The 128,843-nt window shown below is 45.8% G+C and overlaps 35 protein-coding genes and 3 non-coding genes across 38 annotated transcripts; 18 read left to right on the forward strand and 20 right to left on the reverse strand.

Annotated features, from left to right (window-relative positions):
• Window positions 1-8,453: 8,453 nt before the first annotated feature.
• On the reverse strand, window positions 8,454-9,817 carry F5147DRAFT_816365 (uncharacterized protein; the record flags this gene model as incomplete). Its single annotated transcript, XM_041443571.1, has 8 exons — window positions 8,454-8,603; window positions 8,655-8,682; window positions 8,892-8,907; window positions 9,013-9,079; window positions 9,132-9,351; window positions 9,398-9,531; window positions 9,565-9,773; window positions 9,796-9,817. 8 exons carry the CDS (start codon window positions 9,815-9,817, stop codon window positions 8,454-8,456), a joined length of 846 nt encoding a protein of 281 aa, XP_041288603.1.
• Window positions 9,818-11,191: 1,374 nt separating this feature from the next.
• On the reverse strand, window positions 11,192-12,591 carry F5147DRAFT_583347 (inositol-pentakisphosphate 2-kinase; the record flags this gene model as incomplete). Its single annotated transcript, XM_041431717.1, has 3 exons — window positions 11,192-11,797; window positions 11,847-12,116; window positions 12,166-12,591. The coding sequence occupies 3 exons, from the start codon at window positions 12,589-12,591 to the stop codon at window positions 11,192-11,194; spliced, it is 1,302 nt and encodes a 433-aa protein (XP_041288604.1).
• A 182-nt stretch (window positions 12,592-12,773) lies between these two features.
• On the forward strand, window positions 12,774-14,649 carry F5147DRAFT_714602 (kinase-like domain-containing protein). The gene is made up of 6 exons (XM_041438480.1): window positions 12,774-13,112; window positions 13,171-13,288; window positions 13,342-13,472; window positions 13,520-14,002; window positions 14,054-14,272; window positions 14,330-14,649. The coding sequence occupies exons 1-6, from the start codon at window positions 12,942-12,944 to the stop codon at window positions 14,522-14,524; spliced, it is 1,317 nt and encodes a 438-aa protein (XP_041288605.1). The 5' UTR covers window positions 12,774-12,941; the 3' UTR covers window positions 14,525-14,649.
• A 597-nt stretch (window positions 14,650-15,246) lies between these two features.
• Window positions 15,247-18,166, reverse strand: F5147DRAFT_714605 (uncharacterized protein). The gene is made up of 2 exons (XM_041438481.1): window positions 16,543-18,166; window positions 15,247-16,467 (listed from the first exon to the last, which is right to left on the reverse strand). The coding sequence occupies exons 1-2, from the start codon at window positions 18,160-18,162 to the stop codon at window positions 15,568-15,570; spliced, it is 2,520 nt and encodes an 839-aa protein (XP_041288606.1). The 5' UTR covers window positions 18,163-18,166; the 3' UTR covers window positions 15,247-15,567.
• A 2,333-nt stretch (window positions 18,167-20,499) lies between these two features.
• F5147DRAFT_777871 (uncharacterized protein) lies at window positions 20,500-21,361 on the reverse strand (the record flags this gene model as incomplete). Its single annotated transcript, XM_041442044.1, has 6 exons — window positions 20,500-20,563; window positions 20,614-20,882; window positions 20,940-21,024; window positions 21,072-21,109; window positions 21,159-21,232; window positions 21,292-21,361. 6 exons carry the CDS (start codon window positions 21,359-21,361, stop codon window positions 20,500-20,502), a joined length of 600 nt encoding a protein of 199 aa, XP_041288607.1.
• A 182-nt stretch (window positions 21,362-21,543) lies between these two features.
• F5147DRAFT_714630 (class I glutamine amidotransferase-like protein) lies at window positions 21,544-22,913 on the forward strand. Its single transcript, XM_041438482.1, has 5 exons — window positions 21,544-21,758; window positions 21,819-21,914; window positions 21,976-22,080; window positions 22,132-22,271; window positions 22,320-22,913. Exons 1-5 carry the CDS (start codon window positions 21,608-21,610, stop codon window positions 22,659-22,661), a joined length of 834 nt encoding a protein of 277 aa, XP_041288608.1. The 5' UTR covers window positions 21,544-21,607; the 3' UTR covers window positions 22,662-22,913.
• A 307-nt stretch (window positions 22,914-23,220) lies between these two features.
• Window positions 23,221-24,270, reverse strand: F5147DRAFT_714631 (Mss4-like protein). The gene is made up of 3 exons (XM_041438483.1): window positions 23,951-24,270; window positions 23,756-23,894; window positions 23,221-23,699 (listed from the first exon to the last, which is right to left on the reverse strand). The coding sequence occupies exons 1-3, from the start codon at window positions 24,194-24,196 to the stop codon at window positions 23,578-23,580; spliced, it is 507 nt and encodes a 168-aa protein (XP_041288609.1). The 5' UTR covers window positions 24,197-24,270; the 3' UTR covers window positions 23,221-23,577.
• A 295-nt stretch (window positions 24,271-24,565) lies between these two features.
• On the forward strand, window positions 24,566-25,795 carry F5147DRAFT_714633 (syntaxin-like protein). Its single transcript, XM_041438484.1, has 4 exons — window positions 24,566-24,959; window positions 25,010-25,155; window positions 25,215-25,409; window positions 25,467-25,795. Exons 1-4 carry the CDS (start codon window positions 24,709-24,711, stop codon window positions 25,532-25,534), a joined length of 660 nt encoding a protein of 219 aa, XP_041288610.1. The 5' UTR covers window positions 24,566-24,708; the 3' UTR covers window positions 25,535-25,795.
• A 1,266-nt stretch (window positions 25,796-27,061) lies between these two features.
• F5147DRAFT_816382 (uncharacterized protein) lies at window positions 27,062-27,466 on the forward strand (the record flags this gene model as incomplete). Its single annotated transcript, XM_041443572.1, has 1 exon — window positions 27,062-27,466. A coding segment is annotated over one exon (390 nt), but the record flags the coding sequence as incomplete, so codon positions are not given.
• A 2,426-nt stretch (window positions 27,467-29,892) lies between these two features.
• F5147DRAFT_583356 (small GTPase) lies at window positions 29,893-30,733 on the forward strand (the record flags this gene model as incomplete). Its single annotated transcript, XM_041431719.1, has 4 exons — window positions 29,893-30,097; window positions 30,155-30,363; window positions 30,420-30,503; window positions 30,560-30,733. The coding sequence occupies 4 exons, from the start codon at window positions 29,893-29,895 to the stop codon at window positions 30,731-30,733; spliced, it is 672 nt and encodes a 223-aa protein (XP_041288612.1).
• Window positions 30,734-32,140: 1,407 nt separating this feature from the next.
• On the reverse strand, window positions 32,141-34,784 carry F5147DRAFT_816386 (uncharacterized protein; the record flags this gene model as incomplete). Its single annotated transcript, XM_041443573.1, has 5 exons — window positions 32,141-32,852; window positions 32,921-33,549; window positions 33,603-33,827; window positions 33,881-34,440; window positions 34,498-34,784. The coding sequence occupies 5 exons, from the start codon at window positions 34,782-34,784 to the stop codon at window positions 32,265-32,267; spliced, it is 2,289 nt and encodes a 762-aa protein (XP_041288613.1). The 3' UTR covers window positions 32,141-32,264.
• Window positions 34,785-35,823: 1,039 nt separating this feature from the next.
• On the reverse strand, window positions 35,824-38,086 carry F5147DRAFT_777878 (kinase-like domain-containing protein; the record flags this gene model as incomplete). Its single annotated transcript, XM_041442045.1, has 12 exons — window positions 35,824-36,003; window positions 36,059-36,101; window positions 36,127-36,365; window positions 36,417-36,523; window positions 36,572-36,613; window positions 36,664-36,725; window positions 36,775-36,901; window positions 36,950-37,295; window positions 37,352-37,484; window positions 37,538-37,760; window positions 37,820-37,969; window positions 38,059-38,086. The coding sequence occupies 12 exons, from the start codon at window positions 38,084-38,086 to the stop codon at window positions 35,824-35,826; spliced, it is 1,680 nt and encodes a 559-aa protein (XP_041288614.1).
• A 346-nt stretch (window positions 38,087-38,432) lies between these two features.
• Window positions 38,433-40,985, reverse strand: F5147DRAFT_714661 (uncharacterized protein). The gene is made up of 10 exons (XM_041438485.1): window positions 40,532-40,985; window positions 40,447-40,474; window positions 40,180-40,391; window positions 40,066-40,120; window positions 40,000-40,015; window positions 39,873-39,946; window positions 39,572-39,810; window positions 39,336-39,520; window positions 39,056-39,284; window positions 38,433-39,002 (listed from the first exon to the last, which is right to left on the reverse strand). The coding sequence occupies exons 1-10, from the start codon at window positions 40,685-40,687 to the stop codon at window positions 38,568-38,570; spliced, it is 1,629 nt and encodes a 542-aa protein (XP_041288615.1). The 5' UTR covers window positions 40,688-40,985; the 3' UTR covers window positions 38,433-38,567.
• Window positions 40,986-41,061: 76 nt separating this feature from the next.
• F5147DRAFT_t108 lies at window positions 41,062-41,132 on the reverse strand. The gene has a single exon. It is a non-coding gene; the product is annotated as a tRNA-Gly (tRNA).
• Window positions 41,133-41,169: 37 nt separating this feature from the next.
• On the reverse strand, window positions 41,170-44,939 carry F5147DRAFT_714669 (glycoside hydrolase family 95 protein). The gene is given in 18 exon segments (XM_041438486.1): window positions 41,170-41,305; window positions 41,325-41,502; window positions 41,566-41,667; window positions 41,715-41,948; window positions 42,000-42,061; window positions 42,112-42,177; window positions 42,228-42,323; window positions 42,371-42,494; window positions 42,531-42,547; window positions 42,733-42,793; window positions 42,847-42,930; window positions 42,990-43,075; window positions 43,181-43,872; window positions 43,922-44,057; window positions 44,138-44,173; window positions 44,229-44,334; window positions 44,398-44,480; window positions 44,537-44,939. 18 exon segments carry the CDS (start codon window positions 44,775-44,777, stop codon window positions 41,211-41,213), a joined length of 2,499 nt encoding a protein of 832 aa, XP_041288616.1. The 5' UTR covers window positions 44,778-44,939; the 3' UTR covers window positions 41,170-41,210.
• A 138-nt stretch (window positions 44,940-45,077) lies between these two features.
• On the forward strand, window positions 45,078-45,148 carry F5147DRAFT_t106. The gene has a single exon. It is a non-coding gene; the product is annotated as a tRNA-Gly (tRNA).
• F5147DRAFT_617893 (RNA polymerase I-associated factor PAF67-domain-containing protein) lies at window positions 45,086-47,564 on the reverse strand. The gene is made up of 7 exons (XM_041432561.1): window positions 47,301-47,564; window positions 46,975-47,251; window positions 46,651-46,921; window positions 46,287-46,599; window positions 46,099-46,232; window positions 45,545-46,040; window positions 45,086-45,493 (listed from the first exon to the last, which is right to left on the reverse strand). Exons 1-7 carry the CDS (start codon window positions 47,514-47,516, stop codon window positions 45,266-45,268), a joined length of 1,935 nt encoding a protein of 644 aa, XP_041288617.1. The 5' UTR covers window positions 47,517-47,564; the 3' UTR covers window positions 45,086-45,265.
• Window positions 47,565-47,634: 70 nt separating this feature from the next.
• F5147DRAFT_714673 (ATPase V1 A1 complex subunit E) lies at window positions 47,635-48,859 on the forward strand. The gene is made up of 6 exons (XM_041438487.1): window positions 47,635-47,768; window positions 47,866-47,946; window positions 48,006-48,088; window positions 48,148-48,462; window positions 48,515-48,602; window positions 48,654-48,859. The coding sequence occupies exons 1-6, from the start codon at window positions 47,715-47,717 to the stop codon at window positions 48,714-48,716; spliced, it is 684 nt and encodes a 227-aa protein (XP_041288618.1). The 5' UTR covers window positions 47,635-47,714; the 3' UTR covers window positions 48,717-48,859.
• On the reverse strand, window positions 48,860-51,916 carry F5147DRAFT_714678 (P-loop containing nucleoside triphosphate hydrolase protein). The gene is made up of 11 exons (XM_041438488.1): window positions 51,708-51,916; window positions 51,536-51,649; window positions 51,427-51,485; window positions 51,225-51,346; window positions 50,210-51,168; window positions 50,011-50,160; window positions 49,881-49,956; window positions 49,712-49,834; window positions 49,419-49,660; window positions 49,243-49,361; window positions 48,860-49,193 (listed from the first exon to the last, which is right to left on the reverse strand). Exons 1-11 carry the CDS (start codon window positions 51,867-51,869, stop codon window positions 49,013-49,015), a joined length of 2,307 nt encoding a protein of 768 aa, XP_041288619.1. The 5' UTR covers window positions 51,870-51,916; the 3' UTR covers window positions 48,860-49,012.
• Window positions 51,917-51,981: 65 nt separating this feature from the next.
• F5147DRAFT_714679 (Dihydropteroate synthase-like protein) lies at window positions 51,982-53,879 on the forward strand. The gene is made up of 3 exons (XM_041438489.1): window positions 51,982-52,278; window positions 52,340-52,587; window positions 52,638-53,879. The coding sequence occupies exons 1-3, from the start codon at window positions 52,021-52,023 to the stop codon at window positions 53,767-53,769; spliced, it is 1,638 nt and encodes a 545-aa protein (XP_041288620.1). The 5' UTR covers window positions 51,982-52,020; the 3' UTR covers window positions 53,770-53,879.
• Window positions 53,880-54,023: 144 nt separating this feature from the next.
• On the reverse strand, window positions 54,024-55,373 carry F5147DRAFT_714681 (Endonuclease/exonuclease/phosphatase). The gene has a single exon (XM_041438490.1). It carries the CDS (start codon window positions 55,145-55,147, stop codon window positions 54,170-54,172), a length of 978 nt encoding a protein of 325 aa, XP_041288621.1. The 5' UTR covers window positions 55,148-55,373; the 3' UTR covers window positions 54,024-54,169.
• Window positions 55,374-57,525: 2,152 nt separating this feature from the next.
• F5147DRAFT_617909 (heme peroxidase) lies at window positions 57,526-62,048 on the forward strand. Its single transcript, XM_041432562.1, has 23 exons — window positions 57,526-57,847; window positions 57,906-57,965; window positions 58,026-58,110; window positions 58,166-58,701; window positions 58,753-58,971; window positions 59,020-59,184; window positions 59,238-59,317; window positions 59,365-59,533; window positions 59,589-59,622; window positions 59,673-59,716; window positions 59,766-59,813; window positions 59,865-60,003; window positions 60,064-60,398; window positions 60,455-60,619; window positions 60,675-60,754; window positions 60,803-60,923; window positions 60,975-61,269; window positions 61,325-61,338; window positions 61,387-61,404; window positions 61,460-61,515; window positions 61,568-61,595; window positions 61,643-61,715; window positions 61,764-62,048. The coding sequence occupies exons 1-23, from the start codon at window positions 57,689-57,691 to the stop codon at window positions 61,871-61,873; spliced, it is 3,033 nt and encodes a 1,010-aa protein (XP_041288622.1). The 5' UTR covers window positions 57,526-57,688; the 3' UTR covers window positions 61,874-62,048.
• A 103-nt stretch (window positions 62,049-62,151) lies between these two features.
• Window positions 62,152-63,826, reverse strand: F5147DRAFT_714704 (uncharacterized protein). Its single transcript, XM_041438491.1, has 8 exons — window positions 63,573-63,826; window positions 63,194-63,514; window positions 63,092-63,141; window positions 63,006-63,041; window positions 62,922-62,935; window positions 62,747-62,874; window positions 62,448-62,696; window positions 62,152-62,395 (listed from the first exon to the last, which is right to left on the reverse strand). Exons 2-8 carry the CDS (start codon window positions 63,387-63,389, stop codon window positions 62,283-62,285), a joined length of 786 nt encoding a protein of 261 aa, XP_041288623.1. The 5' UTR covers window positions 63,390-63,514; window positions 63,573-63,826; the 3' UTR covers window positions 62,152-62,282.
• Window positions 63,827-64,985: 1,159 nt separating this feature from the next.
• Window positions 64,986-66,428, reverse strand: F5147DRAFT_365927 (uncharacterized protein). Its single transcript, XM_041429400.1, has 7 exons — window positions 65,999-66,428; window positions 65,897-65,946; window positions 65,811-65,846; window positions 65,729-65,742; window positions 65,553-65,677; window positions 65,260-65,502; window positions 64,986-65,206 (listed from the first exon to the last, which is right to left on the reverse strand). Exons 1-7 carry the CDS (start codon window positions 66,192-66,194, stop codon window positions 65,094-65,096), a joined length of 777 nt encoding a protein of 258 aa, XP_041288624.1. The 5' UTR covers window positions 66,195-66,428; the 3' UTR covers window positions 64,986-65,093.
• A 2,836-nt stretch (window positions 66,429-69,264) lies between these two features.
• F5147DRAFT_816424 (glycosyl transferase family group 2-domain-containing protein) lies at window positions 69,265-73,462 on the reverse strand (the record flags this gene model as incomplete). The annotated part of the gene is made up of 13 exons (XM_041443574.1): window positions 72,739-73,462; window positions 72,583-72,692; window positions 72,358-72,536; window positions 72,129-72,313; window positions 71,580-72,077; window positions 71,353-71,529; window positions 71,003-71,300; window positions 70,855-70,953; window positions 70,687-70,799; window positions 70,621-70,635; window positions 70,348-70,570; window positions 70,151-70,294; window positions 69,265-69,529 (listed from the first exon to the last, which is right to left on the reverse strand). The coding sequence occupies exons 1-13, from the start codon at window positions 73,421-73,423 to the stop codon at window positions 69,265-69,267; spliced, it is 2,991 nt and encodes a 996-aa protein (XP_041288625.1). The 5' UTR covers window positions 73,424-73,462.
• A 137-nt stretch (window positions 73,463-73,599) lies between these two features.
• On the forward strand, window positions 73,600-76,599 carry F5147DRAFT_641124 (glycoside hydrolase family 16 protein; the record flags this gene model as incomplete). The annotated part of the gene is made up of 10 exons (XM_041433051.1): window positions 73,600-74,279; window positions 74,325-74,491; window positions 74,725-74,906; window positions 74,957-75,091; window positions 75,140-75,268; window positions 75,472-75,585; window positions 75,768-75,933; window positions 75,991-76,083; window positions 76,134-76,215; window positions 76,267-76,599. The coding sequence occupies 10 exons, from the start codon at window positions 73,600-73,602 to the stop codon at window positions 76,298-76,300; spliced, it is 1,782 nt and encodes a 593-aa protein (XP_041288626.1). The 3' UTR covers window positions 76,301-76,599.
• A 1,512-nt stretch (window positions 76,600-78,111) lies between these two features.
• Window positions 78,112-79,821, reverse strand: F5147DRAFT_714759 (Thiolase, N-terminal domain-containing protein). Its single transcript, XM_041438492.1, has 6 exons — window positions 79,668-79,821; window positions 79,245-79,612; window positions 78,731-79,185; window positions 78,484-78,676; window positions 78,320-78,431; window positions 78,112-78,263 (listed from the first exon to the last, which is right to left on the reverse strand). The coding sequence occupies exons 1-6, from the start codon at window positions 79,668-79,670 to the stop codon at window positions 78,225-78,227; spliced, it is 1,170 nt and encodes a 389-aa protein (XP_041288627.1). The 5' UTR covers window positions 79,671-79,821; the 3' UTR covers window positions 78,112-78,224.
• Window positions 79,822-79,905: 84 nt separating this feature from the next.
• On the forward strand, window positions 79,906-79,976 carry F5147DRAFT_t107. The gene has a single exon. It is a non-coding gene; the product is annotated as a tRNA-Gly (tRNA).
• A 24-nt stretch (window positions 79,977-80,000) lies between these two features.
• F5147DRAFT_714760 (snare protein YKT6) lies at window positions 80,001-81,076 on the reverse strand. The gene is made up of 4 exons (XM_041438493.1): window positions 80,745-81,076; window positions 80,469-80,692; window positions 80,295-80,405; window positions 80,001-80,243 (listed from the first exon to the last, which is right to left on the reverse strand). Exons 1-4 carry the CDS (start codon window positions 80,980-80,982, stop codon window positions 80,217-80,219), a joined length of 600 nt encoding a protein of 199 aa, XP_041288628.1. The 5' UTR covers window positions 80,983-81,076; the 3' UTR covers window positions 80,001-80,216.
• Window positions 81,077-81,094: 18 nt separating this feature from the next.
• Window positions 81,095-83,000, forward strand: F5147DRAFT_583395 (uncharacterized protein; the record flags this gene model as incomplete). Its single annotated transcript, XM_041431724.1, has 7 exons — window positions 81,095-81,469; window positions 81,552-81,655; window positions 81,715-81,973; window positions 82,025-82,168; window positions 82,243-82,546; window positions 82,599-82,674; window positions 82,721-83,000. The coding sequence occupies 7 exons, from the start codon at window positions 81,095-81,097 to the stop codon at window positions 82,998-83,000; spliced, it is 1,542 nt and encodes a 513-aa protein (XP_041288629.1).
• A 169-nt stretch (window positions 83,001-83,169) lies between these two features.
• Window positions 83,170-91,548, reverse strand: F5147DRAFT_816432 (nonmuscle myosin heavy chain b; the record flags this gene model as incomplete). The annotated part of the gene is made up of 23 exons (XM_041443575.1): window positions 83,170-83,213; window positions 83,270-83,413; window positions 83,504-83,564; window positions 83,625-83,664; window positions 83,707-83,769; window positions 83,964-84,011; window positions 84,073-84,152; window positions 84,214-84,525; window positions 84,573-85,117; window positions 85,170-85,193; window positions 85,241-85,501; window positions 85,550-86,123; window positions 86,184-86,871; window positions 86,920-87,539; window positions 87,591-89,138; window positions 89,189-89,292; window positions 89,366-89,826; window positions 89,858-90,063; window positions 90,145-90,288; window positions 90,347-90,547; window positions 90,716-90,762; window positions 90,997-91,087; window positions 91,492-91,548. The coding sequence occupies 23 exons, from the start codon at window positions 91,546-91,548 to the stop codon at window positions 83,170-83,172; spliced, it is 6,363 nt and encodes a 2,120-aa protein (XP_041288630.1).
• A 778-nt stretch (window positions 91,549-92,326) lies between these two features.
• On the forward strand, window positions 92,327-94,449 carry F5147DRAFT_714780 (uncharacterized protein). Its single transcript, XM_041438494.1, has 3 exons — window positions 92,327-92,916; window positions 92,978-93,110; window positions 93,159-94,449. Exons 1-3 carry the CDS (start codon window positions 92,801-92,803, stop codon window positions 94,092-94,094), a joined length of 1,185 nt encoding a protein of 394 aa, XP_041288631.1. The 5' UTR covers window positions 92,327-92,800; the 3' UTR covers window positions 94,095-94,449.
• A 1,057-nt stretch (window positions 94,450-95,506) lies between these two features.
• F5147DRAFT_714784 (uncharacterized protein) lies at window positions 95,507-96,883 on the forward strand. The gene is made up of 5 exons (XM_041438495.1): window positions 95,507-95,784; window positions 95,833-95,959; window positions 96,083-96,273; window positions 96,325-96,687; window positions 96,737-96,883. The coding sequence occupies exons 1-4, from the start codon at window positions 95,591-95,593 to the stop codon at window positions 96,683-96,685; spliced, it is 873 nt and encodes a 290-aa protein (XP_041288632.1). The 5' UTR covers window positions 95,507-95,590; the 3' UTR covers window positions 96,686-96,687; window positions 96,737-96,883.
• Window positions 96,884-97,814: 931 nt separating this feature from the next.
• On the forward strand, window positions 97,815-99,966 carry F5147DRAFT_714786 (catalase-like domain-containing protein). Its single transcript, XM_041438496.1, has 9 exons — window positions 97,815-97,987; window positions 98,036-98,094; window positions 98,144-98,473; window positions 98,527-98,706; window positions 98,756-98,869; window positions 98,923-99,072; window positions 99,140-99,488; window positions 99,544-99,669; window positions 99,722-99,966. The coding sequence occupies exons 1-9, from the start codon at window positions 97,864-97,866 to the stop codon at window positions 99,859-99,861; spliced, it is 1,572 nt and encodes a 523-aa protein (XP_041288633.1). The 5' UTR covers window positions 97,815-97,863; the 3' UTR covers window positions 99,862-99,966.
• Window positions 99,967-100,012: 46 nt separating this feature from the next.
• On the reverse strand, window positions 100,013-104,095 carry F5147DRAFT_714790 (rRNA-processing arch domain-containing protein). The gene is made up of 10 exons (XM_041438497.1): window positions 103,775-104,095; window positions 103,470-103,724; window positions 103,302-103,415; window positions 102,809-103,253; window positions 102,062-102,763; window positions 101,775-102,016; window positions 101,354-101,725; window positions 100,935-101,300; window positions 100,685-100,885; window positions 100,013-100,630 (listed from the first exon to the last, which is right to left on the reverse strand). The coding sequence occupies exons 1-10, from the start codon at window positions 104,078-104,080 to the stop codon at window positions 100,448-100,450; spliced, it is 3,186 nt and encodes a 1,061-aa protein (XP_041288634.1). The 5' UTR covers window positions 104,081-104,095; the 3' UTR covers window positions 100,013-100,447.
• A 126-nt stretch (window positions 104,096-104,221) lies between these two features.
• On the forward strand, window positions 104,222-107,170 carry F5147DRAFT_714792 (eukaryotic translation initiation factor 3 subunit 8 N-terminus-domain-containing protein). The gene is made up of 6 exons (XM_041438498.1): window positions 104,222-104,623; window positions 104,673-104,908; window positions 104,954-105,178; window positions 105,229-105,741; window positions 105,793-106,580; window positions 106,631-107,170. The coding sequence occupies exons 1-6, from the start codon at window positions 104,233-104,235 to the stop codon at window positions 107,097-107,099; spliced, it is 2,622 nt and encodes an 873-aa protein (XP_041288635.1). The 5' UTR covers window positions 104,222-104,232; the 3' UTR covers window positions 107,100-107,170.
• A 2,728-nt stretch (window positions 107,171-109,898) lies between these two features.
• Window positions 109,899-110,844, forward strand: F5147DRAFT_747440 (uncharacterized protein; the record flags this gene model as incomplete). Its single annotated transcript, XM_041439949.1, has 5 exons — window positions 109,899-109,955; window positions 110,226-110,277; window positions 110,300-110,370; window positions 110,395-110,563; window positions 110,690-110,844. 5 exons carry the CDS (start codon window positions 109,899-109,901, stop codon window positions 110,842-110,844), a joined length of 504 nt encoding a protein of 167 aa, XP_041288636.1.
• A 12,143-nt stretch (window positions 110,845-122,987) lies between these two features.
• F5147DRAFT_583432 (uncharacterized protein) lies at window positions 122,988-123,296 on the forward strand (the record flags this gene model as incomplete). Its single annotated transcript, XM_041431725.1, has 1 exon — window positions 122,988-123,296. One exon carries the CDS (start codon window positions 122,988-122,990, stop codon window positions 123,294-123,296), a length of 309 nt encoding a protein of 102 aa, XP_041288637.1.
• Between the last annotated feature and the right edge of the window lie 5,547 nt (window positions 123,297-128,843).

Genomic DNA, 128,843 nt, shown 5'->3' on the forward strand with positions numbered 1-128,843 from the left:
CGCAGACAGATTTAGATTCTGTTGTATTAACTGCTCGGCTAAGACCAGTTAGATGCACCCCTGATGGACCCATTCACAAGTGAATCCTCAAGGCATATTTATCTGCATTCTGTCAGTTCTTTTAATAATATGGTCGCTGCAATTGATTTTTTTATTCTACTCTTATCACAAAAGACATCAGACTTCTTCTAGGCCTCTACTTCAAGACCTATTTATCCAGCAATTGCTCCAAAAATGTGCTGATGGCAGACCACCATGGTGGGCCGATGATGTAATGTTAGAACTGACAAAATGCAGATAAATGTACCTTGAGGATTCACTTCTGAATGAATTCATTGGGAGTGCATCCAACTGGTCTTAGCTGAGCAGTTAATACGACAGAATCTAAATCTGTCTGTGTGGGTTCAAAACCTGCTGAAGGTAAAATTCCAAGTGATCATCAGAATCAAAATCTGTTTGCTTGGACTGCGCAGGTTTGAAACCTGCCAACAATAACATTTTTATTTTATGAAAAGGCATCTTGGCAGTTTCAAACCCATTGAATGCTGCATTTTTTCTATTAGAACATGTCTTGAATATTTGATCGTAGACAGTCTCTCAGACACTGATATCATCAGTCTTAGTTGAGTTGTCACGGTCTGATTTCATAAAATAAAAATGTTATCATTGGCAGGTTTCAAACCTGCGCTGTCCAAGAGAAACAGATTTTGACTCTGATGTTCACTTGACAATGTCATCTTTAGCAGGTTTTGAACCCACGCAGACAGATTTAGATTCCATCATATCAACCGCTTGGCTAAGACCAGTGAGATGCACTTCCAATGGACCTATTGATAAGTGAATCCTCAAGGCAGTTCTTTCAATAGTATGATCACCATGATTGATTCTTAGGCCTGTTTATCTAGCAATTGCTCTGAAAATTTGCTGATGGCAGACCACCACAGTGGACCAATGATGTTTGTGATGGATGTCTTTTGGATTAACAACTGAGTCGTGAGTGACAACTGACAATGGGAGGATCACATATGATTGGACTCAAGGAGGATGTTAGAAATGAATGTTAGAACTGACAAAATGCAGATAAATGTACCTTGAGGATTCACTTCCGAATGGGCTCATTGGGAGTGCATCCAACTGGTCTTATAGTCAAGCAGTTGATACAACAGAATCCAAATCTGTTTGTGTGGGTTCAAAACCTGCTAAAGATAAAATTGCAAGTGAACATCAGAGTCAAAATCTATTTCTCTTGGACTGCGCAGGTTTGAAACCTGCCAATGATAACATTTTTATTTTATAAAATCAGACCTTGACATTGACTCATGTGTACTTTCACGTTGTAGCTCGTGCTCCCAAACATCTGCTTTATATGATGTTTGTGGATGCACTTTTCTGTGTCCAAGAACATCTCTGGGCTTCACATCACCTTACCTAATTTGCTCATAGACTAAACTCTAGGCTATCCTCGTGCCTCAGCTATCAGCTGGCAAAAAAAAAATTCTGCTGTAGAGACTCATATATTTGTGGACTCATAGGATCCATATTTACAACTCACTTTCAGGCTCAGTTTATACACCATTATCCTCCTAATAGATTTTGACTCTGTTTCAATGTCTACTTGGCTAAGACCAGTGAGATGCAGCTCTCAGGAAAGTACGCATGAGTCAATGTCAAGGCGTGATTTCATAGAATAAAAATGTTATCATTGGCGGGTTTGAAAGCCACAAAGTCCAAGAGAAACAGATTTTGACTCTGATGACAACTTGACTAAGACCAATGAAGATCAGTGTCTGAGATACTGTCTATGAGCAAGTATTCAAGGAATGTTCTAATAGAAAAAAAATGCAACATTCAACAGATTTCAAACCTGTTGCATTCCAATGGAAACAGATTTTGATTCTATTATAACAATCACTTGGCTAAATACAACTTTGATGAGCTTTCAAGCAAACCAACCATGAGCATGTGTCAAGGTGCATTTTCATAGAAAATGAAAATTATCATTGGCAGGTTTTAAACCCACACAGTCCAGGACAAACAGATTTTGACTCTGATAATCACTTTGCAACTTGATCTTTAGTAGGTTTTGAACCCATGCAGACAGATTTAGATTCTGTTGTATCAACTGCTTGGCTAAGACCAGTGAGATTCACTTCCAATGAACTCATTCAGAAGTGAATCCTCAAGGCACATTTTATCTGCATTTTGTCAGTTCTTTCAATAGCATGGTCACTGTCGAGTCTTTTATTCTGCTTTTTCTCCTAAAAATTACCAGAGGCAAATGTAAGTATCTTTGATGCAAAGTTTAATATATGACCAAAGTCTTGATGCAAACTCGGAATGATAAGTACAAAAGCAATTTAATTCTCTCCAAAGGTCTTGACTTGGTTGAAGAAGAGCAGATTACACATCAAACTTTCAAGTTTGATCCTGATGACCTGGAGAATGAGAAAGAATACACATCTGTCAAGGCTGAGATTCAAAAGAGCTATACGGCCATTATTCACTTATGTATAAGGTTGAAGTGCACTGTATTTGAGATCTTTCATCATCATGTTTCTCTCCTCTCGCTTGTTGAAAGTGCTGTATTGCAGTCTGTATTCAATTCATCTGTTCAGCTGAGGAAAAACATTGCGAGTGACAGGGAACTGTAGACTTGCCTTGCAGATTCACTTCTGAATGTTTTCTTTAAAGATGGATCTAACTGGTGTTAGTCAAACAGTTGCTACAACAGAATCCAAATCTGTTTCAAATCTGTGTGTGTGTGTGTGTGTGTGTGTGGGATCAAAACCTGCTAAAGATGAAATTGCCAGTGATTATCAGAGTCAAAATCTGTTTCTCTTGGAATGTGCAGGTTTGAAACCTGCCAATGATAAAATTCATTTTTTATACAACCGCACCTTGACACATGCTCATGGTCGATTTGCAATTTGCTTACAGGCTCATCAGAGTTGTGTTTTAGCCAAGTGGTTGTCCTGACAGAATCAAAATCTGTTTCTATTGGAGTGCAACAGGTTTGAAACCTGTTGAGTGTCACATTTTTTCCATAAGAACATGCCTTGAATATCTGCTCATAGACAGTATCTCAGACATAGATCTTCATTAGCCTTAGTCAAGTTATCATCAGAGTCAAAATCTGTTTGTCTTGTACTTTGCAGGTTTCAAACCTGCCAATGGTAATATTTTTATTCTATGCAATTACACCCCAACATTTCCTGATGTCAGTACAAAAATATGAAAGCTCAGCATCCAGTGAATTCATGCACTTAGGTTTGAAACCCATTGAATGTCGCATTTTTTCTATCAGAACATGCCTTGAATATTTGCTCATAAACAGTATTCCAGACACCAATCTTAATTGGTCTTAGTCAAGTTGTCATCAGAGTCAAAATCTGTCTCTCTTGGACTGTGCACGTTTGAAACCTGTTAATGTTGCAACAGAATCAAAATCTGTTTCTTTAAAACCTGCTCACAATTTTTTTGCAGTGTATAGATTCTCAGAGGTCCAAGTGCAAGCAGATACAAATGGGGACAGTCAGACATTTTGGAGTATTCTGTCAGAAATTTCTAATTTTGGTTGGCACACCTCAATTCACTGGCAGCACTACAACTTGCTTGGGAAGGGAACCCAACAGATAAATGTGCCTAGAGGATTCACTTCTGAATGAATTTATTGAAAGTGCATCCAACTGGTCTTAGCCAAGCAGCTAATACAACAGAATCTAAATCTGTCTTTGTGGGTTCAAAACCTGCTAAAGATGAATTTGCCAAGTGATCATTAGAGTTAAAATCTGTTTCTCTTGGACTGTGCAGGTTTGAAACATGCCAGTGATAAAATTCATTTTCTATGAAAACACACCTTTAAATCTGCTCATGGTCAGTTTGCTTGCAAGCTGATCACAGTCGTGTTTGGCTAAGTGGCTGCCATAACAGAATCAAAATCTGTTTCCATCAGAGTGCAACAAGTTTAAAACTTGTTGAATGTCGCCTTTTTTCTCTAAGAATGTGTGTCTTGAATATTGCTCATGGACAGCATCTCAGACATTGATCTTCATTGGTCTTGGTTAAGTTGTCACCAGATTTAAAATCTGTTTCTCTTCAACTGTGCAGGTTTGAAACCCACCAATAACAATGTTTTTATTCTATGAAATCCAAAATGATGGAACATCATGAATCACAAGTTAATGCAAAATACACATCATTATACAGATTATGTCAGTTTTCACTCATGGGCCCACCGTGGGAGTCTGCCATCAGCACTTTTTCAGGGCAATTGCTACATAAACAGGTCTTGAAGTTAAGAGCCCCAGCAGGAGTCTGTGTCCTTTGCAATAAGAGCATCATAAAAGAATCAACAGCAATCATGCTATTGAAATAACTGACAAAATGCAGATAAATGTACCTCGAGGACTCACTTCTGAATCATTGGGTTCATTGGAAGTGAATCTAACTGGTCTTAGCCAAGCAATTGATACAACAGAATCTACATCTGTCTGTGTGGGTTGAAAACCTGCTAAAGATGAAATTGATCCAGTGATCATCAGAGTCAAAATCTGTTTCTCTTAAACAGTGCAGGTCTGAAACCTGCCGATGATAATATTTTTATTTTTATTCTATGAAAGCACACCTCGACACATGCTTATGGTCGGTTAGCCTGCAAGCTAATTAGAGCTATGTCTGGCCAAGTGGTTATCATAACAGAATCCAAATCTGTTTCTATTGGAGTGCAGCAGGTTTGAAACCAGTGAAACATCATATTTACATCCCTCAAATATTTTCACCCCTTCTCATCTAGCTATCATTCCTTGCACACACTGGGCCTGCATTTTTGGTGACATAATACCAGAGGTCATCATTCATTAAGACAAGCTGTGCCTGTGTCTTCCAGGAAATGTAATTGTCTGCTCCTATCAGCTCTAGTATGTGGTCGTACTTTCCCATTGTTGAGACAACATATTATAGGGAAACAACAATTGCTGGACACTACATGAAGTAAATATCTAGCAAAATATCAATATTTTGGTCTTGCACAGCCTAGTCTACTATACTTGCAAGATAAGTACATTTGACCCAAGGGGTTTGCTGTTTGGAAGTAGTCAGAATATTAGTGATATAATCAGTGGTCAATCATCCAAATGTGAGAAAAGATGTCCAAAGGTATAACTACGATGTCTGATGCCAAAGCATTGGGTCCAATATTTTTGGGTTTAGCAGGTTAGCAGTGTAGGACTGGAAGTCCTTACAGCCTCATAGAGGCTATTTTTGTGGTATCCCTTAGCAGCCTATTGCTTTACTGTATGAAGTGCAGCTTTCCCATGAGCTGCACTCAATGGCCGCTACTTTTCCGTGATGGCCACAGCATTCCCCCACATGTGCACAGCCACACTTTTCTTGTGCTTCATCAGCCGACATTTTACATTCATCCATAGTCCAAAACCAACCCAATGGTATGTTATTCCATGATTATATTTTTATATCAGACTATTTCCGCATCACATCACCTTTATTTCATCATAGACCCTTACTTACATGTAGTTTTACATACCTAACTCGGTAGTGTGTTGGCTCGGTTCCACATGACAGCACTTAGCGCAATACTTAAGCACTAGCAGTACATATCATTCAGTAGCTTGTTTTCTGGACATTCCAGTAGCAACTCCCATTAGCCTACAGTTGATAGCTATTGGCAATCAGTATCTGTTTACCGCCCACATCATATCCATTATCGCCTTGCTCTACATCTATTTCTATTGTCCTTCATCTCTATTATCATCTGGTCACATTGGAGAATGTTTGGCATGTGATGGGCATTTGACATGTGCCATGAATTCACTGAATATGAGCCTAGTGCAAGGCTGAGTGCTATGTCAGAGTGAATTTGAACAGAGGAAGGAAAAGATTGAATTGCTCCAATAAGAGGAAGTTCATATATTTCCAGTTTCTGTGTCATTTAGGACACAGGGCTCATAACCCATAGAAAGTACACTCAGTGTTGGTGAACAACAACTAATATTATGATGTTCAATGTACTTGTAGAAAGTATGCTAAGACAATTTGAGTGAGTATGGAACTAAGTGCACAGTCAGAATATTGTAAGCTTGTCAGAGAACTGCTCTATCTTACAATGTACACTTGTCCTGATATTGCCCTTGCTGTCGTAAAGCTCCCAGCACAATTCTAACCCCAAACTCTGTCACTATGCTGCCACAAAATGTGTCCTTCATTATCTCTCCAGCACTTTGTCCTATTGTATGCATTATGGAGGAAAGAATGCAGACACCAGCATCCATGGATTCAGTGATTCTGATTTGGTCACATCTCCCAAAGATTATATTTCCATCACTGGCTATGTGTGGTATTATCACAGTGGTCCTATCTCACATGCAGCAAAGAAGTGGTTAATGCAAGCATTGTCTTTGGTGGTGTCAGAGTACATGGTGTTAACAGGAGCAATTCAGGACAGACTCTGAATCAAGTCTTTTTGTGAATGTTTAAAAATCACCTTCACACACTCTCTCAAGCTTTATGCCGACAATACAGGTGCTATCATGCTGTCCACAGAAGCTGCTAATCATACATGCACAAAACACATAGATCTGCATTATGTTAAGAATGTGCTCAAAGGGTCTGATCTGAAGGGCTTGGCTTCAGCTCATGTGCTGTGCCCCTTATCCAAGTATGTGCTCTTAATTTCTGAGGGCTAAAGGACAAAGTCTGAAAGTCCAGAGTCTGAAGCACAGGAATCTCAGCGAATGTTTGGAAACAAGAGGGGAGACTAATCCAGATGAAGTTCAGACTACAAAGAAACAGCAAAAGACTACCAGAGGTAGAGGCAGGAATGTTCAGTCAATAGGAATCAATCCTAAGACTATCGGAGAATGACGAGAGGAGAAACTCAAGTCGCACAGAGGCAGGAATGAGCAGAATCTAAGATAATATTCAAACTGAGAATGTACTGAGAATTTACAAGGTTTATATACTACAGGAAACATGATGGAAGATCAGTCAGTGCAGTGCAAGGCTATGTATGAAGCATGTGGAAAGCTTATCAATAATATAATAGAACATAATAAAATGAAGTCAGAAATAAAATAAGGTCCAGATAAATAAGTACAGTTGGATACTATGCCTCACAGGTGTATTGTCACCCCCATAAGTCATTAGGTCACACATTGTCACTGCTGCCACTTTCAGAGTCTGCTCGGCAATGCCTAAGAAATTTGTATTATAGCCTCAGGTCAATGATTAGTTAGTGTGATGTGGAATATAGTATGGAACATGACTGTAATTGTATGGTGCAGGATATGATATAGACTTGATGCCAGGCTGGTGTGATTTCACTGCTCATAAGACTCTTGTAATTTGCCTAAGCTCACTAGCACTGACAAGTCATCACAGCCATTGGTTTAGAACTCCGCTACAGCAGCACTGGGATGGCTGTCACCAGTGTGACTTGGACAGCTTTCAATGAACTTCACCATTTCTTAATAAAAATCAGACATTCAACCTCACAATGAAAACTACATGATAAAAACATTGATCCAAGTTATAAATTATGTATGGAAATAGGAATTGAGTGAGATATTCAGGTCATGACAATACAGCTGTGAGGCATAGTATGAACATAACCAGAGGACCGGAAAAGGGGCTAACCAAAAAGAAATATACAAAAGGGGAAAGAAGTGGTTTGGATCCAGACATCCAGAGATGAGTGTGTGATAGGTCCAGGTCCAGAATGCAGGATATGACACATTACCATTTTATTAGAAAATACATTAAGGCTGGCACCTTCTTACTCATCTGGGTCTCCACTCATCACAACAGTACTGACATCTTCACCAAAGTTCTTCTGCATTCTACATTTGTCACTCATTGTGCTGGTCTATCACTTATGGCAGGTTGAGGGGGTGTGTTGGAAGGAAGACATTGGAAGAAAGATGTTCTCTGTGTTGGAGAGAATGTGTTGGAGGAAAGGTGTTCTCTGCATTTGGACTTGCCTTCTGCATTTAGACTAATTAACATTGATTTTGGATATAAGGTGCAACCTCGCCACTTTGTACCATATGGTTTCACTTCTTATCGCATGGCTTCACTTCTTGATGTATTTAATCTCTGTTCTTCTTCATCCCCATAAGTATTCTGTCCCCTCATCATTTGTGTACCTCAGTTGTTGTTCACCAACACTGAGGTACATGTTCTTGTTTTCTTGCACTTATCTCCATACTCACTCGAATTGCCTTAGCATACTTTCTACAGGTACATTGAACATAATAATATTAGTTGTTGTTCACCAACACTAAGCATACTTTATACATCCAGAATGAAATGTGTTCTCATATGTCTTACCACCAAGCAGTGCAGCACATAGACTCCCATTATTTAAAGCAAATTCTGGTACATTAAATCTAATATAGATTTTTATAAGGCAATTGACACTTCAAATTTAGCATGGCCGATTACAACAGCTGCATCACATCAAATCCCCCACTTCCCTTTGCAAAAACTAGCCGTCCCATCCCCTCATCAAAGTCGATCTTGTCTCTACCACCAACATCAACAGTTTCAATCTCATATACAACCCTTTCCATCTCAAACTCAGGACCAAACTGCACCTCACATGGGGGTGTGAACAACAAACTTGGTATGCAAAGTCGCACCTTCCCCTCATACACAAACAACCCATGCCTAGATGACCCCAGGCATATCTGTGTGCACCCCCCTAAATCTTGTATTACGTTTGGAACAACCATAGAGAGTTGGAGAAGCTGGTACAAGAAAATATACAGATATTTCCCCTCTCATAGTCATGCAGAATAAGCATTGACAAAGAAATCCCACCCGATTTGCCTCTAGTAGCGAGTGTAAGGGAATGTGCTTCCTGTGATGTTGCATACATGGCATCTGCACAAGCTGTAAAGGTGATAGGTGAGCTGACTTGCTTATAAAACATGAATACTTTAGTATGCACCACCACAGTTCATCCTTTGGCTGGTACATCGGGTACTGGGAACACACTAATGCATCCCTCCCACGTTACAAGTGTGCGGTCTGAGAAATGGACCAAGCCTAGGAAGGCACCAAACTGAAAGAAATCACATTGGTCTATCATCTGAAGTTTCACTTGCAAGACTCACCAGTTCAGGTATACACGGAAGAAGGGCAGTGCCCTCTGTCTTAGCATGCCAATCTAGGACCTCGAGGCCGCCCCCATCCTTCTGTGACGTGGTATCCAGGAAAAGCAGGTGCTGTGAAATCCCTGCAATAGTGCCAGGGACGAGTGAGTAGTCACAAAACTTGTTGAGAGCAGGCTTTAAGGAGAGCGAGAATACTGTAGCATGTCGGTTTGGACTATCCCTTGTCAGTGATACTTCACATGGTGTCGAGAGGCCAAGGAACTCACTTGTCTCTAGAGCCGATGGCAATAATTCCCTGGCATTCCATGTCCTTCACAACTATGCATGTACCATCACTTGGCAGTGACCATGCTCCAATGTTATGAAGCTTGTGTGAGCCTGGTTTGCCAGAGATGAGCCACTACACTACTTTATTTCCATGGACTGTCAAGACCTGCATTCCTCCGGGGACAAGCATGATCTGGTCGACAATCTCTTGTTCTCCACTCAAAACAATGACATTGGCCTTGGATTGTGACCACCATCTCTTGAGAGCAAGAGCTAATAATGTCCGATACTCTAGATCAGCAGAAGACAGAGCACTGAGAGAGCATGAAGGGCCAGGGAGAGGAAGGCAGCAGGCCAATACTTCGGCGCAGAACACTACATACCAAATGCAGTAAACCTTGGACAGAGAATAGAAACATTTGGAGGTCTGGGAAAGGTGGGATGCATGTGGGTTCACATGTAAATAACAATAAAAGATGTATGCATCGTAGTGTCAATATTTCTCACACAGATGATACCTGAAGTATCTGTATGAGGATGTCATCAGCCAATCCGTCCAAGCTAGGTGTGCAATGCATCATGGATGGTCATGTTGGATGGATGGCATCAAACCAAGCAAAGAGAAACAGAACAGGTGGGATGAGCAAAGGCTATCTACTGACAGGCACTAGGTATATGTACCTAGGTGCCTCGAGGTCCAGACAGGACCCCTGACACCTCCGAAAGACCCTCAAAACCTCCAAAAGCCCCTGAAGCCAAACCTCAGGCTTCCTAACACAATGTTCTTAAGCTAGCGCCCTGATGGTTGGACCCAGACTAGTGGATTGATGCATCCAGCAGAGCAATGTTGGGATATATATCACGAGGTATATCCTGTGAATCATACCGGTGGCTAGTGTGGCTGGAAGGTGAGGCAACTTTTGGAAAGAAAGGCAAAGGTGAGAATCAACTGGGCACTAAACCAGGGACCAACGTACACCTCAGCACTAGTCATTTCACTTCCTTCCCAATCTAGAGTCTCATCGCTAAGATTCATCATAGGGGACGCTCAATTCCACACTTGATTATCCACCAGAAGCACAATGATAGGTCAAATTTAGTTGACCAGTTACTGTTTCATGGCTTGTGTGTCTTTGCTGTTTACCATCAGCATGAAATAAAGCTGTTACAGGAACCTGATGTAGAGCCTGTACATGGGATGGAAGGCACAGCAACTCGGCCACGGAACATGGGCGGGTTATAAGTCTGCCATAATCTGTATCGTTCAGACAGTATCACATTTAACTAAGATCGCGATCGTATGATTTTTCCTGCATGCAACATCATTAGCAAACAAAGGATACAACAGGTACGACTCCTTGACACCGTCTTCGTTCTTGAGATGCGCAAGTTCGGGCCAAATCACAGGAGAGTAGATATTCCTTGATTCTGCCTTCGTTCTTGTAATCAGCAGGTTCAGGCCAATCACACCAGAGTAATCATAACGGCTCTCCGACGACTCCGACAAGCTCTGCAGAGGACTTGTCAACAGTCTCTACAGCATAACATTTACCTTTAGTCGTACTGGAAAAAACTAGCAGATTGTTGGTCGAGTCTGAGCCTGATAGCCCTTGATGGACTTGTACGAGCTGGACTCAAGTCGATATACATCACGGCCAATGTGGTCTTTGAATACATCCTGTATATCAGTTACAGTCACGGAAAGCAAAATGCCAAATACAAATCACTCATCCCAGAGATTCTCCAGAGGTATTCAGAAATCAGTCTGATAACGCCACTTCGGTTACAGTCCTTCAAATATATCTGTAAGCAACATTCGATGCGAGAGAGCAGCAACACATACGTGTACATCGTTGACTGTCGATGCAACGCCGCTGGCTGCCCGAACTCTTGTAATGCTCCACGATTTTCCTGTCTAACCTTTCCCACTTCCCCAAGCGATCCATGCTCTTGATATCCATGTCGATGATTGTGACATCAAACGAGCATACCTGCGTAGATTTGGGCCAGATAATAATGGAGCAATCCTTAAACGTCGCTGAAAGAAGGTATGCCATGAGATAATGCCGGAGGTGTCGAGGACTTGGAACTGTGTGATTCCAGGAGTGATAATCAGAGTGGTAGATTTTGACGAAGTCCTTCCATTCCTCCATGGAAGGATCGGGAACCGAAGACCCGAGACCGTTATATGGGAAATCTGGTAATGTTTGTATGTATAACTTAGATAAGCCCTCTACATCGAGTACATCCAGTGTTCGTTGTAAAGTTGATAGGAGGGAAAGAACGGGACTGTCAAGAAGTGCCTGCGCAAGAACGGATGTGAACGATTGCCGAAGGTTCTGGACGTCAGTCGATCCGTCCGCCGTGAAGAAGTGTGCCAACAATTGTACCGAGTGATCCTATCCAAATGTATCAGAAATCTGAGAACGTGATGTACTAAAGACGTACATCATCTGGTTTTGTCATTCTGCCCTGGACGAAGAACCGTAGGTTATTGAGAGACCCATTGCTCTCATACCACCCAGCCCACAAAGCACCTAAGGCTTTTCTAACACGCGTCTCATCTGAAGAGAAAAGGTCCAATGGGCAATAGGTCGTACCGACGGCCCCTTGTTCCATTCTGAAGCTCGTATGCATACAGAATCTGCACGTTCCTGTCTTCAGATCGACAGTCTCAGGCGAGAGATGGTATTCTGTAGGTAAAAATCCCCATTTCGGCTAAATAATTAGTCAGACCCAGGTACTCTCCCAATAAACTGGCGAGCACCTTGATTTCCATCGCGATGGGCATACCCCCAATGAGATCCGTAGCTAATACACCCTTGGTCCTGCGAACATCAATCTGATCCGTCTGCCTTCTCTCTGCTGGACGATCGCCGTCGCGTAGGATAATAAGTGACCTAAGCCAATCTTCGTCGAGCACCACCATCGCAAGACTCGGCAGAAACTCAGAAGGAACGAGTTTTGAGATGATGTTCTCTTGAAAGGCGATCATGGGATCATCTGGCTGTTCACTGTTGGTATCGAGCAGCGTGTTGTCTGATGACCCGTGAGCGACTTTACGCAGACGTAGGACGTGATCAGAGAATTGGACATTGTGAGGTCCTCGATACGAGAATACGATAGTCGCCCCTCCCTCGGAGATATATGTCCAATCCTCAGGTTTTGTTTCAGTAATCAACGTTGGAGTCATTGCAGAGATTGGGCAGACTTTGCGACCGATAATTGATAAACCGTGTTGCGTACCACAAGCTAGTACGCATATGTTGGTAGAGGACTGACCACAGCCGCAACACGCACAACAAGCGCCAAACAAACGCGCTGGGTTAGTTAAACACTCCGCTTTCGAAATTCGAAGCTTTGACCTGCTACCACACCTTTTTGTGGAACAATAGACCATGGTGTGGAGTTACCGTTGCCCCCATTACAATATTTATTGGCCATGTCTGAAGTCTGGGTTTCGCAACCTTGAGTGTTTCATCCCAGTTCAACGATCTTGTCGCTCGCAAGCTTCACGAAATATCTATTACCATCAGAATCAGAATGCGATACCCAACTCCCTCATCAACTAACCCGTCTGAAAGTTCGCGGGCTACAAAACATCCCTCTCGATCCCCCAAAGCAAATGCCGCCCCCTCCAAAGGTATCCATGCTCGCAAGCATATTCTCAAAGCATCCAAGACTCGAGGTGCTTCGGATTATGATCCTAAACCAGTCTGTACTCCCTGGTGCTCTTCTGATTCATAACATGCTCATTGACTGTTGTTTATAGCCATGCATCACCGTCCATGGGTTACCTGGTTATACCGGTGGCCTCTTACCACCCGATGTAGTAGACCCTCGCCCACCCGCACCTCCCTTGGACGGTTTCGAATGTATTCGCACATTAGGTATGACATCGCTATTTCTGAATCGAGAGTTAAATTTGTCTCACTCGATGTAGGCGACGGAGCTTATGGTCATGTACTGCTCGTACAAGTGCGTGATCAACCCAACCTAGGGAAACTGGCACGGCCAGGATCATTATTTGCAGTCAAGGTCCTTTCCAAGGAAAGGACGAAATTCACACATCAGGTATGTACACTGCTACATCATATTTGCAACTATAACCTTGCAACCAGAAATACCCTGCGGACACTCATGCAGAGAGGATGCACCTATCGGCTTTGCCCTGGAGTCCCTGGGTGAATGGTGTCATAGGCGTCTTCAAAGATGAATTGAACCTTTACCTTATGCTCGAGTTTATACCGAGCGGGTGTTTCTACGACGTCATCCAAACGCGCGGCCCTTTTGATGCTGCCACTGCCCGGTTCTACTTCGCCAATATCGTGTCTGGGCTTTATTTCCTCCATGGCGAGGGAATTATTCATCGAGATTTCAAACCAGCAAATATCCTTGTTAGACCGGATGGGTACTTGGCCATCGCAGACTTTGGATACGCCCGTTTAGATAAGATTGACAACGGACCAATCACAGATTGGCTAATGATCGGGACACCGCTTTACATGGCTCCTGAGACCTTATGTTACCAACACATGATAGGATACAGTGTCGACTGGTGGGCAGCAGGCGTCACTTTGTACGAAATGCTCACGAAGAGAACGGTCAGTACCAGTGATTCCTGCCCCATGAGACCTTTCTTATATTACTTCCAGCCATTCTTCGGTACGGACGAAAACAAAATATATAAGAGGATCTCCTCGGGGAAGTACAAGTGGCCCAAGGGCCTCCGCGTGAGCGCATCCCTCAAGTCCATTGTTGCAGGACTTTTAACCACGACGGCGGAAGATCGTCTGGGTATTAAGGGATCCGTTCTCGACCACCCATGGCTCGACAATATTGATTTTGATAAATTGGATGCTGGAAACTACATGGTATGTCCCCTCGTGTAAGCAAACATATTCGGTATGTCTGACGGATAGATAATATAGGCCCCTTGGATCCCTGAAGCGCCTGCGCCCACCCAGACGTGGTTAAACAAGGGCCTTCCGCCCCCGCATCACATTCCTGGACTCAAACTTTGTCTACCAGCTGTGCACCGCGAGTGGGATGACCGTCTGCCCAGAAAACAATTACCTAATTTTGCGGACCAGTTGTGCACCGCAGGTCGGATGGCCCAGAAATAATTACCTATCTAGCTGAACCGACTATCATGCATGTCATGTTTATTTCGTCGTTAATTATACTATCATCTAACATATGTAGGGATGGTATCTATTTTATGAATGCTCGTGTGACTACTGCCACCTGGCTAGTGATGTGATCAAAAACAGGCGGATATGTCAACTCACCGAATGACATAAGTACGAGTTCTTAAAGTATTCTTACCCATCACAAACAGGTACTGTACAGAAATATCAGCAACGCGCGGCACTGCATGAACAGAATAAGTGGCCGTTTCGAGCGGGTCGCGAACTTGCGAACGTTGACGCGGACGCGTGAAACATGGCCTCTGTAAGCGGTCATATGAAGATTCTCCACATGTGTGCTTCTATTCTATTGAAGCGCTAGCACACATCCGAGTTAATCCCAGTCAAAAGGACTTGACCTGAGAATCGGCGCCTCATTCTCTCTTTCTTCTTTACGCTCATCTCCTTTTCCCCGTCGCTCTCACTCTCCACCAGTCATCATCGCGCAAATATTCTGCAAGTGTTCTCATCATAACCTCAACTAATACTGCTCCGATGTCTTCTTCTACTTGAAGCAGAGGTTAGAACGGTCTGTAGTTGGTGCTTCGACCCCGGCCTAGCAATACAGCCCATAATCAATTCGAGTTATCAGGATAGTCGTTTGCATTAAATCTGGACACCAGCCATGTAGTAAACCCAGGTGCTCCAAACCCTGTACGTCCTTTAAACTTGGTATATCTATGTATAAGAAGCTTGGGACAACTAGGTCGTCGGTTCTGTTCTATGTACCAACTAGTTTGAGCTAATTACGCCGTCAGTACGTAAGCAAAATATATATTATACCATGGCCCTCAAGCGTCAACGCAACCGAAGGCTGAACCACGCAACGTGTATTAAGACAATAATCTGAAGATATACCTTATTATACAGACTCGACATCCAAATTCCAAGTCCCTATGGATCGATCGTATCGTATAAAAGTAACGAAAGTGGTGGAAGAAAACGTGGGGGTGCAGAGGGGGGATACAATACGTTATAAGTCAAAATCCGACCTCCGGTTGTTGTTGAGCGCCTTTGGCAGGAGCGGGAGTTGATGGGTCCAAGAACGAGCCATCTTGCGTAGGTACGTCAGGATCTGACATTCCCTCGCTGCCAGCGTTAGTACCTCCAGTCACTTCTGGCAGAGTAAGATCGCCCTCTGCGATGAGGCCACTCGTCTCGTCTTCGCTCTTACCCGATGACAAACTCGACATACTCAGCACCCCGTAACTGCCTCCGCTCGCAGAGGCATCTGATCTCTCGCTCATCCTGCTAGGCACACGTCCTGCGTCCTCTTTCCCACTCGTCCCGCTCCCTGTAGCGCTCATGCGCCCATCAGATCGAAGACTCCCTTGGCTAGGCACACGCAGGCTTTCAGGGCGCTTTAGAATCGCATCGGCCAATATACTATTCTGCCACATATCCTCTTGGTCTCCCTCGGTTTCGCTGATGCTCACGTCTTCACTACTATTCTCTTGAGCAGATGAAGATGCCGAATTGCGCCGTCGTCGCCTTCCACGTGATGGCGATGACCCCGCCGAGGAAGTCGTGTCAGGGGTATATTGGCCTTTGCCACCACCGTTCCTCACGCTGCTTCCCGGATTCATGGTCATTCTCAGACCGGAGAATAAAGGCGTCATCCCTGCACCTCCATAGGTACCTGGAAAGCCGGGGTATGGGTGGTAGGATGATGCAAGGAGTGCTTGAACGTGTGCAGGTGGATTGTGGCTGAAATGTGAGGGAAGGCCATTGTGAGAGATATTGGGGCTGTGAGGTTGCAGGCGTGGGGATGGTGATGTGGGAGAGGAGTATGATGATGATGGAGATTGAGCTTGTAAAGTTGTAAGGATAGAGTATGCTGCCTGAAGCTGCTGCATAAGGTGATGGACTTGAGCTTGTAACTGAGGAATACGGTCAGTGAAACGATAATAACGAATACCGCCGCATAATAGGCTCGGTGAAGAGTAGATACTCACTTCACCTTCCCTCCTCCTCCAAGCCATCGTATCTTCATTCCATCGCCACTTTAGCTCTTCATTTTCCTTCCCCACACGTTCAGCCTCTGTACGAGCTTTCTCTTCTCGTAGTCTCGCAGCCTCGAGTGCACCACGCATGGACGCGAGCTGGGTTTGAGCACGTAATGGGCCAGTAGGCGAGCCTATATGAACAGTATGAACAGATACTCCTGGTGGAGGCGTCGAGCCTCGCGAGGTAGTTGGTATTGGCGGACCCGCGACTTTCTGTCCATTCATAATAGGACTTTCAACTATGCTCGAATGGGTATGTGTGTGATCATTAGGAGACGCCTGGAGAGGGTTCAAAGTAGGAAATGTGACATGTGGAAGTGTTGGTGAAGGAGCAAGTTGAGGGGAAGAGCCAGAGGGAGATGGGGTCGGTTCAATACTCAATCCCAGATTCGGGTGTGATGGGGAACTGGATGCGCATGCAGAGGTGGATAACATGATTCGTGCGGGAGAGGAGCAGTGAGAGGCAGATGACGATGCCAAGGGGGTATTGTGCGAGATAGAGGCTGAAATCACACAACTACCATTGGACTTGTCAGCTCCACGGTGCTTTGGCATTAATCGTGGAGGCTTGGTGTAAGCGCCTGCCCTGTATGCCTGTGATTGTCCGTCCAAATCCAACGTGTGGGTAGATATAGATACACGGAGTGGCATAGAACGAGATTGAGGGTAAGAAGTGAATGAGGATGGAATTTCATGGCTGTCGTGTTCTTCTGCGGAGGTGGGTGGGGAAGATGATTCTAGCATGGAGGAGGGGGAATCGTCGTGACAGGGGCTGCCAGCAGGATGGATGTTGTCAGCGGTGCCATGAAGGTGCGTGTGTTCAGAGCGTGAAGTACGCATGGTGAGATCATTGGACGTGACATGACGCGAAACCGATGCTGGCTCAGAACTGGATGCTGACACGCAAGCAGGTAGCAGGCGGTCCTCGTGTGGTTCAACCGCTGGCGGGGACTCTACGCTCAGATGTGATACCAGACTCTCTTCAGGAGAGTCTTGAGAAGGTGAAAGGAAACAATAAGTGGATGGCGCGACTGGCGCGATATTATCGTTACTTGCGGTCGACTTGAACTCTGACTCGAACATCGGAGAATCGCTACCGCTGTTATCTTGATGAACGGGTGTTTTGGGCTGTAAGGTCTTGGGTGTAGACTTTGCCTTCTTCCCGTTCTTGAGAAGTTCCTTATGCGGAATTTTTCCCCTTCTGCGTCGCTCCTTGGACCGAGAAGCTTTCTGCTCCATGTCGGTAGATGTAGATGATGTTTGAGGAGTGTTGGAGTGTTCTGGTTCGGTCATGTCACACTCACCAGGAGTGTTACTGGCGATATGAAAAGTAGAGAGAGCGGCGGTGATGATGGATTGAGCAGAACGGGCCTGTTTGGAGTTGGGTCCGTGGTCGTTCCCGGGATTGTTCTCCACCTGCTTTGCCCGCCAGAGGAGGATGGATGCAACAGCGAGAGCGAGAGAAGAGACAGTGAGTATAGCGATGCGCGCGTTGTCCTCGGCGAGTAACCAGCTGTGTACGTGCTCTCGCTCACCCTCATCCATAACGACAACGAACGAACAGAACATTGTCAAACTAATCTGCCATAACAATTTCACAATTTCAGTCTCCGATTACGGTATTCTATAAATAAATGATCCCCTTTTTTATTATTATCTATGTTGCAGTGCCGTGCACCTCCGAGCCTCTGCATGTGCAGCACATTGAGTATTGTCGCACTATCATCGCACACAGCAAGCAACAATCACACGGTGCAGCTTTCTATGGAAACTACTCGGAACTTTAAAAAGTTAATCAGGTTAAAAGGAGAAGCACGACAATGACCTGGAAGGTATGAATATGCATGTCGTCAAGCAGGTATCGGATTGCCATGTGTTCACCGAGCATATGACATGGCGGAAATGTTCAACAACTGGATCACATGCGGAGCGGAAAACGACCTTGCACACGGACGGCCCTGGCGCTTTCACCTCATGTCCAAGGTTGGCCCAACAATCAGAACCGATTTGATAACCCCTGTCGCTATGAACCAATGCTTCCCTCACGCTTGTCTGAAATGCGAATCGCGATGCCGTATCATCCAAGCACGAGGTTATCACGTGTTAAGAACGACCGGTACCGGTGTTCTTATCGACCTCTTAAGCTACCTGTTGAAAGTCGATTACTTCCTCGATTGTTTGCATCGTGCGAACGGAGATTACTGAACATAACCAACCCGAGGTCGTAGGCGTGGCAGGTGCCGGTGAGCACTTGAACCATGTTTGACTTGATCTAGAGTAATCTAGGACTGCGCGGAGCATTCTTTTGCGCCCGGCAGCCCGAGTCACTAAATCGTTTCCGTCTTTAACGCGGACAGTGTCCTGAAAAAGTCGTGATTGCGTCTCACCTTGGTCGTGAACCAAGCTAACATTTGCCACTAGCGGCTAGCCTCATGATGGTGTAGTGTTACGTACATCGTACATGCATTTGACATTCCCAGTGACTGAGTCAAAACCTAATAGTAGTTTCTCATGTCATGACGATCCTGAATGCGAGGCCAGCAACAACGTACATATCTCAAGATTTTGAGGGTAGCATCGAGGAAGAATTCACTGACAGTGAATGCGCACAGTCAGCACCATGGCTCGAGCGTGGAGATTGCTCTCCAATGGAAGCCTGATCAAAATGGAAGTCAAAGTTGTTCGGGCAGGAGTCCATCGGGCAAGTCTACTCACCGATCGTGATGTCCACTCCCTCACGTGCACTCAGTACTCTGGAGTCTGTTAAGTAGATAATTGCTTCAGTTATTCCCACTATACTTATTCTTCTTACCTCGTACACTAACCCCCGGGTCCCGGGATAGCCCGCAGGGCATCCCATCTTAGCGGTTTCCTTTATTTGTTGCGGTATATAAGTATAGAAATTCTCTCACCCAAACTATTGTTCTGTTTGCGTAGCAGGTCAGTGTATGAGCGAGACCCGTAATATGGCATCGGCCGAAAATCACAGGTCCGACATCGTGCTAATGTCCTTGCCTTTTATATCACCTGCCACGCCGACTCATCGACAGACTCGGAACGGTGTACGACCCACAGTAAGAATGTTTTCAAGCGAGACGGCAGGAACAAGCGGAAGCCCGGCTTGTTGATTTACTATTATTCATTGATGACACCTCCAGATGATGGAATTGCCCGTTACCTTTAATTGATTATGAGCTGGGATAACAAGATACGCAGGTGAACAGTATACAGATCTGGTTGCGAACCACGTATATATGTGACAATTTGGTGTATACTACAGCTCGCAATCAGGTTCGTACTAGGTGCCTAAGTTAAAAGTGGCGACCGCATCCCGAGAATCTGTCGAAATTTTATGTGCTGGTGTGAGCTTAGCGCTCAAGCGCTCACGAGTCATTACCAGTCTATGTAAGTCCGCATCGCTGTTATCCATTTGAGCAGGTATCCCAAGGTATGGTTAAATATATTTAGTTTTCTCAGACCGCCAAGGCAATAATATCATCAGCCATCAGTCAGGTTATGACATGAACATGGTTGTCGTACCGCATGATGCAGCCGTGAGCAGCTAGAGATGACTTTTTGTGGGTTAATCAAATGTGAGGCACTGTTACTCACCGGCAGTGGCAATTTCAAACCACTGAGCGTTTGAAAACCCAGCCTTCTATTGATCATGCCAGGGATAAGCGCTAAGCTCTAAAAGATACGGTGAATAGGAATGAACAGGTATTGTATCACATTGTTGTCGGATCATGCAGAGGAAAGAATTGCAAATGATGACGGGCGGTCCAGGATCTGATGAGACATGGGATGTATGAACAAAACAGCAACAATAAGTACAGAGCATTTGGTAACGCTTATTATGCAAGGAATCACGGCATCTGAGTAATTGTTGCAAGGATGAGATGTTTATTACGACGAAGAACCTGGTGCCGCGTCTGTCTCTTCTTTCCGAGTTTGCTGTGCCAGCAATCGTCTGATAATAATTAATTAATCAAGGGCATTGATTCAAGGATAGAGACGCACTGTCTGGCGGCCAAAATCATCTGTGCTTTCCTTTCCTGCAAACTAGCCTCGCGCTTCTCCGATGAATCCTCCCAGTTAGCCTTGCTGAAGGCAAGATGATCTTCGGGTGAGAAAGTGGAGGATAGCGTTCGATCCTGTAGCTTGTAACGAGATATAAGGTTCTCTTTCGGGGTTGGTGCTAAACCTGTCGATTGCCCTTGAGGACCAACTTGCCGAGGTTGCGGGGGAACCTCTGTGCGAGAATAGACAGTGAAATATGCTGGAGGTGGCTATAAAAGAGGGTGCTCGAATGCATAAAACTGACATCAAGTGAGATATTTACACACCGCATCAAGATATCCACGCTCCAGAATTTTATTCGAGGTGATCTCAACGCTCCCTGTCCTCAGCAAGTCATAACGAATATTATCTCTGTGACAATAGTAAGCGAGAAATTCTGCAGTTAAACACGAACATACTGTGGTATGGTTGGAAACATGGAATGTATCTGGTTAACCTGCGAGGAGGGATTCAGCATGATGACTGGTATAAAGTTCCAGCCCAACCATTTCCTGCGTCACATTCTTTGGCCTGAAACCAAGAGTTGAAGATGCTGACCTCCTACTGGAAGAGTCGCTGGCTGCCGTAGAAACTTGTTAGAAGCGGACATATTAGTGGGATCAATAGCTCGTTACTTACATGAAGTTGCCCATCGGAAGATGATAACAATGACTGCAAAAGCGACGATAGCGTTTACAACCTCGCTCATTGAAAGAAACCACGGATGATGATGCTGCGAGAACTTTGAAACGGATTGAAGTGAAAGCTTTAATGCGCTGTCAGTGGCAGTGTTCGTTTTACCATCGGAATCCGGGTGGAACCTGGTCCGAAGCGGTCCGAGTCACTCGACATCCCAACGGGCTGTAACATATGACAAGTATCAGTAATCATTGATAACGATGTAACACTAATCAAATACTTCTCTCAGTATCAGCGCCTCCCCTTTGTTTTTGCAATGTATCAGCCGGGAACACATCGCCGCATCGCACTGCTCATATGCGATGTACCCGCTGATCCCGTCCGGGAGCAGCACGGGGACTACACAAGGATCTTCGGAACCTTGCTAGAAGAATCATTGAAGCCCATCAATGAGACTCATTCAGTTGGTTCGTTGTACATTTATTTCCGATTTTGCTACAAGGCTCGATTTCACACCACTGACCCAGACTCACAAACGACGTTCACACTTGAGCCTTTCGACGTGCGCGTGCAGGTTTACCCTAAAGAGGACGACTACGATGCAATACTAATAACCGGCGCTGGTGCGTGGAAACATATTCATGTGTATTCCATGAGTATTAATCTTTCTCCTGTCATGCACAGCACATACTGCCCACGAATATGAACAACCAGGTAGAGAATGGATGAAAAAGTTGATTGAGTACGTGAGGGTTATCGCGACAGAGAAACCGCGGATAAAGATTTTTGGTCGATGAATACATTTCATACAGTCTACAAGGACTGATAATCGTTTAACAGGCATATGCTTTGGACATCAGATCGTCGCGCTTGCCATGGGCGGGACATGTGTTCGCAACACTCGTTTCGAAGTTTCTGCGACAAAACTCCAATTGACTGAACTCGGAAAGAGAGTGTATGGCGTCGAATCTGGCGTATTGGTTAGAAATCTTTATCTTCAATTGCTATCGTACTAATCCTTTCTCGAGAACATACAATTAATGAATCGCGACCATGTTCCCACCAAGCCGCCATCATTCCATGTTCTTGCATCGTCTAACCAATCGCCGATTCACGGGATGGTTCTCTTTTCACAGTCAGACTCCCTAAGGGACGCACCGCACTCTAATTTCCGCCTGACCGATATTCATATTCTCACCAGTCAAGGCCACCCCGAATTCACAGAGTCTATAATGCGTTTACTCCTCGGCGTGCGGCGAGGACTCTTGGGTCCCGAAATTTTTGATGACGGTCAGAGTCGTGCAGGCAATCAAAATGATGGAATTGCGGTTGTTGGAAAGGCGATATGGGGTGTCATGGGAGTAGAATGAGCAATGTATCCTGAAGCCATCACTAGCATGCAATGGAATGTATCAAGAACTCATTCAATGTCATAGGTCCTGGTATATCGGGCCTGTACAAGTTCAGGTTGCTTTGGAGGGTCATATCTACTTGTCATTTACACTGTTCATTTCTCGTCAGAGCCAGTTCACGGGGTGGGGACTTGTCCTTTTTTGGTTCCTCGTTATTGTTTGTTGGGGCGATGTCATATGTTAGACCCTATAATAATCTGTGTTCCTTATGTGCAGTTGTGGCATGATGGTACTGTAATCCCGGTCCACTTATCATTTACGACTATTCGTGGTATGATACAGAGGGACAATGGGTGAGGCAGGGATCATGAGGAGACATGGGATGTTGTAGGTATCGAACCAACGGTCATCATCCAAATGCTGGTGCACTTGCCCCTGCCTGTCTAACCGAATGCATGATCAAAGGACCATAGCATACGGGTGCTATGAGACAAAGTGGCTTTCTGGGGGCTTTTTTTCTTTTTTTTCTTCTCTTTTAACGTTCTGTAAAAAAGAAAAAAAAGAGAAAAAAAGAAACCGCCTGAGCTTTAATACGATGGAGAAGAACAGACAGAGTATGAATTTAGCTTCGAACTTCGAGTATCGATCGATGTGATATGCATCGTGGCTCTACGAAACCGCTCGAGAGATTCAATAGACATGTCGAGGTCTTTCATGCCTAAGCTCATTTCATTATCTCTTGAGCGACCCGAGGGCAGACGTATTTGAACGTAGCAAGAGTCAAGCTTTCCGAGGTGCCACCTCGAAGTCGAGTCAGCACTGGCAGATCCCAGTTTGTTGCTACATATCTAGTTGTTATTTCTTTAGCTGGCTTCGTGACTTGAAGTTGTTCAGTATCAGCCTGTAAATACGCGCAGCCACAAATAATTGTGACTTAGCGATATCCCACCCGCGAACAAGCTAGCCAGAATTCATTGCCCCCTTCTTCGCACCATCCCAATGGACCAAGGTCACATTCTGCGCATATCAGGAACTTGAGCTTTTTTGCTGCAACTGCTAGCATTCCGTTGTTAGGGAAGGTGAATAGGAATGGAGTCCAGCATTACACTAACCGTCTTTCTGGACAGGCCTTGTAAAACCAATGTTCTCAAATTCCATCATATTCGGAGTCACCAACCACCAGTGCGCAGTAGCAGGTGGAGCTGGCAATGCTGGCAGGTCTGGGTGAAGAGACTCCTGTGCGGTATCGAGCTAACGACATCGCTGAGTGACATCGATAGTATGGATTAATCAGAAACGAGTCGGACCTCGACACTATCACGTTCTACCCATCGGCCGATGCCCGCTTTCAAGATTACGCTACCGCATCCGTTACGGGGACAAAGAAGGTCGAATCTATGTGTCAATTCTCCAAGATTCTTATCGTGCGATGTAAAAACCGCAAGCACGCCTTGATCGAAATCAGATAGTTTACGGATTGTGGAGCGGTCTCCAGTATTCGAAGGGCGTTGTAATGCTGCCAGAGCACTGGGATGTATAGACTGATTTGACATGATGGTTGCGTGTCAAGCTCGCGTGTTGGAGATTGCACTAAGTAACTTGAAGGGTTGGACCTTGGTAACTTGGTAGAATGAATGAATTTATATTTGTTTGCTCAGCAATGCCTAGTATGATCACCTGATCATTGATGTTGATAAGATAAGATAAGATGCTATGATTCGCTGATACAATCACGCTACATGTATATTTCATGCATAAACAGAGCTTCATTGATAAAAGCCTCTTGGCAGCTCTCACGTCGCTGGTGCGTATCCACTCCGTTTATGAAGGTGAGATGCTTAATCGCTTCAGGACGCGTTTTTCTTTCACGTGATACGACATGTGACCCGTGGCGGCGGGCAGGCCCTCGGCAAATTGCCCAACTCCCATCTCAGGGCTGCGAAACTTTGCAATATCGGCAGCTCTCATACTCTCAGGGAGCTCCTTCAAAGTTTCTCTTCCTTCTCAGCACCCATTCATCCTCTTCGCTCGAGGGGCCCCGGAGTCCCACCTCTGTATACGAACCATGTCCGCTGCGAAACTGACATCTCTTGCGACCTCAACACTTTCTCTCCTGCTCGAACGGCAGCGCCTCCAGGCCTCCCATCCCACTCTACATCTGCAAACAATATCAACCAATTTACATAAGATTAGGGATGGTGTCATAGCCCTCCGCACCACTTCCGATGATGAAGCTGCGGAAAGCCTTAGAGCACACTACGAACGGCTGCGCGGTATGTTTGGGGAAGCAGCAGCAGAGAAGGCTGGATTACATACGTGTGTTGTGCCTTGCGTGATTGTAAATGTGTTCTCAAATCTCATGCCAGTATACCCCCTCCGATGCCACCGTCACCCCCACCTCTAGCTGAACGTGTTCCGAGTCCTGAGACAACCTACGAACCATACACGGACGACCCTTCGCTGGATCCAGATGAAAATGGCATTTTGATGCAACAGAGGCAGATAATGGATGGTAAGGCTTATGTTCGCCGCCAAAACCTAACATATGGTTTATAACATTTGATTCACTAGCGCAAGATGCTCACCTTGACCACCTTTCTTCTTCGATTGGTCGACAGCATCACATTTCGCTCCAGATAGGCGACGAGCTCGAGGTACATACGGGACTTCTTGATGCCCTAGACACTGAGCTCGACGGTACCGGTGCCCGCATGTCCAATGCGAGGCGCAAACTTGAACGTGTTGCTCAAGGCGCGAGACGAAATGGTAACTCCCATCATTGATGACCTACGAACGTCCAGTTTGCTCATTTATTTGGTTTAGGCTCTACAGTCACAATTGCTCTTCTCATACTAATACTACTCATCCTCATTGTAGTGTTTAAGACCTGATGGGAGCCATATTCATGTATCGCGCACATCCTACGGTAAGACTTATTGAAAGGGACTTTCCATCTGCTGGCAGTATGATACCTTTGTGTTAATATTTTTCTCATATCGCTTGCTCAGACCTAGGCGTTGACAGACTTGTCAAGGGTAATGTCAAAATGTAACTGCTCTCATAAGCGGCAGCAATCCAGCCCACGTACGATGGAACACCTGTAACTATAGGTGTTGATGCGGTAACAATCTTAGAGCAAGTGACAGTTGGGGACCACCCACTGTGTCTAATCCTTGAGATTGACACCGACTATGTGGTGACTTGTCTGCTAAATAAGACTACTTGATCCGAGTCGTATGCATCAAGATTCAGGTTGGTAGTGATTGGTAGTGACCGGTTCTATCTTGCCATTCCGAAATTAAACAGATCCGAGACAAATCTGAGAGTCGCCGGGACTCACCGAACTTCCTGATAATGATTCAATTTGATGATGAATATTTTCCTTGCTTTTCATCGAATTCCGTCATCGTGCGCTGTGACTCAATCATATCTATATACATGCAGCTGCCAGCAGTGACATCCGTCTTCATAGCATGGTACGTCGTCATCCGGGATACTTCGTACGTTAACTCAGTTCTTATTTGTTTGTCGGCTGCATGCTGACAGTAAAAGTTGGTATGTCCTAGCAGCTTTGGACTAAGGAATATGGGTTCGTATCTTGACTTGGCGTCACTACTCGACTCAAAGTATGGCGATTACGACGCCCTCAACCCGACGGTGGTCACAGTCCTCCCTGCGGGAAGATTGTGACGGGTATTATGACTGCCCCCATTTTCAGCTGTCTCTAACCTCAATATCTACGCATGAGCGACGTGGCAGTGATCAAATTAGACTACTACGCAGTCTGCGCAGATGTCGAAACCTCAGATTCTCCAATCGGTAAGAGTTTCTCTTTATTCTTACTACCAATCTGAACCATGGATACAAAAGCCGCTTCATGAGCAACCATTTGGAACGATGTTTTGATCATCTCAACATGGTGTTTCTTGTCACAGTGTCTTCCCCGCTGAGTTTTTGGACTCCTCAAAAAAATTCCTAGTTCACACCTTCTACCTGTGATTGCGCGGGGATTGACTATCTGAATTTCAACCCTTGATGCGAATTTCGCGAATAAAAGCGTTCACGAAGGTCGAGCGTTCTTCGGGAAGATGGAGTCCCTTTTCAAAATACTACTCGCCCCCTATTGCGATGCACGTAGCGTTCATGCCTCCCCATGTTCCCGCGAGTGACGATGTTGTCAACAAGAACTTCATAGAGTGGATTCTTCTTCAGGATGCCAACTACGGGCTACCAATGACAAAGGCAGCTGATCATTAGTATTCCACAATTATCTCTAATGAAACTATCAGGCAATAATCTGGGCTATTGCTTTCACAGAACTAGCTATCACTACCTCGCACGCTGTAGACCCCAACATTTTCCCCAACGGATTACAAACGATAATTCGCTCACTTCGAGTGATTCAAGACGTGACCGACACTTCCCCTCTCCTTTTTGGCACTGCGCTCACTGTCATTGGGGGATTCCTCCGCTGGTGGTGTTTTCACATCCTTGATTATTTTTTCACATTCAAGCTCAGTGTCCGCAAAGGACACCAGCTTGTCACAAATGGACCATACGGGGTCGTCTGTCATCCATTTTACGTGAGAGCTGCTCTGCTGTCAATTGGCCAGCTCATATTGCACGGATCGCTGTCTTCGTTGGTTAGACGCTCAAGGGTTTTAAACATACCTGCGTTGAAAGCGATTGCAGTGGTAGTGCTGATGGGGAGAATGATTGTCATAGCAAGCCTCATCCTTAGGATCAGGCACGAAATGAAATGGCAAGGTCAATTTCCAGAGCGGAGTGGGAGAACTGTGCTAAGGTAGTTAAGCCGCGCCGCCTCATTCCTGGCATTTACCATTGCAATATTATGCGAGAACGCAAAAAGTCTCTTTAACTGGGGGAATTTACGATTAGTTAATGTAAATTCTGTAAATGACCCACCCGGTCGGCAGTATCAGCCCTAATGATGTTTGTGATGTGAGTTTTTAGCTCCACCGGGACGCAGCCTGCATCTACAATATGGCTAGTTCCTAGTGCCATTCTAAGTTAGCACCGTGCTGATCAAGTAGTGCCACATGCAATACTTATATCACATACACGCAGCTATTGAAACAAACGACTTGGGAAAAACAAGGAGTACTCACCGTACTTTTTGCCCCACTTAGCGAAGGTGAGCCAGGGCTTGACATCAGGCATGTCAGTAATGTTCCACACGAGAGGCCATCCCGGGGGATGTGGTGCAGGGTTCTTCTTGCCGAACACTTGCTTTACTACATACACTTCGACCCTAGCAAGACATAGGTCCAGCCAGTCGACAATGGTGAGTGTTGGCATGGTTTACTAGCAGACGGTGAGTCAAGAACAGGGTTGTGTAGTGGTGAGCAATCAGGTCTTAGGTATGAGAGAAGCCCCCTCTTTTTGAAACTACTGTGGTAACCAGAGTTACTTACCCTTCAAAATTCTCCTGGCAGTTTCTAGAAGTTGTGTAACTTTGGAGTCCATAAGCCAGTTGTAAGTTCACCCCCAAGTCCGATAATTTTCAAATTCTCACATAAATCCATGTGGCATGCCAATGGGTATATGATTGTTACACGACAACTCCAAATCAATGGGTCAGGGGTACTTCAATTCATCCACGATAAAAGTACACTTAGTAGTGTCCGACGTCCAGTGCTGGTATGAATCGAGGGTGTGATGTAAAGGGAACCCAACTCAGAGATACATTTTGATGGCTTGGATCATTATGCCCAATGTTCCATGTATTTCGCGTGTGAGAGCCACCGGGTACCCAATGTCTACAAGATAAATGTTAGGTTCGTGACCAGCCCGACGTATACCACTACGGATGTTGTATGTTCCCAAACACCGTGTCTCCCCTTCCCAGCTTCCGTTCCCAAGCAGCTGGTAAAATCTTTTCATGTGTGGCTCATACGCGTCACGAGGAACGATCGCCCATATCGAGGATGAACGAAATTCGGGGGTAGACGTGGCCATATCTGCCCGCCCAAGCGACTCGGTTACGCCCAGGATATCAAACTGGTCGTCGACGGGTATGTGGTCACCCTTTGTTATCGTCATGGTTCAGATATAGAAAAGACCGTTGTTCACTGAGCTGACTGGGATGATGCGAGGATAACATCTATCACATACCACATATACGATAGACAAGGTATGATGATAGTCATCGATTCCCCATAATGTTGCAAATGTGCCCAGTATGATGTCGTTTTGCACAGCTTGGGAAGGTGTGACTGCAGCTGATCGTTGGATGCGAGCGAGCCACGCGACAAATATTGTCAACTATCCTCGGTGGTGCTGATTCGGATTGGAGCAATATAGTAGCCGGGACAACACAAGTGAGCATCTCTAAAGTGCAAGTCAAGACTGATAAGAACGTGCTCTGCCAGTGAAACTAGATATATAAACTGTTCAACGAAAGCACGTCTAGGTCTTAATTATATCAGTGCTTGTCTGTACATGTGACGACCCTCACCATAGATGTATCAAGATTAAGCCAACCCCAGTAGGCTACCGTATGCTGGTAGCAGGATAAATCAAGGTAGTCTGCACTCTCTGCGGCTAGAGCTGTCAATACTTTTGTACTACCTACCCCGTGGCTTCCCAGACAGAACATCTGGATGTTGGATACCTGGCCCAAGTCATCCATCCTTGGCTTGGTCTGGTCTACAATCTGCTTCAGTTTCAGTCCAAGTTGTAAACAGTGAGACGAGTCGAACACCAACCTTGATACGAATAGTAAGAAATCAATATTATCCTTCGATTAATCTGACTGGGAATGGTTAAATGATAGCCTCTCTCGTGGTTCTCGGAACTCCTTACTAGTAGCAACAGGAGAACAAATTTGAAGCTGTTTGTCAAGTTGGAAAACAGACTTCTGACACAGCTGTGAAGAAACCAAACAGCACGTTACCTAAGGCTACCATCCTTCCTTCAACTTCCACATTCTCTCGGTCTGTTCTCTGCGTTGGCTGTTGACGGGCGACTACGCAAAAGTTGAGTCGCTCGCGTCTCAGTGTACAGTACTGAGCGTGAGCCTGCAATTCTCACTCGAGGCGCTTATCAAACATCTCACCAGCGCACGGCAGAACGCGTCTTTATTTTCTATCGTTCTTCCGACTACTTTGATTCATCCTACAGTCTCCCATCTTGATACCCTGTTACCCATTGATTCCAGTGTCGTATTGTGTCACCACAGTATCAAAATCATCCCTTCCTACCGGATACCACTCTACATTGATCGATAATGTCACCACCTACGACTTCGGTATCTTCATCTTCAATCGCTGGCCCTAGTGGTCAGAACCCGCATCCAATGCTGGAGAACAATGAAGAGAAGAATAGCGTAGTCATCAAAGTTGGGATGGTTGGAGATTCTCAGATTGGCAAGACGAGTCTCATGGTCAAGTATGTAGAAGGCAGCTTTGATGAGGATTATATCCAGACACTAGGTGAGGACCCGTTATTTTTCGTATTGCGCTTTGCCATCCTAATGAGTTGGGCCGCAGGCGTCAACTTCATGGAGAAAACGATTTCTGTCCGGCGTACCACCATCACATTCTCAATATGGGATTTGGGTGGTCAGCGAGAGTTCGTCAACATGCTGCCGCTCGTCTGTAATGATGCTGTGGCGATTCTATTCATGTTCGATCTTTCTCGAAAGTCAACGCTAAATTCGGTGAAGGAGTGGTATCGTCAGGCTCGAGGATTCAACAAGGTCTATTCATATTTCGCAAGGTATTGTTCAACGGCATTGCTCATTCCTTTTATCAGACTGCTATACCATTTCTCATTGGCACGAAATTCGATACGTTCGCGACGTTCCCAAGAGACGAGCAGGAGGAGATTACCAAGCAGGTACGTCTTTACATCATCTATATGATGTGATTTCGTAACTAATTTGATTTGATCAGGCAAAACGATTTGCTCGTGCGATGCACGCCTCGCTGGTCTTCTGTTCGACATCTGCGTCAATAAACGTTCAAAAGATCTTCAAAATTGTGCTTGCCAAGGCATTTGATCTCAAATGCGTCATTCCCGAGATTGAGGGCGTTGGGGAACCCATTCTGATATACGTGGATGTGTAATAATCGAATATCGACCCGGGCGACTGAAGTTGTGGAACTGAAGGGGGTTTGCATTCTGCGGGTACTAGGTGAACAAAGGTAATGTGACGTCTCTTGGCTTTGAAGGAGAGATGGTTTATATCTATGTTCACGTAGGCTGTGGCAATGCACTGCATCTTCCGAGGCATTCCATTGTATCACACCTGGACTAACATTCTCAATGTAGATGCCTTTACATACGTAGCTTGCAGGTCATTCAACGTCCAGAAACTGGAAGACTTCGGCCATTTCCCCTCCATCTTCCTTGTTGTCTTTCCTTATGATCAGTCGTTTTATCTTATCACATCAGTCACCGAAGTCACACCATTTCCCTCCACAATCCCCGCAATTACCATTGTCATTTATGTTGTCGTTTGCTCTTGTCCTTGGTCATCCATGCAAGTCACCTTGTTTTTGGATCACCCCATTTTCATTTTCGTCCACCTACCTATTTACAGAACCAAACACACCTGATTGGCTGCCTTCTTACACTCGTTTAGGTCCTGGTATTTCCTGGAGGCAGTGCCCTGTACTTTTTCCATGCTCAATACACACTCACCATGTCCTAATATCTTCCGTATGGTAATTTGTTATTTAAATCCTTCGACCGCAGGATAGTTGCAGAAAGGCAATTAATAATTAAATGGAGCGTGGATCTGGATTCTGGTCGCAGAAAATGGCGTCGCTGATATCTGTTTGCATAGTGTACAGGAACAAGAAATTAAGAATTGGACTTGAAGGCTATGATAATCTGGCTCACCGGCACCACCAGGTGTACCCCACTTCGTCACGCGTATTCACTCCCAGTGGACCTCGGGTTGACTCCTGTATGTCTCACGAGTCGATCTATTAAATGCGTGGTACATTGATTAGCTGTTACCTGATTGTATGGATGTAGTAACAAAAATCAGACAAGAGGACCTTGTATTGTCGCTGTCGATATCGAGTATCTTGAAAACAATCATGTTCCTGGCTAGACTCATCATGGCGGTCAACAATCTTGGTCCTTGGAGGACCTAAAGGAACCGCTGCCCTTCCTGGTGAAAGTATGTATGCTAGTCCCAGCATAACCTGATCGACCATTGTCACTGATGAAAGACGATTCAATTGGGGATAAACGAGTATCCAAGTACGTCCATCACGAGAACTTGGTACGTCCCGTTGGGATCCTGTGTCTGAAAGGAATCGTGTACTTGAACAATATGTTTGGCGCCAGGATGATCGGGAGGTTTAGTGCTCAGCGCTCAGCCATTGTAAGATATCGGATTCTCCGACGTCCGTTGTTACTGGAAAGATCGGCAATGACTATTCTCAGCTGTGTACATGTGGATTCTGAGTAAGTGATGCATTAATGTGATATTGGATCTTGGTAGAATGTCCGATTCAGACTGTTCATTCTGTGCAACGACGAATCACTATCATCCATTTAATCGATCGGTTTACCTACCGAAGACAAAGTACACAGGAGCAATTGACGCAAGTATCGGAACCCAGGTAGTGTAACAAGTGAAAATTACTGCAAAGATTTTCTGAGCGCAGTCCAGCTCTCAGTGTTCTGGAATGACAGTAGAAAACCATCAATGTCTGATTCTGATTCCTCGGAGTTGGTCGGTTTGTCTCCCTTTCTCATTGATTGGTATAGTTGTGTAACTCGATTAAAGGCGTGCGTGTTAAGCACGTGGAAACAATCCACAAGGAATTTCCACATAAGTTTATCTTTGCGCAAGTGTGCGGGGACTTCTATATGTCCCTGGAAAAACGACTTCTCGACGGCACATGTCCTGGCATCTAAAGTCGCCCATTCATCGACAGGGAGCAATCCCTGAGATAGACGGACTCCTTTCAAGGAGATCCAGGCAAAGCACCACATAAAGGACTCCAGATCATGGCGATATAGATGTTTGACTTCGCCTCGTTGACCCGGTACTCTGAGAAGATCGATCGCCATGAACGGCATCGTTCCTATGCATTCATTCCCTCGAGAACCTGTGTCATCCGCCAATGAGGATAGATCGTAGTCGTTTAAAACACCTATCCGCTTCCCGTCTTGCCAGTACCACATCAGGTTTCCAGGGCTGACATCTCGATGATAGACCCCTTCCTTCCACAAAGTAACGTGACCTGCACACTATGTCAACGGGAGCCTCATAAATGCGATGAAACACGTACATAGTATGCATTGATAACACACGTCGAAAAGCTCTCTGCCGTGGAGCTCCGTGATTGGCTTGAGCTTGCGGAATACGAGAATGTAGAGGACGCGACTGCCCGTGGTGGGTCTGGGACGCCGAGCGCTTCTCGGATGGCGGACGTAGAATCCGTAAACTTGTAGTGCCACAGCAACTCAGGGATATGGCCTTTTACAGAACTGTGAACCTTCGCGATCTCATTAACCTTGTCCAAGATTTCCGGTTCGCTCGTGCGACTCGCCTCTCCCCAAAAGATTTTGGCCACCATCCCATCCTGGAGGTTATCGTATTTTTTCGTGAGCGCTTCACTGGCGACAGGGACCACATTAGTGGCCCGTCCTTGCAGTCCATAGCGTGCCACTCTTTTGTTGTGACTAGTGTGAAGCAGCAGATCCACCTCTCCAAGCTTTTCATCTTTGATTTTGATTTTGTGGCATCGTTTCCCCTCAACTTGAACTGGGAGGAAGACCTTATTCCCCCAATCGTGAAGCTTGAAGCGTTGTAAAGCATACAACAGCACCATGAATCGCGGGAGATCTTGAATGAAGTTGATGCCTGAGCATTGAATAATCCCTTGCCGATCATAATACCAGATCCACATTACATCGTCTGAAAAAACTTTGGTAAGAGTGCGACCAATTTCGGCAGACGAACTCACTCACCGACAATAATAATATTCAGCACATAAGTGACTCCCAGATTGTCCGCAAACATTTCAGCGACGTACAGACCCGTCTGGATGGTTACATCTAAATCGGCATCCACATCAGTGTCCGTGTCGTCGGGATCCATCTTGATTTTTTTCGCGGCGGATTGCAAAGTATTCGTGGCCTTGCGCTTGGACCCGTCCCGGGAAGGCTGTGCAGAAGTAAGACTGGAAGATAGAACTATGGCTTGGCCGATTAAGCTTGGTCTCGGAATCCTAAATACCATTACTTACATGCAGCGTCAGACACGGATTGTCTTGCTGAAGTCTGCGAAGAGCCTGACGCCTGGTTCTCAGCCTCAAGGTGATCCACTGGCAGATATTCTGGCTTGGTGGGGACATAGTCTTTCACTGTGTACGAACAGGGCGGTGAGTCGATCCCTTTCGTCCTCCCTGGCGTCTTTCTCTTGAACTCGATGCAAGCTAGAACATCTTTCCAGGGGAGATTCTTTGGCTTTTCCGTTGCATTCGTGTCCATGTGAGCCTTGCGCTTCCTTTTGCGCTGGTCGTCGTCCTCCTGTTCGTCCTCCTCTTTCCCCTTCTCGCCGCCCTTCTCATCCTGGAAGGGAACGCATGCACTGTTCAAAGGAAGAATGACGAGGTCGGGCTTCCGAATTGATTCCGCGGTCTGGTGGGTTTGGTGCATGGGCATATCGTTCTGCTGACAGATAATGTCCACGGCGGAGACAGGGGCACGCATCCCATCAACCTTGATCTCTTCAAGACATGCGAGAGCGACATTAGTGGCTCTTATGAAAGGGCCGTAAAAGTTGTGTTCAACTCCTGGACGTATACTTGCAATCGTTATAATCATGAAAACTCCCGAACAGCGAGTTAGAACAAGCACTCACTATTCCTTGAGGGCTGTCTCGACATCAGACGACTTTACAAGAGCAGTGGAGGCCTGTCCATTGCAAACCGGCAGAACTGCCTTGAGACACTTTTGCAGGAGCTCGGGCTGTTTAGTCTCGGGAGCGGAAGAAGCGCGCTGAAGGAGGGCTTGCAGCATGGCATCTGCCTTGCATTCCTTAGCCTGCTCGATATCGCGTTGAATGGATTCAATTTTACTATAATCATAAACTGGTGCATTAGCACGTGGCGGAGTAGACGACGTGCCAGTCTCGCTGGCAGAGGACATGACTCGGACGTCAGGCGTTCGATGATTATACTGACTGAGTGTTGTGAACAGAACTGGTAAGGTGGAAAAAACTATTAAGAGAATAAAAAAACGACTACTGCCGGCTTGCCTTATATCTGGTCGACCAATATTTGTGGACCATTGTTCAACGTTCAACCGGCGATGTGGATTGATGTGCACGCGGTTGTGGACCTGCAATTCAAATATTAAATATTCAACTCCGGCGACGCGTCTCATAACACGCGCACGTGATCCTGAGTTCTTAGTACTCCGTCCACTTCACTCAAGTCACATCCTTTCAACAATCACCACCATCTCAGCGAAAAAACAGTTCCAAGATGCATCCGAACCCTAATTTCCGCCAGCAGGGAGATATGCCTCAGAGATAACCGGCATAATTAGCCGCCAAGGAACAGATTCCTGCGCTCAATGCACCAATACTGATTATCATCTGGATTACGCAGTTCATCGTGACCGTAGCTCTCCTTGCTGGGACCGCCCCAAATCATGCACGGGGGAAGTTGGAGACTTGGTGCGTATGCACCACTACGATATAGAGAAGTCACAGTTCACAGTTGAACATGTCCGAGTCAGGAGCCAACTTCAGCACAGACCGCCGCGGCTATCGATACCTCATCAAAGGAGTCTGAACTCACTCATTTGTCGAAGCAGATGAAGGGTAGTAGCTTGAATCCGGAGACTAGCGACATCTGTAAGACCCATGCTACAGCGTTAGACAGCGATGAAAAACACCGTCGGTCACATAAGTATCATATACTATCATAAGCTTTTCATAACCGAACGAGCACGAGAGACAGAAGAGCCTGTATTACAGAAAGGAAAATCGACACATGTTGCCGTTAACTCCTACTCCTGATTTGAAAGAAAAAATGCAACAAAACCACACAAAAGCAAAAACAAAAACGAGTGCATGCAAATGTATAAATACACACAAAAGCGGACCGGGACGAAAAAATGTCCGGAAATCTTTCGAGAGCACGCCAGCGCACTGCAAATAATAAATAATCATTGCGGGGGCTTAACCCATTGCATGTGCATAGTTGACGCTCTCGCTGAGGTGCTCATTGGCGGGATTATACGTGAATCCCTTAAACTGTTCTTGCACGGTAGACGAAAGAGCAGAGTCCTCAACAACGGAGTCTTGAGGATCTTCGTTAGTGAAGTCCGGGTCGAAATTAGCTACATCGAGTACGGATTCCTAAAAGTACGTTTTACTTAGTATAACAGAGAAGAACACGATCATAGTTACTCACAACACTTGGCTTGAACGGTGGTTGAATCTTTTTGTGGAGTAGCCTAGCGTGATTCATGAGTGACGCACAGATAGTCAAAAAAATAGGATACGTGCCTGTTCCAGTCAACATATTTGGCAAAGAACGGATGTCGCTTGATCTCTTCACCACCATTTGCTCCCAGACGTCGGGCAGGATCACGCTGAAGGAGACCGATCATGACGCTCCTGGCCTCTGATGGCATATCCGAAGGAAATACAAGTGGGTCACTGAGGATGCGTTGGTACATCACGTTGACATTCTCGTCATAGAAAGGGGGTAATCCCGTCTGTGCATTTGATTAATTCATGGTCAGAAGCAAATGTTTCGAAGGGCGCACCATCATTTCGTAGAGCAGGACACCAAGCGTCCACCAGTCAACTGTCTTCGTGTACCCCTGGCTCTCGAGTAGCTCTGGAGCAATGTACTCCGGCGTGCCACAGAATGCTATAGCGACCGGTTAAATTGTTCCATGAAAATCAAAGTCCTTCTCACTGTTTGTTTTCTCTGTCTCTGACATGTTGAGTTTACAAAGACCTGACCAGACGACAATCAGCACATCAGCTCCCAGATTGTGATGTACCTACCAAAATCACAAAGAGCAATATGACCTGTGTAATCGAGTAATATATTTTCAGGCTTCAGGTCGCTATGGGACCGTTAGCAAAATGGCACAGCTACCCGCATTAAGAACGCACCGGTAAACTACGTTAAATCCGTGTAAATGCTCGAGTGCACATAGAAGTTCTGCGGCGTAAAATCGGCTGCGATCCTGATCAAATTTACCTTCCCTCTGCAGATGATAGAATAGTTCGCCGCCATTGACTGCGCAGACATAAGCTATCACCAACTTAGTAAAGGTAAAAAACTCACCGAATGACATCACGAGGTATAACTTGTCAGGATTTTGGAAAGAGAATTTGAGTGGCACGATGAACGGATTGTTGACCAGTGCCAGTACCGTCCGCTCAGCCAATATATGTGTGATTTCGCCGGGGCGTGATGCGATATGGGCTTTTCGAATCGTCTTGAGAGCATATATCCGCTGCGTATCCTTTTTGCGCACTTGCATCACTTTACCAAAGCTCCCTTTGCCAATCACTTTCAACAAATCGAATGCATCGATGGTCAAAGACTCGTTCCTTATAGGTTTGTAGTCGATTTTGAGGTGAAACGAGCCAGTGCCAGCGGTAGCAATGTACCATTGATCTGAAGCATGCTGAATGCAAAGTGCGATATTCAGGGGACAGTATGGTCACAAACAAGTGAACTTACATGTCCATCAAGTACAGGAGTAAGATCTACACGGGCCATGAGCAGGTCGTTACCCATATCTTCTTGGCTGTGTACAGCGGCGGCGGTTCGAAGATATGATGAGACTGATATTGTCGATGTGCGGGACACATCACTAGTGACATAAACGATCAGAGATGCCAGAGTCATCGCGCATAAACCACACACAAGTCTGCCCGGTACGACCACACAGGGTTAGCTAGATCTCCGCCCATGGCGTCTACCAGAACTTGATTGTTGTCGAACTCGAGGACAACATATGGAAGCCACCACAATCGCTTCCTCTGCATGCTTTCGCGGTTGCTTGCTGATCTTCGTGCAGGTGGGTTGTCAAGCGCTTTTTGGATGACCTCTGGGACATGCACACCAGGTGCTAAGGAGAGACCGCGCCCTGTATATGTATGACATCAGAGTGCATTCAGAAAAGTACTTTCCAGAGGCCGGCCTTACCAGAGAAGATACGAATCGTAAGCATACCAGATCGAAGGTGAGCTTGCTGGTCAACGGCACCAGGAGGCTTGGGAGTTGTGGGCCGCGACGGTATCGGGGTGACGGATCGTGAGACGACGCCATTCTCTTTGGCATCCTTCAAGTTGGACTCTGTGTGGTAGTCAGGACATGAACTCCCATGGAAAGCAGTGACCGGTGGATGGGAGATCAGCAAAGGGGTCCGGCGCGCATGGACTTACTTTTGGAGGTGCCTAATTTCCAGGACATGTTGGATGTAAGGAAACGAGGTTGAATAAACAGGGAGCTATTTGGTTTGTGAGAAGGCGCAGTACGAGCGGTGATGTCGGTCTGGCGACTCTAGTAGGCTATGAGTTATGTGGCTCAAGATAAGATGTTATACATAAGCAGAAGCTCGGAACAGCCTAGTTCTGATCAATATATCAATATTAAAGGCCTCAATTTCTTTCTATTTGTTTTCCGAGTCACTGTACGCAATGATGTGGTCGCCGTTAGATATCCTCCGTCACAGCATTCACAATATTAATACTGTTCTTCTCATGACGAGTCAGCACTGGTTTGGCCATCACTAGGCCTGCGGGTGCCCGATGTTGATCATCATGACACTGCCCCACGCCATGAGGTAATGTGGGTATATATACCATGTGTCGTAACAGTAAGAAGTACCATTCAACTGCAATGACTTTTAAAGGCAAATACGTATGATCCTCGGACAACAAACATGGATACTCTATACACGACGAATCTTATGAAAGTAAGACGGCTTTAGCCCAAAGCCTTCTTCGTTGTCCCTGATTTGCTCATTTGGTATATGAGACGATTCGAGGGTGTCTGACAAGATCCGTCCATCAGCAGATAGGTCATCACGTTTCAAGTCCCTGTATCGTAGAACATCAATTGATTCAGGTGATTGTCGTGAAACAAGGCTCCAGTCAGGAATAGCGTCGACCTCCTCTGCTTTCAGGACCGTTGCGGACTGGCCGTGAGGGTCCCTTCGAGTCTGCCGTAGCCTGGCTGTCCGATGTCCATTATAATCCTGCTTGAGCATGTCAAATCCATCAATGATGTTCGTCATGTCAGTGCCGAGATTCAGTAGCTCGACAGCACTCGCGCACTCGGCCTGGAACATGTGCAATGCTTGAGCGTTAATGCCCCTGGTGACGTTCTGAGGCGATATAGGTCAGAGGAGGAAAGGCATCTCTTTCCACACATACGTACTTTTGATCGAATGAACGGATCTACGACAGAAATGGGATAACTTTCTAACATTGTTCTCGAATCCACATCCGGACCGAGAAACGTTGACCAACTATTGTGGAGTTCGGATCGAGGGCCTCGGGAGTCATAGTCAGGTTGTGCAGCTTCTTCGAAATGCGGAATGCGGGGGAAAATGCCTCCCCGCTTGATGTCTATCACATGGCGCGAAAATTGAAATTGAGCCCAGAACCTGAGCCATAAAGTCTCAGTTACAAGATGGATGCCCCCAGCCGTCCCTCACCCGAACCATTGCTCTACGAGGTTGTCCAGGGCATCAATGTGTGGTGCTGCCCACGTCGTGGGCTTGCGATATCGTGTGTCACAAGGTATCCGCTTGAATGAGTTTGATGGCCGCATCCAAAAAAGGTACTCGTTGGATTCCATTGGCTGAAGGCCAGCTTGTAGTTTCGGCGCCAAGTCCCGAGTCTCTTAGACATTAAGGTTTCAATGATCCAGTCGACGTAATACAGACCGCACCTGGAGCCATCCAATCGTCATAAGCACCAATGCATAGGAATTGAAAGTTCGGATTGCTTCGGAGATAGAGGGCTGATTGAGGGCCCGTGGACGAGCCCATTGTTTGATGGCAGATATTAAACAACGAAGGTTGGGCACCATATCGCAGTATGTCTTGATAAGGTCAGTGTTCATCAATCCCAGCCTCTCGTTTACATTTACGTCGATGTGAAGCCCAGATGCAGGGTCAGTGAACTTTACTGGAAATCGAGATGGAGAGTGAGGAGCCCTGAAACAACCTTCCCAATTCGTGGTGACGAACCAATGGGAACCTGGGCCCAGGGAACTGCTTCAACGTCAGTAAAGCCTGCATGTCGCATTGTCCGAGCAAGTTTTCTGTCGTTTGATCAGCTCCGTTGGCATTGGCTCGTGAAGTGTAGTAATGTTACCTAATATTATAGATGGCTTTTATATGTTAGGATTATTGATACCTCAGTTGTACGAATCGAACGTACGAGGTAGATGTTTCATGTCTATCTCCGGAGAAAAACCTTGTGGCCAATTGGTATCCTACCAGCAATTAACAAGAATATGAGTGGCTAGTTAACTGCTAATAAGTTACAACTCACAAGCACAGCAAGATCCAGGTCTCCATGTCCTATTCTTGGCAGGACTGGCATCGCCATATACACTGAGCTTCCATAGGGCTGCACGTCGTATCCCGGTCCATATTTGTATTGGATGGCATGTCTAACTTTGCGGATTAACTTGTCTCTTGTATTAGCTCTCTCGTTACTCCGACTTGGACTAATGTCGTAGTTGGTGCCATTCAGTGGGAACTCTGACAACAACCAGAGTTAATGTGAAAAAGGAGACGGCGAGTTCGCTAGACACACCGATTTTAATGTTCTTGGTATGGCTGACCTATCATACACAACAGAGAGTCAGCCGATGAATATGTAGATTTGGAAGATAAATTACATTTTTGGGGTTATACTCGACCGTTTTACCATTGGGCGCAAATGCAGCAATTGTATGCGTACCACGGAAAACCTGACCCGCACCACACGGTCGACTGTGTTCCAAAGGCTTGGTACTAGTCACGATGCCACTGCAGACAATCCTTCTTCGCGCCATCTTCGTACGCTGGGAAATATGATGCAAGTTAACACCAGATGCACATGCAGCATGGTTCTGTGCTCATGCTGAGGAGGCGAACGCAGTAGAGACTGATCAGTGAACCCACATGAATACTGATAAATGGATTCTGGACAGCCAAGTGATATAACCTCAGGCTGCAGGATTCCGGCTGATGCTGGGGAGTGACCGTTGTGTAGAATCAGCTGTGTCAGATAGTTCTTGCTTGACACGATGCGCGGAGCCATAGAACAAGTGCTAACTGCAAATATTGAGCATGTGCATGAGCTTCTGATGGATAATGTACCGATTGAACAAGTACTCAGTGAAAAAACGTTTATGTAAAAATAGAATTGAACTCCACCAATTCCGGATGCATTAAGAGGGAATCGAACCCCCGGCGGGTCGATGGCAACGACCCAGGTTACCACTACCCCATTAATGCGATGAAGCGCCTAATGACGTATGTCATTGTAATCATAGTACATGGTTAGGAATTCAAAATTTCTGTCCACTTTGTTTCTTAGAATGAAGAGACGGTTTGGCTGTATCCCCCATTGCTCCTGAACTGTGCTACAACCCGTCCACCATACTTCACTATCACATCTCTCTCCCTACCTGCAACATTCTGATCCACGGTAAAGGTTGCTAGTCGTTAGCCTGCCATCATTCCACGCAAAGTCGAGGGTGATCCCCCCACGTATGCGCGCGCCCTTCATTTCGCCAGTCGACCATGTGAGAGGGAGAGCAGGTAGAAGTGTAACCTGGAGTGGAACGTTGATATTCGCGATATCAGGGGCTTGTAGCAGTGCATTCTATCGGTTCGAATTCAAGGTTCAGATACAGATTTCCTACACAAAATGACTTCAATATCTTACCAAAACAGCAGCAGGATACCCCAAATTCGCATCGATCTGGAAAATTCCATCAGACGTGTACATGGAAAAGAGGTTGGGCGCAAAATTTCTCTCGATGGTGTGCTGCACTGGATTAGCATTGGCGGCATGATATAACCGCCAGTTCTTACAGTAAGTTCTTTGTAAAATTCAGTCTCGTTGGCAAGCTGCGCCCACGCCGCAGCCCTCCAAACTTTCTCCCATCCTGCATCCGCATCAGGGCCTCTTCCGATACCTCTATGGAACAGACTGGTTTCCGCAGCGTTCAAAATTTCTTCTTTGGTATAGCGCGTGAAAGTCCCGTTGACAATTAGACCACCTTGTAACTCAGGGGAATACGATGCTATCGCATAACCGGGGTATAACTGGTGAAGGCTGTGAGCTCGAGATAATATACGAGTGAAACAAGCGCCTACGCCAATCAGATGACTAAGATGCCTGTGAGTGTCGTCCGGCATATCCATGTCGACTTTCCACTCTAAATATAGTGTCAATATATCGCGCATACACAGGGGACAAGACAGCAACCTTGCAGTTGACCCCACCGTCCGATACGCAGCCCTTTATCCATCTGCTGCCGTTTGGAAATAACCGCTGTGCATACCATGAGCAAGGGGCAAGACGAGCGGTGGACAGTCTCGCACCATCTAGAAATGCAGTGTCGGTATCACCAGCTGCCTCGAAACCGTTCTCGATTATATTGAAGAGCTGCCATATCAGCTGCTGAGCATGTGCGCAACCTGGCCGATGGTAAGCAATGATCAAAAGTTTTCATAGTCTATCTGACCAAGAGTAATAGGGACTTGCTCTGGTGAATTGCAAGGTGCGGTAACAAGAGTCGAATCGTTGAAGTGCAAATCCTCGATGAGCTTCTCTAGATGAAAGCTGGCAACAGCCTGTACAAAATTCAGCTAAACGTAGCTTCCAAAAGTCCCATAGTGGAGCACCTTGACGAGCGGCCATCCTTGTGTCTTCCACCATTGTACATCATTGGTGTGATCAAAATGATCCCATGCATGTATCATCTATGATGAAATCAATTAAGCCCGCTCCAGACCCAACAGAGAATACGTACCATCCAAGCATTGGATTCTGAGGACATAAACATGGGCATTCACTCAATAAGAAAACTAAGAAAGATCATTGTACCTGGATAATTGGCCCATTGAGCAGAGTTCCCGCCAAGCTTCATACCAGTATGGCCAAAGATCTGTTGGAAAAGTTCATGCATTCAATTCTACAACCAATCCTCTGCAAACGCACATTCATTTCACCGTGTGTCACAAATCCCTCGCTAATGTTGTACAGAACCTGAGCAGTGTACGCTCCGCGAGGTCCCCACGTATTCTGCAGAAAAAAAGGGGTCAGCTTCAGTCAAGTGTCAGGCACATTAGAAAGCCGATTACCTCAATATAGTCAAAGAGTGACTGAGTCACATCTAGATTAGACATCTCGGCGGCCCAATAGTTCATTTGGATGTTGATATTGGAATCTAGTCGTGAAATAAGGATACTTTCTTCTATGGAGGTAAGGTGCTTACGATAATCTGTTATTAGTTGGTCAGAATTGCGGTTAACCTATGCATCAAATCAGTCACCAGCGCCCCAAGGGTTTGAATACCCATCAGCCCATAAACCCTGTAGATTTGCGGGAAGGGCGCCTCTAGCGCTGCTGGCTAGGAGGTATCTTCCATAGTTGAATAGAAGCCATTCCAAGTAAGTGTCTCCAACAGAAGTACGGTATCTAGCAAGAATTTGATCAGTGGGGGTATTGAAATCCGGAGTTTGTCCCAAGGAAAGCGAGAAGGGAGAAACGAGGGAAGTATAGTCTTTGATATGCCCATTCAGCATCTCAGCGTAAGATGTACGATTGGTAGACGAAAGCAACGCGACGAGATTGTTGTGTGGATCTGGTCCTTGAAAGGAATAGTCGGCAGCTGCGTTTCCGGCAGCCATATCATAGTTCGTTCCTCCGACCCAACTGATCCACGTCTCAGATGCACCAAGGACGGTCAAAGTAGCATTAGGTGGGGATGCCCCAGATACCGCAGAACACGAGACCAGCCCGCTGGGTGCCTGCGCCTGCGCAAGAATCTCATAAAGCATACCAGGGATGGAGACGTAGTTCCTAATACTCAGTGTTCTGTCATCCAAGCAGGTAACATTCGGAGCCGGGAGGCCATCGACCCCGGCAACGGTGTAGGCATAGGTCACAGATGGGAGGACGTGAGAAGTCGTGCTGTTCAGGTATTGCACACATGCTTGAAGAGGGTGGGAGCAGAAGGATTCTCTAAGCATGTGGTCAGACAGGCTCTTGACACGGGCAAGGAAGGACAAACCGAAGAAAAGTTGTGCTTCCATCAGACCAGGTAGTACGAGACACTGCTTCGTCTAGGTCCAACCACCTTGCATACTTCGAAACTGAGCTAGTTGAATCCAATGTTGCTATCAAGTATCCCGCGCTGGCGTATGAACCTTTGGAAAATGCACGGGCCACCCATGGAACACAGTGAGTATAGATAGCGGACGTGCGACAATTCGCTGTGTCCACCTACCATATGTGTCACCGGGTGTCATGATCTCGTCGATATCTTCATGGCAGAATGAGGAAAGCTGCGTGACTACACCAAAAACTTGGATACACACTGTCAATTGTCCCTGTAGGACTAGAAAAAATAGCTTCGCGAATGTTCTGCATTTTCACGGCTATTTGAGACTGCTTGAAAGGCAAGTGATTGCCCCCATTGTACGACTATATGAAGGATTAGTACGTTGAGACCTTGTACATCGGAAGGCTTCAAAGTGTGACACGCACGGGATCCTGGAAGGGACCTCCCGACCACAGGGACTCGATGTTTAGTTGTGTGGCTTCTTGGTTAGTACCGCCAGGTAACATCGCTATGCACATTTGAATATCACTTAGTGATCAGTGACTATCAGCAACAATCACTCACCACCCAAGTACCCATTGCCGATGGGTAAAAATTCTTGAACCCATATCGTCCCAGGTGCGGTATACCAGAGACCATTACCAGAACTCGGAAAGCTAGGAGGCGCAGAAGGTATCAAAGAAACATACGTCACAATGCCCAAAGCGCTCAGCAAGGGTCCTTGGATTGAGTATGGGAGGAGAGTCGTAGAAACTTGGAGGAGATGGGCTGAGAGGGATTTTCCAAGGACCTGAAAGACTTCCATATTTTAGGTTGCGAAGTGAATGGACAGCTGAGGTTCTTCCTTCGCAATTCTGATATGAAAGCTAGAGGGCAAAGCGCATGAGACTAAGGGCAAGCACAGTGCACACTAGAAGCGCTTAGCGGACGACTCTTTTGGAAGGCGCGACCAGTAAAACCATCTATTTATGTGGCCCTACTACGTAGTACGTACAATGTTTGGAGATCTATCATGTGAAAAGTCACAAGAAGGTTACAATGATGGGAGAGTGTGCTATTTTTAGCTGGATCCATCACAGTGAGAATCACGAGCAAGATCGACATCGCATTAATGGGGTAGTGGTAACCTGGGTCGTTGCCATCGACCCGCCGGGGGTTCGATTCCCTCTTAATGCAACGCGTATCCTCTTTTTGTGTTTCGTTCGTATGACCGCAGAGTGCACCAGCCGTTCTTGTAATTATTCAATATTGCAAATAATCCATAGATTCATAGCAAGTACATAACACAGTCTACTATGCAACTTTGACCCCACCCCATGCAACCTTCTGTCCAGTTGTCCTCGGTGCACCTTCTCCTTTTGGCCCATCAGCACTCTTTTTCTGAACCTGAGTAGGGATTATACGTGGTGGTAATGGTGATGCTTTGACACTGTCAAGCACACGCGCTGCATGCTCCGAATTACGGATGAACCACCCTGCATACCGCCGGCCAACTGTTGACTCAGCGATGTGGACCATGTTCTAGACAATAATTGTGAGCTCTCCGAACTAAATGGGATGAAGAGAACGAACCTGGTCTATCACGAAGTTCAAGTCGCTTATGGACATCCACTCGCCACTGAGTAAACTCTCAGAAGGTCTTGATCCTTCATCATTGTCCTTCTCGCCATTCGCGGCAGTACTACCAGTATTCACGCGTCCAACACACCGTCCGGCGTTTTTCATGACCATCATCCAACTCAGTACCTCCTCTTCGTCTACACCGGCACCCGATGTATCCAGGAAGCCAGTGAGCTTCTTTGCATCAAGACTCGTGTAGAGCTTCAGGAGACTCTTAAGGCTTGAGACCGGTGTAAGCGACATGAAGTGAGACGACGCGGCCCGGAGGTGCCGCTGGGTCGGATCACCAAGGACTACGCTAGGGTTCTGCGAGGATGGAGAGGTTGGCGTTGGTGGGATGAGCATTGAAGCGAGGGCGGTAGGGTCATCATATGGTGGGGAGTTGGCACAGATGAATTTGGGACAGGCATACAAGAATAGCTCTTCAAATGTTGACAGACCTTCCTCGCTAAATGATTTTAAAAAAATTGAGTGACCGCACTTGGATGGTGGTGTCAGACACATACCCTCGACCCATACGCCCAATTTGGTCGCCATATCGTTCGCGCACAATATTCATTACGTTGTCGTCAAGCCTGGTCGGCGCAAGCACGTGGCAAAGTGCCAGCAGAGCATACATCCGATCTGCCGTTTTGTTGATCTAACAAAGAGTAAGCATAAACAGCGAAAAACATAAACACATGAGAGCACGCACCTGATCATATTGGTAACTGCGAGTGTGATATTGCCGCGCACGCATCACCCAGGTAAGAACGCCAGTGAAAACGCGAGCTGCATCAGGAATTCTTCGCAGCATAAAGTAACATACACCAGCATGATAGGCAGTAGAGACATGTACAGCCGTAGGCGCGGTGAAGGGAGCCTTTTGACCGAGTCCGACGTTTTCCATGACCTTCAAGGCAAGCGTGAAATCACCAAGGAGAACATGCACGCGCAGAAGGCCGATGATAGAGAAATATCCAAGCATGCGATACAGAGGCTTCGTTCCGTATTCACCAACTATTTCTCTAACAGAAGAATTGGTCAATTCAAGCAGACTTTAAAGTGAATTGGCCTACTCTATTTCCTCATCGCTTTTCCCCTCTGCACGTGCTTTGAGCCATTCATTCGCGCGGCTCTTTTGGATAAGGGAATACAAGACATTAAGCACGGAATACGAACTCCAAGCTTGGGCACCGCCTTCTGAGCCAAGCATGGTTAGTTCATCATCGGTTTTTGACGCAGGACGCGAGCGGAAAAGAGCAAATGATTGGAACTGGTAGATGAACTCGTCAATAATGTCCCACAACCAGTTTGCAGGGAGGGATAAAGGCACGGGACCGTCGGAGTCTACCAAATCTCATCAAAAGAGTAATCGATCGAAATGCAATTTATGCACGTACTAAGGAGGTAGTTGAAGAGCTCGCAGCTATTCTCATATGAGTGGAACCGGTCATCTACGTTGGGTTGAAGTCTTGAGTACACGTGTCGGTAGTACAGTTCACGATACAAGATGAGGAAGATTTGATCATCGTTGACCAATGGTGCAATGGTTTCTGCTTCTGGCCACTCCGTTTTTGCGTAGTATTTCTCGGTGAGGCGAGTCCAGCCTGACTCGTAGGCGAGAGTTACCTCCTGGAGGTTATTGTCCAAGACAGCTTGGTGAAAATGGACAATAAACTACGAGTTACTGAACATAAGATCATAGACTAGTCGATAGATTACTCACGCGCTTTACGACGTCTGGAATTTGTGCAAATGCAGCTTGTTGCGCGATGTGCTGTTGCATTGCTTGCAAGGAGCCTTCGTCGAGCTGAAGCTTTGGGTCATCGTACATTTCATTAGTTGACGAGGGCATCGGAATAGGGATGTCGACATCTGTATCGTTGATGTCATCGTCAAGATCTGGCTCGGCAGCCCACAGTGCAACGCGTTGATGAGCCATGGTTTTTTCTGCTTCAAGGACGCCTTTGACGGTGAGCAAGATAGAAACTTTTGGGTTTGCGGATTTTGCCGCAACAAAGTCGGCTTTCCTCATTAGGCGGCGAATTACCTTGGCTTGCGACCAGACTTCAGAGTACTAGTACGCAGCTCTGTCACTTTCCAGTCAGCGCGGTCCATCCTATAAGTTCATACTTCCAAGATGCCTCCACGACCGATGAACGATGAGGAAGTCCTGAGTGAGATGAATAAGATGGTACGTCTGCGCATAGTCTCGCGTATATGATGCCGATGCCCTACCCCTCCTCGGTTGAAATATAAGCGGTATCTAACATCATAGCTCGTGCATGTAGGTTGCTTTCATCAAGCAGGAGGCTCTGGAGAAAGCACGCGAGATTAAAGTGAAAGCGGACGAGGAGTTTGCTATCGAGAAGGTACGTAGCGTTGCTCCACTTCATAGTCCTTCATACGCAATGTGTGTCTATCTTGAAAGGCAAAACTCGTGAAGCAAGAACAACAGGCTATTGATGCACAATTTGAGAAGAAGCGCAAGGGTGCTGAAGTCGCACAGAAGATGTATGTTAATCCACTTGCCTGATATTTGAATGACATACTGATCGCCTAGTGTCATTCAGTGCACAGTCTAACTTGACCAACAAATCGCGATTGAAGCTTTTACAGCGTCGTGAGGAGCAACTACAGGAACTATTCTCCATCTCTCGGACATCGATTCTGACATTCGCCGAAGACGAGGGGCGTTACTCTCAGTTCCTCGAAGGCGCCGTCGTGCAAGGCTTTCTCCAGCTTATGGAGACAAACGTCGTGTTGCATGTTCGCGAACAGGATGTCGATATCGCGCAAAAGGCAGGAGAAGCAGCCGTAGATTCATATGCTCAGATCAGCGGGCGCGATGTGTCTTTTGAGTTGGAGACGACTCTGAGTAAAGATTGGTAAGTCGATCGAATTTCCTGGGACGCCATTCTTTCAACAAATCCATTTTAGTGCGGGTGGTGTCAAACTTGTGAGTAGCTCGCGACGAATTACCATCGACAACACATTGGACGAGCGACTGAGACTTCTAGAGGACAAGGTAGGTCACACTAAATGTTGGGTTCATTCTCGTCTAACATACTTTTTGTAGATGCTCCCCGAGATTAGAAGAGATTTGTTTGGGCCGAATGAGAACAGGAAGTTCTACACATGAGCGTCATCACACTCCAGATTCGTGCACCAGCCAACAGTTTGTCCTAGACATGATAGAAATACATCCATTCTTGAATGTCAAGTAAATATCAAGTTACTGTCCGGCAGAATACATACAGTCTATTGCAATATTTGTCCAAACACAGTTGGAATATGCTAAACCGGGGAGCTGATACTTACAGCTGCCCTTTCGTGTTGATAAGCTTTAAGCTTCAGAGGTAGGGCATATATATTCTAGATCGAAGAAAATAACAAGAGCACGCATAACACGCGAAAGCGAACCCTGTGGTGCCTATCCTACCCTTGCTTCCTCTTCCTCTTCTTCGCCGAACCCCCTCCCTCCTTTGACGTCTCCACCTGGTCGAACCGCGCCTCGAACTTTCCCGCCTGCTTTTTCTTACTTCTCAGCAACGCACGCTTCGCCTCGCTGTCTAGCCAATTGTCTAGATCATAATACGAAGACGCGTAATCGAGAAGCCTGTCGAAACGTCGATGCAAATCCACAGAGAAGATGCTTAAGAACGTACCATTCTGGTCGCACATCCGTAACAGTCCGTATATAAGGTCTCGTTGTGAGCACGAACTCATTGAAAATCACCCACTCTGGCTGCGTGTCCAGCCCGCAAGATGGATGTAGTGCTACGGCCTACCACAAAATAAAAACCATCAGCATGGCAAACTACCCAAAACAATCATAACGCACCTGGTTATCTTTCACAGTCATATAGTTCCCTTTATCTCCCTCTTTATGCGCGACTTGCATGAAAAACCCACAACACAGCGACTGCCTAATCGCCATAAACATCTTCTTCTGATCTTGCACGCTGATGAGCTCCACCTCAAACCGCTCCATCGTTCGTTTCAACTGCTCGCGTACGTTGTCTGCTTGCATCAGCGCCCGAGCGGAGAGGTAGTTGTTCCATGTCCAGTTTTTGTCGTATTGATCTGGGGGCAGATGTGAGTGAATATGTGTGTGTATAAAAGAGAATAACTTGCTTTGGATGTAGTTGTTGTACACGTTGAGAAGTGTTAAATGGTCACCGTCAGGAACGGTCAGCTGCGCCTTTGCAATATCTGCCTCTTTTCGCTGGTTATTCGGCCGCAGCCACACATTTGGTACTGCAAGAGCGTCAGATGAGAGTAAACATTAAGGCTGAGTGCGCACCTGACAACATTGCGGTGATCGTCAAGATCTCGTTGCTACACTTGAATTCTGGGCTAGCGATCAACATCTTCGAGAGCTAGGAATGTGCGTCAGAACTGTGAAGAACCCCACCACCAGAAAAATCGCCTACCTGTGGATCCAGAGGGAATTCAGCCATGATACTCCCCAATGCCGTGAGGTTCCCATCATCGTCCAGCGCAGCGAGGTAATTTAACAGTTCCAGTGCTCTCATTAGCGTCTCTGGTGCTGGCGCATCCACATAATCAAACTTGACAAGATCCTACACACGTATCAGCCCATCTGAAACCATCCTCTCACGTCACACTCACCTTAATCCCCGCCTTGACAAGCTCCAGCACCGTATTCGCCAAATTACTCCTCAAAATTTCTGGGTGAGTCTGTTCCTCGAGCTCCGACATAAAGTCCTTCTCCGTGTATAACCTAAAGCATTTGCCTGGCCTCGTTCTGCCGGCCCGGCCTGCACGCTGCTGTGCTGACGCCTTGGAAATCGGACTCACGAGTAAGCTCTCCACACGAATGCGCGGGTTATACACCTTTTGCTTAGAAAATCCTGGGTCGACGACATATACGATCCCATCGATCGTCAGCGATGTCTCCGCTATATTCGTGCTGATTACAACCTTGCGTCCTGGGGGACCGTCCGGACTGCCTGCTTTCGGTGGCGGGTCGAAGATGCGTTGTTGCTGTTGCGGCGGTAGCGACGAATACAGTGGGATGCATATAAGAGGGCCTACAGACTCGGGGTCGGAGTTGATGAGGTCGTCCGCCTCGAGCTTGATCTTCCGACACGCATCCTCTATCTCCTCCTCACCCGTCAGGAACAATAGGATATCACCTGGCTCCTCGGCGCGATGAATCATGAGCACCGTGCGGATGGCAGCCTCGACATAGTCCGGCTCCGGTTCCTGGGTGTAAAACACCTCGACAGGGTGAGTACGACCTGGGACCTTGAAGAGCGGGGCGGGAGTGCCGCCAGAGACAGCGAAGTACTTCTGGAACTTGAGTGCATCTAGAGTGGCAGACATAATGATGAGTTTGAGGTCTGAACGGCGTTGGGCGAGGGATTTAAGGATGCCCATAAGGATATCGGTAGCGAGGGTACGTTCGTGGGCTTCGTCGAGGATAATAGTGGAGTAACGGTTGAGATCAGGGTCGTTCATGGCCTCACGGAGGAGCATTCCATCGGTCATGTATTTGAGAAAGGTGGTGCCAGGCTCGGTCATATCTTCGAAACGTATTGAATAACCGACCTGTCGACCAAGTGGGACTAGGGGACGGAAAGAGCTCAGAATGCGGTCAATACACGAAGTAAAAGAGACGAACCGTCCATCTCATCCGCTACACGCTTAGCCACAGACATGGCAGCGACTCTGCGGGGCTGAGTACATGCTACCATTTTGTTCTTGGTATGGGGAAGATCAGAGTAGGCGACGAACTGGGGTATTCTATCAGTGACAAAAAGAGTCTATAAGCGACTGTTCAAAAATGACAAGGGAGAATATTTGTCTTGGGGGTACCAACTTACTGCGTGGTCTTGCCTGAGCCGGTCTCACCGACCATGACAATGATTTGGTGTTTGTTGAACTGCGAACGTAAGTCGGGGTGAATGGGGTGGGATAAGAAGAGGAGCTTACTATTTTATAGAACTCAGTCATCTGTGCAAACACAGGAAGCTTTTTGCGAGCTTCCAGAATCTTTTTGTATTGTGCAGTATGGGGCTGCTTTGTGAACGGGTTTAAATCATGTTCCTAAGCAGATTACCGAGTCAGCTAGCCGGCATCGATGCTAACTATTGAAAGGACATACCAATGCCTGTCCGACCTGATCTGCATTGACCATCCGAGGAACAAAACCATAGAGAGGCTCTCTTGAGGAGGGGCTGGCACCGTTGAGAGTGCTTGCGCTTGAAATAGCTCGCTCAGTGGGATGTCGATGGGCAAGGTATGGGTTATCCTTTGGCATTGTCATGTTTGCAGGCCCGGAGAAAAATAGTACAAGTACAACCTCGACGTCGTGGTTCTCAAAGTTCTCTCATCAGGGTTACATAATCATAAATAATGATCAATTCCCGCCACAGGTACTCATTCTCATACACCACTTCCTTCAGAATCTTTTATTTATGACTGGTCCCTTAACGTCCGTAATTCGGAATGTTTATCCTTCATCAGCGAAGCACAGCGTGGCAATCGCACTAGGCTCGAATCTTGGCGATCGATTCGCCAACATTGAAACTGCTTTGCGCTTGATTGAGCAACCTGATCAGCTGTTGACCGATGTGGCTGCTAACACCGTATCGGTCGCTGACACGAGCTTCATGTACGAAACTGCGCCCATGTATGTCACAGACCAGCCAAGATTTGCGAATTGTGCGTGCTTAGTGAGTTCGTCCATTCAAGAACTGATGGCCACAGGTCTGTTACTTAGTTGAGGGCCTTTAGGTCGAGACAAACATGGAGCCGTGGATATTATTGAAATTACTTAAAAGAATTGAAACGACAGTGGGGAGGGTGCCTTCTATCCAGAATGGACCTCGTGCGGTTGACTTGGATATAATACTGTACGATAACGAGATCATTGATACTCGTGCTGAAAGCCTGAGAGATACCCTCGATGGTCTGGCCAATGAACTTGTCGTACCGCATCCACGCATGGCAGAACGAGAGTTTGTTTTGCGTCCTCTAGCTGAGTGTGTGTAACAGCTTTAGTTATTGTCGACAACTAAATTTGCAAAATTAGCATGATCCCAGAATTCGTGCATCCAGTTCATAAGAAATCAATACGCACACTTCTGGGTGACGTTATTAGGCAGTCGAACGTCGATTTCCCAATGCTTAAAGTCACCCCTTTCGCCGATTATCCGATCACCGAAACACGACAGCTTCTGGGCACCTATCAGGTGCCCTCTATGGGAAGGTACTGGACCACCCATTGTTCAAGTGACATCCAACGACCGACGAAAGTGAGGCTGATGGCCACCTTGAATGCCACTCCAGATTCATTCTCGGATGGTTCTGTTAATAATACATTATCAGCTGCTCTGACTTACTCTGCGGCATCCGTACGAGCAGGTGCCGATATCATTGATATCGGGGGTTATTCAACTCGTCCGGGAGCAGCATTTGTCTCACCAGAAGAGGAGTGTCAACGTGTAGTGCCCGTCATTCAGGCCATACGGTCACATGAAGATCAGGACGTCAGTTCCGCTCTTATCTCAATCGATACATTCCGTTGGGAGGTCGCGGAAGCTGCTGTCCTGGCTGGCGCAAACTGCATCAATGATGTGTATTCCTTCACGGGTCCTGAGTACCCCCTTGCGCAATCCTCAGAAAAGCACCTCTTAAAAATGCGAGAGGTAGCCCGAAAACTCGCTGTTCCTGTCATCTTAATGCATTCACGCGGTGATGCAGGCTCAAACAAAGACTACAGCCAGTACACGGGCCGAGTTCTAGAAGGTGTGCGGGTTGAGCTGGGAGAGAAAGTGGAAGCAATTATTAAGGGCAAAGGCGGTGTGCGGAGGTGGTTCGTTATCGTCGACCCTGGTATCGGTTTCAGCAAAACTGTTGAAGCAAACTGTGCACTACTTCGCGAAGCTTCTTCGGTGACAGCGAACACTCCCGCGAACCCACTCGCAGGATATCCGCGACTCATTGGATCGTCCCGGAAGTCATTTCTCGGTGCAATTTTAGAACGCCCGGATGCGGATGGGACATACAAAGGGAGAAAGACTGAGCCGAAAGAACGAGAGTGGGGAACGGCAGCGACCGTGGCTTGTGCTATTCAACAGGGCGCAAGCGTTGTGAGAGTCCATGATATACAAGATATGAGAGACGTCGTGGCTGTGGCTTCAGCTATCTGGAGTTATCCCTAATTAACACTTACTACTTAACAAGGTACCACTTGCGGTAGACTTGACTTGTCGCGTAAGATCATCCCATGCGTTCATGACCCAGTTAATACTAACTGACCGGTTAATTTTACCGCACCCTAAGACTCTTTGGTCTCTGATTCTCCATATCGGTAATGTCCGACAGTAAGAGTAATAACGGAGCAAAGGACGAAGGAATGGATGCAGGTCTTAACGACTTACTAGGACTATAAACCAACTATAAACGCACACAATCAAAAGAGATGAATTATAGAATAGGATACATAGCATTCGACGTTTAAAAAGAAAAACGCAGTTGCTCCGGCGTCTTCGCTCTACATCTATGACAAATTTGGTAATTACTCCTCGTCGAGGGTGCTAGCCTAAACCTGTTTGATGGTATTCAGATGGTAAAGGTGCATCTCAGCCCGCAATGGTCACTCCAAGGAATCTCGACAGGTTTCTCGCCCGGCCTGGGCACCTCAATAGTACCAGGGCGGAGGACTTCCATTTCCTTAGCCTGTAAGCCCATCATTGCAACCTTGTCCAACCTGCCCGGCCCTATTCCGTCCCGCCGTTCCACGCCGACACCCCACGTAGCTCCATCAAGGTCTCTCCCGTGCAATGCGACCCACGCATCTACCAGTTCGTTCTTGTCGACGAGCCCATCATCCTCGGGGCTGATGGCGTTGAAGTCGCCCGCAATGATCCCGCCACTGCATCCGGGCTCGCGCAGGACGTTGGCCAGTATCTCCATCTGCTGGGCGCGGTAGTGTAGCGTATCCCGGAGCGAGTCGAGGTGCACGCTGATGAGACGAAAGACTGTACGTGGCGATATTGGGGGGATGATGTCCACACAAAGCGCATCCCTCCTGTACTTGCTCGGGAGTATCACGCGGGAGACGCGCCCGAGCATGAATTTTTTCCCTCCCTCGATCCCATCGCCTTCCTTCTGCGAATCCAGCCCGGAGGTAAAGCGCGTGCTGGACAGCAATGTCATGGTGGCAAAGGGCACGTCCTCAAACGACGTTTGGTCCTCGGCGTCAGTCACCAGGAAGGCAGCGCGCACTCTCGCATCATCTAGGAGAGAGGCCCGGACCTCAGGCGTGACTTCTTGGAGAAAGAGGATATCAGGAGATTTCGATTCCTCGAGGATATGGCTGAGGATGAATTTGGCGCGTGAGACGTGCCGCGGGGAGAAGGCGTCGATGTTCCATGATATGAGAGAAAACCTCTGCGTCCAAAAGGTGTCGATGCTCCGTAATGTGGGAGAAAACCTCAGTGTCGCTTGGCTCTGTACGTTTCGCAAAGGTATGGGTTCCCAGCTTCGGGTGGATCGGTTGAAGGCAGAAAGAGTACGCCAGAGTCTGTCGGTGACCATGGCGGTGTGTTGGAATGAGGGAAGCTTCTGGCAGGGGTTTAATTTAGGCCTTAGCAGACACGAGACCCACTGGCACTACAGCAATTGTGAAATGAGGAGAGCGCCAGCTGGTACCAGCTGCCGAGGACATGCTTCACTTCTTTTGGTTGTCCTGCCCGAGCTTTCTAGCCGTGATTCAATGCACTGATCCGTCAACAATTTCATGGAGCCTGAGTACTGAGTTGTAAGAAAGCAAGTTATTTGAAATCACATGATGATATTACGCAATATACATAGTACGCGAATGCATGGACTCAAGTGCACTGCCACCGACGCGTCGACGCTGTAAGCCTGTAAGCTGTAAGGCCCAGTGAAAATCGACAAGAATGAGGTAGATACGTGTAGATAGATATCTAATCACAAATTGAGGCAGATACAAATCTAAGAAAATCGAGACAGCAAAACTCTAATTTCGTGCAAAACGCAAAGAATCTTCGCAAAGTAAAAAAAATGCAAACATTGTCAGACTTTGATCGTGTAGTTTGCAACGTTGCAACTACGCAACGAACTTTCGGCAAACTTTGCACAAACTTTGCATATGCACACGTTCAATGCAGGCAGCAGCGCTAGATGCATGTGTGTATTTGTGTATAACTTAGCCATGTATTTTTGTTATCTTTATTACGAGTCAGTACAAGTACTGGTTGAACCTCGCGCATCTTCTCATCCGCCGTTCACCCTGTCATTCGTCCCCACCACGACGCCGGCTCGATACGATCATCTCCTTGTGTTTCAAGTTAGCCCGCGACTGTATCTCCCACAGACTACTAGTACACAGTACACACATTCTCCTCTCTTACTTAGTACTTCGAATGGACACTTCACGTGACGCTGATATGTGATGTATGAATATCCGGGATAAAGACTCCTTACTTCCTCCTCAGCGCCTCCCTGGATCCTTGTGGTCCTGACTCCTCCCTAGATACTCCGTACTTCCAATACAACCTCACAAGATCCTCATCAATTTCACTGTCCCGCTTCATCAAGCCTCTAGATAGGGTCTACGGCATGTCTCCCAGATGCAGAGCCTCTGCTCTCTCCACCTTCGACACTTTCAGTCGCTAAGTCCGTTTTTCATTTTTTATTGCTCTACATAGGCTACTACATTCACCACCAGGCTGCCCATCCGCCTAATCTACTACTACAGATCAGCTCTTCTTCGACGCTCCAAGGCAAGGACAGTGGGAATGAGTACGATGATTAGTGGCGGGATCCTGGCGGATGTGTGCACGATAGCATAGCCTGATACCATCAAAAAGTGCCAGCTGAGTACCAAGCCAATGCGGGTGAACGCAAAGATTACTGCGCGGTAAGTTGTTCTTTTATTATCATACCAATCAAAACTAATTCTATGATTCATATCATACAGGAACTTGTGTGCTCTCGACTGGCAATCAAACGGCCATCAAAAGGAACCAGCAAGTGTCTTCACCTCTTACTGGAATGGGCTGTCTAAAGCCGACAAAGAGGTGCGTCTTTTTTCTTATATTGATATCTATCTAATACAGTCTACTATTATAGGTGTACAAGTGCAAAGCAACAGCTCAGGTGAGTTCGGCCCACCAATCTCTATTGTGTACTACACTAACAGTCTCATTTTATAGCTCAAGTCATGTGGGGTTGTTGGAACCGTTCACGACATGGACGAGGAGTAGTGTGACACGGGATGGCGGATGGCGGCGCAGCGCGCAGTGGATACCCCCAGTGATAGCGATACCTAGCGATACCCCCCAAATAATAGCGATACCCCTCGATATTCTCATTTGATTGCATTAGCTGTGTATCGATAACATTTTTGATTCAAATCGAGCAACAATCCGTATGTAAATGCCTATCTAAACACCTAAAGGCATCGAGAATTATATCTAAACGTTAGAAATTCGTCTCGATCTGTATCTTTTTACGTCTCGAAAAGTGACATTTTGTCGAGAGACCTCGAAACAGATCGATAAGAATCATGACTTAAATTTTTATCGACTTATATCTACACATATCTACCTAAATATTGTCGTTCTTCACTGGGTGTAAGGACCAAATCCTTAACTAGAACTACATGCAAGCGCGGCCATTGATATTTATATATTCCCGACCCACACATTTTGAAGAATTCGACCTGGTGGTCCTGCAGCGTCTGGTCAATTGACGCAGCCGTTGCGTCCATCGCGTGTCTCCGACGAGTCAGTACTTACCGTGACTAGATATACAAGCATGGCCGCCAGCAGCCCAAATTTCGGATCTGGCTTTCAAACACATATTCGTATGAATGGCTCCTCGCGCTCTATAAAGTTTGACTCTCCCAGCTGTAAGGGTAATGTTTATTATTTAAGTATTGCTTGACACTGGAATTCCTTTTGGCGGCCTTTTACATCTGTTACTGAATGCCTTTCAGACCCGATGCATATATAGCCAGTCGTACTGGGCCTTTATCAGTACCACATTTCTTGACCACGTCCTTCCTCTGAGTCAACTAAACCAATTTTCAGTTTCAACATCCATACCATCATGATGAAACGAGCAGCAGCGTCACTTGTACCAAAGATCAATATCATTCCATACATATCCGACCAGGTTGACATTCTCGCGTTCCTTGGAGGAACCAAATCAGTAGAAGACTTTGAACAAATGATTACACGAGGACCCGCCTTTACCCTGGCTGACCTGGTGAGTAGGCCGTCGCCCGTTGTGAAACTTGAGCTGAATGCGAGCTATTTGCTATCAGCCAGCATATGTTGATGCACTGAAGAACCTCAAGTCAGGGATCGATGACCGGGAGTTTTTGGTAGGTGTATGCGTCGTCTGTTATTGGATGCAAACTCACGCTATTTTTTGTGGAACTTAGCTAGAAAAACTTCTGATGTTGATGTCGCGCCTTCCAGACGACTCAGTCTTCGCTAAAGAACTTCAGATTTCCGTGATTAATATCCGTACGTATATCTGTATCGACAAGTTATATGTACAGTTCTGATCAGGCGCGTTTAGTTTATAAGGACCTTCCTCACCCACCTTACAGCTTCTTGAAGACTCCTTTAACGACGCCTCTGTCCAGCTCCAGTGGCATGCCATATATCTTCCGCAGTGCTGATGGCTCCAATTATTCGATGTCCGTGCCGAACCTTGGTCAAGCAGGCCAACCATATGCGCGATCTGTGCCTTCTACGCATGTTTCGTCGCGTCATCCATTACCAGATCCAGGAGAGGTATTTGATACCCTTCTACGTCGTGGTCGGAATGACTTCGTCCCTCATCCTGGGGGTCTCTCCAGTCTGTTCTTCGCATTTGCAGATCTCATCATTCACAGTATATTCGATACGAACTCCCACGATTGGACGATCAACAATGCCAGCAGCTACCTCGACCTGAGTATCCTATATGGACACAACGAAGAGCAGGTCGATAGTATACGCAAGAAGGACGGAACCGGTCACATTTGGGAGGATGTATTTGCTGACAAGCGTCTCTTGTTCATGCCCCCCTCTGTGGGTGCCCTTGCAGTCTTATTCAGTCGTCACCACAATGTCCGTCTTTGTTCTACTGCGTAAAAGGAGAGATGCTAACTCACCGAACAGTATATCGCAAGCAAGATCCTTAGCCTCAACGAGCGAGGGACATTTGCACGCCCAGCGGGTCTTCAAGAAGCCCAACGTACTGCCCAGTGTAATGAGATCTTTCACCGTGCTCGACTGGTCAATGCAGCCTTTTTCATGCAGATCATCTTAACGGACTACGTTGGAGGCATTCTTGGTCTTGTCAGAGATGGACTGACTTGGCGATTGAATCCACTTCAGGTCCGGAATTCTTCGTAAGACTCACTATCCATTTTGACTTTCATTCAGGGGTTTCGTGAGCAGACGCATGACGTTTCCCAACGAGGAGCTGGAAACGCTGTTTCTCTGGAGTTCAACATGCTCTATCGTTGGCATGCGGCGATGTCGCGTCAAGATGAAGCATGGATTGAACACAGTTTCAAAAACATTCTCCCTGACAGAGACCCTTCGACTGTATGTGTATCCTCCTTATATGCTGTGTTCAAAAGATATATTTGTTTCCTTAGATCACTGTCGAAGAGTTCAAGGCTGCTGTTCACAGGGATTGTGCTCAAATACCTAACATTCGTAGTTGGACATTTGGCGGGTATGAAGTGTTCACTTTGTCATGTATTGCCAGCTAACGAGTCACAGTCTCACCCGTGAAAAGGATGGTCGATTCAGCGACGCCAATATCGCCCGTGTTTTACAGGATGCAACGGCCGACAGGGCTTGTGCCTTTCGTGCGAGGGGTGTTCCGGCCGCCATGCGAATTGTGGAGATTTTGGGCATAGAACAGGCACGAGCTTGGGGTGCTTGTTCAGTAAGTCCAATATGGGTTGCAAAAAGTCGTAGTGACACTAAGTATTGAAACCTAGCTGAACGAATTTCGTCGCTTCATTGGCCTGAAACGTGAGGTAGTTTTCACTCCGTTAGTTTATTGACTTATAATTTGCTTTCAGCATACAAGAGCTTCAGTGAATGGAATCCCGATCCAGAGATTTATGTAGGGATTAATCCCGTTGTATGATTACCCGCATATTGACCATCAATAGATCGCAGCCGAACGCTTGTACGGTGATATTGAAAACCTAGAATTACATGTAAGCCTCGACAACAGCCTTGGACGGTTTGCATTTGTTGATTCACATCAGGTGGGCCTGCAGGCTGAGGAAACAAAGCCTCCAATTGCTGGCGCTGGCCTTTGCCCTGGATACACCATCTCACGTGCCATTCTCGCCGATGCCGTATGCTTGACTCGTGGAGACAGGTTTCTTACAGTAGACTTCACTCGTGAGTCAACTGATTCTTGAGCCAAATCTTTTTTCGTCGATGCTGAGCTTCTCATGGTAGCGTTCAACTTGACAACATGGGGTTACGAGCATTGCATGGTCAACAAGGTGGATGGATCCTATGGTGGCATGCTCACCAAGCTTCTCTTTCGCATGCTCCCTGATCACTACCCCGTGGGTTCAGTCTACGCTCACTTTCCTTTCCTGACTCCAGAGTTCCTTGCTTCGAGCATGACCAAGGTGCCGCGTGGTGCCGAAATCCGGCATCTTTACGAGTGGGACAGGCCTTTGACTGTTCAACAAACTGCGTTTGCAGCTACTGATACGAGCGTTGTTAGAGTCTATGAGTGTCGACTTTCGAAGTTACACACGCCTCCGAGGGTACGGAACGAAGCAGTAAGGCCCTTTTAAGCTCTCCGTTATCTATTAGGTCTCATCGTCACATTTTTCAGATCAGAAAGTCTATCTCTGATAAAGTTGCTGAACACACCGTGTCTACTTCACACTTCGCACACCTTACAAGTGAGCTGATACTCAAGAGACGCGAAGTTGATAAGCACGTCGACATACTTGAAATCCTGAACCTCCTTCCCGTTTATTGGGTGGGCGACATCATGGTCCGCTCTCTGATACATCAACAGGCTTCTTGGAGTTTAACCTTTTTTTGTTCAGGTCGGATTACCATTGATGGACAAATCATCGTCGCAGGCGACTCCAGAATTTTGGTACAAAGCTTTTTTTAACATTGCACAGTAAGTCTATCTGCTGTGATTACCCTCCCATCACTGACGTATGCATAGCTACTTGTACTTCAATAACGATCCTGCTTCCGACTGGACCCTTCGCGAGAAAGCCACGCGCTCTACCCAGCTAATTATGTTATACCTTGAGGGCCATTTGAAAAGACTCTCTGATGGTATTGTAATTATCCTACATTTCGCTATATGCTTCGCTGCTCAATCGGTGAATCAGATTTCAATCAATGGTATATGCGATCTTCTGTTTTCAAACCACGTGTCATCGCATAAAGGCGAAGCGTTCCTCTCGGAGGTTCTCAAAGTCACACCACAGGCTTCGATAGAGGAGATAGCATTGTGTTTGTTCGAGGAAATCATCCCTTCTGCGGCCTTGTTCTCCGCAGTCATCGCTTCTGTGGTGAAATACTACATGTATGCTCAAAACGAAGACTACTCCAAATTTTCTTCTAGTTGTCGAGAATGGTCAGAACAGAGCCCAGCCGTCCTGCGGTATATCTGCAAAGCACTCGGTAAGCTCTTTGCATTGTCTGCGGCATGGATAGTGTATGATAACCAAATGTTCAGATCTGGACATCGACGTTCGTCTCCAACTTTTCACTTGAAACATGCACTAACTTTAGATAAAGATGATGTCGGGTGACAAAGTGAGTCATCCCAAAGCATTAACATGGTTCTCCGTGAGTCTGAACATCCTCAAAGTCTGTCCTGCGTATCACTCTTGATGGCCAAGTTGTTGTCATTCCGAAGCAAACTGGGTGCGTCTACCGATTCTCACTGTATCTAGCTCATATACTTATCGTAATCCAGCCTTTTATCCTGGGATGTCTTCTCAAAGGTAAATGCAGATACTTAGAGTTTGACGCGAGAATTGATTTTTTCCAGATCGCTCCTGGAATCATCTGCAATATCTTCCATGCGGATTCTATTCGTCGTCCTCGGATCATCGTTGACGCAGGTAAGTTACATGATTGCACTGCTGTAGGCTCTTTTCAATCCATTGAAGCAGAGCAAACACCGGGGTTCACCGGCATCTCCATACCCACCTCGATGGTTGTTGGGGTGAGTGAACGCTGCCATCTGATAAAGTCACTACTCAAAGCAATGATAGTATGATGTTTAATACGGAAACTACAGACACCCGATTTTCGTCACTGTATTACAAGAGTCAAAAACCCACACTAAATGTATTACCACTACTCGCACTGTTTTAGAGGAATCGGTTTGTAATGTATCATCCAATCGTATCTCATACCTGAACGTTGAACTCGGGTATGGGTTTGCAATATCATCCAAACGTATCTGATGTAAGTGAGTGATTTCTGAGGCGACCCTTTGCTACGACTGGCCTCCTAGTCATTCAGTCACTACTTGATCGATCTGATCTCCCGCAATCGCGAACCAACTAGATCAATTTGCAGGCAAAATGTCGTATTACAAGTCCTGGTATGTAACAAAAGTGAACATATCATGAATCACAACCTCAAAAAATGCTGATTATAAGAAGAAAAGTGTTATTGCGTGTTCACAACGCCTGGACGACATTATGGAGGATCGGCAAACCAACAACTGCGGCCAAGACCACAAGTTGTTTTCCAGGTGCGAGTGCAATGCCACGAGGAGCAGCACCAACTTGTGCTAAATGTATGGTATAAGTTAGGTCACGGATTAGAAGCAAGAGACTGCTTACACAAACCAGTGGAAGTAGATCCTGCGGATGAAGCTGTCGAAGAAGTGGAGGAAGAAATGCTGGAAGTTGTTGTGGGCCCGTCGAATGTAATTACAGGACTGCTGCTAGAAGTGGTTCCTGGCAGCACAGTGGACTTAGACGGAGTAGTAACCGTAATGCTAGTGGGTACACTGCTTCCACCCACGGAACTTGAGCCTCCAGCGGAACATTGATCAGAATCTGCTATGCACGTGGTTCCAGTAGGGCAGCCTAAATAGATGTTAGCGTTGCTCGTGCGATGGATAGAGAATATAACACACATCCCCCGGTAGAGTCATTGCAGCAGGAGTAGCCGGATTCACAGCAGCTGCTGTCGCCGTTGCAGCATTCACTACCAGGGTTGCAGCAGGCATTTCCATTACACGTTTGTGCGGTACTGGGACAACATCTACAAGACTTTAGAAAAGAAAAGAAAAGTTATTAAAATATTCTCACTCGGAATCGAAGCACTGGTTGTAACGTTCGTTGGTCAGTACTCAGTTTTTACCATGATATCTAAACAGACGCGAAGGTACGTACGGTGGTGCCGTCTGGACAGTTATACGAATCGCTGCACTAGACTCAAATCGTTAATCACAGTGGAAAGGCTGGCCATGCAACCTTACACAGAAGCTGCCAACAGGGGCGCATGCGTCCGGGTAGTTAGTACATTGCTCTAGGGTGGGTCAGCAACGTGTTTCTCAGTACTTGGCACGTGGATTCCTTACGATATCCGCTGGGGCATCCTTGTCGAGCAGTGAATTTCCCTCGCCGAACCAAGAGAGCTGATAGTACAGACTTGGTCAGTACTAGTGATGGTGACTTGGAGTGACGTGGAACTCGTGAGACTGTGGAAGCAGGGTCTGCGACAGCGAGCTGAAGGGATAAGAAAAGAGACAGAGCGATACACAGCAGATGCAGCATGGTGGTGGGAGTTACAGCGGCTTAATGTGTTCGTCTGTCGTTCGTGCTCTTTATATCGGAAAATCAGGTGTTAGCTTTTCACGTCAGATGAGTCTTTAGCGAAGGCAGTGAGCCTGTATAACATTCTGGGCAAGGCACCAGGGTTAAAAACATTGATACATGATACATGAACATGCGGCATACCACAGATCGGACCTGACTAATTTTATTATGTGGTCACGAAACTTAGGCGCGGCTGGAGCTGTATTCCATAGTGCATGGTGTTAGAACACGATAAAGTATAACGCATTGAACCTAGGCCTCACTCAAGCAGTCATGTTAAAGAGTGTCGGAGTACAGCTTCAACAGTCGTTCAAAAGGCTCACCAAAGAGGAGCCGAAATACGTTGCAGGCTATAGCACTGAGCGCTTGAGCAGTGCCTGACCGGTCGACCGATGACCCACAAGTAGCATTGTGTTTGATCCGAGATTGGAAAAAACCATGATTAGTATGATGATGTAAGCTATAACTTTACCGTATTGCATCCAAAACCCGACACGGGTTAGATATTTGCGACACCTTCATTCAAACTTAGGATTGGTATATTTCGTATCTTGTTAATGAGCTGACGAGGGACTTACTGTACGTAGTGCCTCGGGCCTCAAGTAGCGTTACAGTAGTCAGCTAATAAAAAATTGTTTATAGCATCTCACGGCAACCAGTAGCGGGCATGTCAAGTCTAGACCCTAAAAAAAGATTAAACACAGCCATGGAAGGCATCACGAGACTTGGACATAGCTTTACTCGCGCTCAGCTCTAGCGCTGACCACTAAGGTTTCATAAATTTCTACAACAGGGCACTCGTCCGGATCAAACAACCTAGCACGTCTGTGGATAAATGGAGGTCGTCCGTCCGAGTTCAATGAAATTGATAGTGATATCTGCAAAAGTTGAGACGCTATGGCATCCTTCGTTTTTGATCACCAGCCTGAGCAATGCTCGCTATTGCTCATCAGCCCAAACCAAACTAAATGCCTGCTGTCAGTGGCATGCGAGGTCCTGTCAGCGAGGAGATCCTTCTTTTCGGAGTCTACGGTGTCCACTCGTATGAATTTTGCCAGGTAATGTTTAACGTTAATGTCACCGTGACATGTTGGGCGCTAGAGGACATTCGGTAATGGACTAGTACGGATAGGCGATGCTGGGCAGGCTTCTTGGAGTTCAACATGTTTTTTGTTTAGGTTGGATTACCATTGATGGACAAATCATCGTCGTAGGTGACTCCGGAATTTTGGTACAAAGCCTTTTTTTTTAGCATTGCACAGTAAGTCTATATGCTGTGATTAGTCTCCCATCACTTTGACATGTGCATAGCTACTTGTACTTCAATAACGATCCAGCTTCCGACTGGACTCTTCGCGAGAAAGCCGCGCGCTCGAGCCAGCTAATTATGTTATACCTCGAGGGCCATTTGAAAAGACTCTTTGATGGCATTGTAATTATCCTGCATTTCGCTATATGCTTCGCTGCTCAATATGAGTGATTTCTCGTGATTACTGAGGGAGGCACTTGATCGATCTGATCTCCCGCAATCGCGAACCAACTAGATCAATCTGAAGGCAAAACATCGTATTACAAGTCCTAGTATGTAAAAAACAGTGAACATATCATGAATCACAACCTCAAAAAAATGCTGATTATAAGAAGAAAAGTGTTATTGCGTATTCATAACGCCTGGACGACATTATGGAGGATCGGCAAACCAACAACTGCGGCCAAGACCACAAGTTGTTTTCCAGGTACGAGTGCAATGCCACGAGGAGCGGCACCAACTTGTGCTAAATTGTATGGTGTAAGTTGGGTCACAGATTAGAAGCAAGAGGCTGCTTACGGAAGCCACTCGAAGTAGACCCTGTGGATGAAGCTGTCGAAGAAGTACTCGAAGACTTAGTTGTTGTGGGCTCGTTGATTGTACTTGTATGACTGCTGCTAGAAGCGGTTTTTGGCTGCACGGTTGACTTGGACGAAGTAGTAACCGCAACGCTAGTGAGTACACCGGTTCCACCTCCACCAGTTGGGCCTCCAGTGGAACATTGATCAGAACCTGCTATACACGTCGTTCCAGTAGGGCAGCCTGAATAGATGTTAGCGTTGCTCATGCAATCGATAGAGAATATAACACACATCCCCCGGTAGAGTCATTGCAGCAGGAGTAGCCGGATTCACAACAACTGTCGTCGTTGCAGCATTCGCTACCAGGGTTGCAGCAGGAATGTCCATTACATGTTTGCGCGGTATTGGGACAACATCTACAGCAGATTTTAGAAAAGAAAAGAAAATTGATTGAAATATTTTCTCACTCGGATTCGAAGCACTGGTTGTAACATTCGTCGGTCAGTACTCGGTTTTGACGATGGGGTCTAAAAACGCGAAGGTACGTACGGTGGTGTCGTCTGGACAGTTATACACATCGTTGCACTAGGCTCATAACGTTAATCGCAGTAGAAAGGCTCATCATGCAACCTTACACAGAAGCTGCCAACAGGGGCACATGCGTCCGGGTAGTTGGTGCATTGCTCTAGGGCGGGTTAGCGATGTGTTTCTCAGTACTTGGCACGTGAATGCATTACGATATCCGCTGGGGCATCCTTGTCGAGCAGTGAACTTCCCTCGGCGAACCAAGAGAGCTGATAGTACAGATTTGGTCAGTACTAGTGACGATGACTTGGAGTGACGTGGAACTCGTAAGACTGTTGAGACAGGGTCTGCAACAGCGAGCTGAAGGGATAAGAAAAGAGACAGGGCGATACACAACAGACGCAACATGGTGATGGTGGAAATTACATCTAGCGTGTTCGTTCTGCTCTTTATATCAAAAAATCAAGCGTTGATTTTCAAGTGAGAGGAGTTTTTAACAAAGGCAGTGAACTGTATAACATCCTTGGCAAGGCACCAGGGTTGGAACGCCAATACATCATACATGCGGCGTACCACAGATCGGACCTGGCTTCGTTTATTATGTGGTCGCAAAATTCAAGCGCGGCTGGATCTGTACTCCATAGCGCGCTGTGTTAGAATACGATCAAGTGTAACACATTGAACCTAGGCCTCGCTCAAACAGTCATGCCAATAAGTGTCGTAGACAGTTTCAACATGCGTTCAAAAGGCTCACCATCGGGGAGCCAACAAAGTCTTGAGCGCTTGAGCAGTGCGACAGTGCCTGACTTGGTGGCCACACATAGTAGCATTGTGTTTGCTCCGAGCCTGAGATTAGCAGAAAAAGCTATGATCACTGAGTTCCGATGATGTAAACTTGTGAGCTTAGCAGGCCCGCATCCCACGGCAAATGATTCAATAACGTAGGGGCATGTGAAGTCTAGACCCTTACACAAAAATTTAACACAGCCATGGGAGCCATTACGTTTAGATGAGACTTGAACATAGCTTGCTGAGCACTGAGCACTGAAGTTTTTGTACAACAGGGCACTCGTCTGGATCCAACAAGCTAGCACACCTGTGGATAAATGGAAGTCCGTCCGAGCCCATGGAATGGCCCATAGTAATATCTGCACAAGGTGGAGACGCTATTCTTCGGTTTTGATCACCAGCAAGCATTTGCTCGTGAACCAAAAAACAAACATCTGCTATGCGATTCCGAGTGTGTGAATCTTGCCACGTGATGTTTACCGTTGGCTGGGCGCTAGAGTCTGCAGCCAAGTCGCACAACATCATGATCATGAATCATGATGCCATCGAGGACATTCGGCAATGTCGACTAGCATGGATACAACTTCCAGGCGATGCTGGGACCAAAGGTCGCCGGGCCACAGATCGGATACTGTGAGTCTCCTGACTTCTTGGACTGATGTGGCAGTCGCCCACTCATTTGCTCATGTCGGGTCATCGCTAGGAAGACTAGATGGGCGCCCGTAGAAGATAACTGCACCTTCTGTATCAGTTTTCCGGAGAACCTTGGAGCACGAGATAGGGTCGTACTTTCCAAGTATCTTCTTTCCTTGTTTGTTGTCCAGACCTCCATCATGCACAGTTATCACCGGCAAACAGGCTCGGGCCGCCCCTTTATCATATCTTGGCTTCGGAATCATCTTAGAAGGTGATTCCAATGCTTTGCAACAATAGCGCACGACGGTGATGGGGTTTTATCGATTAGCGCTAGTAGGGGGAATTCAACTCTCATACTATTGCAATCGCCGTTATATAGCAGAGGACTGCGTGGTACGTACGCACTACAGACGCACACTATTCTGTCATGGATTGTCTAAATCCTTTTATCTTAAGTTCTTCTGCGTGCCTGCAGTGTCATCGGCACCGTCGGGTGAACGACTCCTGGGCATGATATCACGCACTTCTCGGATATAGATCGGAGAGCAGACCATCATGTACGCACCTCTACAAAGCTTCAGTTATGCAGGTAGTTCGGTACGGGTATCACAGGCGGCGGACCCCTAATAAGTATTCTATAATGTCCGCTTCTGCGAGGCACTTCTATGATCTCACATCTAAAAACATCTCACCGTGCCAGAGCTTATCATGCGGTGCAGTGGCTTTGGGCAGTGTCCATATGATATTGGCACCCATGACATCAAATCTTCTGCATCGTATTTGCAAAGCCAGCGAGATAAAAAAAAGTCGAAGATTCGCGATAGAATTTACTCCACCCAAGTCAAAGTCCACGCCCGTTCGATGGATGGCCCTGTCTTTTCCTTCCTTGGGTGCTCGATGATCTTATCTACAGGATCGCAACGTTATGCCAAGTCCAGTCATGAGACTGGCATACATGGGGACCACTTCCCGACGGGCCGCATCAGAGTCTAGAGGTCACAACGCTTCCGCACTGCTACCGCTATCGTGCCTTTACGACCAACGCCGCTTGTAGGATAATGAAAATTCCCTGACCACACGGTCATTAGTAGTCGACAGTTCATGGCCAAATGAGCGTCAATTAGGGCGCGACGTGAGCATTTGATATTTATGGTACATCCCGTGATGTACTGATCAATGCACCCCTGTGGCCAAGAACAAGATATCCACTTTTACATATTGATAGATCAACATCCCATCAGTGATCATCGATTTCGTAGACCATCAGTGACCGGTCTGACCGGTGACCGCTGTACATCATCAAACTGATAAGAGATTCCAAGACTATTTGTGCAATGCGCGTTTCAGACCCAAAAATCTTGTCGATGATCGATTGCAAGAGGCGGTAATGTCATAGCCTATTCATAATATCAATACCCAAAGAAGTGTTATTGACAACTAAGTATTGGAAAGTTCTGCAAAAAAAGCCCTGCGTTCACGTCACCCGTGCACAGCAAGGAATCGGGATGACAACAAAAGCAATGGAATGATGACGACGACGACGACAGCAACGACATGACACAAGACATTGTCCAAAAGTTCAAACACGGGTATGTAAGGTAAACAAGTCCAAACTTACGAGACAACATGCATCTTCGCAATTGCGGAATGTAACAATAACCGTAACCGAATGTCCTGTCCGATTGACAATAAGTTGCATACATACAGGCATAGGCAGACATCCGGATTGCGCCCTGGCGTGGGAATAAAGACGGACCAAGATGAAAAAGAGTGATTCGACGGTGATTGACGAGTATGTTGATTGTTCTTCGTTTCTAAGTAGCATGATATGCGATTAATTAGCAAGGTGGAGGTCATGCATTCGGGGAACCCTGCCCGAGTGCGAGAACGTGATTGTGCATAGTCCTCAGCTCAGTACGAGAAGATCATGAGCCATGGGTTGAGGACGATCTAAGTATGCATATCGGTGTTAGCATCGATGCTTGAGCGAGTAGAAAAAAAAGAAGGTAGCGGAATGCGCCGAAGCGAAGAAGAGGAACGTTCGGGAAGCATGCTATGACAAGGATGGCGAGGGGAAGAACGTTTGAAGAAGCATAATCCAATCCAGAAATGGACGATCGCTCATTCCAATCGCAGAATGGAAGACAAGGTTAACGAGACGTACCGGGAATAAGATATGACAAGCGCATACAACCGTCAACGGGAAGATAACGGCCCACGCATTTGCGGTCAGTTGCCACTGATATGGCACCAACGGCGTACTGACGATGACGACACCCGCAATCAGCAGGATACATACAAGGAGGGGAAACCAGAATCTATATGGAGGAGAGGAGGCCAATGATGTCCGTCAGCACTGGATTGTGATATCAAGGAAGCCAGAAAGGGAAAGGCGTGGAAAAAAGAAGGGAAGAGAAAGTGCGGATATCGCGCCAAGTGAAACGAGGCAACAAGGGGGCAAGGCCTTGAGTGAATAGGGTGCGGCGTTTTCAGTGATGAGTCGAAGACGATCGAAATGACCGCTTCACGAAGCGTGAGTCGTGCATATGGGCGCACCACATTGCAGCGGGTGCAAGACCGCAAACGCATGTCCTCCGATCATCAGAAAAAACACACATGCCCGTGTCCAGCACTGCAGTAGCAGTGTGCCAGCCATGTCCGTCCCAGCACCATATGCAACGCCCAGGCACATGTGCCGAGGCCAATATTTCCTAGATAATCATTGCCAATCACGGAGATAACGCCTGAATTCACTGATGCGCACGTTCGGCGGAACAAAAAGTGGGCGCCAACGCAACGCGTTGGTCAAGTGACACGGACGCGTCCGACCAATCGAGTGATGCGGAAACGCGTCCGGACTCCAATCCAAAACAGAAGCAACGCAAAAATATATGGAAATAAAACGCAAATCAAAGTAAAAAAGAAAGAAAGAAACGCACCTCCTGAAAATCTTTGGAACCTCCTTGAAGAAATTCGACCTCTCGACCTCCTTCTTTGTTGCGCTCCACGTGATGTTGTACGAGAACAAATGAGCGAGAATGGCTTGTGAGACCGGGATGCTTAGTCCACCGAAGAAGAAGAAGCTATATTTGCCGTCAGTTCACGAAATAGGATACGATAGGGATGAGGGACTCACAAGAACGGAATCCACCCAAAACACTCGATCGTGCCGGCTACGATACCACTCTCTCCGAGTCTGTACCGCAAAAGCACATACCCTACATTACCGGCTCCGAAAAATACAACAAAAGTGGCGAGCCATATTTCGAAACTGTGCATGTAGAAATCGTCTGTGGGGAATTGGAAGCCAAGCATAACGTAGTTGATCACGGAGATGGTTGCTGAGGCTGCTATTCCGTCTGTTTCAAGTTAGTGTTTTGTTTTGTTTTATACGTCAGAGAGGACGTACAGTATGAGAACATGTCTATTTGTGATGAAGTCAGTATGAGCATTGGGGAGGAGGAGGGGGACGTACAAGCCATCATCGAGATCTTGTAATGGAGCGGTGCGGGACTCCACATGAACTTGTGGATCTGTTTGCTGATGGGGCCCTTGTAGAACCATTTGACGAAGGGATTGAAGAGAAGCCTGTGCGAGCCGTGAATCGGAAATATCGAACGTGCACGGAAAGAAAAAAGCGCACTCATTACACCCATAGGCATACTTCTGCCACCTATTCAACTCATCATCGACAGTGAGCGATACACCTTCTTTGAACCCGCCTTGGGAGTAGGTCGCCCATCTAAGAGTAAACGTGAGTGACAACCACCTCGAGAAGGAACAGGACGAACCTAACGATATACCCCTGTCTTATAAGCCTCAACGCCATATCGAAATCTTCACTGACGTTATCCTCGCTCCAGATCTTGACTTGGGCTCTGTTTTCGTCCGCACCAGAATCATGAGTAGAAGACGCATCCACCCCACTTAATGCCGCATCCTGCAACGCACTCCACCTCAAAAACGCATTATGCCCTACAAAAGGTGCCACTTCCCCGTTTGCGCACATCATACTTATGCATTTGTTGATTCGGCGGGTGAAAAAGGCGATGGCGTTTTCAAAGTAGTGGTGGGCTACTTGAAGGACGTCTGGATTTGGGTTTAGGTTAGCGAGCGGAGGGGATAGGGGAAGGAGACGTACCGCTCTCATGCTGGAGAACCCCAACTTCAGCGCCTTCGTCCTCTGCAAACTCTCTCGCTGCATCCCTAAAACAATCCGTCGGGACGATCGTATCTGAGTCTACTAATAAGATGATGCTTCCAATTCGACAGGCACGGGCGTTTGCTGCCCATGGTCTGTGTCCTGTGAATTGGAATACTGTTTTGAGTTAGCGTGATTGGTCAAAATGAGACTAATGGAAGATATACCTTCTTCCATGGCTAGTTGAAGAGCCCGCTCTTCGATGTCTTCGATATGCGTTCCTGCGAGTGTGGGGGGTTCAGGGCTGATAGTCCGCGGACTCCCCGTCATACCGGGTCTAGGCGTCCCAGGCATGCTGCCATTGCTATTGCTACTGAGAAAAGGAGTGATGAACGCCTGATCGTCTCCGTCCTTGCCGATATACTGGACCCCGTACGTCCCAGGGGACTGCCCAGGCACGCTAACGATGCTTCCGCCCTCTGTTTGGACGGTTTGAGCACTGTATGTGGTGCTAACGCTGGCACGGTGAAAGGGTGGGTTGGGAGGCGTGAATATGTTGCTATCTCTGCTTGAGCTGGGAATTGGGTTTTGGCGATTGTAAGGGTATGATTCAAGGGAGTTGTGAGATGATTGAAGTTCCTCGAGGATGCGTTCAAGGCGGAGGGAGACGTCGAGTGCGTAGTTCATGTTGGAGGCTTTTTTGAAGCGACCTGCGCGCGTGAAGCCTGTGTGTGTCTATGTTAGCGTTGACGGGCTAGAGGGAGAATGAGAGTGACCTTCGTGTCCGTGTCGTGGTCTTGCAATCCAGCCGATCCCGTGGTTTGCGTAGTACTCGATACGTTCCTTTGCCTGATCTTGGGGGAGGAGACGAAGGCCGTCGTCGTTGATGAAGAGGCTGGATGTGCCGCCTTGACGTGCGTATGTCTGCATTGCTATTTTGATGGATGTGAGGGAGGGTGTGCTGAAATGTATTAGCGAGGATCAGCCAACAAAGAAGAGGCTTACAGGACTGTAGCGAGGCTTTCTTTGTAGACGGGCATCTGTATTGTGATGTGAGGGAGTGCATTGTCTATGGCAGGGTTTGGCAGTGGAGGGATTGCTGAGTAGTAACGACTGTTTTGGTGGTAATGAGCGATGGGACCGACTGCAAATGTGAGTGTTTGGAATATTTGAAGAGTGAAGAACTGAAAAGAGTAAGCAGGGGGTATATGATATAAAAGGAATAGTTACCAAGGATACACAATAGAGAAGTGGCACTAGGGCGCCAAGAGCAAAATGAGTGTAGTTGCCGTCTAGGCGAAATTCTGTAAGGAGAGTGCGAACGCCGTTGCCGATGAAAACTAGAGAAGGTGAGGGAAAGAAAACAAAGAGGGTATTGTGACTTACTGAAAGCGAGTGCAGCGCATAGACCATTGTATAGCGGAGCATATAGCATGATTGGACGGGTTGGTTGTTTTTGTTCGGTCTTTTCTGGGTCTTGTTGTGAAGGAACGACACGACCAAACCATGTTCGTCTTTGTGAATCTGAGTTTACGGTGGAGGAAGGTGTTAGACGGGGATCGGCTGGTTTTTCAGAGTATATGGAGGGTTCGTGTGTGGAAGGTAGGGGTGGTCTCGTACGCCAGAGTAGACGAATGAGACGATCTTCAAAGTCACGTGCGATTGGGATGATTGTATCGAGAGAGTCGCTCCAAACGACGAGCACGCGTTCATCGCGAATGAAAGCAGCGTTTTGATCCTTTTCTGCTTGTGGAAGGAGGTACATTGACTCGAGTACTTGAATGCGAGTATTTGAGTCGACATAGATGCAATCGTCGATAGCTTGTTCTGCCAAAGCAGCGTGTACTGCAGCACTTCTGACTTTGACTGCAACGAGAGGATTGAGAGCAGCTACAGCAGCCTCGAATGGAGCGAGTGCGGCAGTTTCGTAGGGGAATACTCTGAATTGACCGTCATGGGTACGAAGACAAACGCCTGGAGGGACTGAATCTTCATGTGGCCTAAACCAAGCGTCACCTTGAGTTTGTTTGAAGATGTAATGGAGAGTAGCGTCGTATCTGTCGTAGTCCATGAGTTGGGTGAGTGAGTTTGGGGAGAGAGCGGTGGAATATAAATGGTGAGATCAGATCTGGGATCTCTGAATCTGGTTCGGTGTACGTTACACACGCGTCATGCGGCAATTACGTGTTACAAGATAAGAAAGGTCCTTCAAAGAGAAACAGAGAAGGGTTACCCAACCTTGCCCTCATGGCTTCACCCCGTCCTTTCTTTCTGACTCCTTCAAGTTCAGATGACCATTCATCACAGGAAGACTCTCCAGACTCACCAAGACCAAGAATAAGCAAAAGGCGTCAAGACCCTCCCCCTTCCGCCTTCACCTTCCCCTTCGCTGACCCCGCAAGAAGGTCTCTCGACGGTAGCTTTTTCGAGACACCACGTCTGCCATCAGCAGAATCTCCCTACAAATCATTCAACCGTTCTTACTCTTTGGCGAACCTACATCGCTCACCAGATTTACAACTCCCAAGAGCAAGCAGCGCGACAACAATTTTCAGATCACCTTTCCTATCCCCCGCTTCACGTCCATCAACCATATGGTCCCCTCCACCCGTATCAGCTAATCCTTCTGTCGTCGCACTCCCCCTCACACAGAAGAAACCAATTCAATCAACCCGCCTCAAAGCAAAACTCACCAAAGACGATAAACCATGGCTCGCAAAGAAACGTCGTTGCGAATCAGGAAGCTGGTGGCTCACCTTTTTTGCTGCCCTCCTGGGCGTCCTTATAGCAGCTGCACTCTGCTTCAGAGGTTGGGAATCCGTAGACCTCCTCTCAGACAGTCAACTCTGTCTCGTCATGCAAGACGACTTTGACAGTTCTATCGACCCCAATAATTGGAGTTATGACATCGAGCTCGGTGGTTTCGGGTACGTCCCACTAAACACCACAATCCCTGTCTAACTTTTCATTAGCAACGGTGAATTTGAAATGACAACCGACGATCCCTCCAACGTCTACATCTCAAATGGTCAACTCTACATCATGCCCACACTCACGAGCGACTCCATCGACGGCGGCTGGGATTCAGTCATGTCTGGAGCCACCTATCCGCTTCCAGACTGTACAGCTCAAGGCGGAGGTATGTTTTGGCCTCCTCATTTCCGAGGCTCATTGATTCCGTGTAGTCATAGATCAAGGCGCGTGGGTTCTTCGTCGGCAAAACAACGACACGGGTGCGTAACAAACAACAACTCCCACGCCCCCTCACTCACTTCCATTCAGGCAATTACAATTCAACTACCACCTCGGGCAACTCCACTACTGGATCAGGCAACTCTACAACATCTGGCTACGGTAACTCCACAACAACAGGCTCCGGTAATTCCACAACTACCGGTTCAAGCAATTCTACTACCAGCAGTAATTCCACCTCCTCCTCCAGCAACCCATGCACAGCTGTTTCAAATAATCAGAGCGGCACTGTCATCAACCCTGTCAGGAGCGGTCGTCTTAATACCCGTGGAAAACAAACTATCAAGTATGGCCGTGTCGAGGTGCGTCTGCTGTGTCTCTAATCTTTTAGCCTGCTAATTTCAGATGCCAGGTCCGCGCAAAACTGCCTCAGGGAGACTGGTTGTGGCCCGCTATTTGGATGCTTCCTCAGGGTAACGATACAAGCTCGAGCACAGGTCAGGGAACGGGAGTTTATGGCGCGTGGCCCGTCAGCGGCGAGATCGATGTAAGTCTCACCTTTCCTCTGCCGGCACCCCTGTTAATACCACCACAGATCATGGAAGCCCGCGGCAACCTTCCTTCATATCCCGCTCAAGGTTCGAACTATGTCCGCTCGTCCCTGAATTATGGGCCGTTTGCGGGTGGCTCTACGCCCATCTCTACCGGTGAGCGTTTATTCCTGGTTTTGCGCTTGGGGCGGAGTTCTTTTCGGTTCATTCGTGGTTTTGTATTTTTGGCTTTCGATTGGCGTTTCTCGGTTCACCAACTTGTCGCTTTCAACTTCAATTGGCCTTTACGTATATTTCATCGTTTTTGTTCAGCCACGTTGTTTTCACCCCCTAACACACACTGACAGGCACAAGCACCACTGCCAACCTCCTGAAGAGCATCTACGGCTGGGTAAGCACCAAACGCGGGAATTTTGCCGACGGGTTCCACGTTTATGCGTTTGAGTGGACCAGCGAGTGGATGAGGTTTTATACGGATGATCGGCTGCAGGTGGGTTTACCGTCTCCGTTCCCTACAATTCTCTTCTTTTTCGCTCCTGCTCTCGGTTTGCTGTAACCCGCGGTCTTATCCGTTTTTTGATGGCATTTTGCTGTCCCTCGGTCATCCCCTTCCCGTACCCGTCCCGCTCTACTTACCCGTCTTGTCACCCGAACTAACCGAACCCACGATAGGCAATGATCAACCTAAAAATATCCTCCAAATCCTCCGATTCCTATTTCTTCAATACAGGTGGATTCCCAGGTGTAGCTATGAACGCGTCGAGTGGAAAGGAAGTGGTCGTCTCAGATCCGTGGAGTACGGCATATGGGGGGAGTGCTGCTGCCCCTTTCGATCAGGGTCAGTTTTTTTTTTTTGAAAAGCTTGGAATTTAATGCTAAGATTGATACTGGACAGAATTCTATCTTGTGATCGATCTGGCGGTCGGCGGGACGAGTGGGTGGTTCCCAGATAGTGTAGGTGGGAAGCCGTGGTATGATGGATCTGCTAGTATGTTTTTTGTTCTTGCTTTGGGCAGGGCTCATTCTGACGCGATGTAGCTGCGATGCGCGATTTCGCAAGTAAGTACGAGGAGTGGACCGCTACGTGGCCTCCGAATCCGGATGAGCGTGCGTTTAGGATGTGAGTTTTTTTTCCTTTTTTTTGGCTTGGGTCTGATGTGGTTTGGAATAGTGATTATGTGAAGATGTGGAACCTCTGCAGGTGATGGTGACTTGTTGGCGTAATGGTACCAAGATTGATCCAGATGGACTGATATTTTTAATTACAACGGTACGTGCCATGGAGATGGACACGGACTACGTCTCCTCGTAGTCTTCGTATCTTAGATTCTGGCTTTGACCCGACTGCGTCGTCGTACGCTCGTTACGCTCATTTGTTTTTTTCTTGTTGTTGTTGTCGTCGTTGTTGTTTTAGTCCTCGAAGCTTGTATTGAAGCTTTCATTGTTACAATTGGCACTAGCATCGACGTGGCGATGATAATATTATGCATACTTCTTATTGCAACTTTGAACGAATGTGCAGTGCAGAAACCCCTGATCATGATTAGCTCCTGGATCAATGTTTGTGCCTCGCATAGCCTTGCTCAGAGAATTAAAGTTTTTGCCTCGACGAATTTCCAATGTATATGCACCGTAAACCGTGTTCAATGAAATTTCAAAGTCACTTGGTGGGTGTGCGTTTTCTGCGCTCTACCTCGTTTTGGCAGGGTCATTTTTCATTTTCACTCCTACCCCCATTATGAGCCTGACCTGAGTGTGCACCTGGTGCACGCCTGGGTCGCCCTTCGCGCCATCGATGGGTATATAAAGGACGTGTCAATTCTATAGTACTAGTACGTCAATCACGGTGTATCGTGCCCGAATGATCAGGTTGCGCCACTACAAGCGTACTAAGGCGAGGTCACTAGCATGTCACTCATGTCGCCTATACGCCGAATAGGTTCGTGCACAACGTAGAATATCACGTGCACGGATACGAATCGAATCGAATGTACGTCATCATTTCTGATATCTATGTATAACTTACATTTTTGTTTCATTCCGGGTTGATAATAGGCTGGTTCTGGGCCAATCTACGTGGTTCTGTTCTTCTCCAAGACTCCGCCCATACGATATGGACACGATATGATTCGAATTTACGGCGCTGATGCAGTTATTATTTGCGCTATGCCACGGTCATTCACCCAGCGCCCGTGCGATATCAAGGACTCGTATTCGTCCGTTGATGCCATCAACTCATTGCGTCTCTTTGAGGTATAGACTCGGACGGGTCGACCCGCCAAATGTATCAACAAGGTGTCATGCGGGTCCATGTAGCAGGTTTTTTGTGTCAACCGAAAACGTCACGCCGCCGCCATGAACGTTGACGTCGAGCTATTTTTGCAATGGTATGACCGATCGAGTATAGGCAATCGACCCTGCGAGATATGAGATATGATGCGGCTACTGCTGTCGTCTTCATCGAAACGCTCAAGCGAACAGCGCTTGCCATGAGCCTTTGTCCCTGGTACGGATGACGTTAGGTCGTTGCACATGTCGAATAACCTGATGCAGGCGTACGGCAGCGGACCGTGGAGCTGCTACTACCAATGCAGGGCCGCCGTCATCCAAAAGATTTTCGACCTACACCACGAAACCGATTCTCGGGTACTTTGCGCGGTACCGACGAGTCTCAAAGCCGCAGCACGGGTCGGAAGCAGACTAGGAAGGCGGGAGGTTGTCGTCACGACCCAGAAGTTGCGAGCTCCGTAAGCGTTGTCTGTACTACTTACTCTTTGCTGAATTCCTGCATCATCCCACCAGGTACAACACGAGTGCTGGGCTTCAAAAATGACAGGGGAAATACCCGTATCATGTCAAAACGAGAACCAATGATGACCAGCATTGTAATCTGAAACGACAGTTTGATCAAGAAACAAGCGCAAGAAGGGTCCAGAGTCTCGAACAATGCAGCGAACTTCCTCGACCTGACTTCTCTGTAGATAAATGTATTTTTGTTCGAGGTTCTCACAGCAATCCGGTATTATGCAAAGCTTGATGTGTTCTATTGGGAAGATACAGATACAATAGTGTAGATGGGTTGTTCGTACGTCGTCTAGAAACCAACAATGTATAAAAGCGTTACAACAATTATAGTTTTTGAATGACAATGGCAGAAGCAGCTCCGCCCTAGACAAGGTATCATTTGAGCAATGCGACACCATGTAGAATTACAAATCACTTACCCCGTTGCAGATGCCCGCTGCGCCATACTCGCCAGATTTTAGGGCGTGGACAAGGGACACCACGATGCGAGACCCCGAGTTTCCGATCGCATGACCGAGTGAAACGGCGCCACTGTTGGATCTCGTTAGCAAACATAAGCCCCTGAACGCAAATTAGAACTCACCCGTCGATGTTGACCTTTGCAGGATCAAGTTGTAGGAGCTTTTCAGCAACACGGACGACAACCGAGAAGGCTTCGTTAACCTCGAAACGTGCGATGTCATCGACAGTCAGGTTTGCTCTCTTGAGTGCTTCTGGGAGAGCGACAGCAGGAGCCATGGGGAAGTCGATGGGTTCAACACCCGCATCTGCATATGCTGCAGATAACGACATATCAGACGGTGTACAGCCACACAAGAAGTCAAACTTACAAATCACTTTGGCGAGTGGTTTTACGCCGAGCTCCTGTGCTTTCTCTGCTGACATCAATATCAGAGCAGAGGCGCCATCATTGAGGTTTGAAGAGTTGGCAGCAGTGATGCGACCGCCTGGTTTGAATGCTGACTTAAGAGAGGGAACCTTCTCGAAGATGACTTTCTTGTACTCCTCATCTTCCTTGACCACGATGTCGCCCTTCTTGCCCTTGATCGTGACGGGAGCTATCTCAGCGCTGAAAGCGCCCGCTTTCCATGCGCGATCAGAACGTTTGTACGACTCGATGGCGTGCTCGTCGAGTGACTCTCGGCTGATTTCGTACTTCTCTGCGACAGCCTCGGCACAGTTGCCCATGGCGAAGTTGTTGGAGACGTCCCAGAGACCATCGTTTTCAACGGAGTCCCTGGTCTCGAATTTGCCGAACAAAGGGTTCGTGCGGGGAAGCAGGTAACTAAATAACATGTTACCGTAAATCTTGTGCAAAGTGGCAATCGGGACTGTAGTACTCACGGAGCATTGCTCATACTCTCCATACCACCAGCAGCAACCGCGGTCTTGTAACCGGATTCTATGCTCTGGGCAGCAAGCATGATACACTTCATACCGCTAGCACAGACTTTGTTGATAGTCGTGGCGTCAGATGCGGACTTCATGCCGCCAGCGAGTGCTACTTGACGTGCGGGTGATTGACCAACACCAGCCTGGACGACATTGCCGAAATAGATCTCCTCGACTACTGAGGGATCAACTTTTGACTGCTCGAAAGCATGTTTGAGAGCCACAGCGCCAAGTTGGGGAGCAGTCAAAGTCTTAAGTGATCCATACAAGGATCCGACAGGCGTACGGGACGCGGCAACAATTACAGCTTCGTGAGCAGGCTGTAAAGTTTTGAGTGATTAACACTGTTGTACGGAATATGAGATGGGAACATACCATTTTACAGGAAGGATGTTCTGGTGGTGATGGAGGATGAAAATGTAGATATGGATTAAAAACGTGAAGCCAGCACCATGACCACGCTGGCTTTATATGCCAATGGCAAATTACTCGGGATCGAGGAAAACGATAACCGATCGTACGACTTGAGTGACCCGATTATCCGTGTGGCCTGAGGATAGATATTTACCAGTGCCACGTAGTAAATAAAGCTAAATACACCCATCTCTCACAAGCATTAATGGGGTAGTGGTAACCTGGGTCGTTGCCATCGACCCGCCGGGGGTTCGATTCCCTCTTAATGCATGGGCATGTTTCTCAGCAATGTCATTTTTGGATAAAATTTATAAATCCTAGACTAGCTAAGAACTTACAACATATCCAGACTGTGGTATCAGTTCGTTGACGTGCTCAATAGACTGGCCACACTGACACGATCACGACATGTGAAATACAGAACTAACGGATGTGTTACTAATTACCTGGTCCGACGTAACAACAACCGCAACAAAGAAAAAGCATGAATGAGGAGAGAAGAATAGTCATCTACATGATCACACAACATGAATTTTGCTAATGAGGCTGTCAGACCGAGTCACCCAAACATAAAGGACAGCCGCTGACCTTCTTAGCTGTCTTGTAGAACATCTTGCTCTGTGCGGATAGAGCATTCGATCGCTCTACAAGGTTATCCAACCTCTCCCCGCGTTGGAGAACAGACTCGATGGTCTTGTGCTACAATACACCGTCACACCGATAAAACAATCGAGTGATTATCCTAATGAGGGGAGGGCTTACCAGGACAATCTTCGTCTCATCTAGCTCCTGTTGTACCCGCATAATTGTATCAGCTTGCCGAGGATCCTGGTACTTCTGAATGTAGGTCTGGATCTCTGGGAATGATATTGATCCTGGGTTTCCGAAGGCAGATTGGGGGACTTTGGCAGTGAAATCATCAAGTAGCTTCGTTAGAAGAGAAAAGGCGGGTCGAACGGGGTATTCATGATCGGTAATAATAATAGCTGAGGAAGGAGTGAGTTCGATGGCTCTATTACATCCAGAGCTTCGACCCACCTGCAAGCTGCTCTGCACCACTCCTGTTGTACACATGGGCAGTGTAATTGTTCTCTTGTACACTCTGACGCTGGCCCTGAGGAGTTCTCTCTACGACTGTCTTGGTGAAGAATGTCAAAAACTCGCTGACAGAACTTCTCTGGTAGAACGAGAAACTAGAGACATCTGAAGTAGAGCTAAGAACTGAACAAGGGCCTGAGGAAGGTGCGAGAACAACTGAGAGGGAGAAGATCTTCATGGTCGTTGGTGAGAAGAGAGACACCGCGCTGTGCTGTCGGTGTAAATGCCCGGCCCAGAGTCCGATTATGTACGTATACGAAACCACACCATGCCACTTCGAGCGAACCACCATGCACCTCCGCAGAATTCAGTTAAAGAGGATCAAATCGCTCGCTGCCTCGATCCCAAGGAGTCTCTTTCACCTTCGCGTACAGACACGAGCATTCAATGTTCATCATGACACCATTTCTTTACGTTTGGCCAGTAGAAACTACCTGCGGACAAGAAAGTTTTTGCTCATGTTCTATGATACTGGCAGCGTACTCGTTATCTTTGGAATGTTCACTGCTGTTGCTCTGCTCGTATGGACTATGGTGTCACTCCTGTCTTCCACTTTCCTACGAGTGACTGCGCCAGATACTTCAGCGTCGTTGCTGAAGAGAGCTGTTGAAGTCACGACTCGCGCAACGACATATTCTAGAGTCACGCATGCTGTCAATCCAATTGTGAGTTAACTGCAGTACATATACGTGGATCACTTCCAGTAACTAGCTCAAATACCTCGAGCACTCACTTCATTGCATGTAGATCCCTGGCTTGACCGTTCCATTAAAACACCTACCGCTGATTCTACTCTCCCTTTGCATCAGTCAAATCGTGCATGAAAGTGGGCATGCTATCACTGCAGCAATGTATGTCTCCCCTCACAATATGACATAGTCCATTAGCCACAGCTTCGTGTTTTTCCTAGTCATCGGATCCCTATGCTGGCGGCAGGAGCTTCTATGACTTTCATGTTCCCCGCCGCATTCGTGACGTTGCCTTCTGCAAGGGTCGAGGAGTTGTCTTCACCCGATCGCTTACGGGTTGTAACTTCAGGGTGTTTTCATAACCTGACGCTCTGGCTGATTCTACTGGCTGCGGGCTGGTCTGGTATTGGACAACGGATACTGTTGGTAGGTTATGAAGATGTTTTCACCAGAGGGCTAATCGTGGCCCATGTCGAAGCCGTCAGTATGGTCCAAAGACGATAACCTCACTATTTTGCTAAATTTTTGTAGGATTCTCCTCTGAGCATGCATCTTCCTGTTGGATCTTTCCTGACGACACTTGACGATCTTCCATTGCGCTCATCTCGTGATGCGTGGACCACTTATCTATTGGAACCTAATCCGGCCGTTTATAAGCAGGGGTGGTGTGTGGATGTATCGCGGCTTAGTGGTGAGCATGGTACCTGCGTCATCCTGCCTGACTTAGTGCCTCCTTAGGTGATCATCAGTGTTGTGTGGATACTGACAGTAGTACATCATCATCATCATCATCATCATCATCATCATCATCATCATCCTGTTTTGTGTCATTTGAAAGTACGTTTGAAGAGTATTGTACCGATCCGGTACCCATACTGTCAAAAATGCAAAACCGATGCGACTCCTCGACGTCGTGTCTGGAATCGCAGTCGTGCATCAAACCGAGGGAAGACCGAGACATCTTACGGATTACAGTGAATCACGAAGGGGCAGGCACCGAAGACGAGCGCATCGTGCTCTGGAGTGGCCCCAGGTACGAAGTTTGGGAGCAAGGTATGATACACGAATCCAAGCGTGCGTGGTGTTCGATGTTCACTGTTATCAGTTCAAACAACGTATCTCGCACCGCGTTTTGGCATTATACCCCTAGGGCTACCCCTCGTATTTGCAGATTTCTTCCAGTACGTCACTTAGACTGACAACTACCATGTGGCTGACTCTGGGCAGGTACCTGAAGCTCACAAATCTATCATTATATCTTTTCAACTCGCTGCCCCTGCCCGCATTGGATGGATCTCAACTGCTAATAATTTTACTGGAAATCGTCTTCACCAAATGGTCTCATACTCCTTCGACCATGATCGACATCGAGGCACTGAGGACACGTGGAAGTCGTTCATATGAAAGGAGAGTGCAGCAGGTACTTCGAACCTTCGTAATGATCGGTACATGCACGCTTTTGGGGTCGTGCGTTATGCTTGGTATTATAGAATGGATGATTGTATGAAATCAAAGGCTGTATAAGTCAAGCAAGGCGAAAGCTATCTGTCTTTGTTCATAATAAGACTACATGTGACTTGCATGCATATTCATCATAGGTTAGTGATGCACAAGTCGATCGGTGCCCCTCCATTGCGACGCACGAATCATACTACAGTGTGAGATGGAGAAGGGTTTCACTTCTTCTTCGGTGTTGCCCCGAGTTCTACCACACTCAAACCTGGGCCCATATATCAGGCAATGAAACACACTAAGAAGACCGATCTGATCACGCACCTGGGGGCAAGCTCTGCTTGAGCTTTTCAGCCTTCTCTGGGTCGTCCACAGAAAGAGTGTACAAGTATCGTGAACACCGCACTTTGAATTTAGTCTGGACCTTCCCAGCTGCTGATTTTGCGGCGATTTTTTTGATACGGGCCTCTGAATATATAACAGAATGCGAAAATTCGTACAAGATCAGTGCGCGTGAAGTCAGCGTGTTGTCGAAGTACAACAACAGTATAAACGCACGGGAAGCATCCTTCCGCCGCGCAATCTCGATGAACTGCTTGATATCCCGAATTTCCTTGGGCTAACATACACATAAGCAATGAGACTAAGAGAGCCAAATGGCCAGCGGACGTGAGCGTACCATGACGGAGTACTGAGTCTTGAAGTCTTGCTTACCATATCTAATGATTTCCAACTATCTTGGTGGAACGCGGTGGCTGAACCTTATTTTGATAGCTATTCGCAAGTTCCCGGGAGTTCCCTCCGGGACGAAAACAGTTGTTTTGCTGAGCAGTCATACACCGAGTTGATTACTATAAGATACATATGTGCATGGTGTTGAGATGGAATATACAGTAACTCAGATGTGACTATATCATAAATTAATGACGAATATTTGAATACTAGCTAATGCTATGGAGCCACCTTGCGAGGAGACCCCGAGCTTGCAGGGATGGAGCCTCCGTCACTAACGACTGACATCGGCCGATTAAGGCGTGCGCGCAGTCGTTCAACTTCACGTTGCAGGCTAGAAAGTGACACGTAAACGTCCCAATCTCAACTTGTCAAAATCTTTGAGTTAAACTCACTTCAGCATCGCCTGCTTGGAGTCCATGGCCTCTCGCTCTAGGCGACGTTTCACGCGCTCAAGTTCACTCTCCCTTGATTGCTATTGATGTGAACTGGAATTAGCCAAGTAACTAGATGATCAATGAAGAGGTAAGACTGACAACTTTGTCCAGTGTCTGTCGGAGTGAAATTATTTGACCCTCGGATATTTTTCGCTCCTCCTCCAATTTGACGTGGTGCCTTTCGCTTTCAGCTAACTGTAGTTGCATGTCGCGAATTGCCTTATCAGAACTATGCAAGCGATTGGAGTCGACTTTCTCGCGTGAAACTTGCTTGAGTTGAGTAGTGAGTTCATCGATACGGCCCTGCAGCTGCCTGACAGTGGAGGATGGGTGAGGAGAATTTGCATATGACTTCGTTTCAAGGTCAACGACGCGGACGTTTAGGTCTTTGACCTGCTTCTCTAGCTGTGCCTGTAGGACAGAGTGAGCACACTGAAGATCATTTTTCAGGTACTTACATTTATTCTATCCAGTTCAGTATTCTCGACGCGGGTCCGGTCGAGTTCCAGCTGGCTTTCATTGGCATGTGCCTCGGCTCTCTTCAAGCGGTCAAAGGCCATAACTACACGATCTTTTTGCTCCTCCAGAGATCGCTCAAGATCTTGTTTCTCCAGCTGTAGCTTTTGTAGTTCTCGATCCGAAGTCATTTTCGTTGCATCGACATGGTCGAGCTTGATGCCTTCAAGTTCCGCCTGCAAAGAGCGGCGTGCCTTTTGTAGCATTGCCCTGTCCGCCTCAGCATCATTGAGAACGCTTCGAAGCTCCCGAACTTGCGAGTGAAGTGACACGATCTGCGCTTGCTGGTCGGATTGAGCAGTAGTCGATGACTCAAAAGCTTTGGTTAGATCGGCGATCTTCGTCTCCATCCGCTCTTTCTCCCTGTTCCAGGCGCCTCCATTGTAGACCTCGTCATCAAATCTTAGTTGCAGCTCGTCGTAGTCTGAATGTATTTTGCGATTATCTTCTCGTAGCCTCGTCATCGCATCTCGCTGCGCTTGCATTTCTAGAATAAATGTTATTCGGTGAGGTACACCCAGAGTTTCCTAGTTGCGCACCTTCGCTCAACTGGGCTAGTTCAGCTGCAGCTTGTCATTAGAAAGGATCTCTTATGAAAGCTGTCACCAACCTTGATATTTTTTTCGGGTCTGGTCGCTGGCGAAATCACGCTCTGCGAGGTCTTTCTGATGCTGCTGACGTTCATCCTGCAGTTGTTGTACTAGACGGTGCCTGTGAATGCCCAACTCAGAAGATTCTCTATCTTCGGCCTCGATCTGAACCTCCAATTCATGGAGCCTCCGCTGAGTGTCTTGGAAACGCTCTTCGAGTATCCTCTTCTCTGTCACCAAATCATTATGAGTCTTTTCCAAGTCAGCGAGGGCGCGTCGGACTATCTTGAGGGTCAGTATTGTTTAGGGTGGAGGAGTCCAAAATTTACCAGAAGATTCAGCACGTTCTGTTTTAGCCTTTGCTTCTGCGCTGGCGAGTGCTTTGTTAGCCTTCTCCTCAAGGAACTTGATAGCCCTTTCCGAGGCCCTACGCTCTGCCTGATCCACCCCACCTCCCCTGGCGAAATCTTCTACCTCCCGGGTGAGGCTTGCCTTGGCTTTCTCCAAAGATCGAATGTAGACGGCATCCTTCTGCAGCTGCTCTTGCGCCTCTCTCAGTTGCTGATCGGTTACTTTCTTGGCCTTCTCCAGAACGTAAACGTGTTCGACAATCGTCTTATCCTGTTTGCTCTCCATTTGTTTGAGCTCCCACTCCCGATTCTTGAGATCAGTGATTGCCTTGTTAAGATCATGGTCGTACTTCGCAATGCGTTCTTGGTACTCCTTTTTCTGAGTTAACATGACGTGTTGAAGGTTCTTGCACTTGGCTGATTCGGATTCCAGTTGTTTCTTCAAGGTTTCCAACTGACGTTCGCCAGCGTGAGCATCTCTTTCCATCTGCAAAATCGTATCCTCGATCTCATTATATTTGGTCTGAGCGGCGTGGAGTTGTCGTTCCAGGATCTAATAAAGCATGAGTAAAGTTCCACCCAGTCCAACAAATGCAAATAGTTGCCCAATTACCTCTTTCGCCCTCAATGTCTCTGCTAACCGACCATCCGAGTCAATCTGACGGGATCGCAATGCCTGCAATTCCGATTCAACTACTCTTTTGGCTTTTTCGAGATCCACGATTATTGCCTCGAGCTTTGACGTCCGTTCCTTCAAGCCTCGCTCGCGGTCCAAAAGAGAGCTGTGAGCTGAATCCAGCTGCTTGTGCTGACGACGCATCTCGTCTAGTTCGGTAGCGAGCTTGCTTTCCTTGTCAAGAGCGTTTTCCCGTAAAATGCTGAGTTCTGCGTGTAACTGGGAAGACTGAGAGCGGAGCTCGGTAAGCTCTTCCTCTTTGCTTTTCTCTACTTCGAGCCGGCGGGCGTCTTCGGAGGTCTTGGTCTCCATGATTGTGCGGAGCTCATCCAGCTCGCTCTGAAGTTTTATCTTGGCGGATGCTGCACGATCTACATCGGCCCTGGAAGCATGAATCTCCGCTCGCTGTCTGTCAGATGCAGCGTGGAGTTCGACAATCTCTTTTTGCAGTCGAGAATGCTCGTCGGCGGATGCGGTGATGGTCGAAAGCAGCTGTGAATTTTGGTCCTCTTTGTTCTGGATCATAGCAGAATACTCAGCAGATGTACGAGTCATCTCTGTTAGCTGCTGTTTGAGGTAACTCAAGCTTCTTTCCAGTTGGTCGACCTTGCTGCCGAGTGACTCTCTGCGTGAAACATCAGACCAAAGATCACGATAAGTTTTTGGGGCTCACTTAGATTGAATTTCCACACCGAGCTTGGCCTGCAAGTCGCGCACTAAAGCTTCAGAACGCTCCTTGACACGCGCCAAATCTTCGTCGTGCTGCGAAACAAGGGCTCCGAGGTCCTCATTGGCTTTCTGGAGAGCCTGGTGTTCCTGCTGCAGCTGAACCATGCTGCTCTCCTGCGTTAATACAATGTCCGAAAGTTCCGCCTCTTTAGCTCGCCATTCATTTTGTTGACCCTCCATGCGGACAAGATGCTCTGCAGCCTGGTCGAACGCGACACGTAAAGTTTCATGTTTCTCATCGCCCTCCTTCTGAAGTTGCAGGGCACGGTCCAATTGCGAATCGAGGACGTCGAGGTCGGCGTGTAAGGCAACGATTTCTTCTTCAAGTTCTGCTTCCCTCTTTTTACTTCTGTCTAACATGGCATCTTTGTCGAGGGTAAGCGCACGCTCGGCTTCCAACTCTTCGATGATCTTTCGTTTTTCCACCTGAAGAGTCATCTTCACGTTCTCCAGGTTTTCCCGTTCCCGTTGGTCGCGCTCTGCTCTCTCCTTTACAAGTTGCAGCTCAACGTCTTTCCTCCTGAGCTCTTCATCATTTCGTGTCGCGGCGAGTAACGGACGGACCTGTGTAAAATGATCAAAAATTTACCACAAAATAGACAAGAACCACCTTACTTTAGTGTATAGCTGCCACCATGGCCAATCTCGCAACTCCCCGTACACACGAGCATTACGCTGGATCGTTCGTATCGCCACCGCACGATTAAGAACCTTCTTCATCTGTCTGCGTGCGGAGAACCTCCTAGCAACAGCCTGAAGCCTCGAAAATACGTCAAATAGAAGGGCATCCCGCCGCTCCTCGAGATCGGCGAGGACTCCGGCCTTGAAGAATATCTTGGATGTTCCCACACGGAATAACTCAGTATCGAGATCTAAAGCTTCTACAATACGGATGCACGATTTGCGACCATCCATGTATCCACGAGGAATAATGCCTGGAGTCATGATCTCGTAGCGCTGGCGGAACTCGACGAAGAGAAGCCGATTGGGATAACCAAGACGTGCTATGCGAATACCCTCCAAAACACCATTGCAACGCAATTGATCGAGGACGAGGGGCACATCCACCCTTCCGGGTTTCTTGTTGACGTTGGGCACGATACAACGTACGAAATGTGGCTGTGTCGCCTGCAACTGCGCCATCAGAAGCGCCAATTGCTCCTTGTGCCGTTGCCCAACTGTTCTAAATGCTCCTCTCTTGATGGTGCGCCTTTTGCCTGCGGAGAACCCAGCACTGGAAGATGGGGGCATGTCGGCGAAGACGCCAGCAAAATCTTGGAAAAGCGATGCCACATAAGGTTCCGATGATGATGCTAGTACACGTGTGAGATTATCGTTGAGGGGATCCTTATTCTTCTCTAACCACCCGTCGGTGCGGTACTCGACTTTGCCTGCGTAATGCGTGATGATAAAGCCTTGTTCAAACTTCGGTAGGGTGTATTTCGTCCGGCCTGGATGAGGATGCTCTGTTGCGCGCAGATCTCCACTCCAGATCGAATGGACTTTCTCTGTGAATGTAAGATCGGTGGCTTTGGGCATGATACATTCCTCGTCTAAGCAACTGAGGATGCCAATGGCGTTCCCGCTGCTCTCAATGAGGTCAATGGTCGGTTGCAAGTCCAGCTTGAAGTTCACGTAATCCCATTCTATGCCTTCCCTGGAATACTCTTCCTGCTCGAGGACGAACATATGATGATTGAAAAATTGCTGCAGTTTCTCGTTGGTATAGTTGATGAGCAATTGTTCGTACGTGTTAATTTCGAAGATCTCGAAGCCTGCGATGTCGAGAACACCGATGAACGTCGACTTAGAGGACGGGCGATCTAGCGCACGGTTGATGCGCTCAACTAGTGCACCGAAGGACTTCTCGTACAACGACTTGCTCAAGGACGAGAGTTCGTCAAGAGACTGTTGCCCCGTCCTCGCCTGCGTGACCCACTCACGTCCAGCAAGAACCCTGGGCCGTAAGATAGCTCTTGTGAACTCTGCGATAGGGATACCAAGCAAATGGCAGACACGCTCAGCTTGCGAGGGATCTGGCATGAATGCATCATCCGACTTCGTAGAACGGATGTCGATGTTGCCAATATGAAGAATTGCCGCGACGATGCGGAAAAGGTCGAACTGTTCCGCGACCGTAAAGCCAACAATATCAAGAGCATTCTGGGAGTGTATTAGTCGAGTATCGAAGACTTCGCTTTCACAAAACGTACTATCAGAGCGTCCCAATCTTCACGATCGTTGATGCCATCAACCTCTCGCCTGCTTCTGTTGAGAAATTCATATTCGTCTAAAGGGCGATCCAGCAGAAGAGTGTCTGTAGCAGCACAAATATCAGAAACAAGTGGGGAGAGGATATTTCAAATACTTGCCTTTCAATGATCCTCCACTTGATAGCAACTGGTAAAATATGTGAAAGTTGCGCTCCGCGGCACTGCGAACCACAACTCGACTCTTCTCTAGCAGGTACCAGTCAATATTCGCCCCGGATATACTCCCGTCCGGAGAAAAACTAATCCTAATAAACTTCCCGAATCTACTTGAGTTGTTGTTCCGCTGAGTCTGCGCGTTACCAAATGCCTCAAGGATGGGATTCGCTTGGAGAATCTGTCGCTCGAGCAAGCCTAGACGACCCTTGGCACCTCCAGTGCTGTTAGACACAACATGAGTAGCTTTGGTATGGAAAGAGCTTCTTCTGGGCAGACCCAAAGGTGGGGATGCGGGGAATGAAGATGCCATGGAAGCAGAATGTGAATGTGAAGGATGGCGCGGGTGAGCATCAGTTGCTATAGCAGACAGGTATTGTATAACTTTCTTCGTGCTTTCAGTTTTTCCTGCACCAGATTCTCCCCTGTGGACGGCAAATTAGTTGTATGATTCACGGAAAGGTAGGGATGGCCGACGTTATAAGAATGCTCTGATTTTCGCGCTCCTCCCCCATGTTAACCCATGCGCGCTCCGCAACTGCGAAGATATGAGGAGGGTTCTCATCGCGTCGTTTACTGCGATACTGAGATATAATCGCGTCTGTATACAGCGGAAGGTTCTGGTAAGGGTTTATGGCAACCAAGAATAAGCCAGAGTATGTCTACTCGGTGCGTTTTAGTAGGCGTGCAAGATAGGATGCTCATGAATGTGCGCAAGAAATCGCTGACAGGATAGGACTCACATAGATAGCTCCAGATCCATACCTTAGACGCAGATTATGCACGACGCTCGCTTCGTTTAAAAATGTGAGATCTGCGATGTCTTCGACACGATCGAACTTGGGAGGGTTCATCTTGGAGAGTGCATACAAAGGAACCTGACGAATCTGACGCGTTTCGTGTCAGCAAATTGGCACATCATGAAGAAGATTAGGGTGAAGATACCTCGCTACCAGAAGACATAATAATCTCTGCAGTCTCGTCATCTTCTTGGTGTACCCAGCCAGCGAGATAACCGTCTTTCTCGTCTGGTACCCACACCCATTTCTTTTCATTAAACTCAGCCTGTAGCGCAGCGGCGCGCGCGGCTTCTGCACTCAGAGAGGGACGAGGAGCTGGCATCAGCAGGGATATGGGCCACCAAAACTGAGTTTGGCTTGTAAGTTGTCTAGAATGACTGAATAACTTGGGGGATATCCAGGTATAAGGTGGTGTCTAAACGTGCAGTCAACTTGGAGTGATGGTCGTGAATAAGAAGCAAAGCAAATTGTCAAAGGAGACGCTGAAATACTTCACACAGCTGGGTATGCTCACGGTCGCGAACAGGTTATGGATATACAGATCATGGACCGTGACAGTAACTGAACTTTGCAGCGTAATGATGGATCACTTGAACCAATGTTCCTAATTAGGTAGTCAATGTTCATATTCATCACTTCAAGGTTTCTTTGGAACATTGGTGCACTGCTAGCACTCGTCGTAAAATCAGTATATGTATTTCCAGCTCCTCGATCTCACACATGAGATACTTGGTCGTTCCTTCATAACATCAGTTATGCAAGCTCACCCCGACCTGCGCCATCTTCGCGACTCACCTGGCGTATCATGATTATATATTACCTGAAAGGTAGTGTTGAATGTTCTCATATACTGGATCGATGATTTGGGTTGATCATCGACCCCATTCTATGAAAATGGATTGGTGATGTATTGGCATATTGAAAAAATACATACATGTGGAGTGCATACGAACCTGTAAGGTCAAAGATGCACCATAACCTCAATTGAACGATCGCAAACAACATAGATATGTTCAAACTTCAGCCTATGGCTGCTCATCAGTATTGTCGATCAAAGGCTTGCGGAATTTTCACCTGAGAATTATTATTCGGGTATCAATCATCGCAGGTGGCAAACAGAATCGATGTACACAACCTAGTGATAATCTCAAAATGAATGCCTGAAAATAAACAAGGACTAAGGCGATGAGGGCGAGTGGGTGGCTATGGCAGATGATAGTGTGACATACGGGGTCGAAGTATTAGCATCTCAGCGTCATGCCCACCATAGAGTTTTCAAGGAGTACTTACTGCCTTGAAGATGACACCGTTTGGCCAGTGATTTAAGACAGCTTTGCGCATGAGCATGAATCAATACTTTCGAATTCGTCGCCCACTGAGACTCGTTTGTGCCTCAGATATATGACGTCCATCTGATACAGAAGAAACGGACGGATTGCCCTTTTATTAAGGCCTGCCTACTAGGGCCCCCGAGAAATTTGCTGTGATAAGTATAGATACCCCGCCACTAACAATAGTAAGCAAGTTATAATATCAGTAAGCAGCACTTGGACACCATCCATTCTCTTACCATATTGTGTATTTCAAGAACTACTTGCCGATTTTTTTGATGAGTAGCCTGCCTCCCGAATTCTACGGGTATGAACGGTGTTTGCGGTATACCCGTGCTCTACCCTATTTGACAGTACGGAGATAGTATCAATGTTTGCAACAGCTGGCGACACATGAAGTTAGATATCGTTTAGCTGTGCCGCGACACAGTGGATGTACTTACAAACTACCGTATTCGGACCGTAGCATGGCTGTTGAGCGCTGAGCGCTCAGCCCGGAGGGATCATCACGAAGTAAGTACTACCATCACCATACCATGATGTAGTAGCTGGTCGCAGATCAGCACGCGCAGTGCGTACGCCACAATTCCTGGTCAAGGTCTGGTCATGACAATTGTACCGCCACGCACAAGCTCCACGACTAAAGTTAACAACTTACAAAAGCTTGTAGTTAGCATGAGGGCCTCTGGTGTCGTTCCAATAACAAATAAGTGAATATTTCAAATTCTGGTCTAATAGTATTACATAATGGTGGACATACTACCATATTTGTTCTGACATCAAATTCCGGGCCACTTTTGTCCCTCAAATTGTCTTCGCAAAGGTCCGTGCTCCGCGGTTTCTAGAACTGAGGTGACAGACATCATCGACCGGCCGGGACTTGCCAGTGCCCTACGTACAGGATGTACATGCACGACTCTTGAAGTACGTCGTGGGCCAGAAAAGATTGGCATATACCTTGGAAAAAAGTGATGTCGGTTGGTCCTTTATTTTCTTCAAAATAATACAACAACCTCGTAGATCTAACAAACACGACGGTCCAGCGCCTACGATTGGCTTCTTAGCCCACTAAAGACGCTCGGAACAATTAAGATGCACTTCCGCATCAAGGCTACAGCCTTGTTGACGCGTGTACAACACGTTTTTGTGAGGGATGGACCCTCAAGTGTCAACAGGACTTTCAAGGCCGATAAGAAGGTCGCCTTGCGGAGAGTGCACTTCCTTGCATCTTATCCGACACTTTTCCCTAACCATCTACCTCATCGCACATGCATCTTCCGTCGTCTAGCAACTACAATGAATTCCTTGTATATCCTGAGGATTCAGAATCCTTTCAACGAGAAACCGAGCTCCCATCGAAGCTCGATTTCGTGGATGGTTTAAGGTGAGCATTGGAATCTTAATTTTGTGGTCAATTGAATGGTCGATTGACTGACTGAGGACAGAACCTTTGAGTTCGAGTCATCCACAGCACCAACGGTGCTGTGGTCTTCTGATGACCTCGATCTTCACCTCGAGGATACGGACGATGCGGCATATATCGAGAATTTGGCTATCCACCAATTGCAAGCATCTAACGTGCGTGAACCGAAGATCTCACAAGTCCATGCTGACACGTGTCTTAAGGCTGCCCGATATCGGTATCCAGGATCATCTGCAACTGGAGACTTTTTAGGTTTACCGCAGTTGAGCCCTGATGAATCACCGTTCAGTGTCGCGTCGAGCAGGTCTCCCTTGACTCCACAAGGCGGCGCCCTTCTCCCTGACCTCTTCTGTGGTCCGTTGGAAGACTTTGGGCCTCTCGATGTCGCAGCGCATTGCACTCCGTTTTTTGAGGAAGAAGGATTTATGGAAGACTCAGCTTATCCTGAACAATTACAAGAAGACCTTGCCTGTCGGGCGGTCTTGGATATGCCTTCTCCAGCATCATCCTTAAAGAATCTCTCTCAGCCGAAGCTCGTGCTTCCAGTTGACGATGCTGAGCTGGTGCATGACTCGTCATCTATCTTGCCAGACTCTAATCCCGCGGAGCGATCTCGTTTCCTAAGATTTACAGAGGGCTTGACGGAGAACGTTACATCACAAGTGCAAATATGCATTTCTCCAAGCTCAGCCCCCTGTCCGCTCCGTACTAACGTACAGCATCCGAGTCAGCTCTCGTCGCCTTTCAACCCAAGTCATGTTGGTATTAAACCGGCTGACGTTTGTCGAGGAGCCAAGCGCCGGCGGACCGACGATGACGATGACGATGACGATGACGATTACCAACCCAATCGCATCCATAAACGGGCAGCATCCAAGGTTAGGAAAGTCAGTTATGGTTCCTCAAGAGTGACAAGACACGAAGGAACCAAGGAAGAGCGGTTTGACTGTTCGATGAAAATTCATGGCTGCAAGAAGTCTTTTACGCGTCGAAACGACATGGAGAGGCACTTGGGGAGTTGCAAGTTTAGCCCAGGCCTGCCTTCGATGACAGTCAAATGCCCTCATTGCCAGAAATTCCTGTCCCGTAAAGATGCTCTCTTGCGCCACATTAAGCAGAGCCATGTGGATGCCCAGTAGCAAGACATCATAATGTACATGGACGTTGGTTTTGGCATCCAGCCAGACACCGATCGGCACTTGAGTTTGCTTCAATCAGGACCAGTTCTTATTCTTGCACGTCACAACTACATGTAGCCATAGCGGTATCAATCCTCACTTGCATTTCATTCCTCACGAAGTCTGCGGATCTTTCTTTTCTTACACGGCAAAACCACCATTTTGATGTTAAAATTTAAAAATAGCAATTATCTATCCAACATCTCACCTGCGTTGTTCACATAGTTTTCGCGCAGCGAGCGACATTGTTGTCGCATTTGGTTTTACGCCATACTATCTCTTGCCCGGTGTTGCAAAACTTTCGACCCGTTTTTTAGAACACAACAACTACACAACATTAAAATAAGGCAACAACATGAGCGGGTAGGATTCAGTACATACTGTAAGGCTAGGCAAAAAAAAATAGAGAAATATGTTGAGGCTACGTTGCCAGAGAGAAGCCGGCGTGAAGCAGTGTTTGACCACAGAGTTGCAAAAATTCTCATCCGCACAGAAGTCGTCGCGTCACACTATGTCACACTGCCGTTTTTACTCTCCGACGCCGTCAAGCGTTGAACGAATCTGGGGCAATTGACGAGGGCTATTCAAGGGCTTTGTGCAGCGCTGAGACTTGAATTTCAAGTAAGTGTATGTACTGTAAGACTATCTAGATAGGTGTAATATATAACTATGCTGCAGGGAACTTGATTATAGAGGGAATGACTAGTGTTGACTAGCGGCAGCTAAAAAGTAGCCACCAGTTCGAGAACCGGATGGTATATTACAGTGTAAGTATGGATTAAACGGGGGATATCGATCATGTGCGCGACTTGTGTCACTGGTATGGTAGGAGACTGATGACAGTCTAACTTCACAGAATTGTGCAAGTTTTGGCCGAGTTGCCGAGCAGCGATTTGTGACTCCGAACACAATCTCACTCCTCCTGTCACGTCCTGCATCTCAATAGTACAACATTTGTATCTCTCAACACCACTCAGTTATCATGTCAGAAAAAATCAGAGTGATATTAGAAGGCAATGGGAAATTACTAGTAAAATTCCTGATTTTTTTAATGCGTGTGCTGGCTTCCTTCCGATGGATTGGCATGGAAAACACACATTCTGAGCAGTGTTTCACTGCCGCAAGCACCTCTCGTCCATTTTTCGTGAAATAAAAAATACAAACAGTAAGTTATCAATCAATCATCCTCTAGAATCATTGTGCAAAGGAAATGAGTGAAATATGAGTGTGCTACGTCGCGATTTGCAAAACCGGGCCATTTTGCAACACCGGGCAAGAGATAGTATGGTCAATAAAAATACATAGCCTAATTACTCAGCGGCGGCAACACTATCCATTTGAAACTCCGTCAGGACCCGCCATACCTTCATCCTTGACTGCCAAAACTCTAATATAAATTCACATACCATGTACCCCCGGTGACCTGGTCAACATTCACTGCAGCTTGTCAATATTCAATGGTCACAAATTCTCAGGATATCCCTGCACAACCTCCACAAGCAGACAAGGACGATTCATCTTTGAGCGCTCATCTCTGGTTTCCAGAGCCAGAAGCTCAAGAGCAAGCTATTGCTATACCTCAGGCATCCAGTTCATCTTCACAATTAAGGGATCGTTTGTATATTGGAAATCTGCATCCTACTGTCGATGAGTGAGTTAGTTAGCTGTGGTTCGGCTCATCTCCTCTAATTGTGGAAAGATATGCGCTTCTACAGGTCTTCACCAAGTTCGGCAAAGTATCGAAACTTGACTTCCTCTTTCACAAGACGGGGCCAAACAAAGGAAAACCACGTGGATATGCCTTCATACAATATTTGCACGAAGGAGTAAGTCATAATTCTGTAAAGCGCCGCCGCTTAGTCGTGATTGTGTTGATATATGGTGGTGCATGTGGCGGCCATTGTCCTTTCTGGTCATTGTCAGCTTGACTAATAAATGACCCGCACCAGGATGCTCAGACGGCATTAGAAAACATCAATGGGAAGCTATTGCGGGGTCGTAAGCTGGCTGTCACTTTTGCTTATCAAGCTCCGCTCGAACAGCCCAGTGGAAGTCGACAAGTGGGTAGGGCGAGAAGAATTGATGCGCGACCGACCACTCTGAGTATGATAAAAAGTGGAATCCATACTCGGTCAGAAGGGTGAATTTTATGTTCAGAAGGGTACCTTTTAACTTACCTCTAAATTATTAGTACGGATAACAAGATTGCGACGATGGAGGCAAAGTTACGCCAGATGGAATCAAGCACCACCAATTCGTTTAATTCGTTGCCACCAAAACCACCGCCATCGGCTGCGTTATTAAGTTCGGCCTCAAGGCAGTGTCTTGGTTTGAAGGGTTCTCTCTCTTCCAGAAATCCCGCAGGCTCAACCGTTCGGCGTCTTACCGCCCGCGTGGAACCTATTACTCACTCAGGGCTTTCTGCGGACGATAATAGCACACCTTCAGCATCGCTACCGACGCTCAATACTCAACCAGAGGTCGCCAAGCCATACATGTCTTGTAAACGCATATTACCCGGTGTGAAGATCATCAAAGAACGTAGTAAATGAAGGTAATACTCGGCATCACACCTCCATCATACTGACAACGATCCTCGCCAGACCTCTACAGTTGACACTTGCCAATGAGATCGTTACGATGGTACAAAGCCTTTCTCACCAGATTCGTCATACATCTTAGCGCACTTCCGAGTTGTCATGATGTAGTCCCGTATGAAATATACTGTCAGCACGGTCTGAGAGTTCTCATGGGTGTGTCCCACAATGACACTTTACACACCGACTAGGTACCCCCAATATCCAACATGAGAAAGTGAACTCATCTCGCTTGAATAACCTAGATTCAGTACATAAAGCTTCGGGAGTTTCCTCATGCTGATGGCCGAACTGGAGATCAACTTCGGCAATCACATGGTATCCAGCTTGTTCAAGTTCCGATATCTCGCCTGACAGTGATCCATGGGTCATTGTTAGTTATTCATGGCTGGCTAACGAGTTGGGTAACTCTCTGGGAACTGATCAGAGACTCTGGGATGCGTTCGCAATCGATTCAGTGCCACGTTTCATCAATGCTATCTGGAAAATGGAGTCCTGAGTCACGTCATATTTTGATAGTAGCCCAGAAGCTTTTGGACGTCAAGCGTCAGGCCGCCGTGTCATTCAGTATCAGGTAGGCTTTTAAAGCATAAGACACGTTTCCTGAGCCTCGTGGCGTCAACCTGTAAGGATGAGGGAATCACGGTATTTGTTTTTTTAATCTCGAGCTTGATTGGTTATTCACAAGCGGCTCCCAGGTGCGACCGTGCGAGCTCTGGTCAAGACTCCAGTCAAAACGCTCGTGGGAGTCAAGTACTCACGATCTAACTACATCTTTCCACGAGGCTCTCCCAATAATGGAATTGCATTTCCATGGTTGTCCAACCAACCACTGCCTCGTAGCGCAATTGGGCAAGATGAGTGACAGGGGCAGTAAGCCATTTGTCCACTAGGTGTCACCATTTGTCGACCAAGTGTCATCATTATCAGATCTGATGGACTATTCTTGTGCACACAACACAGAAGAGTCCTAATGGGTGCACAACGGAGCGCTCGAACCATTCTCGGGGCGCAGCGGAGCGCGTGATCATTCACGAATTCGTAAGACACTCCCAGGGGTACTTATAATCCACTCTCCATCTCGAATCATATCCCCATCTTTCTCTTTAGCATTCATTCATCATCTCTCAATCATGCCCTCCCCGCAAGTCTTCGCTGCTACAGATGGCGCAGTATACACCACCTCTAATGGTGCACCCGTAGCGCATCCCCTTGCTGCTGAACGTGTGGGTCCTGTGGGACCCCTCCTCCTTCAGGGTTGGTTGATTTAGTTGATATATATTTTCATGCTAATCCACATATTAGACTTCCATCACATCGATCTTCTTGCTCATTTCGATCGGGAACGGATCCCTGAGCGTGTGGTAAGTGCGACATTCAGATGAATAAGCTTCTATATCCATCATATACTAGGTGCATGCCAAAGGCGCTGGTGCTCATGGCTATTTCGAAACGACCCACGATCTCAGTGACATCACCTCTTGCAAACTATTCACTGACGTTGGCAAGCAAGTTAAAATCACCGTCCGTTTCTCTACTGTCGGTGGTGAAAGTGGTTCCGCCGACACGGCTCGCGATCCCCGTGGTTTCTCTCTGAAATTGAAAACAGAAGAGGGTAACCTAGACTGGGTGTTCAACAACACCCCTGTGTTCTTCATCAGAGATCCCGCCAAGTTCCCGCCCTTCATTCACACGCAAAAACGTGACCCCCAGACACACCTGAAAGATCCAGACATGTTCTGGGTAAGATCTATTTCACTTTCAAAGCGTCCAAATCCAAACATTTTTCCTCATAGGATTACCTGTCCCAAAACCCGGAATCGGCACATCAAGTCATGATACTATTTTCCGACCGCGGGATACCCGATGGCTACCACAACATGCACGCTTATTCCGGCCATACCTTCAAGCTCGTGAAAGATGACGGCTCATGGGTCTACACCCAAATCCACTGTATTGCTGATGGCGGATTCAAGGTTTGTATGCCTTTTTGACACAACCGTTTGTTGCCAATGTATTCCATAGGTCCTTGATACTGCTACGGCTCGCAACTTGTCCGCAGACAACCCCGATTATGGTATTCAGTCGTTGTTCGAAACCATAGACGCTGGAAAATTCCCGTCCTGGACCGTCTACGTTGTCAGTGATTTATCATTTATGCCTTCAACTTCAATATTTAACCTCCAATCCAGCAAACTATGACTCCAGAGCAGGCCGAAAACTTCCGTTACAATGTCCTGGATTTGACAAAAATTTGGCCCCACAAGGACTACCCCTTGCGCCCCGTAGGAAAATTCGTGCTCAACGAGAACCCGCAAAATTACTTCGCTGAAATTGAACAGGTGATGGGAATTTATTTCATTCCGCCACGATGTGGGCTGATCGATCTATTCAAATAACTCTTAATAGGCTGCTTTTGCGCCAAGCCATTTGATTCCCTACTTCGAGGCCACTGCTGATCCTGTCCTTCAATCACGACTGTTCTCTTACCCTGACACCCACCGTCACCGGCTTGGCGCGAATTACCACCAGCTCCCTGTCAATGCGCCTATTGTCCATGTTGCCCACTTCCAACGCGATGGCCCTATGGCATTCAACAGCCAGGGAGCCCGGCCAAACTATCAGAGTTCCATTACGCCCTTGACATACGTGAGCAACAAGGGATCTAAAAATGGCACACCCAGAGACTATGAGAGAGCCAAACAGCATGAAAGCTGGGTCGGTGGAGCATTCTGGGACTTGAGCGAGATCACCGAGCGTAGGCGGCCAAGACGCTGTTTGTTGGACTTTGATGACGATGTCAAATTTTCTAGTTGACTTCGAGCAACCGCGCGCACTCTACCAAAATGTAATGGATGACGGAGCCAGGGCGCGCCTAGTTTCCAACATTGCTGGCCACCTTGGTGGTGCCAAAAGCGCTGAAGTTAGAGCCCGGACTCGTACGTTCAAATATGATCTCCCGATATTGTTGCTCAACTAAAGTTAATCTAGTTTCTTACTTTGCATCTGTCGACCAATCTCTGTCCGACCGCATTGCCAAGGCTATCGGTTCCCCCACTGCCAAGCCTTTGGCTGTCAAACCTGCGTCTGAGGCAGTTCGCTTCAGGCATGGTGTCGGTGCTGCTGCGTAGAAGCTGTAAACGTCGAGGTCATCATCCAAGCAACTATGCAAACATGTTTTCACGTTTATTGTATTAGTACCAGAAAGTGGAATAAGAATATCGGTGTCACTATCAGCGGTATAGAATTTGGTTATCCGGCATAAGTGATATATTTACAATGGCTAAGGATACGGAGGATGCTGTATCTTCTCACTATAGAGAACGAGTAGAGGACGATTCATTGAAGTCTTCAAAACCGTTCTGTAATGCTGAATTGACCTGGGTCACGGACTAGTCCTCAAACTATAGGTGTAGCGTTCCTACTAGTGAAAATAGTTCTAAGAGGAAAAAAAAAGATGAATAGGATTTACGCAGGGAAAGCAAAAACTGGCGAAAACAGTTGTAGCTAAAGTCACCTAGATCTAGAAAGTAGTAGAATCGAACTAGCTAGTCTAATGAGTCAGGCTGGAGCTAGAGAGTGCCATTTTGTATGACCATCATCACATCTGCTTCTGATTCCCGCAAACAATGGCCCAAATGTTCTGGCTTATCAACATGACAGACATGCAAGAAATTACCTGTCCTGAGGAAAGTGAGGGTTGGAGCGTCATAGATTCTACAGGTACAGGGAAGAACAAAAAATGACAGAATTAGGGCGTTCTAGCATTTCAGATGCCTTCTGAAATTTTTCTTGAAGTTCCAAGTTGCCAATGACTTTGGCGGCCTGAGCCATCTGACGAAGTAATTCACCAAGGCGCCTAAAGACACGTATCAGGTTTCCCTCAAATTGATCGGTCAGCTGCGTCCAGTCAATAAATTAGTAAGTTCACGATGAAGGACAGCGTTGACAAACTTTGCAAATGTCGGAAAACGAAGCTCCTCTACACCATTGGAAAACGGCGTCCATTAATTCGACTTTGAAAGACGCAACATATTCTTCCTCGACCAACGGTAATTTCGATTCCTGTGACACTTTCGCTATTCGGCGCGCAATTTCTTGCATAACGCGCAATGGCGCTGCTAACTCTTCTGTGAGCTTGGTCACGTGTTCACTCTGAAATCAGGATTAGCTAATTCACTCAGAACGAAACCTTCCTGGATACCTTTTCTGTGAAAACAAAGCAGCTAAGTAGACTGGCACATTGCTCAGGGAGTAGGGAGTTGAAGACGCCATTGAAGATAAGTTCAGTAAGCAGAAGCTCATCCCCAGTGCTGATTTCGCAAGCTACACGACCCTTTAGTTCTGCGATGTCGGATGAGTTCGTGCACTCAAGTCGACGGAGTACACGTTTCCGGTATTTCAACTCCTCGAGTTGCAGAACATCGTGTGTCGCCATAATACGCTTTTTCAAATCCCGTATCTTTGTTTGTGCCTCCTGCTTTCGGGCGTACAGCGTGTATACTTCTGGGAGACGGGGATCATTATGCAATGGATTTGAGAACATTTTTTGCTCCATGACATCGATTTTCTGTCCACAATTTTTAATTCCATGCGATGCGTTGGTAATTAACGAAGACTTACATTGACTAGGGCTGTAAACTTCTCATCTTTGATGTCCATATTTTCCACAGGATCGAGAAGGGCAATGCCGTCCGGGAATCTTCGTTGCACTTCGAGAACGCTCTTCCAGACAGTATCACGCGCTTGATCTTGTCGAAGATCTTTCGGTAGGAAGACACGGATGTGGCTGATCGCGTCCACGGCAGAAAGGAAAATAGGTACTACGAGCGGCAAGCCTTTATTGCCAGGGAAACAAGGGAGTATCCCCCCTGGTGTGGGCGTAGATACCGTTTTGTCCTTCAGTAGCGTAGCACCATCGTTGCAGTTCATTAGCACGTCGAGGACGTATTGTTCGTGGGCAGGAATATCGGCCAGCGGATGTTTTTGCCATGTCTAGAGAAGAATAAGTGTCCCATTAAATTTGTCCGACAAGGATACTAACTTTTGGTGGCAAACGCTTCTGGTAGTTTACGACCACGCCCCACCCGAAGTCCAAGTCTTGATACTTCACCTTGATCAGGCGACCGGGCTGCAGAAACGGAAGCGAATAGTTCGGATGGGTAATGACTTCGCGGAAATCCGCTGCCATGCGATCCAGTTGTTGACGGTAATCGTAATAGGTAGCGACGATGTTTTCATCGGGGACGGTGATAGCGTCTCGCCGGTTTTCCTCCTTCTGCAGCTCTAAGCGGGAATTAGTGGTTTCACATCACACATCAAAACACTCACCATCTTGCAGAACAGGAATCCCAGCACTGCTCTGGAACTGGAAAAAGCATCGCTCAAGCATGTACTCAGGACTGATGCCTTCAACCTTCAGAAGGTTCAAGATCATGTTATAACCGAGGTGGAAGGCAGAATCTAGCCGGTCAGCTTCTCCCTTGATCATGCCTTTGGCGGCTGATGGCTCTAGCTTTTCGTCACACATCATAATGACGACGCCTCGATCGTCAAGACCACGTCTGCCTGCACGGCCAGACATTTGAATGTACTCTCCTGAAGAGAGGTTTCGGAATTCTCTTCCATCAAATTTGCGGGCGGCAGTAAAGACTACTGTTTTTGCGGGCATATTCAGTCCAATGGAAAATGTCTCCGTAGCGAATAGAACCTTTATAAGGCCCTCTTGGAAGAGGATCTCGATGACTTCCTTGAGAATTGGTAGTAAGCCCCCATGGTGGATCCCAACACCTCGCTTGAGTAGCGGAAGGATATTGGAAATTTGGGAAAGATTCCGGTCTTCTGTGGAGAGATTTTCAATGGCGTTTTGAAAAATATTCGAAACAAGTTCCTGTTCATCTGTGGAATTGAATTCGAATTTAGACAGAGTGAGCGCAAGAGCCTCGCACTCCCGCTTGCTGAAAGCGAAAACAATGACAGGATTGTAGTTCTTCAGCATAATCATTTTAATGATTTTGGAAATATCGGATTGCCCTGGGAATGATTAGGCGGATGGTGAGATGTAGACAAATTAGCTACCTTTCTTTTCACCTCCTTTTTTCGTCTTGCCTTTACGACCTTTTCCGCTGTGTGGGTCGGCGGGGTCCTCCCCGGTTTTGTCCTGAAGTGTACCCATAGCTTTGCTGAAATTGTCTTCACGGAATTCTCCTTTCTCATTGACGACCAGGTAGATACCTTCCCCTCCTGCAGGAAATAGATAGTGTTGCAACGGTGTCGGACGGAAGTCGGTATAGACAACATGACACGGTTGGTCGTGGGATTTACAAATCCACTCAGCGAATTGCATGGCATTCGGTATAGTGGCGGAAAGAAAAACGTAGCGAACCGTATCAGGTAGCAGGATGATGGTTTCCTCCCAGACTACCCCACGCTCTTTGTCTCGCATGTAGTGAATTTCGTCAAAGATTACCCACGCAACTTCACGCATTATCTCGGATCCCCGATAGAGCATTGACCGTAAGATCTGCAGAGTCTCTGAGCTGGTGAGAGGATGACTATGAACCACGCATACCTCTGTAGTCATCACAAGGCACGTCGCGGAGGGATTTATAGTAACATCTCCGGTCATCAGACCAACATCCCCGAATTCTGCGAGCATCTCACGGTACTTTTGATTACTCAAAGCCTGTTAGACTTCCAGTTATTCCTTCATGATTACACACCAAGACTGTCGGCTCACCTTGATCGGACTAGTGTAAATAACACGTTGTTTGTTTTGCAGGCATTGCGCGATGGCGTATTCTGCGACGACCGTCTTTCCAGCGCTCGTATGCGCCGAAACCAAAACACTTTCGTTACGCTGGATGGCGAATACCGAGACTTGCTGAAATGGATCAAGAGTGAACTTGTATTCCCTTGCTGGTTTTTTGGGAGGGACATGTTGCGCGATCGGCACATAGTGATAACCTGGTGGTATAGCAACTTGGTGGCGGACCTGACAAAGTTAAATATCAATGCAAATTATCCGAGTGATTGGTTCAATACCTGATGTCTAAGCTCCAGCCGCGAACCAGCTTCGACCGACCCCGTAAGCCCTCCACTCGCGGCCATTTCACGTTTGGCCTCTGTCTCGAACTCATCTACAACAACTGGTACAGGTGATGATACACGGGGTTTCTTGAAAGTAAAACTGCCAGAAGTATCGCCATCCGCGAGATCACTCGGATGATCCGTGCTTGCACGACGCTTTATTTTCTTGTCGAGTTGACACGGCTCGGGGACATTTTCGACTTTATCCTCATCCCCAGAAGGCACCCCATCGAGGAATGAGAATAGGTCAGGCGTGGACATATGGAATGTTACAGGTTTGCTCACTTATTAGAAGATTTATCATTACATTCCATTTGGGTACAAGCGCGGAGTTTCGACGTCCGGCAATGGCCGAAAGCGATTTTTTATGGGTAAGATATCGGTGTCATATACAGATTTTGCGTTGTGCAATCATGTCTCGATTCTTCAGACAAGCTGGCGATTCAGACTCTGATACAGAAGAATCCGACGAGGAGCTCCTCACTAGTGGCGACGAAGATGCCGCCGCCCCAAAGGCTGCCGCCAAACCGGCCATGTCAAGATTCCTACGCACAGCAGGAAGCGATTCCAGTAGCTCAGACTCAGAGTCATCCGATGAGGATGAAAGTGAGATGTCAGATGAAGAGCCAACACAGAAAAAGAAATCAAGATTCATGCGTGGCGATTCGGATGAAGATAGTGAAGACGAGGATGTCAAACGTGTTGTAAAAAGCACCAAGGACAAGCGCTTGGAGGAAATTGAAGCTACTGGCAAGGTCATGGACAATGGACTCAAAATCAATGACTGGGTTGCTATATCAAATGGCAAGTCTTGTCGAGTTTTTATCAGATTCACTGAATGTCTTCCTCTTAGAATTCGACAAGCTCCTGCGTCTTGTGCAGCGACAGAGTAACGCTGCAGAACCGCTACCTCCTTTTTTTGTTAAGACTCTTCTAAGTCTAGAGGACTCCCTCAATGCTGCTCTGATGAAGGAGAAGGAGGCAAAGAAGAAGATGAACGCCACCAATGCTCGAGCACTCAACTCGATGAAACAGAAGGTCCGCAAAACGGCTAAGGAGTTTGAAAAGGAGGTCCAACAGTATCAGAATGTAAGTTTTTTTTTACCATTCTACTACGATCCTCACCTCTCGCAGGATCCAGAAGCATTCGAACGTGAATTTACTGCTCACGCTCAACCTGCCGATGTTGTTGTCCCCAAACCCAAAAAGCCGAAGAAGAACACAGACTCTGAGAGTGACGGGGAACCGGTATTAGATGATCGGTTCACCACAGTTGGCAAAGGTGGCAAAGCTATGTCTTTCTCCGCGGACAACATTTTTAAAACTTTAAAGCTCGTTCATGAGGCTCGTGGCAAGAAGGTGTGCATGTTCTCCTTCGCTCTTCTCCCTTCCAATTAAAAACGTTGTAGAACACCGACCGAGGGGAACAAATACGCATTCTGGAGAAACTCCTAGAAGTAGCGGTCACATCCTACCAACGCATCCGCATCCTCCTGGCACTCGTGTCATCCCGGTTTGACTACAATTCATCGATCACATCGTATATGCCAACTGATCTGTGGCTCTCGGCGCAACATGAAGTCGATCAGTTGATCTCAATAGTAGTTGCGGACTCATCCTACGCCGTGCAGGAGGACACTGAGGATTATGATGAACTCGTTGAGCGCCATCCTGCAACCGAGAGTGATGGGGTTGTTCGCATTCGTGGCAGCATCATCAGCTTTGTAGACCGTCTGGATGACGAATTCACGAAGAGTCTACAAAACATCGATCCCCATGGAACAGAATACGTCGACCGTCTTAAGGACGAGAAAGTACTTTATCGTACTATCAGCCGTTCGCAAGCTTTCTATGAACAGACGAGCCAGCCGGAACCCCTTGCACGTGTAATCATGCGACGGTTGGAGCATATCTATTCCAAGGTTAGTTGAAGTCAGTCCACAGTAGTACTTTTTTTTTGACAATGTTCATAGCCTGATGCTGTCGTATCTGCTCTTGAATCTTCGTTGGCTTCGTCGGAGATAACTCCTAGCGTCACTCTGGCATCTTCTGCCACTACTTCGTCATTGATTCACTCCCTTTGCGTTCATCTTTACAAAGCCGACAACTCCCTTCTGCGCACTCGTGCCATGCTCAGTCACATCTATCATCACGCGTTGCACAATGACTTCTACACGGCACGAGACATGTTACTTATGTCACATCTGCAAGAGTCAATTCATTCTGCGGATGTAGCAACACAGATCTTGTATAATCGAACCGTTGTACAGCTCGGGCTTTGTGCTTTCAGATGCGGGTTGATAAAAGAAGCTCAAGCGACGCTGCAAGACATCTTCACAACACAGCGTGTGAAGGAGTTACTCGCTCAAGGTGTCCACCAACAGCGCTTTCAACAACAACTCACGCCAGAGCAAGAAAAGGCGGAACGGTCACGTCAATTACCATTCCATATGCATATTAATACCGAACTTCTCGAGGCAGCTTTCCTCGTATCCAGTATGCTCGTCGAGGTCCCCCTTCTTGCTAGCATCGAGTCAGAGGAGCAGAAGCGCAAGGCGATCTCAAAGCCATTCCGCCGGTTACTCGACTTTGCCGATCGCCAAGTGTTCACGGGTCCTCCTGAAAGTACACGCGATCATATCATGCAGGCAAGCAAGGCGCTACAAGATGGCGAGTGGGAGAAATGCCGCGACCTCATTCAAAGTATCAAGATCTGGAGTCTTATGCCTGAAGTTGTCTCAGTCAAAGAAATGCTTGCAAAGTGCGTTTTGTCATCTCACCGACAATTCTACCCCTGACCACGATGTACAGGCGTATCCAAGAGCAAGGACTGCGCACGTACCTTTTCACATATGCCCCTTACTACAGCACGCTATCGCTGTCCCTCCTGTCGCGCACATTTTCTCTCCCGCTTCGCTCCGTTACATCAATGATTTCCAAGATGATTTGGAATGAAGAGCTATCAGCGTCTCTTGATCAGTCAACTGGTGTGGTAGTATTCCACCGTATTGAGCACTCACGTCCGCAGCAGCTTGCTCAGGTTATCGCGGACAAAGTCAGCGCACTTCTCGAGCAGAACGAAAAGGTCCTTGATATCAAACTTGGCGGTAGCGGAGGATGGGGTGACAGGACCGGCGACAAGGGTGAGAAGCGTGGTGAACAAACTCAAGAACGTAGAGGAAGGGGAGACAGGACACGAGGAAGCCTGCGCGGTGGTCCCCGTGGACGTGGCTCGCGGTTTGCTCAGGGTCTTGGTAATCAGATGACAAGAGTACGATGATCTTTACGTGTCAATGTTGTCTTTTGGAATGTATGCTGAAGTGACGCTTGCGAAAGCAGCGCGATGTTGAACCCAGTGTGATCACAGACAAACTTGGGATCACCTTTAATTCTGGCAGAAAATAAGAACAACAATTTCAATTTTGCATGCATTTTCCTTAGTTCATTAGCTTTGAGTTATATTTAATACAAAGCGCTCCGATTGCCTTCGGATGGTTGCCCATTGATTTACAATAACAGTTGTCTGTATACTATGTTAGCCTGGGCCATTGTCTCTTCATCCCCTTCTCGAAAACGTGCTTGAATGTCTCTATGACCTTGTGTAGTTTGTAGGCAGTAGACTTTAGAATAGAAGTATGGATACTATATGGACTGAATTTTAATACAAATGTTTCTACAATATATATATCTAAGTTCCGCTAATACTATGTTATCCGATCCGAAATGGACTTGTCTTGTACAGGTGCTGAGATGTAGCCTGCGGAGTTTCCTGGCACCACACTTCATCTGCAAAAGCGCTGAAATGAATGCTCACTACTGTGAGAATCAACTCAATTCGACACCCCTGTGTGACTGTGACATGCTGGGTCAATTTGACATTCTGACACTTAAGCATATGATGTGACACACCAAATATGACACATTGAATTACAAATTAGGCAGGAGTGTGATAGTATGTACAAAATATTTTCATTTCGGACTCGGTCAAGGACAACAGAAATGAACATCATTGGTAAAGCCCCTCAACACATTGTGATGCACCCCCTCCTAGAGCCACCAAAAGATGCGCTTGCTCAGATTCTCCCCCAAAAAAGCCTATCTGTGCTTGAATTTTTGTCCTTCAAATTACCTGCCATTATGGTCACAACAAAACACGTTACCATTTAAGCATTCTTCTCCAAAGATCAGTCATCCCTTGGTAATGCACAGCTTATACAAGACTTGCCTATCCCCTTAACACAAGTACTTGGCATGCTTTCCAAATCAAGTTCCGAGGCCATAGAGAATGGAGCATTTTCATTGAAGTGTATACATCTTACAGGTGATGCTAGTAAGACACAACTCCCACTCTAGGTTCTCACCTATTGGCATGAAGTTGTAATGCTTCATCACAAACATCTTGAACCATGGATTCAAGCCGAGCAAAACATGGAAAGGAGGACTCAGCTGTGGAAAAATGAGAGGGGTGAAGAAGCTTGAACATTGGTTATGAAGATTTACAATACTCTCACCTGCATTTCCTGGTCTGGGACACTTGATGGTTTTGCTGTTGCAGAGCCAGTTGTCAAGCTAGCAGTGTATGCTACTGATGATTGGCTGTCTGATGTCTATGAGAACCAGATGCTCGACCTACTGTGGAGGAGAGTTCAGTGTCAGCCACAAAGCCAAAAGATCAAGATTGAGAATATTTACTTCTATAGGTTCTTGAAGAAGGTGTATGAAATACACAACTCTGGAGAATACAAAGGCCGCTATTTTGCATGTGCATGTGAAACAGGAGATGCAATGGCTTCAGGCCTTGGCAGTTGCATTGGATTCTTGGTTAACATCAATGAAAACCACTGGGTTGCAGTCATCATTGACTTCGAATCCTCTACAATCTTCTATGGTAATTCGATCTACACAAAGCCTTCAACTGAATTCCTCACAGTGCTGCACTGGTAGACACACCATCACACTGGTCAACATTTTGAGGAAAAATCACTTATCATCACCCACTAGAAGGATAGCTTCTCATGTGGGCTTCTCTCATTCAATGCACTCACACATCATGTTCTCCCCTCAGAATACTCCTTGATCACAGCTTCACAAGTGAGGATTGGCAGGCTCAAGATCATGTTAGATGTGATTGACCGACATCTCAATCAGGTATGTAGCTTGACTGAAAAATATTACGAGCCCTTATATTCCTTTAGAATTCTGTATTGGCTGGCAAAGTTGATGTTGACTGACCTATTCTAACCGCCAACAACCAAGGGTCAGAGAAATCAAGCACCCCAGTCAAATGGAGCTTAATGGTGCATGAATCAGAGACATCAACCACTCCATTCGAAAAGAAACCACATACCAAAGAATTATGCCAATCAGTAATTCATGATGCTATTGAAGACCAAAAGGCTAGATGTGCATGTGGCCTAATGAGGTTCTTAAAGCCTTGTACACGTGAAGAACTTCTTGTTCAACTCACTATAGTTGAAGCCAAGCTGGATGAGGGATGGCAATGGGCTCAGGAGTACCAGGAGATGGCAGACCAAAGGCAGCAAATGGTGGTCAAAGAAGAGAATAAGAAAAGGCAGCAGAAGCATCGCCAGCAGCAGCGTTAGGATGAAATTGCGAGGGGTGAGCGAAGTCCTGAAGGGACCAAGCGGAATCTCAAGGTGTGCAGCTATCAAATTCTGACATAAGCATATGACTAATGAGACATCAGTGACATGTGCTGGATATGACAGCCATGAAAGACAGTATAGCAAAATGAGCATGAACCTCTATTGCAGAATCATCAAGACCCAATTGAGCTGCAAGAGAACACAAGCATGAGCATCAGAACACAAAGCATCAACCTAGACAAAAACACATACATAAAAAGCAGGATGCAGTCTACCATAGCTGGCATGGCCTATTTACATGGGCTCAAATCAACAATGCTGCTACACATCCATTAGTCATGTGGAGCTCGTCACATCTTATTTGATACTTACAGCAGAAAGACCTGATAATTTTCAAAGGCCTCACACGATCAACAGTTGAGGGCTGGATCGACCATGCAGGAAAGCCAAGATGGACACATGCTGCAGTTTGTATGGCAGAGCTGGGTAATTATCAGGGTCACTCGAAAGGAGGTACAAAGGGGATCTTGGTGTGTATACTTACTATCTCATCATCAATGCATCCTAATATGATTTAGACAAATTACCTAGCTGTTGAACAAGTCATCATCAAGCATCTGGAAAGACTTTGGGAAGGCGGAGCCATGCTTACCCTTGTGACCATTCAAGCCGTCATGATTACTGTCATATCAGATTTGGCACCACAGGTCTTTCATCAGCAAGCAAAAGATGGATCCCAATTTCAGTGCTCTGATGCATTTGTATGACACTGGTTACATCATACCCTGGATTGGTCAGAGAGATGGGCAACTCAAGCTGCACAAAAGATACCTGAAAATTGGGAGGAATTATGTGAACTCATTCCTTCAATTAGTATATACCATCAAAGAGAAAGATATACTCTCTGTGCACTACATTAATTCTGACCAAACACAGGTTATGTATGTGCAGGGTTCCCAACTGACATAGGTAAAAACTGAAGCAAAGCAAATATCAACTGTTGGCAATGACGAGAAATGTGCATTTACCATCATGGTTTTCATTTCAAATGATGGCACACTCCTACCCCTGCAAGCTATCTATCAAGGTTACTCGAAAGGGTTCTGCCTAAGCCAGTCCGCACTGAACTATGAAAACTGTATCAATGCCAGATTTCAATTTGAACATTCAAATACAAAAACCTATTAGTCAACACACGCAACCATGTACTCCCTCGTCAACAACATCATTGCTCCTTACTTTGAGCAGAAGAAGCAGGAGCTAGGTCTGCTGCAGATACAGAAGACAATCTGGCAAATTGATGTCTGGTCTATGCACAGGTCAGAGGAGTTTCATTCATGGATGAAGATACATCATCCAACTATTGGACTACACTACAATGTTCATTCTGTAAATGCAGATGATTTCCCCACTGTTTGAGGCACCTTCAAAGACACAGCCTCCATCATTCTCTTGTTACCCCTGGGTTATGTTGCTGCAACATTCAATGTCTCCTTAGCCTATTGCATTGTTCCAGTCTTGCTCTTGCAACAGAACTCTCTCTGCATCTTTTGGAAAGGTATTGTTTATGTAGACTGGCACTCATGTTTGGGCTATCTTCCAGTGCCAGTGTCTTTGGCTCTGTGGCAGATATACTCATGGTATTGTATGGCAAGACAGACTTTAAATTAATTCAAATAAGTAGACAACTTCTTAGTGATCAGGCTTTCCTATCAATCATGGACTGAGGCAGAATTTATAGTATTAACAAGTTACTGTGGTGTTCTGTGGAGTCTTAAGAAGCTATACTGTTTCACAGTGATTCAGAGGTATATTGGTTTTGACTGGGATCTCAACCACAAGCTTGTCTCACTCCTAGAGGAGAAGCTCTTCTTTCCAGCAAGCTTCTGCTTTGCTTGAGCTCACTTTCACCCATCTTCTGCAGTTGCTGCAGATCTTCCATAGATACAACTCCTGCTATCACTCCTTCTAAACTGCATTCCAATCACTGTATCCTCTCCAATAGACATCAGCTGGTGGGGTGATGCCAGCACCTCATTTGGCATCGGCATTATTGTCCAGGGCCATTGAGCCATCTGGCATTAGGCACTAGGCTTTAAGGTTAGGCTATCACATGTGTTCAACATCAGTTGGGCCAAGGCAGTAGCTATCAAGTTGGGGTTTTAAGTGGCTCTTTAGCTGGATACCTTTATTTGTTGTTCATACCAACTGCCTATGTTTCTGACTATTGCATAAGATATTATATCCAAGGATATACCATCAAACCTCTGCTATTTTATTCATTCAGACAACATTAGTATTGTTGTAGTTACCAACAAAGGCTGCTCCTGTAGTACTCAAGCATATTTATTGCCTACAGGCAGAATGTTGTATGTGCCTATCCACAGTCTATGTCCCCTGCCACTTCAATATTACAGGCACTCTCTCTTGAGGAGACATCCCACCCTTCAATGCTAATTTCCCTAAAGCCTTATACCCAGTCTCAATCCCTCTGCTCTTGCATCTTGCAGGCAAGCTAATTCCATGGTCATAATGATGCTTCACAGCCCTTCATCAGCTGCACATTCTATCCTTCCCCTTCTGAGTCCCATACCCTCCTTACTCCGCCCACCTTGCAAAGTATCCAAGCAGATTGTCCTCTAGGGGAGGGGGGGGAACTCTCCCCCCTTTCTAGCATTAATAACCCAATCATTTGCCATATTACTAGCCTCACAAATTGAGCATCCCTCCATGACACAGCAAGTTACAGAGCTGGTCTTCGAAAGTTCCATTGATTCTGTGCTTTTTTCAATTTCTGAGGCTAAATAACTTCCAGCATCCTTCAAACTACTTCACTCATTCACTTTATGGGTTGTCACCAACCTAGATCCTGGTGATCCAATACTTTCAATCCCCATCCAAACCCCATTTGAACCAGTCTCAGTTGGTGTTGCATGAAAATACCTATCTACAGTATGAGCTTGACATGTGGCCTAGGGTTGGCCTCCTCCCTTATCAGATATTTACCATAGCCATATCAATTGGTCTTTGTGAGGACTTGAGAACCTGCAAAACAACTGCTGAAAGCCCCTTTGTTCACCAATCACCTTGCCAATGTTAACAGCCTTCAAAGCTATGTTGACACTCTCTGACCCCTTTGACACCTGCATCTGGGTGATGGCAGTGTAGGGATTCATTTTTGGCTGGGCTTGTAGAGACTGTTTTTACCTTACCTTATGTTGGTACTTTTGTAGCTTACATGAGGAAGTTACCTTTTCACCAGTTACCAATATGAGTCTGAGTCTTCAGTAGTTTTTATGACATTTCCTCTCCTCTGAGCCTTGAGCCTGGTCCAGAAACCCTTCAGGGTCGAATAGCAGCTAGGTTCTGCAAGACCCAACATTGTTCAGACTCACCATCTGAATTGTTGTACCTTCAGCAGCCTGCATGTTTTTTAGCATGTTGCGCTTTGGTGAGGTATCAGTAGCTTCATGAGGGGCCTTCACACCTACCAAGCATCTCTTAAGGGCAAATGCTTTTTTTGGCACTGACCTACTAGATAGCTCATATGCATACCTGGATCTTCCTTCAGAGACAGCTCGCATGGGCGAAGTTCAGTCAGTCTTTCTCAATGAACAAGAGGACCTTTGTCTCCTTGCTGCCCTTCATAACCTTGCCCTGGTGGTACCAGTGCTTGTGGACGACCCCTTGTTCTCTTGGTATGATAGTAGGAGTTGTAAACTGCTATTTAAAGGACAATAGATAGAAAATATAACATTATCTTTGAAGGAACATGATAAATTTTTGCATCATGTCCTACACACAAAAAATCATTGAAATATGTATTATTTTTTTCAACATTTTGACAGACAAAATGAGAGGAAAATTCTATTTTCTCAATCAATGTTTTTTGGATGTTTAGTGGAGAAAAATGGGAAAATGCCTGTAGTGTATAGAGTTCCTTCAGCAATAACTGAAGATATAACACTTCCCTCATTACATATGTCAATGTGATATATTCCTCTTCTGCTGTTGACAGGGCAATTAATGATTGCTTCCTCACGCTCCATGCTACCAGTGATCCGTTGTCTTCTTAGATAGATGATCTATAGATAAATACCTATAAAAACAAATATCTCCACAGTCAGCGATTCAGACAAATACTAATGACTGATAACATGGTTGTTCGTAGGTGGCTTGTTGTATACTACCCAAGGTACAATTCAGCTAAAGGTACTTCTGCAAGATCAGTAAATACGATGGTTAATCCAACAATATAGGATTAACAGAAAAATAAACAAGTAATGGTCAGCCCGACAGTATGGCAATAACCAAAGAATATAGGATTCTTCCTCAAGTTTCCTTTCAACAATAGTGCCTCGTACCAACTATACTCCAAAAGAATGGTGCAGAATTACAATGATCAACCCTCTCAGCACAAAATAGGTAGAATCAAAGGTTAAGACTAATTGATGCTTTATTGTAGAACTCTTAGCTCAATATTGAGCCTGCTGTCAAGGAACTCTTCTGCAAGTATTCAAACAGACTCAGGAACGGACATCCTTGGATTTACTACCAAGTCCCCTCTTCAACAACTAAAGCCTATCAGGCAAAGAAAACCTTGGCTTAGTATCACCATCAGATGAGTGAAGTCAAGCTTCACTATCAATTCCTAAAGTCTCCCCACTAAGCTATTCTGAGTCTTAGGTAGACATAGAGACAACACAAATATTATGGAATATGTTTTTGGAAAAAGAACACCAAAGGTCAGTGAAAGTAAAACAAAAGACAAGAAAAAGAAAATAGAATTCAAATATAACTGTGGCTGTACCTTACTTGCTGGTTGTTGCACACAGTGAGCTCTCAGCTGGTTGCTTGGTATGATGAGCTTGCAGTATTCACTGTCTCTTGAGAATGGTCCTCTCAGTCTTTGACACTGGTACTGACACTTATCACACCTTACTCACAACTTAGTGCTAGATGGACTGTAAACCGGGTATCTCTTTTTTATTGTCAAAAACTGAGGTCATTATATACACATTAAATGTGGCTGTGCTACTACTATATTCAGGAGTCATCAAGAGTTATTTCTAGTTATAATGAGTTAGTTCAAACGATAAGTCATTAGGTATATAGCTGAGTCATCCTGGTCTGTTGCTAGTCATGTGACCTATCCAACTTCTGATGACAAATCCAGGAAGGGAGTGAAAAATATTATATGATGTGAATTCCCTGTGTGTCCATCTTCTTGTTTTTCTTTTTATATGATGGGTGAAACTGATGCAAGCCTAGTATTTAGGGTTTTACTTATGTTTTTCCAGGACAACATATGTGGGAAATATTTTTCACAGTCACCTGACATGTGTGGGATTTGGTCTGGGTCATCGCCATTGCTGACTAAGCAAAACTCATTGCAGAATTAAATGTACTAAAATATTCAATCTGCTCGTGTACAAACTTGGAAAATGAAAAGAAATGCAAAAAATATTCCCTTAGCCTCAGTCTGACTTCAGATAGAAGGGCAAAGAGTTTCATAGTGATATTCTGGGGTATAGGACTCATGGGAGAGTATTAGTCGTCCATACACTGAACCAGTTTGGTGCAGGTCACCATGCAATAGCACAATGTATCCAGATATTGAGTGCCTATGTGGCTGGCTTGCCCAATCAGCATTAACATACACCTCAAGGTTTCCAGGCTTTGCTCCCAAGGTAAGTTTCTCATTATTTGTCCCTTTTAGATAGTGTATAACTCATTTAGCAGATTCCCAGTGCTTTTTTCAGGCTCTCGGATGAATTGCAATAATACCAATACCACTAGCACTATGTCTGGCCTTGTACTAGTTGCTGCATACATCAGTAAACCAATCTCTCATTGATATGGCATGTGTTATTCAAATATTTGAGATTCAGTGCTTAGTGGATAGTCTGATTGTCTTTTTTCTAGTTGTACACCGGTCTCCATAGGAATCTGTGTGGATTTTGTGTTTTCAAGATGGAATCATTCAATGACTGTGTTGATGTAGGCTTCTTGGGATAGTGTGATCATTTGTTCCTTTCTATTTCTTTCCGCTTTCAATCCTAACAGCCAGGTAAGCTTTCCTAAGTCCGTTATTTTGAAATGTTTTTGTAGTTCTTCCTTGAGCTGATGATGTGCTTCAGGTACTTTGATATCATGGCCATATCATCAATGGATATGGTTATGACTATGTGTTCTTTTTCTCCTCATCAAAAAAAATGGCCTGGTCTACTTGTAAGCATTTAAATCCTGTGTCTAAGAAAAACTTCTCCAGCTTTTCTAACCACTAATATCCAGCTTGTTTTACTTCTGAAAGACTTTACAACAGCTTTAGGACCTTTTCTTCCTCTCCTGGCTTTAAGTATCCTGGAGGCGCCCTCATGTATATGTCATCACTTAGAGTGGCATTGAGGTAAGTACTTTTCATATCTACTTGATGTATTTCCCAATCCTAATGTATGGCCATTATTAGGATGACTCATATTGCAGACATGCTTGAGGTAGGTGTAAATGTTTTGGTAAAGTCAACACTATACTCTTGATGCTGACCATTTGCTACTAGATGTGCTCTTAGCTTCAGCTTTTCTCCATCTGGTCCTCATTTCATTTCCAAGATGTAGTGGCACAGTATAGTATGACATTGGCTCCTTGTGATGCATTTATCTTTTTCCATGTTCCAAGTTTTTCCAGCAAATCAATTTCATAGTTTATTGCCTCTTGTTATTCTACAGCATCTGGGTCACTTAGAGCCTCCTTCAGCATTGGCTCTTGATGAGCTGATGTCATTTCCATATGAACATGAGTTCTGGTTTCAGATATATGTTGCTTTACTACTAATACCTTTTCTCCTTCATTTAAAGCTCTATAGTAGCCTGGTGGGGGTCATACCCTTGTTGTTTCTGGTGTTTCTGGTACTGACAGGGGATGTGTGCTTTGAAGTGGAGTTTTGGGTATTTGGACTGTTGTTTAGGGAGTTTGTGCAATGGGCTGGATGATATTTGGTAATTTGATAGTTATTACCTGGCTAGACTCTCTCTCATCCAGTATATTATTAGAAATGTTGATATCTGGCAGGACGAAACTAATGTTTTATTCAATAGAAACCCTTCTTTTCATTAGCTAATAAATTCAATATTCTTTGCTTTTGTTATCAACTCCAATAAGGCTTCTTCTGCCTTAGCTTCTAGCTTCCCTTCATTTGGTGAGTGCATATGTAGTCATGCTCTGAATTTGCATGCATTTGCTAAACTTGGTTTTGTTTTGTGCAGCAGCTGAAAGGATATGTAACCTGGGATCACTCTTGAAGGTAAGTGATTCTTGAGCCATGTCACATAATTAACAGCTTTGGCTCATAGAAACTTTGAAAGATCTCACATAAGCAACATTGTGTGTATATGTGCTACAAGGGTTTGATTGAGTCTCTCTACAACTCCATTTTGTTGCAGAGAATCGTAAATGGTGAGTTGCCTTTGTATTTCTTTTCCCTTCAAGTATTCATCAAACTCTTTGCTTAGATATTCCCCTCTTCAATCTGAGCATACTTTGCATAGATGCACTTTATGTTACCGGCTTACATAAGCTTCATATTCTTTAAAAGCAGCAAGTGCATCACTTTTCTTCTTCAGAAACTCAATCCTCATCTCCTGGCTAAAATCATCTATGAAGCTGATATAATATAAACCTTCAGCTATAGTTGTGGTTTATGCCAGCCCCTATAAATTGGTGTGGATTAGCTCTCCATAGGTACATGACTTTGTCTTTGATTCTTCAGGAAATAGTTGATGTGTTGCTTTGGCCCATGCATAGGTTTTGTAAAAGGTAGGCTTTGAATCCTTGTCCAGTACTAATCCTTTTATTATGCCCTTCTTTATAGCATCTTTGATTGTACCATGGGACATATGTCCTAGTGCCTGGTGCAATTTGTCTATAGTGTGTTTTGTCTTTGCTAAGTTTGCACTATGAGTTGCTGGTGCTGTAATGCAATATAGCCCATTAACTTGTGCTATTTTAGCTATAATGTTTTGCTTTGGAGCAGAAGATAGGATTTTACATATCCTGTCTTTGAAATGTATTATAAAATCTGCAGCAGTGATCCTGTTTGCTGATATCAGAGTGAAGGTCATCTTTGGAGTGTATAGGGTGTCTTTTAGAGTAATGATTGTCTTCTTCATCCCAAGAAGTAAGTCTATTTTCACATCACCTCTTCCAATTGTGCTGATATTAAATTCATCTGCAGTGTACACATTTTGTGCTTCAATAGGGGTGAATGTCTCAAACTTCAAGCAATTAGGACTAAAGTGGGACATTGCACTGGAGTCTATGATTGCTCCTAGTTGTTTAGTGGGTACATTGATATTCTTTGCTACATTTACTAGATCTGATGTAGTAAAAGCATAGTCATTTGCTCTCTTGATCTTGTCTGCCATATTAGCCATTTGATTTGGCTTTTCTCCTTGCCTTGGTCCCTGACCCTCTTTTTCTCCTCCTTTCCTCCAACAGTCCACTTTTTAGTGACCCTTTTGGTAATAATTATTGTTACATTGATTGATGATAACAGGGGCCTGTAAGATTCTAGCAGGAATTGTGGATGTGAAATATTTCTCCAAAGTGAGTCTTTACATCACCTTCTTCCTCATATCTTAATTCTTGTAACTTTTGGTGTAGATCTATCTGTACTAGATCTATCTTTCCCTTATATATGGTCCAAATTTCAGATCATATCATTGAAGTGTTGCCAAGGTACTGGATATACAGCAATAGCTGATCTAAGATCGTGCTAAACATATGTTGTTTTGTAAGTGAGTCTTTCTGTTGGTATTCATCTATCTTCTTGTCTAATTCCTTGATTTTGGTCTGTGTAGGTACTATTTTGTCCAGCTTCAACATTTGTTCTGCCAAATCTACTTTGAAAGAAATTGGTTCCTTCACACATCTATCTAGATAGCATGTCAATCCTTGCACATGTATTACTGTTTGGGCCTGTTAAGACCATGCACAAAGGATAGGACTGATTCTGAGGGGCTTGGCTTCAGCTTATGTGCTGTGCTCTTTATCTGAGTATGTGTCCTTAATTTCAGACTGAAGTTCAAAGAAGGTCCAAAGAAGTCTGAAGAACTTCTGAATAAGCATGGGAAACTTTGAAAGGATCATCCGGCTAAGTGCAAGAAACTTCTGAAGGAACTTCTGGAAATTACAATGAAGTTTCATCCACTTGACAAAGATATGTGTAAAAGCTACTTAGGACAAATACAAATCCTGAATAGAAGCAAACAGAGAAAAGGCTGCAGGGATAAAGTCCAAAGCAGAATAGGTCTGGAGGACCATGGGAAAGTTCCAGAGGAACTTCCAGAAACTCGGAGGGATGGAGGATCAAAGGAGCGGAGCTTCAGCCTAGGGAATTCCTCCCTAGGCCTAAAAGTATATGCTGAGTGATGCTGAATGTGCATGAACATAAAGAATAAATGAAAAAAGTATTACTGTATGTATCATAAAGTATGTACTGCCAGTGTAAATAGTTAGTTAGTCAAATATATAAGTATTTGCAAAATAATGTATTGCTTGTTGTATAAGCATGTTGCCAAGGGGTTAGCACTCATCAAATTCCTTCATGATTAAGGTGGGAAGTATACAATGTCTACAATACTTCTTTACCACTGTGAAGAGTTGATTCTATGTGGGCACTACAAAAGTTGTTACCTTAGAACTCAGAGGTGCAAGTATGATTTGACCTAAAGAGACTGCCTATAGAACCATCTCTTGAATATAAATGCAAGGGATCTCTGTTAAAATCAAAGGTTAAGAGAAGGAAAAGTCACCCAAGGTGCATTTGAAGTTCCAAGAATGTGTCTGAAGTGCTGAAGTACTTGTTTGATGCAAGTGAAGGTGGTCCAAAATTAAGAAATGATGATCCAATGATGCACAGAGATTCCAAAGAGCTTGCAACTAATCGGCAAGGTTTCTAAGACAGAATATGGTGGGTATGTTAAAGTATGTCAAAGTATAAGACTTGTGAGAATACTGAAGTACTACTATGCAAAGTTTATCAAAAGAACTCTAAGACAGTGAGATGCGAAATGGCAGCAGTCAAGCTAAACAATCTTTCCAAATGAACAAGAGGATCAATTGCACAAAGTACAACTATCTGAAAGTGACTCTACTAACTATGACTCATAGCAAGGAAAGTGAAATGAAGTGTGAGTTAGCTAGTGAGCCAGATTATATCCTACAGTGTAAAAGTCCAGAACCGCACAGGTGAGAGCAGTATCAATCTATCCAAAATGTAATAAGATTTGAGGTGAGCTGCTACACAGATATGCATGTAATAATGTGCAAGGCATGCTGCTATATGTACTATTCAAATAAACAAGGCTCCAAATGGGCTGCCAACATAACTGTTTCTATGACATATTCAATAATAAATGAACAAAGTAAAAAATGCACCAGTGAAGTTAAATGGACATGGATAGGACATTGTGTGGTAGATCACAAGTGAGAACAGACCTTTGAAATAGATGGACAACCTTCGGATGACTTGAATGAACATATGGAGCTTTCAGAAGGTTTAAGGAGTGTTGAGGAATGCAAATGTGAGGTATCAGTGAGATTGGCAGGATATGTGCCTAGTGCCAATCTGAGTGCTATACTGCTCATGCTGCTTGTGTTTCATTGAGTTCTTTTTTGTAAGTATCAATAAATCTAGCTGATCTAATGGAAAATCTATAATTCTCATCAGAAGTCTGATTAATAAGTCATCACTATGAGTCATACTACTATATTGTCAACATTGGTACTGCACCTAGTGAGTCAATAATGTTCTTCTTAAGTGCAGCAGCCAACAAAGAACTATCACTTATGCAGTATATCTGCTTTGCAAAACTCCAGCACAGCTCAATGAAATTGAGCTCATAATGGAATTTTAGTAAGAAAATCATATTGAAGCCTTGTGCTGTATACAAGACTTCAAATACTAACTTCACATTAGCAAAATTAGGCTGGCTGTACATCAGCCAACAGCAGCAACAGTTGTCTTTCCTATTTCCTGGACATTTAAAATTCTTGCATTGAGCTTTGAGATTAGGTGTGTCTGTCTGTATACTCATGCTCGACAAAAATCTATAACATCCCTTTGAACTATCCAGCTTTGTCGTTCAGACCCTTAGGAAAATAAAGGCACTACAGATTTCCATTTAGGAGCTGTCTATCTCTCATGCAAATTTTCCCCTTGAGGGGCTTCCTATCAGGACTGTTTATTAAGACAGAGACCCCTCATATAGGTGATGGCCATTTGGGTATTGTATAAGCAGACAAGGTATCATCTGTCCTCTTCAGGTGTGTGCTTACATTGTCAAAAATGAGAACATGATCCTCATCAGGATAATCTTTCTCCAGGATATTTATTGCCTTTGTGACATAGACACTTATCTTCTAGTTAGTAAAGTAGCCATCATGAGCCTTCCCTGTCCTAAATAGTACCTGCTGTAGAACTTAGAGTCCTTGTGGCCTTGTAGAGGCTATTTTTGCAGCATCCCTTAGATCCTCACATAACATACACTATCACTAGCACGGTGTATAATCATTTCATTATTAGCCAATGGCTGCAGCTTGCACATGCACATTGGCTTTTCTTCAGCTCCATTGTGCATTCTTCTCCTGACCTATCCATGTTCTCCACTTGTCCATTGGTGCATATTTTATTTTATTTATAATAGACTAATCATATTTCCAAAGCTATTTCTTTTATATTCTCATTATCCGTATTATGAACCCTACTCACATATTACTGCCATCTACTTGACTCTGGATAGCACTTCAATGTGCTTTCATATATACTCTGTACTTATGATTTTCATATATCATCTACCTTCCTCATGGAATCTATCATCCATTTGCATACAATAACATCTTGACTTGAAATCTAGACTCTTGGCATACTTCTGTGGGCATGTCTTTAACAGTGACAGTGATATTTGAATTTCTACCAACTACATATCTTCAAATGTTTTTCGATCTATCATTGTGCTGTTTCACTTTTACACTTTCAGCTTTCACATCAACCTTTCAGCTCAGCCATATGTCTTTGTATCATATTGTGCCTTCAGTGGCTCACTTACGCTTGTATCACATTAGTGCTAACCTTTGCATTTCTTCCATTCTCAGTGACCCTTACCAGTTTCATAGTATTCCCTCACAAGTTTACTTAAAGGAATTGTTTCACTCTTTCTTCCTCTTTTACCTCTTCTCATCTAGCTATCATTTCTTACATACAACTGGAGCCCATCATGAGGAGATCATCTGAGAAAACTAATAGGATACTGAGACCTACAAAGGAATACACAGCATACCAAGAAGTGATTGACAGTTTCAATCACACCTTTCTGCATACACAGCTAATGCATATCAAGGAACTCTTTACTTCACAGAACAAGTGCTGCCCACATAACATTTCAAAGCTGACCCACCCTGATCCAGATTTATTTGTAGCACACAACTGCACACCTACTTCACCAGTCACAGTGGACAAAGATGAAGGGAATCAGTCTATAGAGTCTGGTGAGTTGCCCAGTCTTTATATACATTCACATCAGTGGCTGATGCATCGGTCTGGTGCATCAGTGGGCATTCTTCCGATATCTGTTATATCATCAGGCCATGTATCAGGCATAGCTGATGCAGGAGCAGTAGGGAGGGAGGGCGGAGTAGCAGGGTGGCAGGACCAGCAGGGAGGAGCATGATGAGGGAGGAGCATGTGGCAGGAGCAGTGCTGCAGCAGGGTGGCAGGAACAGCAGGCCTGGAGCAGTAGGATGGCAGGAACAGTGGGCCCGCAGCAGCACAATGCAGGAGCTGCAGGGTGGTGGAAGCTGCATGGAGGCTCAAGCAGTGGGCCTGGAGAAGTACGATGCAGGAGCAGTGGGGAGGTGGGAGCGCATCAATAGTGGTCACACCGTGACAGTGGATAGTAATGCAGTGAAGGCGTGGTGGGGATGCATCAAACAGTGGCAGGATGCACTACTTGCCTATCATAATGGATGCATTATGGATGCATAAAGGAATGCATTATGGATGCATAAAGGATGCATGACGGATGCATCGAGGATCCCTATAATGCATCATATATTAGCACGCCTGGCATTGTAGCATGAATGCATCACTACTAACCCTACAATTCCAATAGTTTGTTGTATTATTATGACAAGGACACCTGTATCATCCTCTCTACTGAACCTCTCATTTGTGATGCTTGCATTCTTAACAAACAGACCAAGTCTAGTATCTCAAAGGTTCACATTGGTAGTAGGGCTACAAGAAGGTTAGGGGGTTGTGCATGCAGATCTCATGGAGCACCCAGACACTGTGTTGGCCACTAGCAATAAATACATAATGGACATCATTGATGATTTTTCATCTAATGCCTGGTCAATCCCCCTACCCACCAAATCAGATGCTTTCCCTGCCCTGCAAGCTTGGAAGAAGACCTGTGAGCTTGAGACCAATTTGAAGGTTGGGATATATTGTTCAGACAATGGTGAGCTGAAGTCTGAGGCCATGCGAGCCTGGCTTCTCTTGCATGATACTCAACACCAGTTCACTGTGCCATATACATACATCTGCACAGAAAGGTAGGATTAAGTGCTTATATTGTACCTTGATGGGTAAAGCACACACCATGTGCTCAGCTAGTGAGATGCCTGCAAACCATTGGGATGAATTCATCCTCACTGCATGCTATCTTTCTAATCACACGCTTATCTTCTCCCAGGCTGGTCATACACCCTATGAATGTTGGTATGATCAGAAGCCTGACCTGACTCATCTTCGCAGGATTGGATGTCATACTTTTATCCTAATCCAGAACCACCACAACCCAAAGATCTAGAATTGTTCAGTTGAATGTGTGCTTATTAACTCCCTTAACTCTAAGGCTTATCAGTGCTACCACCAGGAGTCACATAAGGTGTTCATTTCATATCATGTCTCATTTATTGAGTCACACACTTCTACTGATACTCCACTACATCCTGGTGTCACCATTGAGAATCCCTTTATGCCACCTGCTATATTATATTATACTTCAGTAACCAACCCTCCCCCTACTGCCCCTCCTCCTACTTTACTTGCTGAATCCCTTCCACATCAGTCTTCTCGGATACCTGTCCCATCAGAATGTCATTGCACTAGAGAAGATATACCTTATACTAATGACACTTAATGCAATGCCCTGGCTTCATTGGCTAGTGCTGATCGTGTTCATGGCCTACCCACTATCCCTTAATCCACATTCACTACACCAATTGTTAATGAGGACCTGACTGATTTAGAGGCTGAACTCGCTTATTTGACTGAGGTCTTCACAGCTATTCCTGACAACTTTGAAAATAAACATCCCAGCAACCCTGTTACCTATACCGAGGCTATGAACTCCAGCCATGCTGCCAAATGGACTGAAGCACTACATGATAAATTCAATTCCCTATGTGACCTTGGAGTATACAAGCTGATACCTCGCTCTGCCATACCTACTGAGTGAAAACTTATGAAAGGGCGCCCTATATTTAAATTGAAACATGATCACCACGGAAACCCTGTACGGTTTAAAGCATGGTAGTTGTGATTACTCAGCTGTCTGAGGGCATCTTTGCAAAATCAAGTTCCCCTAGCTATCAGCATCACCACTGCTATGTGACAATAATGGCACTATTGTTCTTACCGAGGACTCTTTTTCCATGCCCACAACAAACACATTAATTTGGCACATCACTCCATTTGAGAATGTGTCTCCCATCAACAACTAAAATTACACTATGTCCGCTCTAAAGACAACCTCGCCAATATCTTCACAAAAGCCTTGCCAAGAAAGGACTACAAGTACCTGCATGCTTGTTTAGGCCTACAGTGAATCATTTGAGGAGGAATCACTTGTCATATCAAGGAGGAGTGTTGGTCCACGAATGCACATAACAACACAATGTATCTAACTGACAGGAATTCAAACCACCATTTCATATATATAATTGTTTCTCTATATCATCTCTTTCCTCAGTCCATTCCACTGAGACTGAGGGTATGTTTGTCTTACTATCTCACTATGATAACTAGACACTGACACACATTTATACTAGTGTTAACTGTGTCTAGGTACTTAATTTAAGTCTGTTCCACCAAGACTGAGATGTTAACTATGTCTAGATTCTATAGCATCCATGCTGCAATCACTGCAGGAACAGAAAAGAGATTTACAGAAGATGAATGGGTAAAGCGCACATTGCATGTCAACAGCTGTGCAGCAATGGTAGGTGATCATTTACTTATGTCTTTTTTCTATACTCAAGCATTCATGCATCAGTTAAAATCAATGCCTAAGCACAAAACAACGACCATTATTAAAGTGTGATGGACACTTGTCCTTCAAAATCTTCATGTACTTGTCCAGGTGAGCAGTGCTAGAGAAATGATTATAAAGTGAGATGTTTATTGCACTTGCTCTTGATATGAATGTATGAATAACTAACTTCTTGCAGTAGGTGATACAACAATAGGAGACATATTAACTGAAGAATTCAATCAGTTTTGAAATTACACGAAATTGAAGTTGGACTTACCACTATTGTTATTGTACCCACTGGGACCTGATGAGGAAGCAGGGTCTCACCAGATACCTGCAAAGCTTAATGAGATCTTGCTGTCAATACAATATATAGTGGTACTTACCTTGCTTTTGTCATAGAATATTGAGTCCAAATTATGGCTCAAGTGAAATGACCCTCTAATCTAGGTGATTGGAAGTGGTGATGGAATTTCTGGTGCATCATCTATCACATTTTTTCACTATTGGATTACAGCTATAGAAATAATTTATGTTCTTCAAGATGTTAATATAGTGTGTGTTCAAAAATTGTTTGATATTTTCTTGTGTAGTCTTCTTGACCACATCTGTAATAGCCTAGAGTGTTGTCCCATTGGATATATTCTTACACCTGATTCTGATTGCCTCCAGAGGTAGATAAGGGCCAAGACCAAAAACACTATGCCACTAATCTCCAAGCCATCTGTATTTGTACATGCTGTTATTAGACAATTGAGAAATAACTCCTTGGATGATGGTGTAGTGGGCATGGTCCACACCAGTGGAGTGATCAGTGGATTCAGTAAGAATGTTGTCAGCTTGATTATAAGTGTTGTCTGGAGTGATGGATTCACAACCATACCTTGGCAGAATATCCACACTCCCCATCCATGACAGTCAATGATGGAATTATTGTGATACAATAAACTGCTCATGTTTCTCACAACACTGCCTCACTATACAACAAAAATTTCAATAGGCTCAATTTGACTTTGTGTCTGACAGATGGAACAATATTCTGCACAACTTCAAAATAGAAGTTTCCTAATAGTGGTAAAGATATGTTAGACCTAACAGGACTGATGCTGGATCTCCTTTAAGCCAGTGGTGCTGTGCTTCTCTCTACTATGGCACTGAATAGTTACTAAATCCTTCACAGCATACATGCAGTCAGTAGATGCAGTGCATGAAAAACCTTCAATAGAGGATGGAATTATTTGTACAGGAGGTCCACCTGCTTTTGGTAGCTTGACATGCTCTGGCTTCTCATGAACATTTAACTATGAATAATAGTCATAGAATAACTCCATGGTGGCTGAAGGTATCTAGTAGTTACATGAGATGCTCATGTCAAATTTAAGATTGACTGTACAAGAGATTAAAATGTGACCTTGCATAAGTAGCAAATAAGGACCTTCAAATGGCTGTGAAGGCACATGCAAAGAGAATCTAGAACCTCATTAGACATCAAGTAGTCTACTGAAGGCAACAATGAGATGGTGCTAAAGTCCACATCAAAGGAAGGATCTGTGTATGTGAGATAGATACTATGTTAAGTGGTGACCTTAAAATTTTAGTATATGCATATTCACCTCCACTACTGATGTTCTGTTAGTTATGTGATCATTCACCTCTACAGTACACATTTCTATGTCTCTTATGTGTCTAACTGTGTTATTTCACTTACAGTATTGTTTATTATCACCTATTTACATGACTTCCTGATTTCCCTAGGTTGTCTCTAGGTCAAGTTATTACTTACCTTTGAATTATAGCTTATCTGTTTATACTTGTTTACCATATATCACCCATATTCCAGAGTTCAGTGCTCCCTACCTTTTTGGTAACTTACTCTGGACTTTAGGTACTGTACAACTTCACTATACTATTCAATACATCGGCAACTTACTTTGGACTCTAGTCTGATCTCTTCTGGTCTCTCAGTAGCCTCTAAAAGCGGCCCACTTCATTCTCATCTCAACACATTCTGATAGGACAAAGGATTTAGAGCTAAATCATTAGACAAGACATCCTCAGGGCCTTAATCAATAGGTAAATATGTAATAGCATAAGATGATATGTTATGACTGACATATGATATTAATCCTATCATGAACAACACTATCCTGAACAAGAACCTATTTGGAGGCTACAATATGGAGGTTAGTGTGACTTGATGGTTACTCAATGTTTCATAAAACTTACCAAACTCAAGAGTGTCAAAGACCTTGATTTTGACTGATCTGTTGTGGTCAATATTGATTTGCATCTGGATAGCTTTACTTTTTGAAAATAATCTTATACTCCAGGAGCAGGCAGGCATAACATCCATTAAATTGGCCTACAACATGCTTGTTCCCACTAATCAGGAATGTGATAGGGACAGAGTGGTAGTAGTATTAGTGCTTTCACACAATCTCACAGGTCGGGAACAATTTAATGCTACATCCTGGATGGTTATAGATATCATTGTCTGACATTTATATCAGTAAGCAGAGTATATATGATAATAGATTGATAGATGTGGTATTATTTTTATACAATATCACTGAACATATGGCCAGTCTAGGGGTAGAAGTGAATATGATGTCAATAAGTTCAATGATCACAGTACTGAATATTGAGTATGCATTTTCTTTGACCTATCATGAAAGTAGTACCTGCAATGTAAAATTCCACTATCTAACAAATGATGTGACAGTCAAAATTGTCATTTTGTTTACTACTGGAATATCACCAGTTAGTACAATTAATGAGCTCCTAATGTACTAATATAACATGGTATAAGCAATAATGACAAACCTTAGCATTAGTTGCTCTTGTGTAACTTAAACTAACCACATGCTCTACAATCATAGTTGGCATGCTAAAGGATAGGTAAAGGTAAAATGAAGCTCAGTGAGATGGTTGAATCTACTATATATATTGAATAGAGATATTAGGTCGTTAGTAACACTGTGGGAAGTGGTGAAAAATGGAATCATAAATGAAAGTAGGACCAAGGGAAGGAGAGATGATGTATGATGACTATATGAGTCTTAATGAAGATGAGTCATTATTATGGTTGTTGTTATTATTGATATTAGGATTTGGTCTGAAACCAATATTGCCTTAGTGTTTTGTTGTATAGGATGACAAAAATGGAGAAGCAAGAACTCATGTTCCTTGCCCTTGATGTATTTGCAGTAAATTTTTTTTTCAAGCTGGCACTGTGAAGAAAGTTTACTACCTAAGAGGAGTACCTGTCAATCTCCTACACTGTATTTATTGTTAGACTTGCTGAATACACCAGAGACATCACAAATTGAACTCATAAGAGGATAGAAAACCACAAATACTGAAATGATTTGCTCTATACTTAAGGTCTTTGAAGATCATTGAAGGTCAATTAACTTAGAAAATGAGGCTTGAAGCCTAGTGGTTGCACTATTATAAAAGAAATATGATCACTCTGTTTTATGACATTGATATTATAGCAAAACTAGACTGGCACCTGGATATTTGCTCATTCCTATATTTGAGTTAAGTTTCTCCAGTTCAATAGCATGTCTCATATATTTCCACTGGTGTAGAAATTATCAATAATCAAGCTAGTACTTATAGTTACTATTGATGTTTTTGGATTATTGGTTATATTCTCTACCACTGACATGAAATAGATATAGAGGTATATGGCCTATCTAGATTCAGAAGCATTTCACAGAAAATTGGTCATGGCAAGCTCTTAGGACCCCTTGCCATGACAAAGCTGCCATCATAGAATGACTACACTACTCTCTCTTAACGATGTTGTAAATCCCTATCTAGACATATGAAAAGAGAGCCTTAAGAATTCCAAGACTCCTTGCAGTCACTATGATAGGTGAGATTATGTTTTTATTGTAAATCATACTATTTTATTTCTCCACAGATCTTGTAGAACTCAGTCTCTCTCCTATGACCCAAGTATTTCTATGGATGGTCTTTTCAAACTTTGTACCAGTGAAAAAGCACATGATCTGCAGAATGTGCTTTCTAAATTGTCCATACTACTGCTGCCTACAGAATCCCCTCTACTTGCACATCCATGATCTATATGTC

The sequence above is a fragment of the Suillus discolor genome, assembly GCF_016758755.1.
Source record: "Suillus discolor strain FC423 chromosome Unknown F5147scaffold_64, whole genome shotgun sequence".
Classification (NCBI taxonomy): Eukaryota; Fungi; Basidiomycota; class Agaricomycetes; order Boletales; family Suillaceae; genus Suillus; species Suillus discolor.

What these genes read in the sequence shown, in the direction of transcription:
- F5147DRAFT_714673 (XM_041438487.1), top strand. Translation starts at nt 47,715, where the DNA reads ATGCCTCCACGACCGATGAACGATGAGGAAGTCCTGAGTGAGATGAAT. An exon ending in TGAGTGAGATGAATAAGATG is followed by an intron (nt 47,769 to 47,865) that starts GTACGTCTGCGC and finishes TCGTGCATGTAG; the next exon opens with GTTGCTTTCATCAAGCAGGA. An exon ending in TGAGACTTCTAGAGGACAAG is followed by an intron (nt 48,603 to 48,653) that starts GTAGGTCACACT and finishes TACTTTTTGTAG; the next exon opens with ATGCTCCCCGAGATTAGAAG.
- F5147DRAFT_714786 (XM_041438496.1), top strand. Translation starts at nt 97,864, where the DNA reads ATGCCCTCCCCGCAAGTCTTCGCTGCTACAGATGGCGCAGTATACACC. An exon ending in GGGACCCCTCCTCCTTCAGG is followed by an intron (nt 97,988 to 98,035) that starts GTTGGTTGATTT and finishes TCCACATATTAG; the next exon opens with ACTTCCATCACATCGATCTT. An exon ending in TGAAGTTAGAGCCCGGACTC is followed by an intron (nt 99,670 to 99,721) that starts GTACGTTCAAAT and finishes AAGTTAATCTAG; the next exon opens with TTTCTTACTTTGCATCTGTC.
- F5147DRAFT_714630 (XM_041438482.1), top strand. Translation starts at nt 21,608, where the DNA reads ATGTATCAGCCGGGAACACATCGCCGCATCGCACTGCTCATATGCGAT. An exon ending in ACCGCGGATAAAGATTTTTG is followed by an intron (nt 22,081 to 22,131) that starts GTCGATGAATAC and finishes ATCGTTTAACAG; the next exon opens with GCATATGCTTTGGACATCAG. An exon ending in GCGTCGAATCTGGCGTATTG is followed by an intron (nt 22,272 to 22,319) that starts GTTAGAAATCTT and finishes TCCTTTCTCGAG; the next exon opens with AACATACAATTAATGAATCG.
- F5147DRAFT_714602 (XM_041438480.1), top strand. Translation starts at nt 12,942, where the DNA reads ATGCGATACCCAACTCCCTCATCAACTAACCCGTCTGAAAGTTCGCGG. An exon ending in CGGATTATGATCCTAAACCA is followed by an intron (nt 13,113 to 13,170) that starts GTCTGTACTCCC and finishes TGTTGTTTATAG; the next exon opens with CCATGCATCACCGTCCATGG. An exon ending in AAATGCTCACGAAGAGAACG is followed by an intron (nt 14,003 to 14,053) that starts GTCAGTACCAGT and finishes TATTACTTCCAG; the next exon opens with CCATTCTTCGGTACGGACGA.
- F5147DRAFT_714678 (XM_041438488.1), bottom strand. Translation starts at nt 51,869, where the DNA reads ATGACAATGCCAAAGGATAACCCATACCTTGCCCATCGACATCCCACT. An exon ending in ATCAGGTCGGACAGGCATTG is followed by an intron (nt 51,650 to 51,707) that starts GTATGTCCTTTC and finishes TAATCTGCTTAG; the next exon opens with GAACATGATTTAAACCCGTT. An exon ending in TGACTGTGAAAGATAACCAG is followed by an intron (nt 49,362 to 49,418) that starts GTGCGTTATGAT and finishes ATTTTGTGGTAG; the next exon opens with GCCGTAGCACTACATCCATC.
- F5147DRAFT_714780 (XM_041438494.1), top strand. Translation starts at nt 92,801, where the DNA reads ATGCATCTTCCGTCGTCTAGCAACTACAATGAATTCCTTGTATATCCT. An exon ending in GATTTCGTGGATGGTTTAAG is followed by an intron (nt 92,917 to 92,977) that starts GTGAGCATTGGA and finishes GACTGAGGACAG; the next exon opens with AACCTTTGAGTTCGAGTCAT. An exon ending in ACCAATTGCAAGCATCTAAC is followed by an intron (nt 93,111 to 93,158) that starts GTGCGTGAACCG and finishes ACGTGTCTTAAG; the next exon opens with GCTGCCCGATATCGGTATCC.
- F5147DRAFT_714605 (XM_041438481.1), bottom strand. Translation starts at nt 18,162, where the DNA reads ATGTTCTGTTCGTTCGTTGTCGTTATGGATGAGGGTGAGCGAGAGCAC. An exon ending in GGAGGAGGAGGGAAGGTGAA is followed by an intron (nt 16,468 to 16,542) that starts GTGAGTATCTAC and finishes CGTATTCCTCAG; the next exon opens with TTACAAGCTCAAGTCCATCA.
- F5147DRAFT_714790 (XM_041438497.1), bottom strand. Translation starts at nt 104,080, where the DNA reads ATGTCCACGCCTGACCTATTCTCATTCCTCGATGGGGTGCCTTCTGGG. An exon ending in TTTACACTAGTCCGATCAAG is followed by an intron (nt 103,416 to 103,469) that starts GTGAGCCGACAG and finishes GAAGTCTAACAG; the next exon opens with GCTTTGAGTAATCAAAAGTA. An exon ending in AGTTTACAGCCCTAGTCAAT is followed by an intron (nt 101,301 to 101,353) that starts GTAAGTCTTCGT and finishes AATTGTGGACAG; the next exon opens with AAAATCGATGTCATGGAGCA.
- F5147DRAFT_714631 (XM_041438483.1), bottom strand. Translation starts at nt 24,196, where the DNA reads ATGTCAAATCAGTCTATACATCCCAGTGCTCTGGCAGCATTACAACGC. An exon ending in TAGAACGTGATAGTGTCGAG is followed by an intron (nt 23,895 to 23,950) that starts GTCCGACTCGTT and finishes CGATGTCGTTAG; the next exon opens with CTCGATACCGCACAGGAGTC. An exon ending in AAGGCCTGTCCAGAAAGACG is followed by an intron (nt 23,700 to 23,755) that starts GTTAGTGTAATG and finishes ACGGAATGCTAG; the next exon opens with CAGTTGCAGCAAAAAAGCTC.
- F5147DRAFT_714679 (XM_041438489.1), top strand. Translation starts at nt 52,021, where the DNA reads ATGACTGGTCCCTTAACGTCCGTAATTCGGAATGTTTATCCTTCATCA. An exon ending in TTGCGAATTGTGCGTGCTTA is followed by an intron (nt 52,279 to 52,339) that starts GTGAGTTCGTCC and finishes GAGGGCCTTTAG; the next exon opens with GTCGAGACAAACATGGAGCC. An exon ending in GTTTTGCGTCCTCTAGCTGA is followed by an intron (nt 52,588 to 52,637) that starts GTGTGTGTAACA and finishes TTGCAAAATTAG; the next exon opens with CATGATCCCAGAATTCGTGC.
- F5147DRAFT_714759 (XM_041438492.1), bottom strand. An exon ending in GAGAGTATGAGCAATGCTCC is followed by an intron (nt 79,186 to 79,244) that starts GTGAGTACTACA and finishes CATGTTATTTAG; the next exon opens with TTACCTGCTTCCCCGCACGA. An exon ending in GCAAAGGTCAACATCGACGG is followed by an intron (nt 78,432 to 78,483) that starts GTGAGTTCTAAT and finishes GAGATCCAACAG; the next exon opens with TGGCGCCGTTTCACTCGGTC.
- F5147DRAFT_714792 (XM_041438498.1), top strand. Translation starts at nt 104,233, where the DNA reads ATGTCTCGATTCTTCAGACAAGCTGGCGATTCAGACTCTGATACAGAA. An exon ending in TGGAGCATATCTATTCCAAG is followed by an intron (nt 105,742 to 105,792) that starts GTTAGTTGAAGT and finishes CAATGTTCATAG; the next exon opens with CCTGATGCTGTCGTATCTGC. An exon ending in GTCAAAGAAATGCTTGCAAA is followed by an intron (nt 106,581 to 106,630) that starts GTGCGTTTTGTC and finishes CACGATGTACAG; the next exon opens with GCGTATCCAAGAGCAAGGAC.
- F5147DRAFT_714661 (XM_041438485.1), bottom strand. Translation starts at nt 40,687, where the DNA reads ATGGCGCGAAGAAGGATTGTCTGCAGTGGCATCGTGACTAGTACCAAG. An exon ending in TGACGATTGGATGGCTCCAG is followed by an intron (nt 39,521 to 39,571) that starts GTGCGGTCTGTA and finishes AATGTCTAAGAG; the next exon opens with ACTCGGGACTTGGCGCCGAA. An exon ending in ATCCGTTCATTCGATCAAAA is followed by an intron (nt 39,003 to 39,055) that starts GTACGTATGTGT and finishes ATATCGCCTCAG; the next exon opens with AACGTCACCAGGGGCATTAA.
- F5147DRAFT_617893 (XM_041432561.1), bottom strand. Translation starts at nt 47,516, where the DNA reads ATGGCTCATCAACGCGTTGCACTGTGGGCTGCCGAGCCAGATCTTGAC. An exon ending in TTCCAGACGTCGTAAAGCGC is followed by an intron (nt 47,252 to 47,300) that starts GTGAGTAATCTA and finishes AGTAACTCGTAG; the next exon opens with TTTATTGTCCATTTTCACCA. An exon ending in GCAGTTACCAATATGATCAG is followed by an intron (nt 46,233 to 46,286) that starts GTGCGTGCTCTC and finishes ACTCTTTGTTAG; the next exon opens with ATCAACAAAACGGCAGATCG.
- F5147DRAFT_617909 (XM_041432562.1), top strand. Translation starts at nt 57,689, where the DNA reads ATGATGAAACGAGCAGCAGCGTCACTTGTACCAAAGATCAATATCATT. An exon ending in GCTTTTTTTAACATTGCACA is followed by an intron (nt 60,755 to 60,802) that starts GTAAGTCTATCT and finishes ACGTATGCATAG; the next exon opens with CTACTTGTACTTCAATAACG. An exon ending in CCTGGGATGTCTTCTCAAAG is followed by an intron (nt 61,596 to 61,642) that starts GTAAATGCAGAT and finishes GATTTTTTCCAG; the next exon opens with ATCGCTCCTGGAATCATCTG.
- F5147DRAFT_714669 (XM_041438486.1), bottom strand. Translation starts at nt 44,777, where the DNA reads ATGGAAGTCTTTCAGGTCCTTGGAAAATCCCTCTCAGCCCATCTCCTC. An exon ending in GACACCCGGTGACACATATG is followed by an intron (nt 44,058 to 44,137) that starts GTAGGTGGACAC and finishes CATTTTCCAAAG; the next exon opens with GTTCATACGCCAGCGCGGGA. An exon ending in GGTATCCTGCTGCTGTTTTG is followed by an intron (nt 41,503 to 41,565) that starts GTAAGATATTGA and finishes TCGAACCGATAG; the next exon opens with AATGCACTGCTACAAGCCCC.
- F5147DRAFT_714633 (XM_041438484.1), top strand. Translation starts at nt 24,709, where the DNA reads ATGTCCGCTGCGAAACTGACATCTCTTGCGACCTCAACACTTTCTCTC. An exon ending in GAGAAGGCTGGATTACATAC is followed by an intron (nt 24,960 to 25,009) that starts GTGTGTTGTGCC and finishes ATCTCATGCCAG; the next exon opens with TATACCCCCTCCGATGCCAC. An exon ending in ACAGAGGCAGATAATGGATG is followed by an intron (nt 25,156 to 25,214) that starts GTAAGGCTTATG and finishes TTGATTCACTAG; the next exon opens with CGCAAGATGCTCACCTTGAC.
- F5147DRAFT_714704 (XM_041438491.1), bottom strand. Translation starts at nt 63,389, where the DNA reads ATGCTGCATCTGCTGTGTATCGCTCTGTCTCTTTTCTTATCCCTTCAG. An exon ending in CAATGACTCTACCGGGGGAT is followed by an intron (nt 62,697 to 62,746) that starts GTGTGTTATATT and finishes ACATCTATTTAG; the next exon opens with GCTGCCCTACTGGAACCACG. An exon ending in ATCTACTTCCACTGGTTTGT is followed by an intron (nt 62,396 to 62,447) that starts GTAAGCAGTCTC and finishes CCATACATTTAG; the next exon opens with CACAAGTTGGTGCTGCTCCT.
- F5147DRAFT_714681 (XM_041438490.1), bottom strand. Translation starts at nt 55,147, where the DNA reads ATGGTCACCGACAGACTCTGGCGTACTCTTTCTGCCTTCAACCGATCC.
- F5147DRAFT_714784 (XM_041438495.1), top strand. Translation starts at nt 95,591, where the DNA reads ATGGTCACAAATTCTCAGGATATCCCTGCACAACCTCCACAAGCAGAC. An exon ending in TACAATATTTGCACGAAGGA is followed by an intron (nt 95,960 to 96,082) that starts GTAAGTCATAAT and finishes GACCCGCACCAG; the next exon opens with GATGCTCAGACGGCATTAGA. An exon ending in ATCCATACTCGGTCAGAAGG is followed by an intron (nt 96,274 to 96,324) that starts GTGAATTTTATG and finishes CTAAATTATTAG; the next exon opens with TACGGATAACAAGATTGCGA.
- F5147DRAFT_714760 (XM_041438493.1), bottom strand. Translation starts at nt 80,982, where the DNA reads ATGAAGATCTTCTCCCTCTCAGTTGTTCTCGCACCTTCCTCAGGCCCT. An exon ending in TGGTGCAGAGCAGCTTGCAG is followed by an intron (nt 80,693 to 80,744) that starts GTGGGTCGAAGC and finishes CTCCTTCCTCAG; the next exon opens with CTATTATTATTACCGATCAT. An exon ending in TCTACAAGACAGCTAAGAAG is followed by an intron (nt 80,244 to 80,294) that starts GTCAGCGGCTGT and finishes CAGCCTCATTAG; the next exon opens with CAAAATTCATGTTGTGTGAT.
- F5147DRAFT_365927 (XM_041429400.1), bottom strand. Translation starts at nt 66,194, where the DNA reads ATGTTGCGTCTGTTGTGTATCGCCCTGTCTCTTTTCTTATCCCTTCAG. An exon ending in AGGATGCCCCAGCGGATATC is followed by an intron (nt 65,947 to 65,998) that starts GTAATGCATTCA and finishes AACCCGCCCTAG; the next exon opens with AGCAATGCACCAACTACCCG. An exon ending in CAATGACTCTACCGGGGGAT is followed by an intron (nt 65,503 to 65,552) that starts GTGTGTTATATT and finishes ACATCTATTCAG; the next exon opens with GCTGCCCTACTGGAACGACG.